The following is a 144,179-nucleotide window of genomic DNA, read 5'->3' on the forward strand; positions in this document are numbered from 1 at the left end:
AGGGGCAATGGTGGTTGCATCTCTAGATTTTTGGCTAAATTTAGGCTTGAGTAGGTTGGAGAAGGCAACTAGACTATCTAGATTAGAGCTTGGTAGGAATATTTTTGAATTTGGCAGGCCGGTAGTGCCGGATCTGACCACGGTAGTAGGGAACTTCTATTTCCCCGCCTTGAGTGGTACTACCTCTCTCTTTGGAGCGGTACTACCGCTCTCTTTGGAGCGGTACTACTGCTTGGGCGGTACTGCCGCGTGCATGTCGCGGTACTACCGCTGCCTGCCAAGTTCCATCATGTTCCTGCCATACCTTGATCCTTTTGTTGTGTTTGTTGACTTATGCTCGTTCTTTCTGGTTGTTTTTCATGTTCTTGTGTTTGGTTCCAGGTGATGATCATCCTGAGCAGCAGGTCCGCCGTGTCAACCCCGGGCGTGCAACGTCAAAGCGCTACCGCACCTCTGAGCCAGCAGGTGGTTCATCTAGCACTCAACCGCCACCAGCAGGCGCATCCGCAAGTGCACCTCCACCACCTCAGCAGTCGAAGAAATCTGCCAACAAGCCATAGGGAAAAACTGTGACTGAGATGACTGCCAAGGAGTTTTGGGAAAAGCGTCGCCGCAACCTCTTTGAGGCGGACCAAGATCCCACTTTGGTCAACCGCCCGTTCTGGAACCGCTTTCAGTTTGCCGTCTATTTTGATGTGATCAAGGCCAATAAGAATCTCTATGTTGATGTTCTCTCCATTGACACTGATGCCATGGAGAAGGACCCTGAGTACTTTGGCGAAGCCCTTCAGATGTGTTCTCAGCTGAACATTCTCAGAATCATGCAGTTCAACAAGGATTTCGATGCATATTTGGTGGCTCAATTCTTTGCTACCGTTCATCTTGGAACCGATGCCGATAGGACTCTGACTTGGATGACCAATGGCAAGTTGCTTTCCGTCAAGTGAAAGGCCTTCATGGAGTTACTTGATGTGGAAGATCAAGGGCTTGAGACTCCAGTAGGCTTCCGCCCTCACCGCAATGCTACCTCCACTCACAAGCAAGCCCTTTGGCCCTACTGCACTGTGAAGGTTCACCCAGTGACTAAGAAGGAAACCTATGAGCTGTCTACATTTTTGGACATTCTTCATCATGTCTTCCGTGAGACTCTCTTCCCTCGCATCGGGAATCTGGATCAGGTCCACTCCTATCTCATGGACATGCTTCTTTTCTGCCAACACAAGAAGGAAGCAAACACTAGAGAGAGCCTGGACATTTCTCATGTTATGTGGTCAGAACTTCTCTCTGCCGTTTCTGAGCGCAAGTGCCCGATATATGGTCCATTCATCATGAGGCTCATTGAGAAGGCCTGGGCACGTGTTTATCCCAGAGTGATGTTGGAAACTGGGGACTTGGTTTCTCATGAGATCAAGCATCTGAGGAAGAAGGACAATTGGAGCACCCCAGCGCCTAAACCCGGGGGTCCATCTACTGCTGCTGCTGCTGCCATGGAGGCTGAGGGTGAGGCTGCAACTGATGATCACGAGGAGGACTTTGGGCCCGCTAGTGCCGAACCTTCTTGGGCAAAGAAGCTTAAACGCAAGATGAAGAAGCTTTTCTGCATGGAGTCTCATGGTCAGTACATGACTCATGTGGCTGAGAAGCAGGCCAGGGTGCGCCACAAGGAGCTCATGCGTCATCTGGGTGCGACCGTTGTCAGCGGTTCTGAGGGACAGATCACTGAAGAGGAGGAATGGATTCACCAGCATTGCCCTTGGACTGATTCAGACGCCGAGCAGTTTCCGACCAATGACGGAGATGCAGATGATCACGCTGAGATGTGATGTTCGAGATCCTCGGCTTTCCATCACCTGAAGCCGTAGCAACGCTCTTTGCCCTTTTGGTGTCTCGATGCCAAAGGGGGAGAGAGTTTAGGGATTTGGGTTGTTGCTGTGTTGCGAGCGTGTCTTTGTGTCTTGTGTTTTCTCGTGTGTTTTCTAGTTGTCTTTGCTTGGTTTGGTTTGGTGCCAGTGAGACCTAAGTTCTAGACATATGGTGTGAGACATATGCTCCTTATCGCTACCTTATTACTTATGTCTTTCAGTACTGTAGTATCTTATGAGTTGCATGCTTATCCTGTTTTATACCCTTCTCTCATATATCCCGTGCTTAGAATTGTTGGACTATAAAATATAGGGGAGTGTTGATCCGAATGTGTGTGTCTTGCATTCCAAAGGCTCCACTAACTAGGTGCACACATTCAGGGGGAGCCCGTCTATATTTTGTAGTTCTAAGTTTTCTTACTTTTATATCTTTTCCTTGTGCAAATCCTTAGTTGTCATCAATCCACCAAAAAGGGGGAGATTGTTGAGGCATATCTCTCTCGTTGTGGTTTTGGTGATTGATGACAACGTGTTTGCGGACTAATCGTGTGCTTTGAGCGTTTCAGAGATTCATCCTTGGCACGAGACGATTTCCTCCCCTCGGAGTGTCATTCAAGGCGGTGTAGCTCTTTCGTTTCTCTTTCGGTGGTCTAGTTGCGTAGAGGGCACCGTACTATCAAGAGGGGGTCCGCTGTGGTATTGCTTGGGTGGAATCAACACGTACATGTACGCTTCTCACCCTCAGAGCTCTTCCGCTTCGATGGAGAGATCTTTTCTCTACTTGTGTGTCTTGTCTGGGTCCCAGCGGTAGTACCGTGCTACCCAGCGGTAGTACCGCTGAGGGGTCACAAGCGGCAGTACCGCTCCACAGCGGTAGTACCGCCGGTGACTCCGCAACTGTACTACCACTGGGTTGCCTGGTTCCTACCGCCTCGACTCGAGGGCTCTTTCTCTCGTGTCGGGTTTTGCGGCAGTAGAGGCGGTAGTACCGCTTCTCAGCGGTAGTACCGCCCCTACCACCGCGGTAGTACCGCTCTGGGTCCAGGTCCCTGCTTCTCTCCTTTGCACGGTAGTACCGCTTGTTGGTACGGCAGTACCGCTGGCTCAGCGGTAGTACCGCCCCCAAGCGGTACTACCGCCCTCTGCGAGGCTGTTTAGTGGGGCAACGGTTGGATTGTTGCCCCCACTATAAAAGGGGGTCCCCTTCTTCCGCGTTGACCTACGTCTTCCCTCTCAAGCTCCATTTTCGCCCGCTCTATCTCTCTAGCCAATCAAACTTGTTGATTTGCTCGGGAGTGGTTGAGAAGGCCCCGATCTACACTTCCACCAAGAGATTTTTCGATTCCCCCACCTATCCCTAGCGGATCTTGTTACTCTTGGGTGTTTGAGCACCCTAGATGGTTGAGGTCACCACGGAGCCATAGTCCATTGTGGTGAAGCTTCATGGTATTGTTTGGGAGCCTCCGATTAAGTTGTGGAGATTGCCCCAACCTTGTTTGTAAAGGTCCGGTCGCCGCCTTCAAGGGCACCAATAGTGGAATCACGACATCTCGCATTGTGTGAGGGCGTAAGGAGAATACGGTGGCCCTAGTGGCTTCTTGGGGAGCATTGTGCCTCCACACTGCTCTAACGGAGACGTACTTCCCCTCAAAAGGAAGGAACTTCGGTAACACATCATCGTCGTCAGCGGATCCACTCTTGGTTATTTCTTACCTTTACTTGTGCAAGCTCTTTAGTGTTACTTCTCTTGCTTGCTTGTTTGTTTGTTGTTATTGCATCACATAGGTTGCTCACCTAGTTGCACATCTAGACAACCTACTTTGATGCAAAGTTTAATTTGGTAAATAAAAGTTAAAAATTGTTAGTTGCCTATTCACCCCCCTCTAGTCAACCATATCGATCCTTTCAGAAGGCCTGTTGGGGGCGTGGCTGGAGATGCTCTAACAATCTGACCCTTCTGAGTCATTCTCACAACCGTTTCTCAACTTCGCTCAACCTCTCTTGTCCTTCCTCCAACGCCAATCTTAGAATGGTCGTAATGGAAGTATCATAGGTAGTATCATGCAAGTCAACTAAGCAATTTTGATAAAGTGGCATAAAATTAAATAAAGAAAGAGAGGCTTGAGTATCATATCATGATACCGTATCATATTAAATGATGTACTACTTTGTGTCATGTATGGCAATAAATGTAATCCTATATGATACCAACATATGATATCATGCATTACGGATGTAGTATCATACACTAGTATCATATGCATGATACTAGTATATTATACTCCCCATTACAGCAAACCTTACTATTCCATCCTTCACAAAATATAAGGTGCAGTTGACTTTTCACGGTCTTTGATGCACGACTTTAACCATTAACATATACATTGATTGAACATATATAAATGGCATCATCGTATTTTTCTTGCAAAATAATTTTACTCCCTCCGTTCCTTGATATAAGGTGTATAGATTTTTGAGAAAAAACCCAAAATATAAGGTGTATTGCGTTGCATCACTCGTTTGGATAATCTTTTTAGGGATTTGATTACATTTACCTATATTAGGCAATCTCCTCTATTTTATCATGCCAATTAGTCAGGTGTAATATCGCCCAAAACTTGTGAAATTTTCCCTCCATGTGTGTTCTTTAATTTCCGTGCCAAAAACTATACACCCTATATTTAGGAATGGAGGGAGTATTTCATATGTATGTATATTAATTTTATAGACATGCAATGCATGAAAATCATGCTCAAAATTGTGCAACAAAGACTAAAAAAATCAATCTGAGCCTTATATTCCGAGAAGGAGAGAGTATATATCACCACCTCTCAACGCCACCAAAAAACTGCCTTCTTGCAGAAGTTAACTGACATTGCACCCCCTGACTCTACCCCCTGGTTGCTCATCGGTGATTTCAACCTCATCCGTTTCTGCTATGAGAAGAACAACGCTAAATTCCATGCCAACAAGTACTAGTAGAAAAAGGCCCATTTGTCCCGGTTCATAAGGCCCATTTGTCCCGATTGGGGAACCGGGACTAAAGGGTCGTTACTAATGCCCTTGGCCTTCAGTGCCGGTTCTTATACAAACCGGGAAAGATGGGCCTCCACGTGGCCACTCCAGCGAGCCCAGGCAGGAGGGCCTTTGGTCCCGGTTGGTAGCACCAACCAGGACCAATAAGCTTCCATGCGTCAGCATTTCAGCGGCTATTTTTTTGAAAGGAGGTGGTTTAGGGGTTTTGGGGGTTAATTTAGGTTTGAATAGGTAGCTAATAGAGAGACATGTCCTCTCTTATCTCCGTGCTACTGCTATGCCTAAACATGACTTAGATTGAAGTGAGGCAACATGTGGTGCATGTTGAAAGTAATTCTAATCCTAACTTGATCAAGTTTGGATTGTACTACTTTCGACATGTACCACATGCATGTTGCCTTCACTTCAATCCAATCCATGTTCATTTCACCCACAGATATATAATAACTCTTCATGCTCGCATCATGCATCATCATAATAACAAGTCCTACTAATCATCATCATACAACTTCTACTCGTTATTAATAACAAGTCATACAATCATCATCCTCATAGTCATCGAACCAACCCTACTTAATTGTTCTTAGCACATGATCATCAGTATTAGGTAGGACCTAAATACCCTCTTTAAGGTAAAATAGCATAAAACAATATAGACCCTGACTCTCCATTATGGAGAATGGAGATCATCCTGTCTCCAATTCTTGCGCTTCGCTTCCTTTTGCTTCCAAGAACCTCCTTACGACTGTCCATACGTTTTTCCATCCTTTGATTTGCATGTCTCCACTTCTTTGAGAAATCCGGTATGGACAGTTGAGATTCGTAGGATGACCTGGATATATGTTCAAAACACGAAGGCTGCCATTCTGATACATCAAATGAGGCACACAATCCTCTGGGATTCTCTGTTGAAAAACATAGTAATAACTTCATAGTTAGCAATGATGTACTAGTTTTAGAAGTATGCAAAAGATGCACGGATGTTGTAATAGTAAAAAATCTTACCAGGGTATCTCCATGGTAGTTACCGTAGTTGAACACATGCACTAGTGGCACGTATTGACCATAATGTTGAGGAGTTTGATTGTAGATATTGTAATTCTCAATGTCAGTACAAAATCCGACCGAATGATTTTTCTCATTGTAAGTTAACTCGGAGCCATCGCTGTAGTGGGTTTTGTCTACCATCTCCCGCACATTCTTTGAAGAATGAAAATAAACTGTCAATGGAAATAAGCTGTCAACTATTTTGAAATAAACAATATAAATTAGCTAATAACTATGTTTGAGAAACTCACATAGCAGTAGAATTGGAGGCGTATCAACAAGGACCCAATTGTCCATATTGTCTTGCTTGATTTCAGGATCACCGAGATCCATGGTGACAAGCATACCCTCATCAAAACCATACATCTTGCAAAGTGCTTCCCATTTTTTGCAACCAAAATGGGTTACGCTCTTAGAATTGTACAACTTTACTTCAAAATCCACATCATGATGAGTCCATAGGTGAATTTTCTTTGTTTCAAAACTTTCATGGTCTTCAAAACCCATCCTCTCCAAGACATATCGCCTTGCATGACATGGGATAAGCTACTCGAATTGTAAAAGATGAAAATTACACGTTGAAATAGTTGTAGTCATGCTTAATTACGAAAAAACACTTGTCGTTGTTGCGTACCATTTCAACATCGAAGGTCTCCTCGAGCTTAATGCTGAAGCACTGATCATCGTGCACGTGAGGCATGTCGCACAGACCTCGATCGTCGTCGCACCAGCTGCACTCCCCCGGGAGACTTTCGTCGTCTGATGACGACATTTCCTACGTTCATAATTCAAAGATTAAACTTGTACAATTAAATATATGTACTACAAAAACTAAATTAGATCATTATTATTCATCACGGGTTGACTATCGGTCTGTCGAGTCTTTTCTTGAAAACTCTCAGCTCACGTGGTGTATATATTCGACTCTCAGTGATGGTCGCTCCTCACTTTGTCCCCGAGTGCATTACACCAAAATGTTTAGCACACGGGGACGAAGGAGAAGTGACCCCCACGACAACAGTCGGGATTCTTCGTCCTCTCATATATATATGGTGAAACTCTCCCTCACTGATTCCTCTCTGACATTTGCGACCGTCGGTGATGGTCGTTACTCCTTCTTCCCCTAGTGCATAACAAAGGTCTAGCACCCGGAGAAGAAGGAGAAATGACCCCCACGACAACAGTCGGGCTTCTTCGTCCTCTCATATATGGTGGAGACTCGACAGACTTAAAGTCAACCCAAAATATCGTCTAATTATCTTTCTAAAAAAGGATTTGGCTGGTCTCACCTCAAGGTCGGAGGGGGTCGGTGATGAGGACGACGGCGGGGATGATGGAGGGGGGCTCCTAGATTTCTGCGAAAACAAAAACCCTATAAGCTATCAACTAATCATATGCATACGCCTTGCATAGTGTGCTATCCAATTTTAGCATTCAAAGTAGGAGTAGTTTTCCAATTTGAGCATTCAATAAGCAAAATCAAATCGCAAAATAAAGTAGTATTCAAATTAGGATGCATTCAATTATAAGCAAAACTACATCATCTCTTGCGTCCATACATCGTCGAATATTATCACTAATACACCTCGAATACTATCATACATATAACATCGCTAGTACAGCTAGAACCGTAGCGCCCGACGGGTATCGGCACGGGCGGTGGAAACCCAGAGAGAAGGAACCATCACAGGATCGCTCCAGTGAGATCCCTGAAGAACCTGCCAGGTATTGTCGAATCTGCCCTCCAACGCAACCATGTAGTGACGGACGTGCTCGTCCTCCTCGCTGACATGGTGACGTACCACCTCTGCGGTGTCCGTAAGCCTAGGCACCGTCACTAGCCCATGCGACCACCACCGAACAAGGATCAGGTCCACGACGGGCTGGCTCCTCACCAACCTACGCCTCCCGGAAGGTAGCACCTCCCAATATCAACCCGGCAGAGCCGAGTCCCGGACATGGCCCCTCTGATCAAGCCGGCCTCCTGCGCCGAGTCGACGACGAGGATGCGGGATAGGCATCGTCGACGTCGTTGCGGGAATAATTGCTTGAACTAAGAAAACAAACTAGTTCTATTAATTTTCTTGCTAAAAATAAACTACTTCTATAGTAAAATAAAGTAGTTTTATTAAATCAACTAGTTCAACTACTAAGCACTTACTATAAATAAAATAAATTAGTACTTACTTAAACAAACTACTTCTATATATAGTAAAATAAAGTAGTTTTATTAAATCAACTAGTTCAAGTACTAAGCACTTACTGTAATAAAATAAAGTAGTACTTACTAAAAATAAACTACTTCTATAATAAAATAAAGTAGTTTTATTAAATCAACTAGTTCAACTACTAAGCACTTACTATAAATAAAACTAGCACATATGCCCGTGCGTTGCAACGGGAGAGATATTTTTTTTGCAGGAAGCAACGGAAAAGATAATTGATGTGTCATCCAACAAAAGGGTCTCTACAATGGTAGGCAACATAGCAAGGAGTTGTCGTCTTCTCACTGGACATGTTTGACACGGGAAATCTTGATAGTGGTGGGGTTGGTCGGCGTGGTAGCGAGCACCCAACTCATGCCTTTTTCCTCCGGGTCCGCCTACATCTTGGAGTTGTGCCTGCCTCCTTATTTGGTGGCTGCGCGACGACCTTCGGAACACGGTTGTTTCAACCACTCAATCCTACGACAGCGTAGCCAGGTGGATCATTAATTGCAACGCATAACTCCCTTTTCATTAGCATAATCAGGCATGAATGTCCCTTCTTTTTGAGAGTTTATTCTCTTTGATTATTTTAGTGTTCAAGTGCCCATAATTTTGCTATAACTAAACCCAAACAACATATTCTCTTTTATTGTCACGTGCCCACAATTTTTTCCATTTATACTCAACTAACATAGATGAACATGCACCGCTAATCAATGGCCAGCGCGAATATTTAAGAAAATACTATGGCGTCAGATTAGATTTATTTAGTGTTTTTGAACATTCAAAAGAAAATAGGAATTGGCGAATATTCTTGGAGACGTGAACAATTTTTTAAATCCTGAATAATTTTCAAAAAATATGAATAATTGTTTTTTGAAAATTCCAATATTTTGGAAAAATACAAACAAAATTAGAAACATTAATATTTTTTAAATTAAGCAAACAATATTATGACAACGTGAAATTTTATGAAAACACAAAACTTTCAGAATTTTTGATTTTTTAAAGGGGAACATTCAAAACAATTTTAGATTTTTTTTCTTAGAGGACAATATTATTTTGAATTTTGAACATTTCACTAAAATAAGAATATTTAAAAATATGGAAAGTTTTATAAAGTGTCATTTTTATAAAAATCTAGAAGAATTGTTGAAAAACACATTTTTTTAAAAATGATAAAATTTCGAAACAGGATTTTTTTAAAGTATCGGACATTTTTCAAATTATTTCGAAACAGGGCGGCCTGTGTGCAGTTTCAACTATTTAATGCTCCATGCAATAAACAAGGTCGTCCCAACTACGTGGGCAATAATAACTGGGCTGTGTTTGTTGGGTCGATGTGCGCACATAAAGTAGTACTTACTAAAAATAAACTTGTTTAACTAGTTTTATTATTTATCGACCCCCCCTCATGTCGAAGTTATCGGGGAAGAAGAGGATGAAGAAGAAAAAAATAGAAGAAGGAGAATCCTTCTCCTTCTCCTCTTTTTTTCTTCTTCTTCGTCCTCTTCTTATTTTTCTTCTTCTTCCTTCTTCCTCTTTTCTTCCTCTTTTCTTCTTTCCTTAATTTCTTTCCTCGATGATCCTAACCCTCAACAGTACAATTAACCACAACGACTTCGCTTGCATACATATGAATAAATATGATCGATCATCTATGAACAATATAAAAACATCATATGATATATGAACAAAAAAAATCACATCTATGAACAAAAAAATCACATCTATGAACAAAAAAAATCATCTAATATCATATATTTTTACAGCGGCCATGGCGGCGGCGGCGGGGGGCAAGGCAGGGGCGCGGGGGCCGGGGCTCACTGGGGGCAGCGTCGGCGACGGCGTCGGGGCAGGGGCGGCGCGGACCAGGGCGGTGACGACGGCGACACGGAGCGGGGCGGTGACGACGCGGGGCGGCGCGGCTACGACGTCGGGGCAGGGGCGGCGCGGCGACGACGTTGGGGCCGGGGGCGGCGGCGCGGCGATGGCGTTGGGGCAGGGGCGCACGCGGCGACGACGTCGGGACAGGGGAGCACGCGGGGACGGCGTCGGGACAGTGGGAAGAAGAACTGAACCGAAAATTTCATAAGTGTGGCTTATATAGACAGACCTTTGGTCCTGGTTCGTGGCAACAACCGGGACCAATGCCCACCTTTAGTCCCGGTTGGTGCCACCAACCGGGACTAAAGGTCTCTTTTCAGCAGCCCAAAGGGCGGGAAGCAGAGGCCTTTGGTCCCGGTTGGTGGCACCAACCGGGACTAAAGGATGGACATTGGTTCCGGTTGGTACCATGAATCGGGACCAATGGACACCTTTAGTCCCGGTTGGCAGCACCAACCGGAACTAAAGGCCTTGTGCTGCCCGCATTGCTGCATGAAAGTTTAGTCCCACCTCGCTAGCTGAGGGAGCTCGAGAGTGGTTTATAAGCCCCACTCCCGCTGCCCTCTCGAGCTCCTCTGAAATGCAGGCTTTCGGGCCTAAACACACCAATATCTATATTGGGCCTTCTACGGGCCTGAATCATGGCCCATGGGTGGGTTTCTAGTCGTATTCAGGCCGCGGTGGCCTAGCAGGTTGCTTTTTCCCCCAGTTTATTTCTTTTCTTTTTTGATTTATTTATTTTATTAAATTTTATTTTGTTTTATTTTATTTCTACTTATTTGTTAAAGTTTATTTTGTTTCTACTTATTTATTTTATTTTGTTTCTACTTATTTATTTTATTTTATTTTTTGTTTTTATTTATTGTACGAAAATTCATTTTGCTTATAATGTTTTGAACAGAAAATACTTTGATAATTTTAGTTGCATAAATTTTACATAATTTTAGTTTCAATAATACTAGAGGTTTATAAAAGTTTTATGAAAATTCTTTTTGCTTATTATTTTTCTATTAGAGTTTCATAACAGTTTTCCTGATCATTCTTTTTTATATTAGTTCATTATTTGAGCTAAATGACCCAATAATTGAAAATGCACCATTCAAAGCCACATCATCAATTTTCAACCCTTTCTGACTTCATTTGTTATTTTTCATGCATTTATTGATTTTTTTGAGCTAGATGACCCTGAAAATAAAAAGCACTACAAATGAACTCTGAAAAGGTTGAAAGTTGGCATGGTATCATCATTTCACCCACATAACATGTTCTAAAAAGTTGAGAGGGTTACGGGAAAACTGGATGCACTTCGTGTACAAAACGGCAGAAACTCGTCTGTTACAACATGCATTTCAAATGAACTTGGAGAAGGTTGAAAGTTGGCATAAAGTCTTCACTTTTTCTTCGCTTGTGTGCTTTGATTATTGCGCCGTAACCATGGATAATCTTCATCGTTTATCAGGATGCTTGGGTCAGCCTTGACTTTGAAGGGAGGAATTTCATGAAACTTTTCATAATCTTCGGACATGTCTGTCTTGCCCTCAACTCCCACGATGTCCCTTTTTCCTGAAAGAACTATGTGTCGCTTTGGCTCATCGTATGATGTATTCGCTTCCTTATCTTTTCTTTTTCTCGGTTTTGTAGACATGTCCTTCACATAGATAACCTGTGGCACATCATTGTCTAGGACGAACGGTTCGTCAGTGTACCCAAGATTGCTCAGATCCATTGTTGTCATTCCGTACTGTGGGTCTACCTGTACCCCGCCTCCTGACAGATTGACCCATTTGCACTTAAACAAAGGGACCTTAAAATCATGTCCGTAGTCAAGTTCCCATATGTCCACTATGTAACCATAATATGTGTCCTTTCCCCTCTTGGTTGCTGCATCAAAGCGGACACCACTGTTTTGGTTGGTGCTCTTTTGATCTTGGGTGATCGTGTAAAATGTACTCCCATTTATCTCGTATCCTTTGTAAGTCAATACAGTCGAAGATGGTCCCCTGGACAACGAGTACAGCTCATCACAAACAGTGTTGTCACCTCTGAGACGTGTTTCCAACCAACTGTCGAAAGTCATGATGTGTTCACATGTAATCCAGTCATCACACTGCTCCGGGTGTTTGGAGCGTAGACTGTTCTTGTGTTCACATATAAAGCTTTCTGTTTAGCATATCCTAAATCATAGTCTATCTACCAATATATGAACTCTTTAGTTTTCAGAACCGAGGCTCACATATTTGGGTTGATTTGTACACTGTATTTTCAGTATTTTTTTTACTTGAGACAAACTAAATGCTAACATCAGTAACAACAAGACTTGAACAGAAATAGCTATTGAAGAAACACGTTTATAAGATAGAATGAAAATGATTTACACCACAACATATAGTTCACATGTACTGGAGCTAGAGACTACAAAACACACATAATCACACATATGCAAACAAGGTACTACTCCATGGTTCAGGTTACACTAATAAACAAAATTATACAAGCGACTAGACTAGTATCACAGATCTACAGAGTAGTACTAAACAGCTAAAAATAAGTAGTAGTAGTACAGGGAGCAAGTACTCCTTTCATTTAATTTAAACTGAGACAACTGAAAAGGAGTACTCCTTTCATTTACTTTACTTTAAACTGAGATGAGACTACTAAAAAGGAGTACTCCTCTCTTGAGAAGTTGATGTAAATGAAATCCAGGAGTATGTGAGAATATGGCCATCTTTATTTCTTTCTGTAAGCTTTATCTTCAGTGCCCTGTAATCACCAAAAGGCAATATCAGAAATTATCTGGTAGGCTAATAATATCAGAAAGCTTGGCAGCGACTGCACATACCTGCAGTGTTCGGTCTTCCAGGCCTTCTTGTTGTCGCCGATACTGCACGAACATTAAGTAACAAACTGATCAGCATACAGAGAGTATAAATTTGACCTTGTAAATGAAATGTCCTGACATCAAATAGTTCCATTCTACAACTACACAGACCCTGGACTAAGAGTCTTAAACACAACACTGTCCAGATTAAACAAAACCAGCGCCAGTCTACACTATTATGGTCTCGAGCTCATTGATAAATTACTATCCACAAATGAGCCAAAACATGCACATCTCGGACAAGAGGAAACTAAAGTTCAACATAAGCTCATCAGTTAAGCACTTGAGCCAAAAAAAGAAACGTTGAAGCCGTCAGACCAAAATACTAAAAAAAACTGCACGTTTAATTAGCTAAGTGTACAACTGGTTCAGGAGAAGCACATGACACCACAGCAAGCACATCTACAGGCAGTAGCTATTGGATATGATGCCTGCTTTAGATTGATTGATTGATTTGGTTGCTGCTACTTACGGCTGTTGGTTGGTGTTCAAATGTACTCCTACTAGATACAGTAGATAGCTAGATGAAGCTGGAGACTATTGTTACAGCGCACAACATGATACTGAAGCCATACATCATAATATGGTTGATTTGGTTGGCGCTAGCTAATGGCTGTTGGCGTCTGAATGTAGCATCCAGTCTCATACCAAGTTGCCTCATTCATCTCAATCTCATCCAGAGCATGCAAGCAGAGTGACAAGCAACGCAAACAAACAAACATTGGCAGCAGCTTAGCATATATAGCAGGAGCGGTGTCTGCTGACCTACTGCCGATCCTCGTCGCGCTTGCCGTACCTGTCCGAAGGACGCAGAGACGGCCTCGAGGCCGTCGCTTGAGCGGAGGTCGGCGCAGAAGCCGCGGATGCTGGGGAGCGCGTTGAGCAGCGCCTGCGGCGCGGCCCTGCGGTGGTGGGTGAAGGCCACGTCGACGTAGACGCCGTTGCCCCCCGCACCCAGCGGCGAGCACGACGAGGAGGTGCTGGCCGAGGTAGCCGCTCCCGCCCACCAACAGCACCCTCTTGCTCTCCATCTCCGCCAATGCCCGCTGCTCCGGCGCCCCTCCTCTCTAGCGGAGCGAGCAAGCTAGAGTAGGTCAGATGCGGGCGCGGGGTGGATCTGAGGGGCGGGATCGGAGACGACGGGTGTGGGCACGCGGAGCAGGTGGAGGACGGGGGTGGGGTCGGGAGGAGGAAGCGGCGGGGAGGGGGTTGCGGTGGATCTGGCCGGTGACAGTGTTCGGAGGGCAGGGGGAGGGGCTGGAGGTGGCGACGGCGGCGGAGTGGATGCGGTCGCCAGCGTGTGGTTCGTGGGGATCCAGATCATGGGGACGGAACCATTCATGGGGGACGGCGGCGGCGCTTGGTAACGAGGTGAGGGCGTGTGGTGGGTTGGTTGGTTCGGTTGGGTGGTGAGGAAAGGGGAGGGGCGAGAGGAGGGGGGCATGGGGGAGGCCATGAACGATGGCGAGCTCCGCCGGAGGGAGGTGGCGGCAGCGGCGATGGATCTGGAATGGAGGAGGCGAGGTCTCTCCATCGGGCGAGATAGCGAGGAGATGGGGGATCTGGAATGGGATGGATGTGGAAACTGGAAAGAAAGGAGGCGGGGGGGGGGGGGGGGGTGGGGGTGGATGCAAAATGACCATCTAGGGTTTCGGGGTTGGTGTGGAAGGGTTGAGGACGGCCGTTGGATCCGCGAGCATCCGACGGCGTATGATGCACGATCTGCGTGAAACGTCTATAGACCAATCAGAATGCAGTATGATGCTATGACCATCTAAATTGGTCATAGTTGTCTAAAAATAATATGTTAAAATCATGTCAGCTATTTTATGACCTGAGAAATTCAAAAAGAAAATAGAAAACCTTCTCATTGTGTCACCAAAATGTGAACGAGTGTTCAGAAAAAATAACAAACATGAAAAAATATAAATATCTTCAAAAAGGTGTAGTGAGAAATGAGTTTTCTTGCAAAAATAAACATTTTTCATTTTTCGAGAGCCCAAAATGAGTTTTTTTGTGAAGGACCTACCATATATTTGTTGCAAAATTGGACCAAATCATTTTTCTAAAATACTATGCCATATTTAATGCACAATTGACAAAATGGTTGGGTGTCAAAAGTTTTGATCCACCTTTGGTGAAAAAGACAAATTCCCATCGATTCAGCTGGAAGCGGGTCAAGTTTGAACTGCAGGTGCCTCATAGTTTGCTATTTATTTTTTCCAAAAATCATTTCTAGGTACATAAGTACCTATTTAATCAGAGAAACACCAAAAAAATTCCATGATTCAACCACTAGCAAGGAACGGTCATTCCCGCCGTTTTGACCGCATTTTGAAACGGGCATAAAAAATTAAAAAAAAATCAAAAAATTGGAAACCTTCGCATTGTGTCATTATATGTGGCCAAGTTCACAGGAAAAATAACAAACTTGTAATACGGCAATTATTTTAAAAAAGTGTTCTCAGAAACGAGCTATCACGTTTGGAGATCAATGGCTTTCAAGCCAAATGATCAATCTTATGGCCACATTCATGGCATAGTTTGTTCAAATGATCTCATATTGTGCACAAGGGTGCATATTGGAATGGCGAACAATGTTGCCTAAGGATGTTTTCATTTTCTTTGGACGAAAAAACCATTTTCCAGTTTTTGAGTGCCCAAAAGAAGGTTTTTTTGTGAAGGACCTCCCAAATAATTGTTGCAAAATTGGACCAAATAATTTTTATAAAATACTAGGCCATATTTAATGCACAATTTACAAAATGGTTAGGTGTAAAAAGTTTTCATCCACCTCTCGTGAAAAAGACAAATTTCCGCCGATTCAGTTGGAAGCGGGTCAAATTTGAACTGCAGCTTTCTCATAGTTTGTTATTTATTTTTTCCAAATATCATTTCTAGGTACATAAGTATCTATTTAGTAAGAGAAACACCAAAAAAATTCCAAGATTCAACCGCCAGCTAGGAACAGTCAAGCCCGCCGTTTTGACCACATTTTGAAACGGGCATAAAAAATTCAAAAAAAATCAAAAAATTGGAAAACCTTCGCATTGTGTCATTATATGTGACCAAGTTTCCAGGAAAAATAATAAACTTGTAATACGATAATTATTTTAAAAAAGTGTTCTTAGAAATGAGCTATCATGTGTGAAGATTCATGGCTTTCAAGCCAAATGATCAATCTTATGGCCACATTCATGGCATAGTTTGTTCAAATGATCTCATATTGTGCACAATGGTGCATATTGGAATTCCAAACAATGTTGCCTAAGGGAGTTTTCATTTTCTTTGCACGGAAAAACGATTTTCCATTTTTTGGTTGCCCCAAATGAGGTTTTTTGTGAAGGACCTACCAAATAATTGTTGCAAAATTGGACCAAATAATTTTTATAAAATACTAGGCCATATTTAATGCACAATTGACCAAATGGTTGGGTGTCAAAATATTTGATCCACCTCTGGTGAAAAAGACAAATTCCCGCTGATTCAGTTGGAAGCGGGTCAAATTTGAACTGTAGCTACCTCGTAGTTTGCTCTTCATTTTTTACAAAAATCATTTATAGTTACATAAGTATCTATTTAATCAGAGAAACACCAAAAAATTTCCAAGATTCAACCGCTAGCTAGAATGGTTAAGCCCGCCGTTTTGACCACATTTTGAAACGGGCATAAAAATTCAAAAAAAATCGGAAAATTGGAAAACCTTCGCATTGTGTCATTATATATGACCAAGTTTCCGGGAAAAATAATAAACTTGTAATATGATAATTATTTTAAAAAAGTGTTCTCAGAAATGAACTATCATGTGTGAAGATTCATGGCTTTCAAGCCAAATGATCAATCTTATGGCCACATTCATGGCATAATTTGTTCAAATGATCTCATATTGTGCACAACGGTGCATATTGGAATGGCAAACAATGTTGCCTAAGGAAGTTTTCATTTTTGTTGGACGAAAAAACCATTTTCCATTTTTCGAGTGCCCAAAAGGAGGTTTTTTTGTGAAGGAACTACCAAATAATTGTTGCAAAATTGGACCAAATAATTTTTATAAAATACTAGGCCATATTTAATGCACAATTGACAAAATGGTTGGGTGTAAATTTTTTTGATCCACCTCTCGTGAAAAAGACAAATTTCCGCCGATTCAGTTGGAAGCGGGGCGTCTGAATGTAGCATCCAGTCTCATACCAAGTTGCCTCATTCATCTCAATCTCATCCAGAGCATGCAAGCAGAGTGACAAGCAACGCAAACAAACAAACATTGGCAGCAGCTTAGCATATATAGCAGGAGCGGTGTCTGCTGACCTACTGCCGATCCTCGTCGCGCTTGCCGTACCTGTCCGAAGGACGCAGAGACGGCCTCGAGGCCGTCGCTTGAGCGGAGGTCGGCGCAGAAGCCGCGGATGCTGGGGAGCGCGTTGAGCAGCGCCCGTGGCGCGGCCCTGCGGTGGTGGGTGAAGGCCACGTCGACGTAGACGCCGTTGCCCCCCGCACCCGGCGGCGAGCACGACGAGGAGGTGCTGGCCGAGGTAGCCGCTCCCGCCCACCAACAGCACCCTCTTGCTCTCCATCTCCGCCAATGCCCGCTGCTCCGGCGCCCCTCCTCTCTAGCGGAGCGAGCAAGCTAGAGTAGGTCAGATGCGGGCGCGGGGTGGATCTGAGGGGCGGGATCGGAGACGACGGGTTTGGGCACGCGGAGCAGGTGGAGGACGGGGGTGGGGTCGGGAGGAGGAAGCGGCGGGGAGGGGGTTGCGGTGGATCTGGCCGGTGACAGTGTTCGGAGGGCAGGGGGAGGGGCTGGAGGTGGCGACGGCGGCGGAGTGGATGCGGTCGCCAGCGTGTGGTTCGTGGGGATCCAGATCATGGGGACGGAACCATTCATGGGGGACGGCGGCGGCGCTTGGTAACGAGGTGAGGGCGTGTGGTGGGTTGGTTGGTTCGGTTGGGTGGTGAGGGAAGGGGAGGGGCGAGAGGAGGGGGGCATGGGGGAGGCCATGAACGATGGCGAGCTCCGCCGGAGGGAGGTGGCGGCAGCGGCGATGGATCTGGAATGGAGGAGGCGAGGTCTCTCCATCGGGCGAGATAGCGAGGAGATGGGGGATCTGGAATGGGATGGATGTGGAAACTGGAAAGAAAGGAGGCGGGGGGGGGGGGGGGGTGGGGGTGGATGCAAAATGACCATCTAGGGTTTCGGGGTTGGTGTGGAAGGGTTGAGGACGGCCGTTGGATCCGTGAGCATCCGACGGCGTATGATGCACGATCTGCGTGAAACGTCTATAGACCAATCAGAATGCAGTATGATGCTATGACCATCTAAATTGGTCATAGTTGTCTAAAAATAATATGTTAAAATCATGTCAGCTATTTTATGACCTGAGAAATTCAAAAAGAAAATAGAAAACCTTCTCATTGTGTCACCAAAATGTGAACGAGTGTTCAGAAAAAATAACAAACATGAAAAAATATAAATATCTTCAAAAAGGTGTAGTGAGAAATGAGTTTTCTTGCAAAAATAAACATTTTTCATTTTTCGAGAGCCCAAAATGAGTTTTTTTGTGAAGGACCTACCATATATTTGTTGCAAAATTGGACCAAATCATTTTTCTAAAATACTATGCCATATTTAATGCACAATTGACAAAATGGTTGGGTGTCAAAAGTTTTGATCCACCTTTGGTGAAAAAGACAAATTCCCATCGATTCAGCTGGAAGCGGGTCAAGTTTGAACTGCAGGTGCCTCATAGTTTGCTATTTATTTTTTCCAAAAATCATTTCTAGGTACATAAGTACCTATTTAATCAGAGAAACACCAAAAAAATTCCATGATTCAACCACTAGCAAGGAACGGTCATTCCCGCCGTTTTGACCGCATTTTGAAACGGGCATAAAAAATTAAAAAAAAATCAAAAAATTGGAAACCTTCGCATTGTGTCATTATATGTGGCCAAGTTCACAGGAAAAAATAACAAACTTGTAATACGGCAATTATTTTAAAAAAGTGTTCTCAGAAACGAGCTATCACGTTTGGAGATCAATGGCTTTCAAGCCAAATGATCAATCTTATGGCCACATTCATGGCATAGTTTGTTCAAATGATCTCATATTGTGCACAAGGGTGCATATTGGAATGGCGAACAATGTTGCCTAAGGATGTTTTCATTTTCTTTGGACGAAAAAACCATTTTCCAGTTTTTGAGTGCCCAAAAGAAGGTTTTTTTGTGAAGGACCTCCCAAATAATTGTTGCAAAATTGGACCAAATAATTTTTATAAAATACTAGGCCATATTTAATGCACAATTTACAAAATGGTTAGGTGTAAAAAGTTTTCATCCACCTCTCGTGAAAAAGACAAATTTCCGCCGATTCAGTTGGAAGCGGGTCAAATTTGAACTGCAGCTTTCTCATAGTTTGTTATTTATTTTTTCCAAATATCATTTCTAGGTACATAAGTATCTATTTAGTAAGAGAAACACCAAAAAAATTCCAAGATTCAACCGCCAGCTAGGAACAGTCAAGCCCGCCGTTTTGACCACATTTTGAAACGGGCATAAAAAATTCAAAAAAAATCAAAAAATTGGAAAACCTTCGCATTGTGTCATTATATGTGACCAAGTTTCCAGGAAAAATAATAAACTTGTAATACGATAATTATTTTAAAAAAGTGTTCTTAGAAATGAGCTATCATGTGTGAAGATTCATGGCTTTCAAGCCAAATGATCAATCTTATGGCCACATTCATGGCATAGTTTGTTCAAATGATCTCATATTGTGCACAATGGTGCATATTGGAATTCCAAACAATGTTGCCTAAGGGAGTTTTCATTTTCTTTGCACGGAAAAACGATTTTCCATTTTTTGGTTGCCCCAAATGAGGTTTTTTGTGAAGGACCTACCAAATAATTGTTGCAAAATTGGACCAAATAATTTTTATAAAATACTAGGCCATATTTAATGCACAATTGACCAAATGGTTGGGTGTCAAAATATTTGATCCACCTCTGGTGAAAAAGACAAATTCCCGCTGATTCAGCTGGAAGCGGGTCAAATTTGAACTGTAGCTACCTCGTAGTTTGCTCTTCATTTTTTACAAAAATCATTTATAGTTACATAAGTATCTATTTAATCAGAGAAACACCAAAAAATTTCCAAGATTCAACCGCTAGCTAGAATGGTCAAGCCCGCCGTTTTGACCACATTTTGAAACGGGCATAAAAATTCAAAAAAAATCGGAAAATTGGAAAACCTTCGCATTGTGTCATTATATATGACCAAGTTTCCGGGAAAAATAATAAACTTGTAATATGATAATTATTTTAAAAAAGTGTTCTCAGAAATGAACTATCATGTGTGAAGATTCATGGCTTTCAAGCCAAATGATCAATCTTGTGGCCACATTCATGGCATAATTTGTTCAAATGATCTCATATTGTGCACAACGGTGCATATTGGAATGGCAAACAATGTTGCCTAAGGAAGTTTTCATTTTTGTTGGACGAAAAAACCATTTTCCATTTTTCGAGTGCCCAAAAGGAGGTTTTTTTGTGAAGGAACTACCAAATAATTGTTGCAAAATTGGACCAAATAATTTTTATAAAATACTAGGCCATATTTAATGCACAATTGACAAAATGGTTGGGTGTAAATTTTTTTGATCCACCTCTCGTGAAAAAGACAAATTTCCGCCGATTCAGTTGGAAGCGGGGCGTCTGAATGTAGCATCCAGTCTCATACCAAGTTGCCTCATTCATCTCAATCTCATCCAGAGCATGCAAGCAGAGTGACAAGCAACGCAAACAAACAAACATTGGCAGCAGCTTAGCATATATAGCAGGAGCGGTGTCTGCTGACCTACTGCCGATCCTCGTCGCGCTTGCCGTACCTGTCCGAAGGACGCAGAGACGGCCTCGAGGCCGTCGCTTGAGCGGAGGTCGGCGCAGAAGCCGCGGATGCTGGGGAGCGCGTTGAGCAGCGCCCGCGGCGCGGCCCTGCGGTGGTGGGTGAAGGCCACGTCGACGTAGACGCCGTTGCCCCCCGCACCCGGCGGCGAGCACGACGAGGAGGTGCTGGCCGAGGTAGCCGCTCCCGCCCACCAACAGCACCCTCTTGCTCTCCATCTCCGCCAATGCCCGCTGCTCCGGCGCCCCTCCTCTCTAGCGGAGCGAGCAAGCTAGAGTAGGTCAGATGCGGGCGCGGGGTGGATCTGAGGGGCGGGATCGGAGACGACGGGTTTGGGCACGCGGAGCAGGTGGAGGACGGGGGTGGGGTCGGGAGGAGGAAGCGGCGGGGAGGGGGTTGCGGTGGATCTGGCCGGTGACAGTGTTCGGAGGGCAGGGGGAGGGGCTGGAGGTGGCGACGGCGGCGGAGTGGATGCGGTCGCCAGCGTGTGGTTCGTGGGGATCCAGATCATGGGGACGGAACCATTCATGGGGGACGGTGGCGGCGCTTGGTAACGAGGTGAGGGCGTGTGGTGGGTTGGTTGGTTCGGTTGGGTGGTGAGGGAAGGGGAGGGGCGAGAGGAGGGGGGCATGGGGGAGGCCATGAACGATGGCGAGCTCCGCCGGAGGGAGGTGGCGGCAGCGGCGATGGATCTGGAATGGAGGAGGCGAGGTCTCTCCATCGGGCGAGATAGCGAGGAGATGGGGGATCTGGAATGGGATGGATGTGGAAACTGGAAAGAAAGGAGGCGGGGGGGGGGGGGTGGGGGTGGATGCAAAATGACCATCTAGGGTTTCGGGGTTGGTGTGGAAGGGTTGAGGACGGCCGTTGGATCCGTGAGCATCCGACGGCGTATGATGCACGATCTGCGTGAAACGTCTATAGACCAATCAGAATGCAGTATGATGCTATGACCATCTAAATTGGTCATAGTTGTCGAAAAATAATATGTTAAAATCATGTCAGCTATTTTATGACCTGAGAAATTCAAAAAGAAAATAGAAAACCTTCTCATTGTGTCACCAAAATGTGAACGAGTGTTCAGAAAAAATAACAAACATGAAAAAATATAAATATCTTCAAAAAGGTGTAGTGAGAAATGAGTTTTCTTGCAAAAATAAACATTTTTCATTTTTCGAGAGCCCAAAATGAGTTTTTTTGTGAAGGACCTACCATATATTTGTTGCAAAATTGGACCAAATCATTTTTCTAAAATACTATGCCATATTTAATGCACAATTGACAAAATGGTTGGGTGTCAAAAGTTTTGATCCACCTTTGGTGAAAAAGACAAATTCCCATCGATTCAGCTGGAAGCGGGTCAAGTTTGAACTGCAGGTGCCTCATAGTTTGCTATTTATTTTTTCCAAAAATCATTTCTAGGTACATAAGTACCTATTTAATCAGAGAAACACCAAAAAAATTCCATGATTCAACCACTAGCAAGGAACGGTCATTCCCGCCGTTTTGACCGCATTTTGAAACGGGCATAAAAAATTAAAAAAAAATCAAAAAATTGGAAACCTTCGCATTGTGTCATTATATGTGGCCAAGTTCACAGGAAAAATAACAAACTTGTAATACGGCAATTATTTTAAAAAAGTGTTCTCAGAAACGAGCTATCACGTTTGGAGATCAATGGCTTTCAAGCCAAATGATCAATCTTATGGCCACATTCATGGCATAGTTTGTTCAAATGATCTCATATTGTGCACAAGGGTGCATATTGGAATGGCGAACAATGTTGCCTAAGGATGTTTTCATTTTCTTTGGACGAAAAAACCATTTTCCAGTTTTTGAGTGCCCAAAAGAAGGTTTTTTTGTGAAGGACCTCCCAAATAATTGTTGCAAAATTGGACCAAATAATTTTTATAAAATACTAGGCCATATTTAATGCACAATTTACAAAATGGTTAGGTGTAAAAAGTTTTCATCCACCTCTCGTGAAAAAGACAAATTTCCGCCGATTCAGTTGGAAGCGGGTCAAATTTGAACTGCAGCTTTCTCATAGTTTGTTATTTATTTTTTCCAAATATCATTTCTAGGTACATAAGTATCTATTTAGTAAGAGAAACACCAAAAAAATTCCAAGATTCAACCGCCAGCTAGGAACAATCAAGCCCGCCGTTTTGACCACATTTTGAAACGGGCATAAAAAATTCAAAAAAAATCAAAAAATTGGAAAACCTTCGCATTGTGTCATTATATGTGACCAAGTTTCCAGGAAAAATAATAAACTTGTAATACGATAATTATTTTAAAAAAGTGTTCTTAGAAATGAGCTATCATGTGTGAAGATTCATGGCTTTCAAGCCAAATGATCAATCTTATGGCCACATTCATGGCATAGTTTGTTCAAATGATCTCATATTGTGCACAATGGTGCATATTGGAATTCCAAACAATGTTGCCTAAGGGAGTTTTCATTTTCTTTGCACGGAAAAACGATTTTCCATTTTTTGGTTGCCCCAAATGAGGTTTTTTGTGAAGGACCTACCAAATAATTGTTGCAAAATTGGACCAAATAATTTTTATAAAATACTAGGCCATATTTAATGCACAATTGACCAAATGGTTGGGTGTCAAAATATTTGATCCACCTCTGGTGAAAAAGACAAATTCCCGCTGATTCAGCTGGAAGCGGGTCAAATTTGAACTGTAGCTACCTCGTAGTTTGCTCTTCATTTTTTACAAAAATCATTTATAGTTACATAAGTATCTATTTAATCAGAGAAACACCAAAAAATTTCCAAGATTCAACCGCTAGCTAGAATGGTCAAGCCCGCCGTTTTGACCACATTTTGAAACGGGCATAAAAATTCAAAAAAAATCAGAAAATTGGAAAACCTTCGCATTGTGTCATTATATATGACCAAGTTTCCGGGAAAAATAATAAACTTGTAATATGATAATTATTTTAAAAAAGTGTTCTCAGAAATGAACTATCATGTGTGAAGATTCATGGCTTTCAAGCCAAATGATCAATCTTATGGCCACATTCATGGCATAATTTGTTCAAATGATCTCATATTGTGCACAACGGTGCATATTGGAATGGCAAACAATGTTGCCTAAGGAAGTTTTCATTTTTGTTGGACGAAAAAACCATTTTCCATTTTTCGAGTGCCCAAAAGGAGGTTTTTTTGTGAAGGAACTACCAAATAATTGTTGCAAAATTGGACCAAATAATTTTTATAAAATACTAGGCCATATTTAATGCACAATTGACAAAATGGTTGGGTGTAAATTTTTTTGATCCACCTCTCGTGAAAAAGACAAATTTCCGCCGATTCAGTTGGAAGCGGGGCGTCTGAATGTAGCATCCAGTCTCATACCAAGTTGCCTCATTCATCTCAATCTCATCCAGAGCATGCAAGCAGAGTGACAAGCAACGCAAACAAACAAACATTGGCAGCAGCTTAGCATATATAGCAGGAGCGGTGTCTGCTGACCTACTGCCGATCCTCGTCGCGCTTGCCGTACCTGTCCGAAGGACGCAGAGACGGCCTCGAGGCCGTCGCTTGAGCGGAGGTCGGCGCAGAAGCCGCGGATGCTGGGGAGCGCGTTGAGCAGCGCCCGCGGCGCGGCCCTGCGGTGGTGGGTGAAGGCCACGTCGACGTAGACGCCGTTGCCCCCCGCACCCGGCGGCGAGCACGACGAGGAGGTGCTGGCCGAGGTAGCCGCTCCCGCCCACCAACAGCACCCTCTTGCTCTCCATCTCCGCCAATGCCCGCTGCTCCGGCGCCCCTCCTCTCTAGCGGAGCGAGCAAGCTAGAGTAGGTCAGATGCGGGCGCGGGGTGGATCTGAGGGGCGGGATCGGAGACGACGGGTTTGGGCACGCGGAGCAGGTGGAGGACGGGGGTGGGGTCGGGAGGAGGAAGCGGCGGGGAGGGGGTTGCGGTGGATCTGGCCGGTGACAGTGTTCGGAGGGCAGGGGGAGGGGCTGGAGGTGGCGACGGCGGCGGAGTGGATGCGGTCGCCAGCGTGTGGTTCGTGGGGATCCAGATCATGGGGACGGAACCATTCATGGGGGACGGCGGCGGCGCTTGGTAACGAGGTGAGGGCGTGTGGTGGGTTGGTTGGTTCGGTTGGGTGGTGAGGGAAGGGGAGGGGCGAGAGGAGGGAGGCATGGGGGAGGCCATGAACGATGGCGAGCTCCGCCGGAGGGAGGTGGCGGCAGCGGCGATGGATCTGGAATGGAGGAGGCGAGGTCTCTCCATCGGGCGAGATAGCGAGGAGATGGGGGATCTGGAATGGGATGGATGTGGAAACTGGAAAGAAAGGAGGCGGGGGGGGGGGGGGTGGGGGTGGATGCAAAATGACCATCTAGGGTTTCGGGGTTGGTGTGGAAGGGTTGAGGACGGCCGTTGGATCCGTGAGCATCCGACGGCGTATGATGCACGATCTGCGTGAAACGTCTATAGACCAATCAGAATGCAGTATGATGCTATGACCATCTAAATTGGTCATAGTTGTCTAAAAATAATATGTTAAAATCATGTCAGCTATTTTATGACCTGAGAAATTCAAAAAGAAAATAGAAAACCTTCTCATTGTGTCACCAAAATGTGAACGAGTGTTCAGAAAAAATAACAAACATGAAAAAATATAAATATCTTCAAAAAGGTGTAGTGAGAAATGAGTTTTCTTGCAAAAATAAACATTTTTCATTTTTCGAGAGCCCAAAATGAGTTTTTTTGTGAAGGACCTACCATATATTTGTTGCAAAATTGGACCAAATCATTTTTCTAAAATACTATGCCATATTTAATGCACAATTGACAAAATGGTTGGGTGTCAAAAGTTTTGATCCACCTTTGGTGAAAAAGACAAATTCCCATCGATTCAGCTGGAACCGGGTCAAGTTTGAACTGCAGGTGCCTCATAGTTTGCTATTTATTTTTTCCAAAAATCATTTCTAGGTACATAAGTACCTATTTAATCAGAGAAACACCAAAAAAATTCCATGATTCAACCACTAGCAAGGAACGGTCATTCCCGCCGTTTTGACCGCATTTTGAAACGGGCATAAAAAATTAAAAAAAAATCAAAAAATTGGAAACCTTCGCATTGTGTCATTATATGTGGCCAAGTTCACAGGAAAAATAACAAACTTGTAATACGGCAATTATTTTAAAAAAGTGTTCTCAGAAACGAGCTATCACGTTTGGAGATCAATGGCTTTCAAGCCAAATGATCAATCTTATGGCCACATTCATGGCATAGTTTGTTCAAATGATCTCATATTGTGCACAAGGGTGCATATTGGAATGGCGAACAATGTTGCCTAAGGATGTTTTCATTTTCTTTGGACGAAAAAACCATTTTCCAGTTTTTGAGTGCCCAAAAGAAGGTTTTTTTGTGAAGGACCTCCCAAATAATTGTTGCAAAATTGGACCAAATAATTTTTATAAAATACTAGGCCATATTTAATGCACAATTTACAAAATGGTTAGGTGTAAAAAGTTTTCATCCACCTCTCGTGAAAAAGACAAATTTCCGCCGATTCAGTTGGAAGCGGGTCAAATTTGAACTGCAGCTTTCTCATAGTTTGTTATTTATTTTTTCCAAATATCATTTCTAGGTACATAAGTATCTATTTAGTAAGAGAAACACCAAAAAAATTCCAAGATTCAACCGCCAGCTAGGAACAGTCAAGCCCGCCGTTTTGACCACATTTTGAAACGGGCATAAAAAATTCAAAAAAAATCAAAAAATTGGAAAACCTTCGCATTGTGTCATTATATGTGACCAAGTTTCCAGGAAAAATAATAAACTTGTAATACGATAATTATTTTAAAAAAGTGTTCTTAGAAATGAGCTATCATGTGTGAAGATTCATGGCTTTCAAGCCAAATGATCAATCTTATGGCCACATTCATGGCATAGTTTGTTCAAATGATCTCATATTGTGCACAATGGTGCATATTGGAATTCCAAACAATGTTGCCTAAGGGAGTTTTCATTTTCTTTGCACGGAAAAATGATTTTCCATTTTTTGGTTGCCCCAAATGAGGTTTTTTGTGAAGGACCTACCAAATAATTGTTGCAAAATTGGACCAAATAATTTTTATAAAATACTAGGCCATATTTAATGCACAATTGACCAAATGGTTGGGTGTCAAAATATTTGATCCACCTCTGGTGAAAAAGACAAATTCCCGCTGATTCAGCTGGAAGCGGGTCAAATTTGAACTGTAGCTACCTCGTAGTTTGCTCTTCATTTTTTACAAAAATCATTTATAGTTACATAAGTATCTATTTAATCATAGAAACACCAAAAAATTTCCAAGATTCAACCGCTAGCTAGAATGGTCAAGCCCGCCGTTTTGACCACATTTTGAAACGGGCATAAAAATTCAAAAAAAATCGGAAAATTGGAAAACCTTCGCATTGTGTCATTATATATGACCAAGTTTCCGGGAAAAATAATAAACTTGTAATATGATAATTATTTTAAAAAAGTGTTCTCAGAAATGAACTATCATGTGTGAAGATTCATGGCTTTCAAGCCAAATGATCAATCTTATGGCCACATTCATGGCATAATTTGTTCAAATGATCTCATATTGTGCACAACGGTGCATATTGGAATGGCAAACAATGTTGCCTAAGGAAGTTTTCATTTTTGTTGGACGAAAAAACCATTTTCCATTTTTCGAGTGCCCAAAAGGAGGTTTTTTTGTGAAGGAACTACCAAATAATTGTTGCAAAATTGGACCAAATAATTTTTATAAAATACTAGGCCATATTTAATGCACAATTGACAAAATGGTTGGGTGTAAATTTTTTTGATCCACCTCTCGTGAAAAAGACAAATTTCCGCCGATTCAGTTGGAAGCGGGGCGTCTGAATGTAGCATCCAGTCTCATACCAAGTTGCCTCATTCATCTCAATCTCATCCAGAGCATGCAAGCAGAGTGACAAGCAACGCAAACAAACAAACATTGGCAGCAGCTTAGCATATATAGCAGGAGCGGTGTCTGCTGACCTACTGCCGATCCTCGTCGCGCTTGCCGTACCTGTCCGAAGGACGCAGAGACGGCCTCGAGGCCGTCGCTTGAGCGGAGGTCGGCGCAGAAGCCGCGGATGCTGGGGAGCGCGTTGAGCAGCGCCCGCGGCGCGGCCCTGCGGTGGTGGGTGAAGGCCACGTCGACGTAGACGCCGTTGCCCCCCGCACCCAGCGGCGAGCACGACGAGGAGGTGCTGGCCGAGGTAGCCGCTCCCGCCCACCAACAGCACCCTCTTGCTCTCCATCTCCGCCAATGCCCGCTGCTCCGGCGCCCCTCCTCTCTAGCGGAGCGAGCAAGCTAGAGTAGGTCAGATGCGGGCGCGGGGTGGATCTGAGGGGCGGGATCGGAGACGACGGGTGTGGGCACGCGGAGCAGGTGGAGGACGGGGGTGGGGTCGGGAGGAGGAAGCGGCGGGGACGGGGTTGCGGTGGATCTGGCCGGTGACAGTGTTCGGAGGGCAGGGGGAGGGGCTGGAGGTGGCGACGGCGGCGGAGTGGATGCGGTCGCCAGCGTGTGGTTCGTGGGGATCCAGATCATGGGGACGGAACCATTCATGGGGGACGGCGGCGGCGCTTGGTAACGAGGTGAGGGCGTGTGGTGGGTTGGTTGGTTCGGTTGGGTGGTGAGGAAAGGGGAGGGGCGAGAGGAGGGGGGCATGGGGGAGGCCATGAACGATGGCGAGCTCCGCCGGAGGGAGGTGGCGGCAGCGGCGATGGATCTGGAATGGAGGAGGCGAGGTCTCTCCATCGGGCGAGATAGCGAGGAGATGGGGGATCTGGAATGGGATGGATGTGGAAACTGGAAAGAAAGGAGGCGGGGGGGGGGGGGGGGGGGTGGGGGTGGATGCAAAATGACCATCTAGGGTTTCGGGGTTGGTGTGGAAGGGTTGAGGACGGCCGTTGGATCCGCGAGCATCCGACGGCGTATGATGCACGATCTGCGTGAAACGTCTATAGACCAATCAGAATGCAGTATGATGCTATGACCATCTAAATTGGTCATAGTTGTCTAAAAATAATATGTTAAAATCATGTCAGCTATTTTATGACCTGAGAAATTCAAAAAGAAAATAGAAAACCTTCTCATTGTGTCACCAAAATGTGAACGAGTGTTCAGAAAAAATAACAAACATGAAAAAATATAAATATCTTCAAAAAGGTGTAGTGAGAAATGAGTTTTCTTGCAAAAATAAACATTTTTCATTTTTCGAGAGCCCAAAATGAGTTTTTTTGTGAAGGACCTACCATATATTTGTTGCAAAATTGGACCAAATCATTTTTCTAAAATACTATGCCATATTTAATGCACAATTGACAAAATGGTTGGGTGTCAAAAGTTTTGATCCACCTTTGGTGAAAAAGACAAATTCCCATCGATTCAGCTGGAAGCGGGTCAAGTTTGAACTGCAGGTGCCTCATAGTTTGCTATTTATTTTTTCCAAAAATCATTTCTAGGTACATAAGTACCTATTTAATCAGAGAAACACCAAAAAAATTCCATGATTCAACCACTAGCAAGGAACGGTCATTCCCGCCGTTTTGACCGCATTTTGAAACGGGCATAAAAAATTAAAAAAAAATCAAAAAATTGGAAACCTTCGCATTGTGTCATTATATGTGGCCAAGTTCACAGGAAAAATAACAAACTTGTAATACGGCAATTATTTTAAAAAAGTGTTCTCAGAAACGAGCTATCACGTTTGGAGATCAATGGCTTTCAAGCCAAATGATCAATCTTATGGCCACATTCATGGCATAGTTTGTTCAAATGATCTCATATTGTGCACAAGGGTGCATATTGGAATGGCGAACAATGTTGCCTAAGGATGTTTTCATTTTCTTTGGACGAAAAAACCATTTTCCAGTTTTTGAGTGCCCAAAAGAAGGTTTTTTTGTGAAGGACCTCCCAAATAATTGTTGCAAAATTGGACCAAATAATTTTTATAAAATACTAGGCCATATTTAATGCACAATTTACAAAATGGTTAGGTGTAAAAAGTTTTCATCCACCTCTCGTGAAAAAGACAAATTTCCGCCGATTCAGTTGGAAGCGGGTCAAATTTGAACTGCAGCTTTCTCATAGTTTGTTATTTATTTTTTCCAAATATCATTTCTAGGTACATAAGTATCTATTTAGTAAGAGAAACACCAAAAAAATTCCAAGATTCAACCGCCAGCTAGGAACAGTCAAGCCCGCCGTTTTGACCACATTTTGAAACGGGCATAAAAAATTCAAAAAAAATCAAAAAATTGGAAAACCTTCGCATTGTGTCATTATATGTGACCAAGTTTCCAGGAAAAATAATAAACTTGTAATACGATAATTATTTTAAAAAAGTGTTCTTAGAAATGAGCTATCATGTGTGAAGATTCATGGCTTTCAAGCCAAATGATCAATCTTATGGCCACATTCATGGCATAGTTTGTTCAAATGATCTCATATTGTGCACAATGGTGCATATTGGAATTCCAAACAATGTTGCCTAAGGGAGTTTTCATTTTCTTTGCACGGAAAAACGATTTTCCATTTTTTGGTTGCCCCAAATGAGGTTTTTTGTGAAGGACCTACCAAATAATTGTTGCAAAATTGGACCAAATAATTTTTATAAAATACTAGGCCATATTTAATGCACAATTGACCAAATGGTTGGGTGTCAAAATATTTGATCCACCTCTGGTGAAAAAGACAAATTCCCGCTGATTCAGTTGGAAGCGGGTCAAATTTGAACTGTAGCTACCTCGTAGTTTGCTCTTCATTTTTTACAAAAATCATTTATAGTTACATAAGTATCTATTTAATCATAGAAACACCAAAAAATTTCCAAGATTCAACCGCTAGCTAGAATGGTCAAGCCCGCCGTTTTGACCACATTTTGAAACGGGCATAAAAATTCAAAAAAAATCGGAAAATTGGAAAACCTTCGCATTGTGTCATTATATATGACCAAGTTTCCGGGAAAAATAATAAACTTGTAATATGATAATTATTTTAAAAAAGTGTTCTCAGAAATGAACTATCATGTGTGAAGATTCATGGCTTTCAAGCCAAATGATCAATCTTATGGCCACATTCATGGCATAATTTGTTCAAATGATCTCATATTGTGCACAACGGTGCATATTGGAATGGCAAACAATGTTGCCTAAGGAAGTTTTCATTTTTGTTGGACGAAAAAACCATTTTCCATTTTTCGAGTGCCCAAAAGGAGGTTTTTTTGTGAAGGAACTACCAAATAATTGTTGCAAAATTGGACCAAATAATTTTTATAAAATACTAGGCCATATTTAATGCACAATTGACAAAATGGTTGGGTGTAAATTTTTTTGATCCACCTCTCGTGAAAAAGACAAATTTCCGCCGATTCAGTTGGAAGCGGGGCGTCTGAATGTAGCATCCAGTCTCATACCAAGTTGCCTCATTCATCTCAATCTCATCCAGAGCATGCAAGCAGAGTGACAAGCAACGCAAACAAACAAACATTGGCAGCAGCTTAGCATATATAGCAGGAGCGGTGTCTGCTGACCTACTGCCGATCCTCGTCGCGCTTGCCGTACCTGTCCGAAGGACGCAGAGACGGCCTCGAGGCCGTCGCTTGAGCGGAGGTCGGCGCAGAAGCCGCGGATGCTGGGGAGCGCGTTGAGCAGCGCCCGCGGCGCGGCCCTGCGGTGGTGGGTGAAGGCCACGTCGACGTAGACGCCGTTGCCCCCCGCACCCGGCGGCGAGCACGACGAGGAGGTGCTGGCCGAGGTAGCCGCTCCCGCCCACCAATAGCACCCTCTTGCTCTCCATCTCCGCCAATGCCCGCTGCTCCGGCGCCCCTCCTCTCTAGCGGAGCGAGCAAGCTAGAGTAGGTCAGATGCGGGCGCGGGGTGGATCTGAGGTGCGGGATCGGAGACGACGGGTTTGGGCACGCGGAGCAGGTGGAGGACGGGGGTGGGGTCGGGAGGAGGAAGCGGCGGGGAGGGGGTTGCGGTGGATCTGGCCGGTGACAGTGTTCGGAGGGCAGGGGGAGGGGCTGGAGGTGGCGACGGCGGCGGAGTGGATGCGGTCGCCAGCGTGTGGTTCGTGGGGATCCAGATCATGGGGACGGAACCATTCATGGGGGACGGCGGCGGCGCTTGGTAACGAGGTGAGGGCGTGTGGTGGGTTGGTTGGTTCGGTTGGGTGGTGAGGGAAGGGGAGGGTCGAGAGGAGGGGGGCATGGGGGAGGCCATGAACGATGGCGAGCTCCGCCGGAGGGAGGTGGCGGCAGCGGCGATGGATCTGGAATGGAGGAGGCGAGGTCTCTCCATCGGGCGAGATAGCGAGGAGATGGGGGATCTGGAATGGGATGGATGTGGAAACTGGAAAGAAAGGAGGCGGGGGGGGGTGGGGGTGGATGCAAAATGACCATCTAGGGTTTCGGGGTTGGTGTGGAAGGGTTGAGGACGGCCGTTGGATCCGTGAGCATCCGACGGCGTATGATGCACGATCTGCGTGAAACGTCTATAGACCAATCAGAATGTAGTATGATGCTATGACCATCTAAATTGGTCATAGTTGTCTAAAAATAATATGTTAAAATCATGTCAGCTATTTTATGACCTGAGAAATTCAAAAAGAAAATAGAAAACCTTCTCATTGTGTCACCAAAATGTGAACGAGTGTTCAGAAAAAATAACAAACATGAAAAAATATAAATATCTTCAAAAAGGTGTAGTGAGAAATGAGTTTTCTTGCAAAAATAAACATTTTTCATTTTTCGAGAGCCCAAAATGAGTTTTTTTGTGAAGGACCTACCATATATTTGTTGCAAAATTGGACCAAATCATTTTTCTAAAATACTATGCCATATTTAATGCACAATTGACAAAATGGTTGGGTGTCAAAAGTTTTGATCCACCTTTGGTGAAAAAGACAAATTCCCATCGATTCAGCTGGAAGCGGGTCAAGTTTGAACTGCAGGTGCCTCATAGTTTGCTATTTATTTTTTCCAAAAATCATTTCTAGGTACATAAGTACCTATTTAATCAGAGAAACACCAAAAAAATTCCATGATTCAACCACTAGCAAGGAACGGTCATTCCCGCCGTTTTGACCGCATTTTGAAACGGGCATAAAAAATTAAAAAAAAATCAAAAAATTGGAAACCTTCGCATTGTGTCATTATATGTGGCCAAGTTCACAGGAAAAATAACAAACTTGTAATACGGCAATTATTTTAAAAAAGTGTTCTCAGAAACGAGCTATCACGTTTGGAGATCAATGGCTTTCAAGCCAAATGATCAATCTTATGGCCACATTCATGGCATAGTTTGTTCAAATGATCTCATATTGTGCACAAGGGTGCATATTGGAATGGCGAACAATGTTGCCTAAGGATGTTTTCATTTTCTTTGGACGAAAAAACCATTTTCCAGTTTTTGAGTGCCCAAAAGAAGGTTTTTTTGTGAAGGACCTCCCAAATAATTGTTGCAAAATTGGACCAAATAATTTTTATAAAATACTAGGCCATATTTAATGCACAATTTACAAAATGGTTAGGTGTAAAAAGTTTTCATCCACCTCTCGTGAAAAAGACAAATTTCCGCCGATTCAGTTGGAAGCGGGTCAAATTTGAACTGCAGCTTTCTCATAGTTTGTTATTTATTTTTTCCAAATATCATTTCTAGGTACATAAGTATCTATTTAGTAAGAGAAACACCAAAAAAATTCCAAGATTCAACCGCCAGCTAGGAACAATCAAGCCCGCCGTTTTGACCACATTTTGAAACGGGCATAAAAAATTCAAAAAAAATCAAAAAATTGGAAAACCTTCGCATTGTGTCATTATATGTGACCAAGTTTCCAGGAAAAATAATAAACTTGTAATACGATAATTATTTTAAAAAAGTGTTCTTAGAAATGAGCTATCATGTGTGAAGATTCATGGCTTTCAAGCCAAATGATCAATCTTATGGCCACATTCATGGCATAGTTTGTTCAAATGATCTCATATTGTGCACAATGGTGCATATTGGAATTCCAAACAATGTTGCCTAAGGGAGTTTTCATTTTCTTTGCACGGAAAAACGATTTTCCATTTTTTGGTTGCCCCAAATGAGGTTTTTTGTGAAGGACCTACCAAATAATTGTTGCAAAATTGGACCAAATAATTTTTATAAAATACTAGGCCATATTTAATGCACAATTGACCAAATGGTTGGGTGTCAAAATATTTGATCCACCTCTGGTGAAAAAGACAAATTCCCGCTGATTCAGCTGGAAGCGGGTCAAATTTGAACTGTAGCTACCTCGTAGTTTGCTCTTCATTTTTTACAAAAATCATTTATAGTTACATAAGTATCTATTTAATCAGAGAAACACCAAAAAATTTCCAAGATTCAACCGCTAGCTAGAATGGTCAAGCCCGCCGTTTTGACCACATTTTGAAACGGGCATAAAAATTCAAAAAAAATCGGAAAATTGGAAAACCTTCGCATTGTGTCATTATATATGACCAAGTTTCCGGGAAAAATAATAAACTTGTAATATGATAATTATTTTAAAAAAGTGTTCTCAGAAATGAACTATCATGTGTGAAGATTCATGGCTTTCAAGCCAAATGATCAATCTTATGGCCACATTCATGGCATAATTTGTTCAAATGATCTCATATTGTGCACAAGGGTGCATATTGGAATGGCAAACAATGTTGCCTAAGGAAGTTTTCATTTTTGTTGGACGAAAAAACCATTTTCCATTTTTCGAGTGCCCAAAAGGAGGTTTTTTTGTGAAGGAACTACCAAATAATTGTTGCAAAATTGGACCAAATAATTTTTATAAAATACTAGGCCATATTTAATGCACAATTGACAAAATGGTTGGGTGTAAAATTTTTTGATCCACCTCTCGTGAAAAAGACAAATTTCCGCCGATTCAGTTGGAAGCGGGGCAAATTTGAACTGCAGCTGCCTCATAGTTTGCTATTTATTTTTTCCAAAAATCATTTCTAGTTACATAAGGACCTATTTAATCATAAATACATGGTTTGGTGGCGATACGTTGAGGTTTGGGCGGTGGCCGAGGGCCCCAACTCCAGAGCGCGTAAACTCGCATGCCCGTCGCGTGGTCACCGCGTGACCGTAATGTTGCCATGTGTTCTGGGCGGCCTAGGCATGTCTAGTGGGTTGGGCACTCCCCAGGTTGGTGCTAGGAAGAAAATTACAACATAAGATTCTCACGAGGAGACCGATCGATGCTCAAACATGAATTAGCAGCCAAGTGTTTGATTAGCGGTACGGGAAATGTACATGGCTAATGGGCGTGAGTTTTGGCTGAGGATGATCAGTTACTAAGAAGACTGTGTTCACAAATTTTCAGCTCAAAAGGAGTAGCCTAGGTGGTACTTGCTTTGCAAACTACCAGACTGGACATAACTACGAATGTTGAAGCTCGACTCAAAATAATGAATGGATTGAGCTGTCATTTGGTGGAGGATGGTTATTTGGGCATAGGAAAGCACTATAGAAAATGGATACTATTTGGACATGCCAAAGTGGTACTTCCTTCACAAACTGTTGTTCTGAACAGAATAGGAAAATGAATATTTTTGAATTATTTTTGAACTAGGCAAGGAAGGTTTTTACATATTTGACGAAGATATGACCCAAAGAATTTATGAGATTTTTTTGGGAATTTGGGAATCACACAAATATAGGTTGCTTCACAACCTAGGTCAAAAACTGCCACATGGACATGACACATAGGCAAAACTGATGAGGTGGCGCCTAGTCATAGCAACCCACCACAATTTAGAAGGCTATGACCATCTATATTGGTCGTTAACAACTAGAAATAAGGCAGCGGACTAGCGCTGTTTGCTTTATGACCATTTTGTGTAAGGAAATTACGACCTTTCTGACCAAAATGGTCGCAATGGTTTAGGGTTTGGAGCCCACCGAACAGCTTTTGACCAATTGGTCTCAAATGGTCATAAATCTATGACCAATTCTTCGAGGGTCACTGACAGAAGGTCATAAGTTGACATATTTCTTGTAGTGGGCACCAACCGGGACTAAAGGATGGGCATTGGTTCCGGTTGGTACCAAGAATCGGGACCAATGGACACCTTTAGTCCCGGTTGGCGGCACCAACCGGAACTAAAGGCCTTGTGCTGCCCGCATCGCGGCATGAAAGTTTAGTCCCACCTCGCTAGCCGAGGGAGCTCGAGAGTGGTTTATAAGCCCCACTCCCGCTGCCCTCTCGAGCTCCTCTCAAATGCTGGCTTTCGGGCCTAAACACACCAATATCTATATTGGGCCTTCTACGAGCCTGAATCCTGGCCCATCGGTGGGTTTCTAGTCGTATTCAGGCCGTGGTGGCCCAGTAGGTTGCTTTTTTTTCCGAGTTTATTTCTTTTCTTTTTTGCTTTATTTATTTTATTAAAGTTTATTTTGTTTCTACTAATTTGTTAAAGTTTATTTTGTTCTACTTATTTATTTTATTTTGTTCCTACTTATTTATTTTATTTTTTGTTTTTATTTATTGTATGAAAATTCTTTTTGCTTATAATGTTTTGAACAGAAAATAGTTTGATAATTTTAGTTGCATAAATTTCATATAATTTTAGTTTCAATAATACTAGAGGTTTATAAAAGTTTTATGAAAATTCTTTTTGCTTATTATTTTTCTATTAGAGTTTCATAACAGTTTTTCAGATCATTCTTTTTATATTAGTTCATTATTTGAGCTAAATGACCCAATAATTGAAAATGCACCATTCAAAGCCACATCATCAATTTTCAACCCTTTCTGACTTCATTTGTTATTTTTCATGCATTTATTGATTTTTTAGCTATATGACCCTGAAAATGAAAAGCACTACAAATGAACTCTGAAAAGGTTGAAAGTTAGCATGGTATCATCGTTTCACCCACATAGCATGTGCTAAAAAGTTGAGAGGGTTACAGGAAAAACTGGATGCACTTCGTGTACAAAACGGCAGAAACTCGTCTGTTACAACATGCATTTCAAATGAACTAGGAAACGGTTGAAAGTTGGCATGGTATCATCATAATAGTTGTGGACAGAAAGTCTTCACTTTTTCTTCGCTTGTGTGCTTTGCTTATTGCGCTGTAACCATGGATAATCTTCATCGTTTATCAGGATGCTTGGGTCAGCCTTGACTTTGAAGGGAGGAATTTCATGAAACTTTTCATAATCTTCGGACATGTCTGTCTTGCCCTCCACTCCCACGATGTCCCTTTTTCCTGAAAGAACTATGTGTCGCTTTGGCTCATCGTATGATGTATTCGCTTCCTTATCTTTTCTTTTTCTCGGTTTGGTAGACATGTCCTTCACATAGATAACCTGTGCCACATCATTGGCTAGGACGAATGGTTCGTCAGTATACCAAAGATTGTTCAGATCCACTGTTGTCATTCCATACTGTGGGTCTACATGTACCCCGCCTTCTGACAGATTGACCCATTTGCACTTAAACAAAGGGACCTTAAAATCATGTCCGTAGTCAAGTTCCCATATGTCCACTATGTAACCATAATATGTGTCCTTTCCCCTCTCGGTTGCTGCATCAAAGCGGACACCGCTGTTTTGGTTGGTGCTCTTTTGATCTTGGGCGACCGTGTAAAATGTATTCCCATTTATCTCGTATCCTTTGTAAGTCAATACAGTCGAAGATGGTCCCCTGGACAACGAGTACAGCTCATCACAAACAGTGTTATCACCTCTGAGACGTGTTTCCAACCAACTGTTGAAAGTCATGATGTGTTCACATGTAATCCAGTCGTCACACTGCTCTGGGTGTTTGGAGCGCAGACTGTTCTTGTGTTCATCGACATACGGGGTCACCAAGGTAGAGTTCTGTAGAACTGTGTAGTGTGCTTGAGACCAAGAATGCCCGTCCCTGCATATTATTGTGTCCGCTCCTAGCGTGCCTTTTCCAGTCAGTCTCCCATCATACCGCGATTTAGGGAGACCTATCTTCTTAAGGCCAGGAATGAAGTCAACACAAAACCGAATGACATCCTCTGTTTGATGGCCCATGGAGATTCTTCCTTCTGGCCTAGCACGGTTACGTACATATTTCTGTAGGACTCCCATGAACCTCTCAAAGGGGAACATATTGTGTAGAAATACGGGGCCCAGAATGACAATCTCGTCGACTAGATGAACTAGGACATGCATCATGATATTGAAGAAGGATGGTGGGAACACCGGCACGAAACTGACAAGACATTGCGCCACATCACTCCTTAGCCTTGGTATGATTTCTTGATCGATCACCTTCTGAGAGATTGCATTGAGAAATGCACATAGCTTCACAATGGCTAATCAGACGTTTTCTGGTAGAAGCCCCCTCAATGCAACCGGAAGCCAGTCGGGACCTTCATACTGTGCAGGCATTCAAAAAAGATTTCCTTCTCTTCTTTGGTAAGAGCGTAGCTGGCAGGACCTTCATACTGCTTTGGAGGCATGCCGTCTTTTTCGTGCAAACGTTGTAGGTCCTCCCGTGCCTCAGGTGTATCTTTTGTCTTCCCATACACGCCCAAGAATCCTAACAGGTTCACGCAAAGGGTCTTCGTCACATGCATCATGTCGATTGAAGAGCGTACCTCTAGCTCTTTACAGTAGGGTAGGTCCCAAAATATAGATTTCTTCTTCCACATGGGTGCGCGTCCCTCAGCGTCATTCGGAACAGCTAGTCCGCCGGGACCCTTTCCAAATATTACATGTAAATCAGAGACCATATCAAGTATGTGATCACCGGTACACATGGCGGGCTTCTTCCGGTGATCTGCCTTGCCTTTGAAATGCTTGACTTTCTTTCGACATTGATGGTTGGTCGGGAGAAATCGACGATGGCCCAGATACACATTCTTCATGCATCTATCCAGGTATATACTTTCGGTGTCAGCTAAATAGTGCGTGCATGCATGGTATCCCTTGTTTGTCTGTCCTGAAAGGTTACTGAGAGCGGGCCAATCGTTGAAGATAAGAACAAGAGGCTCACCACAGTGGTGCCGGCGACGAGATCGGCGCGGGCGATCGACGGCGGTGAAGACGAGGACGGGGCATGATGGACCGCTAAACCTAGACAAATCTCGGAAAAAATAGAGCTCCGAGGTCGAGCTTCGAGAGGAGAAAGCTTAACTAATGTGGCTCGGGCATTTCATCGAACACCTCACATGCATAAGAGGTGAGCTAGAGCACCCAAATGCCCTTCCTCGCCGGCCAGCAAAAAACAGAGCACTGTGGAGTGCTCTGCTCACCGGCGATGGGGTATATATAGGAAGCTCATTTGTCCCGGTTCGTGGCTGGAACCGGTACTAAAGCCCAGCCTTCTGTCCCGGTTTGAGCTAAGAACCGGGACTTATGTTTGTGGGCCAGGAGCGAGGCCCATTGGTCCCGGTTCGTGCCTGGAACCAGGACAAATGGGTCCATACGAACCGGGACCAATGCCCACGAGGCCCCGCCCGCCCCCCTGGGCTCACAAACCAGGACGAATGCATCCATTGGTCCCGGTTTGTGGCAGAACCGGGACTAATGGGCTGGCCAGGCCAGAATGAAAGCCCCTTTTTCTACTAGTGAAGGCCGACCTTTTTAACATAACTATCTCAGATCTTCAACTCATCGAGCTCCCCTTGCTTGACAGGTGTTTCACCTGGTCTAACAATCACCAAACTCCTACTCTCGAACGCCTCGACCGAGCTTTCATCAACCTCGCTTGGGAGGAGGCGTATCCAGACTATACGCTCTCCTCCCTCACCAGATTTGCTTCCGACCATGTCCCTCTTATCGTTAGCGTCTCCTCACAAATGCCCCGATCTAACCTTTTTTGTTTGGAGTCCTTCTGGGCTCCTCACCCCGCCTGCCATCGTATTATTAACGATGTTTGGGCTCCCAACTCTAGGTTGACCAGCTCCGACCAGGCCTTAGCCGCTGCCATTAAACAGACTAGGTTCTGCCTAAAAACGTGGGCAAAAACTCTCAGGCCCGCTCATGTTCATGAAACAGACTACAAACTTGTTATTGACTGGCTAGACCATCTGGAAGAAGTTCATACGCTCTCGCGTCCTGAAAAATCTCTCCACTTAGAGCATCTCCAGCCGTTGGCCCCCCAGGAGGTGCTAAAAATCGCCCCCTGGGGGCGCACCGGCGATAACCAGGCGATGGGGGCGTGTAGCCCCCCAGTCACGGCGCCCACATTTTTTTGAAAATATAAATTACGGCACAAACACGGCGCAAATTCAACCAAACTTCGGCGAGTTCGTTCATATATGAAATATTTTACAAAAAGAAAAAAAACTACTAGGTTGCTCCTCGCCGTCTCCCTCGCCTTTCCTTGCTGTCTGCCGCCCTTGCAGTTCTACATGCCGAGCAGGCTGTAGAACCGTGTGTAGTCACGGCTGCCGTCGTCGTCATCGTCAGCTCCGCTGTCCCTGCAACAACCCTCCCCCGCTTGGCGCGGCGGGTTGGACGGTCTAGGGGCGTCCTCGTCGTCGTCGCTGTCGAGGATCACGACGCCATGCTCATCCTCGCGCCCACGTTTGTGGGCGGCTATCTCCTCCAGGGCCCGACGCTGCCAGACCATCTCATCGCGGAGGTAGTCGTCCCGCGCACACTGCACAGCGTCCTCGTTGGAGATGCCATGCCGGGCTATCTCCTCGTACTCCGCGGGGAGGCCGGGCTCCGGCTTGGGTGCGACGAGGATGAGGCGGCCAGAGGCGGGGATGGAGTCACCGATGCGGACACCGGAGCTGCGGGTGCGCCGGCTGACAGGCGTGTCCTGGGGCTCCGGCTTGACGGGGCGGAGGCAGGGAGAGCCGGTCGACCGACCTGACGAGGAGGAGGATGCCCCGGGGTCCATGCGCCTCGGCGTCCACGAGCTTCCATGGTGGCGAGAGAAGGATGGGGGGGGGCACTCGAGCCTCGGCGTGTTGCCGCCCTCAATGTACCCGAGGACGGCCTCCAGCGTGCAGCGGGGAACGCCCCACCATCGGCGCCGCCCCTCGGAGTTGAGCCTGCCAGAGGGAATGACGCCGTTGGTGGCCTCGAGCTGCTTGGCATGGCGGCGGCAGAAGTATGGCTCCCAGAGCGGGATGTCGGTGACGTAGCGTGGCCCCTCCCTCGCCGCCCGTGGCAGGGAGGCGCGGATACGCGCGATCTCCGCATGCCGCGCCGCCCCGGTGGGCGGTGGTGGCACCGGGACCCCGCTGGTGCTGATTGTAGATATTGTAATTCTCAATGTCAGTACAAAATCCGACCAGATGATTTTTCTCCTTGTAAGTTAACTTGGAGCCAACGGTGTAGTGGGTTTTGTCTACCATCTCCCGCACATTCTTTGAAGAATGAAAATAAGCTGTCAATGGAAATAAGCTGTCAACTATTTTGAAATAAACAATATAAATTAGCTAATAACTATGTTTGAGAAACTCACATAGCGGTAGAATTGGAGGTGTATCAACAAGGACCCAAATGTCCACATTGTTTTGCTTGATTTCAGGATCACCAAGATCCATGGTGACAAGCATACCCTCATCAAAACCATACATCTTGCAAAGTGCTTCCCACTTTTTGCAACCAAAATGGGTTACACTCTCAGAATTGTACAACTTTACTTCAAAATCCACATCATGATGAGTCCTTAGGTGAATTTTCTTTGTTTCAAAACTTTCATGGTCTTCAAAACCCATCCTCTCCAAGACATAGCTCCTTGTATGTCATGGGATAAGCTACTCGAATTGTAAAAAATGAAAATTACACGTTGAAATAGTTGTAGTCATGCTTAATTATGAAAAAACACTTGTCATCGTTGCGTACCATTTCAACATCGAAGGTCTCCTCGAGCTTAATGCTAAAGCGCCGATCATCGTCCAGGTGAGGCATGTCGCACAGACCTCGATCGTCATGGCACCAGCTGCACTCCCCCGGGAGACTTTCGTCGTCTGATGACGACTTTTCCTACGTTCATAATTCAAAGATTAAACTTGTACAATTATATATATGTACTACAAAAACTAAATTAGATCATTATTATTCATCACGGGTTGACTATCGGTTTGTTGAGTCTTTTCTTGAAAACTCTCAGCTCACGTGGTGTATATATTCGACTCTCGGTGATGGTCGCTCCTCACTTTGTCCCCGAGTGCATTACACCAAAATGTCTAGCACACGGGAATGAAGGACAAGCGACCCCATGACAACAGTCGGGATTCTTCGTCGTCTCATATATATATATATGGTGGAACTCTCCCTCACTGATTCCTCTCTGACATTTGCGACCGTCGGTGATGGTCGTTACTCCTTCTTCCCCTAGTGCATAACAAAGGTCTAGCACCCGGAGAAGAAGGAGAAATGACCCCCACAACAACAGTCGGGCTTCTTCGTCCTCTCATATATGGTGGAGACTCGACAGACTTAAAGTCAACCCGAAATATCATTTAATTATCTTTCTAAAAAAGGATTTGGCTGGTATCACCTCAAGGTCGGAGGGGGTCAGTGACGGGGACGATGGCGGGGATGATGGAGGGGGGCTCCTAGGTTTCTGCGAAAACAAAAACCCTATAAGCTATCAACTAATCATATGCATACACCTTGCATAGTGTGCTCTCCAATTTTAGCATTCAAAGTAGGACTGGTTTTCCAATTTGAGCATTCAATAAGCGAAATCAAATCGCAAAATAAAGTAGTATTCAAATTAGGATGCATTCAATTATAAGCAAAACTACATCATCTCTTGCGTCCGTACATCGTCGAATATTATGACTAATACACCTCGAATACTATCATACATATAATATCGCTAGTACAACTAGAACCGTAGCGCCCGACGGGTATCGGCACGGGCGGTGGACGCCCAAAGAGAAGGAACCATCACAGGATCGCTCCAGTGAGATTCCTGAAGAACCTGCCAGGTATTTCCGAACCTACCCTCCAACGCAACCATGTAGCGACGGACGTGCTCGTCCTCCTCGCTGACACGGTGACGTACCACCTCCGCGGTGTCCGTAAGCCTAGGCTCCGTCACTGGCCCACGCAACCGCCACCAAACAAGGATTGGGTCAACGACGGGCTGGCTCCTCACCAACCTACGCCCCTCGGAAGGTAGCACCTCCCAATACCAGCCCGGCAGAGCCCAGTCCCGGACAGGGCCCCTCTGATCAAGCCGGCCTCCTCCGCTGAGTCGACGACGAGGATGCGGGATAGGCATCGTCGACGTCGATGCAGGAATTGCTTGAACTAAAAAAACAAACTAGTTCAATTAATTTTCTTGCTAAAAATAAACTACTTCTATAGTAAAATAAAGTAGTTTTATTAAATCAACTAGTTCAACTACTAAGCACTTACTATAAATAAAATAAATTAGTACTTACTTAAAATAAACTACTTCTATATATAGTAAAATAAAGTAGTTTTATTAAATCAACTAGTTCAAGTACTAAGCACTTACTATAAATAAAATAAAGTAGTACTTACTAAAAATAAACTACTTCTATAATAAAATAAAGTAGTTTTATTAAATCAACTAGTTTAACTACTAAGCACTTACTATGAATAAAATAAAGTAGTACTTACTAAAAATAAACTTGTTTAACTAGTTCTATTATTTGTCGACCCCCCCCCCCCCCCCGCCCTCATGTCGACGTTATCGGGGAGGAAGAGGACGAAGAAGAAGAAAAAAGAGGAGAAGGAGAAGGAATAGAGGAGAAGAAGAAAAAATAGTCTATTTTTTCTTCTTCTCCTCTATTCCTTCTCCTTCTTCTCTTTTTTTCTTCTTCTTCGTCCTCTTCTTATTTTTCTTCTTCTTCCTTCTTCCTCTTTTCTTCTTTCCTTAATTTCTTTCCTCGACGGTCCTAACCCTAAACAGTACAACTAACTACAACGACTTCGCTTGCGTACATATGAACAAATATGATCGATCATCTATGAACAATATAAAAACATCATATGATATATGAACAAAAAAATCACATCCATGAACAAAAAAAATCATCTAATATCATATATTTTTTACGACAACCACGGTGGCGGCGGCGGGGGGGGGGGGGGCAGGGCAGGGGCGCGGGGGCCGGGGATCACTGGGGGCGGCGTTGGCGATGGCGTCAGGGCAGGGGTGGCGCGGACCGGGGCGGTGACGACGCGGGGAGGCGCGGCGACGACGTCGTTCCAGGGGCGGCGCGCGGCGACGGCGTTGGGGTCGGGGGCGGCGGCGCGGCGACGAGGCAGGGGCGCGCGCGGCGACGGCGTCGGGGCAGGGGAGCACGCGGGGACGGCGTCGGGGCAGTGTGAAGAAGAACTGAATCGAAAATTTCACAAGTGTGGCTTATATAGACAGACCTTTGGTCCCAGTTCGTGGCAGCAACTGGGACCAATGCCCACCTTTAGTCCCGGCTGGTGCCATGGCCACTACAAGAAATATGTCAACTTGTGACCACCACTATTGGTCACTGAAAGGTCATGGTTTTTCATTTGCGACCTTTTTGTGACCAAAAACAGAAGGTCAAAAGCTGGCGGTCATAAACTGACTATAGCGACCTTTCTTCTGGAATGGTCGAAGACGTTTATGACCAAAATACGTCTACTGTGGCGTTTTGGTCACTAGCAACCTCCCCAGGCCACGTAGGCATCCAACGTGGCAATCTGACGTGGCACAAGATTCAGCCCGGTCCAATTCGATTTTCTACATGGGCCTAGCCCATTAATTCAGCCTTTCTATATATTTTTTTCGTGTCAATTTTTGGTCGATTTCATGGGCCTAGCCCAACATTATAGCCTTTTTATCTTTGGGCTGTTTCCTTTGTTTCTCTTTTTTAATGCATGCCAATTGTCAAATTCTGGTAAGTGGGTCCCAAATGTGACGTTCTAGTTTGTGGGACCCTACTATCAAGGTCATGTTCTTTCATATTTCAATATGCAAATACAGAAACAGACACAATATTTCAAATAACAGCAGGAAGCAATCTGCTACATCATATAACATACATAAAAATGTGATCAGCATCAAGTTTACAATTAGATAACACACATACAGCCCAAGTGTATCAGCCTAAGTTCTGCTACATCATATAACACACAAATAGGATCAGCTCCCAGAACTAGCACACGTACAAGTTCTGCTACAAGGAGTTCGTTACTCCCAGAACTAACTCAATGAGGTAAAACTATGCTTCATCCAACTTCTTTGTCCTGAATGAAATGCCAGCATCTGCACATTGTAGAACAAAATGTTTAGGGACAAAATAAAAGTAAATCGAACAGCAAAGTATCAAAAAAACCAAAGTATTAAAAACTGCAGTAATTTACTCGTAGTTGGCAGGTACACAATACCATGGTTTTAATATAAAATACAGAGCAAGTGTTTGGCTACAACATAGAATGCTGTAAAATTTGTTTTAGAATCCAGGCATGTCAAATTTTAAGCACTAGCAGAATAGATCTAACAAACCAGACCATGATCATCATGCGCATCAGGATTTATGGTTCTAGCAAAACAGTAAAGAGATGGACATACACGTATCAAGCATACCAGCTACTACATCACCATTCTCGTGACCACAGACATCACCATTCACTAATAATTCCCATTGGGAGATCAAACTATGCATCCAACAAGCTACAGCAACAGGGAATGCAGAAAAATTTATGACCCGAGATGACGAATCAACTGGGTACATCTCAGTTTGAACAACCACGGCGAGACAACAACCGCATACTAATGCGGCGAATCAAATCTGCACGCAGGAGCAGCGCCATTCGTGGCATCCACATGAGGTTGCGCAACATCAAGAACATGGTGCATGACAGCAACAGACCTAGAGATCTAGGACGGAGGGAGGGGGGAGCTTACACTTGCAGATGCGGACGGGTAGAGGTGGAAGCTGCGGCGGCCGCAACGGATGCAGAATTGAAGAGGGTCCTCATGTAGCAGTACCAGCAGCATGAAGAATTGAAGACCGACCAACAGAGCCTGCAATGCAAACAGAGAGGCATGAGGAAACTGAATCCAATCACATCAAATCAAATCGAGCTGCTGCACCTTGACCTTGAGGAAAACAAACCTCATCTCATGTCATCTCAGGGAAGAATAAGAAGAAAAATATATGGCTGCTGCTCCATGACCATGACCTTGAATTTTTGCTTTTGCACCAGATCGAGGAAGAAGAAGACCTGCAAAAAAAGAAATAACTAGCAATGCACAAGCATGAATTCATGGAAGGACGGATGCAAGGACAAACATCCAGCATACTGTTTCTTAATGCCCCAACTACTTAAAAAACCATGGTAGTTCTAACCATATTAAATTAAAGGACAAAGTGTAGTCATGATATTGAGAGTTCCATCTTATAAAGCTTTCTGTTTAGCATATCCTAAATCATAGTCTATCTACCAATATATGAACTCTTTAGTTTTCAGAACCAAGGCTCACATATTTGGGTTGATTTGTACATTGTATTTTCAGTATTTTTTTACTTGAGACAAACTAAATGCTAACATCAGTGACAACAAGACTTGAACAGAAATAGCTATTGAAGAAACACGTTTATAAGATAGAATGAAAATGATTTACACCACAACATATAGTTCACATGTACTGGAGCTAGAGACTACAGAACACACATAATCACACATATGCAAACATGGTACTACTCCATGGTTCAGGTTACACTAATAAACAAAATTATACAAGCGACTAGACTAGTATCACAGATCTACAGAGTAGTACTAAACAACTAAAAATAAGTAGTAGTAGTAGTACAGGGAGCAAGTACTCCTTTCATTTACTTTAAACTGAGACAACTGAAAAGGAGTACTCCTTTCATTTACTTTACTTTAAAATGAGACGAGACTACTAAAAAGGAGTACTCCTCTCTTGAGAAGTTGATGTAAATGAAATCCAGGAGTATGTGAGAATATGGCCGTCTTTATTTCTTTCTGTAAACTTTATCTTCAGTGCCCTGTAATCACCAAAAGGCAATATCAGAAATTATCTGGTAGGCTAATAATATCAGAAAGCTTGGCAGCGACTGCACATACCTGCAGTGCTCGGTCTTCCAGGCCTTCTTGTTGTCGCCGATACTCCACGAACATTAAGTAACAAACTGATCAGCATACAGAGAGTATAAATTTTACCTTGTAAATGAAATGTTCTGACATCAAATAGTTCCATTCTACAACTACACAGACCCTGGACTAACAGTCTTAAACACCACACTGTCCAGATTAAACAAAACCAGCGCCAGTCTACACTGTTATGGTCTCGAGCTCATTGATAAATTACTATCCACAAATGAGCCAAAGACATGCACATCTCGGACAAGAGGAAACTAAAGTTCAACATAAGCTCATCAGTTAAGCACTTGAGCCAAAAAAAGAAACGTTGAAGCCGTCAGACCAAAATACTAAAAAAACTGCACGTTTAATTAGCTAAGCGTACAACAGGTTCAGGAGAAGCACATGACACCACAACAAGCACATCTACAGGCAGTAGCTATTGGATATGATTCCTGCTTTAGATTGATTGATTGATTTGGTTGCTGCTGCTTACGGCTGTTGGTTGGTGTTCAAATGTACTCCTACTAGATACAGTAGATAGCTAGATGAAGCTGGAGACTATTGTTACAGCGCACAACATGATACTGAAGCTATACATCATAATATGGTTGATTTGGTTGGCGCTAGCTAATGGCTGTTGGCGTCTGAATGTAGCATCCAGTCTCATACCAAGTTGCCTCATTCATCTCAATCTCATCCAGAGCATGCAAGCAGAGTGACAAGCAACGCAAAAAAACAAACATTGGCAGCAGCTTAGCATATATAGCAGGAGCGGTGTCTGCTGACCTACTGCCGATCCTCGTCGCGCTTGCCGTACCTGTCCGAAGGACGCGGAGACGGCCTCGAGGCCGTCGCTTGAGCGGAGGTCGGCGCAGAAGGCGCGGACGCTGGGGAGCGCGTTGAGCAGCGCCCGCGGCGCGGCCCTGCGGTGGTGGGTGAAGGCCACGTCGACGTAGACGCCGTTGCCCCCCGCACCCGGTGGCGAGCGCGACGAGGAGGTGCTGTCCGAGGTAGCCGCTCCCGCCCACCACTAGCACCCGCTTGCTCTCCATCTCCGCCAATGCCCGCTGCTCCGGCGCCCCTCCTCTCTAGCGGAGCGAGCAAGCTAGAGTAGGTCAGATGCGGGCGCGGGGTGGATCTGAGGGGCGGGATCGGAGACGACGGGTTTGGGCACGCGGAGCAGGTGGAGGACGGGGGTGGGGTCGGGATGAGGAAGCGGCGGGGAGGGGGTTGCGGTGGATCTGGCCGGTGACAGTGTTCGGAGGGCAGGGGGAGGGGGTGGAGGTGGCGACGGCGGCGGAGTGGATGCGGTCGCCAGCGTGTGGTTCGTGGGGATCCAGATCGTGGGGACGGCACCATTCATGGGGGACGGCGGCGGCGCTTGGTAACGAGGTGAGGGCGTGTGGTGGGCTGGTTGGTTCGGTTGGGTGGTGAGGGAAGGGGAGGGGCGAGAGGAGGGGTGCGTGGGGGAGGCCATGAACGATGGCGAGCTCCGCCGGAGGGAGGTGGCGGTGGCGGCGATGGATCTGGAAGGGAGGAGGCGAGGTCTCTCCATCGGGCGAGATAGCGAGGAGATGGGGGATCTGGAATGGGATGGATGTGGAAACTGGAAAGAAAGGAGGCGGGGGGTGGGGGGTGGATGCAAAATGACCATCTAGGGTTTCGGGGTTGGTGTGGAAGGGTTGAGGACGGCCGTTGGATCCGCGAGCATCCGACGGCGTATGATGCACGATCCGCGTGAAACGTCTATAGACCAATCAGAATGCAATATGATGCTATGACCATCTAAATTGGTCATAGTCGTCTAAAAATAATATGTTAAAATCACGTCAGCTATTTTATGACCTGAGAAATTCAAAAAGAAAATAGAAAACCTTCTCATTGTGTCACCAAAATGTAAACGAGTGTTCAGAAAAAATAACAAACATGAAAAAATATAAATATCTTCAAAAAGGTGTAGTGAGAAATGAGTTTTCTTGCAAAAATAAACATTTTTCATTTTTCGAGAGCCCAAAATGAGTTTTTTTGTGAAGGACCTACCATATATTTGTTGCAAAATTGGACCAAATCATTTTTCTAAAATACTATGCCATATTTAATGCACAATTGACAAAATGGTTGGGTGTCAAAAGTTTTGATCCACCTCTGGTGAAAAAGACAAATTCCCACCGATTCAGTTGGAAGCGGGTCAAATTTGAACTGCAGGTGCCTCATAGTTTGCTATTTATTTTTTCCAAAAATCATTTCTAGGTACATAAGTACCTATTTAATCAGAGAAACACCAAAAAAATTCCAAGATTCAACCACTAGCTAGGAACGGTCATTCCCGCCGTTTTGATCGCATTTTGAAACGGGCATAAAAAATTCAAAAAAAATCAAAAAATTGGGAAACCTTCGCATTGTGTCATTATATGTGGCCAAGTTCATAGGAAAAATAACAAACTTGTAATACGGCGATTATTTTAAAAAAGTGTTCTCAGAAACGAGCTATCACGTGTGGAGATCAATGGCTTTCAAGCCAAATGATCAATCTTATGGCCACATTCATGGCATAGTTTGTTCAAATGATCCCATATTGTGCACAAGGGTGCATATTGGAATGGCAAACAATGTTGCCTAAGGATGTTTTCATTTTCTTAGGACGAAAAAACCATTTTCCAGTTTTTGAGTGCCCAAAAGAAGGTTTTTTTGTGAAGGACCTCCCAAATAATTGTTGCAAAATTGGACCAAATCATTTTTATAAAATACTAGGCCATATTTAATGCACAATTGACAAAATGGTTGGGTGTAAAATTTTTTCATCCAGCTCTCGTGAAAAAGACAAATTTCCGCCGATTCAGTTGGAAGCGGGTCAAATTTGAACTGCAGCTGTCTCATAGTTTGTTATTTATTTTTTCCAAAAATCATTTCTAGGTACATAAGTATCTATTTAATAAGAGAAACACCAAAAAAATTCCAAGATTCAACCGCTAGCTAGGAACAGTTAAGCCCGCCGTTTTGACCACATTTTGAAACGGGCATAAAAAATTCAAAAAAAAATCAAAAAATTGGAAAACCTTCGCATTGTGTCATTATATGTGACCAAGTTTCCAGGAAAAATAATAAACTTGTAATACGATAATTATTTTAAAACAGTGTTCTTAGAAATGAGCTATCATGTGTGAAGATTCATGGCTTTCAAGCCAAATGATCAATCTTATGGCCACATTCATGGCATAGTTTTTTCAAATGATCTCATATTGTGCACAATGGTGCATATTGGAATTCCAAACAATGTTGCCTAAGGGAGTTTTCATTTTCTTTGCACGGAAAAACCATTTTCCATTTTTCGATTGCCCCAAATGAGGTTTTTTGTGAAGGACCTACCAAATAATTGTTGCAAAATTGGACCAAATCATTTTTATAAAATACTAGGCCATATTTAATGCACAATTGACCAAATGGTTGGGTGTCAAAATATTTGATCCACCTCTTGTGAAAAAGACAAATTCCCGCTGATTCAGCTGGAAGCGGGTCAAATTTGAACTGTAGCTACCTCGTAGTTTGCTCTTCATTTTTTACAAAAATCATTTATAGTTACGTAAGTATCTATTTAATCAGAGAAACACCAAAAAATTTCCAAGATTCAACCGCTAGCTAGAACGGTCAAGCCCGCCATTTTGACCACATTTTGAAACGGGCATAAAAAATTCAAAAAAAGTCAGAAAATTGGAAAACCTTCGCATTGTGTCATTATATATGGCCAAGTTTCCGGGAAAAATAATAAACTTGTAATATGATAATTATTTTAAAAAAGTGTTCTCAGAAATGAACTATCATGTGTGAAGATTCATGGCTTTCAAGCCAAATGATCAATCTTATGGCCACATTCATGGCATAATTTGTTCAAATGATCTCATATTGTGCACAAGGGTGCATATTGGAATGGCAAACAATGTTGCCTAAGGAAGTTTTCATTTTTGTTGGACGAAAAAACCATTTTCCATTTTTCGAGTGCCCGAAAGGAGGTTTTTTTGTGAAGGAACTACCAAATAATTGTTGCAAAATTGGACCAAATAATTTTTATAAAATACTAGGCCATATTTAATGCACAATTGACAAAATGGTTGGGTGTAAATTTTTTTGATCCACCTCGTGAAAAAGACAAATTTCCACCGATTCAGCTGGAAGCGGGGCAAATTTGAACTGCAGCTGCCTCATAGTTTGCTATTTATTTTTTCCAAAAATCATTTCTAGTTACATAAGGACCTATTTAATCATAAATACATGGTTTGGTGGCGATACGTCGAGGTTTGGGCGGTGGCCGAGGGCCCCAACTCTAGAGCGCGTAAACTCGCATGCCCGTCGCGTGGTCACCGCGTGACCGTAATGTTGCCATGTGTTCTGGGCGGCCTAGGCATGTCTAGTGGGTTGGGCACTCCCCAGGTTGGTGCTTGGAAGAAAATTACAACATAAGATTCTCACGAGGAGACCGATCGATGCTCAAACATGAATTAGCAGCCAAGTGTTTGATTAGCGGTACGGGAAATGTACATGGCTAATGGGCGTGAGTTTGGCTGAGGATGATCAGTTACTAAGAAGATTGTGTTCACAAATTTTCAGCTCAAAAGGAGTAGCCTAGGTGGTACTTGCTTTGCAAACTACCAGACTGGACATAACTACGAATGTTGAAGCTCGACTCAAAATAATGAATGGATTGAGCTGTCATTTGGTGGAGGATGGTTATTTGGGCATAGGAAAGCACTATAGAAAATGGATACTATTTGGACATGCCAAAGTGGTACTTCCTTCACAAACTGTTGTTCTGAATAGAATAGGAAAATGAATATTTTTGAATTATTTTTGAACTAGGAAAGGAAGGTTTTTACATATTTGAAGAAGATATGACCCAAAGAATTTATGAGATTTTTTTGGGAATTTTGGGAATGACACAAATATAGGTTGCTTCACAACCTAGGTCAAAAACTGCCACATGGACATGACACATAGGCAAAACTGATAAGGTGGCGCCTAGTCATAGCAGCCCACCACAATTTACAAGGCTATGACCATCTATATTGGTCGTTAACAACTAGAAATAAGGCAGCGGACTAGCGCTGTTTGCTTTATGACCATTTCGTGTAAGGAAATTACGACCTTTCTGACCAAAATGGTCGCAATGGTTTAGGGTTTGGAGCCCACCGAACAGCTTTTGACCAATTGGTCTCAAATGGTCATAAACCTATGACCAATTCTTCGAGGGTCACTGACAGAAGGTCATAAGTTGACATATTTCTTGTAGTGGGCACCAACCGGGACTAAAGGATGGGCATTGGTTCCGGTTGGTACCAAGAATCGGGACCAATGGACACCTTTAGTCCCGGTTGGCGGCACCAACCGGAACTAAAGGCCTTGTGCTGCCCGCATCGCGGCATGAAAGTTTAGTCCCACCTCGCTAGCCGAGGGAGCTCGAGAGTGGTTTATAAGCCCCACTCCCGCTGCCCTCTCGAGCTCCTCTCAAATGCAGGCTTTCGGGCCTAAACACACCAATATCTATATTGGGCCTTCTACGGGCCTGAATCCTGGCCCATCGGTGGGTTTCTAGTCGTATTCAGGCCGTGGTGGCCCAGTAGGTTGCTTTTTTTTCCGAGTTTATTTCTTTTCTTTTTTACTTTATTTATTTTATTAAAGTTTATTTTGTTTCTACTAATTTGTTAAAGTTTATTTTGTTCTACTTATTTATTTTATTTTGTTCCTACTTATTTATTTTATTTTATTTTTTGTTTTTATTTATTGTATGAAAATTCTTTTTGCTTATAATGTTTTGAACAGAAAATAGTTTGATAATTTTAGTTGCATAAATTTTATATAATTTTAGTTTCAATAATACTAGAGGTTTATAAAAGTTTTATGAAAATTCTTTTTGCTTATTATTTTTCTATTAGAGTTTCATAACAGTTTTTCAGATCATTCTTTTTATATTAGTTCATTATTTGAGCTAAATGACCCAATAATTGAAAATGCACCATTCAAAGCCACATCATCAATTTTCAACCCTTTCTGACTTCATTTGTTATTTTTCATGCATTTATTGATTTTTTAGCTATATGACCCTGAAAATGAAAAGCACTACAAATGAACTCTGAAAAGGTTGAAAGTTAGCATGGTATCATCGTTTCACCCACATAGCATGTGCTAAAAAGTTGAGAGGGTTACAGGAAAAACTGGATGCACTTCGTGTACAAAACGGCAGAAACTCGTCTGTTACAACATGCATTTCAAATGAACTAGGAAACGGTTGAAAGTTGGCATGGTATCATCATAATAGTTGTGGACAGAAAGTCTTCACTTTTTCTTCGCTTGTGTGCTTTGCTTATTGCGCTGTAACCATGGATAATTTTCATCGTTTATCAGGATGCTTGGGTCAGCCTTGACTTTGAAGGGAGGAATTTCATGAAACTTTTCATAATCTTCGGACATGTCTGTCTTGCCCTCCACTCCCACGATGTCCCTTTTTCCTGAAAGAACTATGTGTCGCTTTGGCTCATCGTATGATGTATTCGCTTCCTTATCTTTTCTTTTTCTCGGTTTGGTAGACATGTCCTTCACATAGATAACCTGTGCCACATCATTGGCTAGGATGAACGGTTCGTCAGTATACCAAAGATTGTTCAGATCCACTGTTGTCATTTCGTACTGTGGGTCTACATGTACCCCGCCTTCTGACAGATTGACCCATTTGCACTTAAACAAAGGGACCTTAAAATCATGTCCGTAGTCAAGTTCCCATATGTCCACTATGTAACCATAATATGTGTTCTTTCCCCTCTCGGTTGCTGCATCAAAGCGGACACTGCTGTTTTGGTTGGTGCTCTTTTGATCTTGGGCGACCGTGTAAAATGTATTCCCATTTATCTCGTATCCTTTGTAAGTCAATACAGTCGAAGATGGTCCCCTGGACAACGAGTAAAGCTCATCACAAACAGTGTTATCACCTCTGAGACGTGTTTCCAACCAACTGTTGAAAGTCATGATGTGTTCACATGTAATCCAGTCGTCACACTGTTCCGGGTGTTTGGAGCGCAGACTGTTCTTGTGTTCATCGACATACGGGGTCACCAAGGTAGAGTTCTTTAGAACTGTGTAGTGTTCTTGAGACCAAGAATGCCCGTCCCTGCATATTATTGTGTCCGCTCCTAGCGTGCCTTTTCCAGTCAGTCTCCCATCATACCGCGATTTAGGGAGACCTATCTTCTTAAGGCCAGGAATGAAGTCAACACAAAACCGAATGGCATCCTCTGTTTGATGGCCCATGGAGATGCTTCCTTCTGGCCTAGCACGGTTACGTACATATTTCTGTAGGACTCCCATGAACCTCTCAAAGGGGAACATATTGTGTAGAAATACGGGGCCCAGAATGACAATCTCGTCGACTAGATGAACTAGGACATGCGTCATGATATTGAAGAAGGATTGTGGGAACACCAGCACGAAACTGACAAGACATTGCGCCACATCACTCCTTAGCCTTGGTATGATTTCTAGATCGATCACCTTCTGAGAGATTGCATTGAGAAATGCACATAGCTTCACAATGGCTAATCAGATGTTTTCTGGTAGAAGCCCCCTCAATGCAACCGGAAGCAGTTGCGTCATAATCACGTGGCAGTCATGAGACTTTAGGTTCTGGAACTTTTTCTCTGGAATATTTATTATTCCCTTTATATTCTACGAGAAGCCAGTCGGGACCTTCATACTGAGCAGGCATTCAAAAAAGATTTCCTTGTCTTCTTTGGTAAGAGCGTAGCTGGTAGGACCTTCATACTGCTTTGGAGGCATGCCGTCTTTTTCGTGTAAACGTTGCAGGTCCTCCCGTGCCTCAGGTGTATCTTTTGTCTTCCCATACACGCCCATGAATCCTAACAGGTTCACGCAAAGGTTCTTCGTCACGTGCATCACCTCGATTGAAGAGCGTACCTCTAGGTCTTTCCAGTTAGGTAGGTCCCAAAATATAGATTTCTTCTTCCACATGGGTGCGCGTCCCTCAGCGTCATTCGGAACAGCTAGTCCGCCGGGACCCTTTCGAAATATTACGTGTAAATCAGAGACCATACCAAGTACGTGATCACCGGTACGCATGGCGGGCTTCTTCCGGTGATCTGCCTCGCCTTTGAAATGCTTGCCTTTCTTTCGACATTGATGGTTGGTCGGGAGAAATCGACGATGGCCCAGATACACATTCTTCCTGCATCTGTCCAGGTATATACTTTCGGTGTCAGCTAAACAGTGCGTGCGTGGTATCCCTTGTTTGTCTTTCCTGAGAGGTTACTGAGAGCAGGCCAATCATTGAAGATAAGAACAAGAGGCTCACCACGCTAGTGCCAGCGACGAGATCGGCGCGGGCGATCGACAGCGGTGAAGACGAGGACGGGGCGTGATGGACCGCTAAACCTAGACAAATCTCGGAAAAAATGGAGCTCCGAGGTCGAGCTTCGAGAGGAGAAAGCTTAACTAATGTGGCTCAGGCATTTCATCGAACACCTGACATGCATAAGAGGTGAGCTAGAGCACCCAAATGCGCTTCCTCGCCGGCCAGCAAAAAACAGAGCACTGTGGAGTGCTCTGCTCGCCAGCGATGGGGTATATATAGGAAGCTTATTTGTCCTGGTTCATGGCTGGAACCGGGACTAAAGCCCAGCCTTCTGTCCCGGTTCGAGCCAAGAACCGGGACCTATGTTTGTGGGCCAGGAGCGAGGCCCATTGGTCCCGGTTCGTGCCTGGAACCAGGACAAATGGGTCCATACGAATCGGGACCAATGCCCACGAGGCCCCGGCTGGACGAATGCATCCATTGGTCTCGGTTCGTGGCAGAACCGGGACTAATGGGCTGGCCAGGCCCGAACGAAAGCCCCCTTTTCTACTAGTGAAGGCCGACCTTTTTAACATAACTATCTCAGATCTTCAACTCATCGAGCTCCCCTTGCTTGACAGGTCTTTCACCTGGTCTAACAATCACCAAACTCCTACTCTCGAACACCTTGACCGAGCTTTCATCAACCTCGCTTGGGAGGAGGCGTATCCAGACTATACGCTCTCCTCCCTCACCAGATTTGCTTTCGACCATGTCCCTCTTATCGTCAGCGTCTCCTCACAAATGCCCCGATCTAACCTTTTTCGTTTGGAGTCCTTCTGGGCTCTTCACCCTACCTACCATCGTATTATTAACGACGTTTGGGCTCCCAACTCTGGGTTGACCAGATCGGACCAGGCCTTAGCCGCTGCCATTAAACAGACTAGGTTCTGCCTAAAAACATGGGCGAAAACTCTCAGGCCTGCTCATGTTCGTGAAACGGACTGCAAACTTGTTATTGACTGGCTAGACCATCTGGAAGAAGTTCATACGCTCTCGCGTCCTGAAAAATCTCTCCGCTTAGAGCATTTCTAGCCGTTGGCCCCCAAGGAGGCGCTAAAAATCGCCCCCTGGGGCGCACCGGCGATAACCAGGCGATGGGGGCGTGTAGCCCCCTAGTCACGGCTCCCATGTTTATTCGAAAATATAAATTACGGCACGAACATGGCGCAAATTCAAGCAAACTTCGACGAGTTCGTTCATATTTGAAATATTTTACAAAAAGAAAAAAAACTACTAGGTTGCTCCTTGCCGTCTCCCTCGCCTTTCATCGCTGCCCGCCGCCCTTGCAGTTCTACATGCCGAGCAGGCTGTAGAACCGCGTGTAGTCGCCGCCGCCGTCGTCGTCGTCGTTGCCACCGCCGCGGCGGCCATCCCTGCAGCAACCCTCCCCTGGTTGGCGCGGCGGGTTGGACGGTCCGGGGGCGTCCTCGTCGTCATCGCTGTCGAGGATCACGATGCCGTTCTCGTCCTCGCGCCCACGTTTGCGGGCGGCTATCTCCTCCAGGGCCTGGCGGTGCCAGACCATCTCGTCGCGGAGGTAGTCGTCCCGCGCACACTGCATGGCGTCCTCATCGGAGATGCCGCGTCGGGCTATCTCCTCGTACTCCGCGGGGAGGCCGGGCTCCGGCTTGGGTGCGACGAGGATGAGGCGGCCAGAGGCGGGGGTGGAGTCGCCAATGCGGACGCCGGAGCTCCGGGTGCGCTGGCGGACAGGCATGTCCTGGGGCTCCAGCTTGACGGGGCGGAGGCAGGGAGAGCCGGTCGACCAACCTGACGAGGAGGAGGATGCCCCGGGGTCCATGCGTCTCGGCGTCCACGAGCTCCCACGGCGGCGAGAGAAGGACCGGGGGGGGGGGGTACTCCAGCCTTGTGTAACGCCCCGAGACCGTTGTGCCACATGTCCTCCAGTTATTCGCTGTTGTTGCCTTGTCATTTGCTTGCATGTCATGCATTTCAAATTATGTCATCATGTGCATCGCATGTGCATACGTGTTCGTCTCATGCATCCGAGCATTTTCCCCGTTGTCCGTTTTGCATTCCGGCGCTCCTATGTCCTCCGGTGTCCCTTTCTACCTCTTTTCGTGTGCGGGTGTTAAAAGTTCTCGGATTGGACCGAGATTTGCCAAGCGGCCTTGATTTACTACCGGTAGACCGCCTGTCAAGTTTTGTGCCAGTTGGACTTCGTTTGATACTCCAACGGTTAACCGAGGGACCATAAAGGCCTCGTGTGTGTTGCAGCCCAACACCTCTCCAAAGTGGCCCAAAACCCACCTAAAACTCCTCCATCATCTAGGTCGTTCGATCACGATCGCGTGGCCGCAAACCGTGCTCAATTTGGAGTCTCCTAGCTCCGTCTACCTATATATATGTGATCTCCTCCAAAATTCGCGGTACAAACCCTACCCTAACCTTCCCTGTCGCCGCCGGACATTTCATCCCGCGCCGCCAGACATGTCCGCCGCCACCGCCACCTCACTCCGTCCAATCAGGACTCGCCATGTCGCCCCACGCCTCTCTCCTCCAACCACAGCTTGCCACCTCATCTCGCCGACGTCCCTCCACCGCGCCTGGCCCGCCGGCCCATCTCCGGCCCGCCCGAGCCACTCCGGGCCCGAGCACCCGAGCCTCCCTCCGCCGCGCGTCCGAGCATCCCGCGCCAGCTTCGTATCCGGCCGCCGCCGGCAAGGAGCTCGCCGGCCACCAGCGCGCCGTCCCCGCCGCCCAGTTACCCGCGCCGCCTCCTCGCCGGAGATGCCCTCCATCGACGCCTGCCCCGGATCTAGCCCGATCCGTTCCCCTCGCCGCCACTTGCGAGTTCGCCGGAGTTGCGCCGCTCGCCGAAGTTGTCATCGTCGGACGCCTCGTCGCCGGATCCCGGCAGGGTGGATCAGATCCACCGGGTCCCCGAACCAAACGGTGTCCCGCGTCTCCGGATCCCTCCGTCCCGCACCGTCCCATCCCGGGTTGACTTTTCGCGAGGGTATATTTCCACTAAGTCTTGAGATCTGCATAATTTCTAGCACTGTACATCGCATCATAACTTTGCAACCGTGGCTCCGTTTTAGGCGTGTAGCACATCAAATTGTTCATCTCGACGAGTACTTCATTTCATTCCATTGCACCATGTTCATTTGAGCTCATCGTGATGCCCTAAATGCTGTTGCAAGAGTGCTATGCAATGTTAGTTTCAGATTTTTATTAGTATTTGGACATTTGTCATTTTTGCCATGTTTAATGTGTGCCTCCTATGAACTTGAGCCCTACATGTGTTTTGAAGTATGCCATGCCATCTTTACAGGGGTGTATGCCATGTATTTGTGTGATCTTTGTGGTGACTAGCACAAGCGTGCAAAGTAGCTCTCGTAATGTTGCTGATTTTAGGGACTTAGAAATCTTCTAAGTCATTTTCCTGATTATATTTTTATGCCATGTATTATTGTTGCTACAGAGTGATCCATGCCTCTTTTGAGCATGATCAGTAAGGATGTTTTGTAGATAATGTTGTCCTCTATCCATCCATGTCCTTGTTTGCATTTATGGAGCACCCTAGCTTGACTCAATCTAGCTCTACTTTTGCTATAAAATTTTCCTGGCAGATTGTTTACGTGTTAAGCAATTTTGTCGAGCTTGTTGTAGTTGATCCGTGCATGCTAGGAGGTTATTCTTGCCATGTTTAGCTTCTATGCCATGTCTACTTGCTGGGTGTATGCTTAGTTTGTCATGCAATGCCTTGTAGTGAGTGCATCGAGCTCGTAAACATGCCTACTTAATATCTGTTTTGCCATGTTCCAGTTTTCTACTAAGTCTGAATCTGTTAACGATAATTGCTATGTTTACATGGTTGCCATTGTATTTTCTGATCCCTTTTGGCTTATGGTCAGTAAGGGACTTTTGTTATATGTTTTGAGTAGATTCATGCTATGCTTTGCTTTGCCATGATATGTTCCTGTACCTATTGTTATTGTGCTCTAAACATTGCTTCGTAATGTTAAATTCCTGACTTGTTATTTTCACTAAGTCTGTGAACCTGATATCTTTTGCACTTTTGCCATGCTTGTTTGAACCTGCTATTGAGTGATTTAGCCGTAGCCCAGTGTTCATCTTTTGTCAAGCATGTTGAGTGGATCACTTCCATGTGCTTTGTTGCTATGTTAGAGTGCAGTAGCTTATCTTTCTTGATGCATTTAGATGGCCTCGTGCTGTTAATCGCAGCTTTGTGCCATTATTGTTTTGCTTGCCATTTCCAAACCGTGCATCCGATTCCGGTGATCTTTATATCGATTTTGACCGAAATCAACTCCTCTTTCTAGTGGAACTATTGGTTTGCCAAGTTGAGGCCTGGTTCAATCTTTCCCTTCCGAAGCATGCATATGCATTGCATATTACTTCCCGCATATCGTGCCATGTTTTGCATCATGTTGCTTGCGCATTGCACCATGGTTGATTGTGTCTCCCTTTGCTTGTGTTCTTTATTTGGGTAGAGCCGGGAGACGAGTACGTGAACGAGGAACCCGTTGAGAACGCTTTCGAGGATCAAGCTTTCGTCTTCTCGGAGAACTTTGCAGGCAAGATGACCATACCCTCGAAATCACTTCTATCTTTGCTTTCTAGTTGCTCGCTCTATTGCTATGCCTATGCTACGATACCTACCACATGCTTTATCATGCCTCCCATATTGCCATGCTCAGCCTCTAACCCACCTTGTCCTAGCAAACCGTTGTTTGGCTATGTTACCGCTTTGCTCAGCCCCTCTTATAGCGTTGCTAGTTGCAGGCGAAGATGAAGATTGGAGTTTGTTCCTTGTTGGAACATGTTATTGTTGGGATATCACAATATCTCTTATTTAATTAATGCATCTATATACTTGGTAAAGGGTGGAAGGCTCGGCCTTATGCCTGGTGTTTTGTTCCACTCTTGCCGCCCTAGTTTCCGTCATACCGGTGTTATGTTCCTTGATTTTGCGTTCCTTACGCGGTTGGGTGATAATGGGCACCCCTTGACAGTTCGCCTTGAATAAAACTCCTCCAGCAAGGCCCAACCTTGGTTTCACATTTGCCTAACAACCTATAACCTTCCCTTGGGTTTTCGCGAGCCCGAGGGTCATCTTTATCTAAACCCCCCCGGGCTAGTGCTTCTCTAAGTGTTAGTCCAACCCAGAGCACCGTGCGGGGCCGTCCCTTGGCAACTTGGGTTACGTTGGCTCCCGTACGCTTAGCTTATCCCGTGTGCCCTGAGAACGAGATATGTGCAGCTCCTATCGGGATTTGTCGGCACAGCGGGTGCTCTTGCTGGACTTGTTTTACCATTGTCGAGATGTCTTGTAATCGGGATTCCGAGTCTGATCGGGTCTTCCCGCTACAAGGAATATCCTTCGTTGACCGTGAGAGCTTGTGATGGGCTATGTTGGGACACCCCTGCAGGGATTTGAACTTTCGAAATCCGTGCCCCCGGTTACGGGCAGATGGGAATTTGTTAATGTCCGGTTGTAGAGAACTTGACACTTGACTTAATTAAAATACATCAACCGTGTGCGTAGCCGTGATGGTCTCTTTTCGGCGGAGTCCGGGAAGTGAACACGGTGTTGGAGTTATGCTTGCGCGTAAGTAGTTCTAGGATCACTTCTTGATCTTTGTAGCTTCTCGACCATGCTTTGCCTTCTCTTCTCGCTCTCTTTTGCGTATGTTAGCCACCATATATGCTAGTGCTTGCTGCAGCTCCACCTCATACCTTTTCCTACCCATAAGCTTAAATAGTCTTGATCGTGAGGGTGTGAGATTGCTGAGTCCCCGTGACTCACAGATACTTCCAAAACCAGTTTCAGGTGCCGACGATAATACCGTGCAGGTGACGCAACCAAGCTCAAGGAGGAGCTCGATGAAGATCGTGTTCATAGTCTTGTTTCGTTTCTAGTTGATCAGTAGTGGAGCCCAGTTGGGGTCGATCGGGGATCTTTTGCATTAGGGGTTGTCTTTCTTTATTTGGTTCCGTAGTCGGACCTTGATTGTATTTGGATGGTGTAATGCTATATTGATGTTATTGTGTGAAGTGGCGATTGTAAGCCAACTATGTTCCTCTTTCTTATTCAGTACATGGGATGTGTAAAGATGACCCTTCTTGCGACATGCCTACAATGCAGTTATGCCTCTAAGTCGTGCTCCGACACGTGCGAGATATAGCCGCATCGTGGGTGTTACACCTCGGCGTGTTGCCGCCCTCGATGTACTCGAGGACGGCCTCCAGCGTGCGGCCGGGCACGCCCGACCATCGGCGCCGCCCCTCGGAGTTGAGCCTCCCGGAGGGAACGACACCGTTGGTGGCCTTGAGCTGCTCAGCATGGCGGCGACGGAAGTATGGCTCCCAGAGCGGGCTATCGGGGACGTAGCGTGGCCCCTCCCTCGCCGCCCATGGCAGGGAGGCGCGGATACGCGCGATCTCCGCACGCCGCGCCGCCCCGGTGGGCGGTGGTGGCACTGGGACCCCGCCGACGCCGATTCTCCACGCCCCGGGTACCCGCATGTCTGGCGGGACCGGGTACTCGGCCTCGAAGAGGAGCCAAGCTTCGTCCTCGTGAAGGTGGCGGCGGCCGAAGCCGTTCGCCGCCGCGCCGTCGCCTGGGAAGCGTTCGGCCATTCTTTGAGCTGAAGACGGAGAGAGGAGAGGGAGGAAGGGGGAGAAAGGTGGTGTCGGCGGTGGAGACTCTGTGCGTGCCACCGGCGCGCTGGGGGTCGGATTTATGTAGGCGGAGGCGCCGCGTGTACGCGTGGCCACCGCGTTACACGTGGCATGCGAGGGCACACGCGTCGTCTCGTTTTCATTGTGCCGCCCGTGAGGCATTAATGACGGAGGCTGACCAGCGTGACATCGCACGACTGCTTTGGCATTGATTCTCCACGGGAAACGAGGCGATGAGGACGACGAAGCGGCGAGAAGCGAGACGAGTCGCTGGCAAGGAGGGCCCGCGGCTCTTTCGCGCCAAAAAAGATTCGCCCAGTGCCCCCGAGCGCCTCCTAGCACGCCGGGATCGGGTTGGGTCCGCCGGCGCCAATTTCGGCCCGAGCCGGTGAAAATTGGGTCCTTGGGGGCGCGACTGGGCCGATTTTTTGACGCCGGCGGTCGAAAAGTCGCCTGGGGGCCTTGTTGAGGGTGCGGCTGGAGATGCTCTTAGATGTAATCAACTCCCTATAGTGGGCTATCAGACAGAAAGTGATCTTCTAGAAGCAGCAAGGCAAAGTCAAAGCTGCGGTCGAGGGCGATGAAAATACCACAGTGGAGTTGAAGACGTCATTGGGAGACAAACGTTCCATGGCTGCTGGGACAATGGGGTAGGATGCAACTTCTTAGTGAGACACCGCATCAGGCCGCAGGAGATTAGCATGCTGATCTGACTACATGCTGCCGCCAGGGAGTCATGCAAGAGAGAGAGAGAGAGAAAAATGGGCAGGGCCCACCGCTGCCGTCGCCGCTATGGCGGCGCGGGAGGGGGGGAGCGCTGAGGTGGTGTCGCTGTAGCTGGAGGTTCTCTTTTACATCTCCAATATACATCATCTGTTGGAGTTGCTATTTTTTAAGATGTAAAATAATGCATCTCTTGGTGTTGTAAAATTTACATCTTCCTAGTTTCACATCTTCAAATTTGCATTATTTATTGGGTGTGTCCATTAGTAGAAAACATGGCTTTGGTCGTGGGAAGATCAGAGCATTAGTCTCGGTCGCGTTACGAATAGGGAATAATGTGAGCATTAGTCCCGGTTCGAGTGGTTAGAACGCTGGACGGGGCTCGGCTAGCTTTCATCCCGGGTCAAACGCAACATTTAGTCCCGGTTGGAGACACCAACCGGGACTAAAGGGGCTACGGTCGGTGTGAAACCCTTTAGTCCCGATTGGTGTCACCAACCTGGACTAAAGGGGTGGAGGCTTTAGTCCCGGTTGGTGTCTCCTAAAAGATACCAACCGGGACTAAAGGGGTTTTGAAAGTTTCTTTTCTGTTTTCCATTTGTTTTTTGTTTTTAGTTTCTGTTTTAAATCGCTTATATCTTTTAGGATATTTGATGTTTTTGAGTAATTCTTTTTGCATTACATTCAAAATTTTGTCTAGTTTCTGTTTGTGCCATTAGTTTTCAAATTTGAATGTTTTAAATTTGATTTTTTTTTCAAATTTGCTTCAAACCCTAGATCGTGAATAACTTGAGTTTAAAAATAGTTTTTAATTTAATTCTTTTTGCTCCCTAGTCACATGTTAGAATGTTATCACAGAAAGATTTATTTGGTTATTTTTAGAATAATTTAAATTAGGATATTAACTAAAATAGTATTGTTTTGCTTATATAGTTGTTTAAGTCATTTAATTGTTGTTTTTAATTATTTTAGTTAGTTCTTTCTGTAGATTTTAACATGTTGTAGTTACCTTGGTTGTGACTCTGACTGGGACGGTGCTAGCGGATGTAGTCGACGGTAAGATTGGATGGACACCAACCCGGACTAAAGGGGTTCTGCAATTTTCAAACTCTACCCCTCCCCTATCGCCATTGAAAAAACAAAAGAAAATGATAAAAACTTGAAAAATTAAAATCCTTCGAGGTGTAGTTATGTTACTATGTGTACTAGTTAGGAAATTTAAAAAACATAAATTTGGACATGTTTTGCAAAAAAATGTTATGAAAAAGTAAAATGTCTGCATATGATGTCGAAAAAAACGTATAGTTTACCATAATTTTCAGCATGAGAAGCCGATTCTGATTTCGACCGCCGTAGACCGTTTTGCCAACTTTTAGAATCCTCAAATTCTGAAAGGGAAAAAAGTTATCTTCAAATTTAAGGTTTTTTGAATTTTCGGTCAAACTCTCGTGAAACTATGGTCAAACTACTCTATAATTATTGTTTTCAAATAGTGAAATGTGTGACTTCATGCAAGTTCAACTCCTAAAGTCAAATAACATTAGTTGCTGCAACTGGACATACATTGTATATAGTGATTCAGGGATTCACCATTTTATACCCGAGCTAGTACCAGATCAACAAATTATAACCATTTTATCAATGAATCCAGACCAGCCACTTGTGCATAGCCAAACATAGAATGCTCATTAGTTCTCATCCCGTTCACATCACCAAGAAGCAATTGATTCCGACACATGAGAAATAATTTTAAAAATTAATGATGTCATATTTGGATTCCTCACATTTTTTTGATAATAATGGATATATCATTTTGTCGAATTTTGATTTACAAATTTGAAGATATTAAATATGCCATATTAAATGAATAATTGGCAAAAATGAATAAATTAATATTATTACTTATTTTATTTTCACTGAAATTCAATATTATTATTACTTATTTTATTTTAATAATTGTTTGAAATTCAAAAAATTAAATCATGTGACATCATGACCTGAGGGTTAATAGGATTGATAGCTTATTATTGTTAGAAAAACAACAAGTGTAGACTTAGGGGAAATAGAACTCGAAAGTTAAGCATGCTTAGGCTGGAGTAGTGAGAGGATGGGTGACCGGCTGGGAAGTTAGACGATTTGGAATGAGTGCTCCACACTGGAGCAGTATGAGGGATGATTAGAGATTAAATTGTCAAATAATTCAATATTTTGAAAAAAAACAGTTTTTTCAAAAAAATAAATCGTTAGTCCCGGTTAGTGTTACCAAGTGGGACTAAAGGTCCTCCATCCCACTCCAAATAACGGCCACGTGGAGCTCCTTACCGGGATAAAACGATCGGGACTAATGCCCATTACTATTAGTCCCGGTTGGCTTATGAACCGGGACTAAAGGCCCTCTGGAACCGGGACTAAAGGCCCGTTTTTTACTAGTGGTCTAGAGCACATCTAGATGTGCCCTAGTTATGTCACAACCTAGATTACCCTAGCTTAGGCCTTGCCTGTCACTGCATAACCTTCCGTGCATCATGTTTAAGTTTTATGAAACATTAAAATGGGGACTGATAAACCCTAGCAGCAAATGAATTTCAACTAGGGTCAAAGTTAAATCTTTTCTATGAACCCAAGATGCCCCTCATAAATGTTCATCATTTTTGTTTTGGTCCAGAACCTCTGCCAAAAATGGTGCTCACTTTTCTAGGACACTCTGGGTTATTGAATTAAATCATACAGTATTTGTTCTTGGACATTGAAAAGCTATAACTAATTTTAAATGTCCAAATGATCTTGAAAGTAAATGAGGGCCTTTGGAAATAATCCAAACAGAGCCCACAAATATTTTCAGGATTTTTGAAAATGCTCTGGCATTTTTATTATAGCCAAAACAATTACAGAAAATAGAAAAATAGAAATAAAAGAGGGAGAGAGAGAGAGAGAGAGAGAGACCTGGCCTTACCTGGCTGGCCCAGGTCCTATGCAGCCCAGCTGGCGGCCCAGCCCACTGGCCTCCCCCTGTCGTCTTCCTCCCCTGCCAGGAGGACGAAAGCACGTGCTCGCCGCGCGCGTCCACGCGCGAGGCCACCTCCTGCTTCTGCCAACGCGGGAGATGCTCCAGGAGTCGCCACGCGACCCCCCTCGACCCCTCTCTCTGGACCACCTCTCCCTCTCTGCTCTCTCTCCCATGCGACCACCGAGCGCGCCCGTCGCCGCCGCTCGTCTTTGCCATGGCAACAACCACCCCCTCACACCTCTAATGTGACCACGAGCTCCGCCTGCTTCGTCTATGCCTCCTTGATGACTCACGCGACGCTGGACGCCCCGACGCGCCATCCCCGACTCCTTCTTCCTCCTCGGATCTCCGAGATCGTCACGACCGCCTCGCTCGCTCTGGCCCTTCCCCGAGCCCACTTCGACGACCCCTGCAACTGCTGTGAGCTGCCGCGTCATCTCCCCCCTCTCCTTGGCTCTTTTGCTCCCGCTAACGCCGTTGCCTGCCGCGACCGAGAGCTTGGCTCCGCCGGCCATGTCGCCACCATGGCCACCGTCACCTAGAGCTGCAACCTAGCACATCACCGTGCTTACTGCACCCCCAGGAGGCCATAGCACCTCTCCATGCCCCCTGCTGTGTAGCCTAACGCCGAAACCAAGCACACCCGAACTCCGGCCGTCGCCCAGCTCGACGCCACCGCCGCTACAGTCCACCTTGCTCCCTCCCGTGACCACCGCTGGATGCGCGTGTGCGCCAACAACCCATAGCCGCAAACCGCGCTCGAAACCGTCGACCGTAGCTCAAGCCCGACGCCCTCCGCCGCGCGAAATGGTCACCGCCGTCCAGGCTCCGGCGACTGCCGACGTGGCGCCGACGTGGCCGTCATTAGAGGCTAATGTCGCCGCTAATTAAACCCCACCACCAATGACAGACGGGCCCCACTAGCTTAATTAACCAGTTAACGAAATTACTTAGAACTGGTCTAATTCTGATGGACCCACGCGTCAACATTGACTTTGTTGACGTGGCCCTTGACCAGTCCCACTAGTCTGTGACTCGAGCTAGCACCATGAGACTGACCAGTGGGACCCACTGGTCAGGTTTGACCTGGACTCGCCCTGTTGACTGGCTGAAGTCACGGTGATGTAGTGGTGATGTCATAAATGCTTTTCTGGATTTAAGTAAATCTAAATGATTTATTTAATTCAGAAAATGTCCTAAACTTCTAAAAATCATAGAAAATAAACCGTAACTCCAAATGAAATAATTTATCTATGAAAAATTATCAAAAAAATCCAAAGAATCTGTTTATGGCATGTTCATGCATGTTTAAGCAACTTAAAGCTACTGTATATGAAAATTTGAATTAATTGCATTTGAAATGCCTCATGTGGAGTTTGAATTTGAATCTAGTGTTCAAACCAACGCCATTTAAATCACTGCTAGCTGCATTAGCTCAAATCATAGCATATTGCCATGTCATGACACTACTAGGAAAAGGCCTACTAGTGGCGCACCAGTTTTGCCTACTAATGGCGCACTACTGGTGCGCCACTAGTACCACGCCACTAGTATTTTTTACTAATGGCACACCAGTGGTGCGCCATTAGTATAGGCCACGGTGCGCCATTAGTATAGGCCACTGGTGCGCCATTAGTATAGACCACGGTGCGCCATTAGTATAGACCACGATGCGCCATTAGTATTTTTGAATTTTGAAGGCAGGAAAATAGTAGTGGCGCACCGTCTAACCCCCACCGTGCGCCATTGCTAATTTTGAATTTGGATCTGGATCGCGATTTTTTTGCCCATTTTTCTGCTCGTTTTTTGCATGATATTATTTCAAATTTCGTTCCCGCTTTTGGATCTTGTACGTTCTTTTGCTGTGTTCTTTTGCCAGAGAGGAGTTCGCCAGAGAGGAGGAGGAGGAGGTGACCAGAGAGGTGCTCGCCTACATCACCGGAGAGGAGGAGGAGGTCGACGGAAAGGAGTTCACCGGAGCATCAGAGAGGAGGAAGGAGAAACCATGAGGGGATGGGAGGAGAGGAGGGAGGAGGAGCTCACCGGAGAGGAGGGAGGAGGAGCTCACCGAAGAGGATGGAGGAGAAACCGTGAGGGGAGGGGAGGGGAGGAGAGGAGGGAGGAGGAGGTCACCGGAGAGGAGGAGGAGGTCGCTGAAGAGGAGGAGGGGGAGGAGGTCACCGGAGAGGAGGAGGAGGTCGCCGGAGAGGAGGAGGGTAGTATGGTGGAGGAGAGAAGGGAAGATGGAGTGGAGGAGAGGAGGAGATGGAGTGGAGGAGAAGAATGGAGAGGTAAGGAGGAGAGGACACGCCCAGCCATATATACGGCATAGTAATGGCGCACCGTGGGCAGGTGCGCCATTACTAATTTTTTTATTTTTTTGATTTATTTTGAATTTTGAAGGCGGGAAGATACTAATGGCGCACCATGGGCAGGTGCGCCATTAGTAACTTTTTTCTATTTTTTTGATTTATTTTGAATTTTGAAGGCGGGAAGATAGTAATGGCGCACCATGGGCAGGTGCGCCATTAGTAAGTTTGAATTTTTTCGAATTTTTTTGCCTCTCCAGATCTTAAAAGCCCCGTATCTTTTTTTCTATTAGGTTTTTAAGGATTTTGAAAATGTTTAACGGGGTTCCCCTAGTTAAATTCGGATGTAACTTTTCGAGTAGATGATTTTTCATATAAAAAACTTTTTCATCCGAGTTCGTATGCAAAAGTTATGCCCATTTTTACAAATTCTCGAGAGATTTTGCAAAAAAGTCGAAAATTCATGTTTGTAAATTTTGCTAACAACTTGACCACATATCACATGGGAATATTATTTTCTTTTATTTTTTTGACATTTCTATCATTTTCTTTTTTTGAAACTGAAATGGCGGTCCACCGGGGGGGGGGGGATGCATTCGGGGGAATGTTTGGGCCAAATTACTAATGGCGCACCGTGGGATAGTGCGCCATTACTAGTTCAACTAGTAATGGCGCACCACTCCCACAGTGCGCCATTAGTAATTATGTTGGCACACCGTGGGAGTGGTGCGCCATTACTAAACTAGTAATGGCGCACCACTCCCACGGTGTGCCATTAGTAGTTTTGAAAAAAATAATTTTTTTTACTAATGGCGCACCGTGGATGTGGTGCGCCATTAGTATTTGCACACTAATGGCGCACCAACACATGGTGCGCCATTAGTATTTAGTAACGGCGCACCACATGTACAGTGCGCCATTAGTGTCCATATTGGCTATAGCTGTTTTGTAGTAGTGTGATCATGCATCATATTGTGGCATTGCATTGATTGTATTCTTTCTCTGTTTGCCGGTATTTGTCCCCTCTTAGTGGACGTAGTTTTGACGATGAGTTCGATGACACCGATGAAGAGCTATACTATCTTAAGAAGTGCCAGGCAAGCAAAACCCCCCTTGTTCATTCCGATACAATCCTACTCTCTCGCTTCTGCTCTCTTTCATTGCATTAGGACAACAACGATTCAACTGTTACATGCTGCGGTAGTTGAACCCTCACTACTACAGGCTAACGCGACACTTCGATCAGAGACCCTTCGAGAAACTGTGTGCGATGCGATAATCGCAAATGGTGGTGTATGAAAACCGTCAAAAAGGTGAAAACATTTGCGATGGAGGATGCATCAAACACGGTTCAGATTTTAGTTGCGTGTGCGATGAAGGGCATATGGTTCTGTTCAATTAACTGTTTGCGATGAGGAGGAACAAAAGAAATGGGCTGCCAGATGAAGGCGTGTGCGATACACAGCATACGGTTCACTCGGATGAACTGTTTGTGATTAGGCAACACAAAAGAAACGGGCAGCCAGATGAAGGTGTGTGCGATATACATCATATGGTTCACTCAGATGAACTGTTTGTGATTAGGCAACACAAAACAAACGGTCAGCCAGATCAAGGTGTGTGCGATATACGGCATGCGGTTCACTCGGATGAACTATTTGCGTTGACACAAGAGAACATAAACGGTTCAACTTAACAAGATGTGTGTGTTGTGCAATGGGATTGCATGTGGTTCGCTCGGCCGTTCTCGTCAGTGTGTGTGAACTTTGTGGCAACCATTCGCTCCCTAGGCGCCTCTACGTGTACTGTGGAAACCGTCCACCGACTCTTCGCCTTTCCCTCTCGATTTGGAACTACTGTCGCACGCTAGCTCTTCCTCCCTCCCCCATTTGCCTTCACCCTTCCTTCTGCCATTGTTTGATCATCTTCTCCATGGAGGGAACAAGCTGGAAATGACCCCGTTATTCTTTCCCCGATCTGAATGATGATGTGGTGGAGGAACTCATTTATCGGTGCAATGTCATCACCTCGGATAGCATGGCAGGTTCGTTCAAGACCATTCTCGATTCAACTAATAACATCATTACAAGCAACCCAAGGGTCCAGGAGCAGTTTGATCTCCCCTATTTTGTTCGCCGTGACCCTGCTGACTGGCATGGGGACAACGGAAGCCTCGCCATGTGCAAGTTGATGCCGCTTGATAATGATACGTGTGATGTTAAGATGCCATCGCTCGAGGGCAAGGCTTGGGTAGGCGCAAATGAAGATTGAGTTGTTTATATTGGGTATAACTGCGAGTGGGAACTTGTGAATGTGTACACTCGTCACCGGGTTCCACTTCCAAAAATCTCAGACTGCCCAAAGGTTGAGCACACAGATGATCTACATGAGTTCAAATATGATCATTGTAACTGTCGTCTACGAAAGATAGCAATTTGTCGAGTTCCCAACTGCTCTTGGGATTACACGAACTATGAAGTTGTTGCTATCTACGACAAGCTAGTTGCCTTCCTTACTTCCATGCCTCGATGGATATTGCTCACAAATCAATTTATGTACACAGATGAGTACTGTGATGCAATTCAATACGAGGGTCTTGTGTTTGCTGCCACCACTCGTGGTACTGTTTTTACATGGAATCATCATGCTTTCGGTACATTTGTCTTTCACCGTAATTATAATTGTTTCATCCACATGCATGCGGGTTAGCTAGCTTCCCTTCACTAATTAATTAACCTTCTTGTGTTTCCAAGGTCCTGTGAACATTCCACCACATATACTTGAAAATTTTATTCACGAGCATGAGGACGAGCAAGAACCATATACTCACTGGTGCCTGGCAACTTATTCCGATGGATCACCTCTTCTTGTCTATAGACGGGGCACTGCTGATGTTACTAAGGAAGTAGGTATTGTATCGTATGGTCGCACTCTCTGGACCTATTCCAAAATCCGTTGCAGGGTATTCGGGATGGATACTAGTGTACTAGCGCCAACACCTTTTCCCTGGTTCAGTATTGAAAGTCTTGGAGGAAACTCACTCTTCCTTGGACAAAACTGTCCAATGATGGTGGAAAGCGATCCAGCTACTGTTGACACAACGTTACTACCATTTATGAGAAGAAACTATATCTATACCTCGGACATTACTATGCTTCCCTACCATCCCAATATGGGTATTGAAATAGGCCGATTCAGCCTGGATGATCAGCCCTGCGTTGGTCTCGAGATTGACAGTAGCTGGCCCTTCCAAGAGAATCACTTCTGGTTCAAAGCAAGTGTTTCCAACGTCGACGAGTGGTTGAGCTGAAGTTCATTTCATCGCTTTGTTATTTGTTGTGTGAGAAAAACTTTACTAGAATGTTTTGTTGGAAATGATCTATAATCCAATGTGTATCCTCGTTGTCATTGTGGGTTAATGACTTGTTGTATGTAATCAATGGTACATTTGCATATGCATCCATGAACTCACGCCTGCTAGTGGTGTCCATATGAATAGTGCTAGTGGTTTTAGTTGCAAAAATTAGATAGTGCTAGTGATTTGTAGCTGCATATTTTGACAAATTGCAGTGTTACAAGGTTGACAAATGACAATGTTACTAGATAAAAAAATGTTAATCTTTCCAGTTTGAGAAATGGCAACATACCCAAAATGACAGATATGCAAATCTTATCCAATTGTTTGTACATGATTGCACATGAGTCATGCAAAACAACCATTTGCATTGAAGGGATGCAGAAATCTTGCTAGGCAGATTTTCCCTTGGCTTCCTGGGGAAGCTGACGGTTTGCATACGGGTGTTCTAACTAAAACTTTTGCGATGAGTGTTTTATATTTAAAAACCGTTGACGTTTTTTCAAAAAGAAAATCATTTGATAAGTCTGTACATTAAGAGAGAAAAACGCAAGTTCGTTCAAGCCATATCTTTCATCCAGTCACACTGTGAATTTATATTCATATGATCAAGAATTCGAGATACAATATTAAACCCCAAAAAACTATTTCCAGCGGCGGCGGAGGCGGCGCGCCGCGCTGTCATTGTTGTTGTCGTCCTCTGGGACACCGTCGTTGAAGTGTTCAAGGAAGCACAAAATGTTCTTCACTTGTAAATCAAACATGATGTCGTCGCATGATCGACGGGCGAGGCGTGGGAGGACGGAAACTGGCGCCGCTGAGAGGTAGCAGTCGATGGCAGCGTCCCATGCCGCTGAGGGGGGGGGGGCGCACGGGCACGGGCGCGGCGGGTGTAGCCAAACGCATGAGGACCGGCGCCGTGGTGGGTGGAGGGGCGCGTATCACTACTAGGGAAAACCCTAGCAGTAGCGCTAGTTTTGTGCTCACTAGTAGCATGGGTAGGTGCGCTACTAATAAGGCGCTACAGCTATTGCCTAGCAGTAACGCGTGCCTGCACGCGCTACTGCTAGGACAAATAGCTGCAACATTTGTTCACTCCCACGCTACTGCTAATGTAACTACTGGCAGCGTGTTTTCTCTCCATCGCTACTAGTATTCTTTTTTATTTTTTTATTTTTAGTGTATTTATGTGCCATCGTACAAATATTGGTACAATACCAGTTATGAGGTTTAGGTTCAAGTGGAGGCAATATGTGGTGCATGTCAAAAGTATACTACTAATCCAAACTTGATCTAGTTTGGACGAGTAGTACTTTCGATGTGCACCACATGTTGCCTCCACTTGAATCTAATCCGCCAGCACAAGCTATTTCATCATCATCATAGTCATTGCCACCAACATTATTTATTTAATCACCACTAACACTAGCTAATAATAATCATCATAGTCATTACCACCAACACTAGCTATTTTATCATCATAGTAATAGTGTAGCACATCATCATCCTCAAACTCATTTCTAGCTAGCTAATCACTCCTGCTGCTCTCTCTTAGGTAAAATAACATAAAACATGTGTAGCTCTCCTCCTTGATCAAGTTGGAGCATGCAGATGAACCTGTCTCCTAATCGTGGGTAGTGCATCTGTTTGCTGCCCCCTAGTACTTCTCTGCGCTCCCCCATCACATATTTGGTCCAGTCTTGCACTATTAAGCATCCGTCGCTAATCTTGAATGCACTAAAGTAATATGTAGGATATCTTGGCCGTAAGCTAATAATACTCATGGTACCTTTAGTCTCGATCCCATAAGGTACAACATTCATCGGGAGTCCCTGTTGAAGAACATCGTATGGTAACATACTTAGCAATGAAGTTTAGCTTAAAAAATAATGTATGGAAAAGATGCACTGAGGAAAAATAGTAAAATCTTACCATCCTTCCTAAATAGATGTGACCGTAGTTCATTACGAACACTATTGGCCGCACGTTTTCAGTACTAACATTTCTATGTGCAGGAAGAAAATTTGTCTTGATAGTATCAAGATCCTCAAGCCACGAAACATAATGACTTAGCTCGTCGCAGTTTAGTTTAGCCCCGGGACAGTAGTAGGTCCTATCTACCAAGCGCTGGACATGTTTGCTTGCACCGAAATAAGCTGACAATAAAATTAGTTGTCAACTATTTTTGAATAAACAATATCAAAGACATAAATATGGTTGAGAAACTTACATAATGGTATAACTGGAGGCGTCTGCACATCGACCCAGATGTTGGTATTACCTTCAATATCATCTTCCGGACGAATATCAAAGGTGATAACCATATCAGGCTCAAATGCATAAGTCTTGCATAGTGATCGCCATGTTTTGCATCCAAAATAGGTGTAGTCATCTAAATTGTATAATGTTACGTTGAAAATATAACCATGCTCAGTCTTCAAGTAAAATTTCTTTTCCTCCATAGTACGACTGAAATCTATCTTATCCAATACAAAAACTCTTGCATGGCAGGGGATACGGTAGTAGAATAGTAAAAAAAGACTTGTCATGCTTAATGTCATGCTTAAATTATAAGTTGAAGCAAATGTCATGCTTAATTACAAAAAAAGACTTGTCGTTGTGACTTATTGTATCCACTTCGAAATTCTCGTCCAGCTTGATGCTGAAGCGCCTATCATCATCTAGGAAGATTCCGTCGCACAGGCCGCGCTCGTCTTCGCAGTATTTGCAAATATCGAAATCCTTTTCGTCGTCACACATTTCCTATGTTCATAGTTAAAACATTAATTGAAAATCGATCGAAGACAACTACCAGGATACTCAACACATAAATCCGGGCACTCGATATTTCCTACATATTCTGGCACAAGTCATGCCAAAATTCACGGAAAAATCCGGCATGACCTTTGCTAAAATAGGACATATCGAGCACCTAAAATTTTCCGGAACGGAAATGAATCAACACTCCGGCAAAACATAGGCCACTCGGAGGTGTAACCTGCAAACATGACTGGCCACTTGGGCAAGCACATATTCTATTTGAGCAACACAAGATATACATTTCAAAATATCTTATAGGACTCAAATTAGCATGCATTCAATAAGCAAAAGTAAATCATCTCATGCATCTGTACATCGTCGAATATTATCACTAATACATCCCGAATAGTGTCATACATATAACATCACTAATACAACTAAAGCCCTAGCACATGACGGGTATCGGTGCGGGCGGTGGACACCCACAAAGAAGGAACCATCACGGGATCATTGCTCCAGTGAGATCCCTGGAGAACCTGCCAGGTATTGGAGAACCTGTGCTCCAACGCAAACAAGTAGCGAAGGACGTTCGCGTCCTCCTCACTGACACGGTGACGCACCACCTCCGCAGGGTCCTCGAGCCTCTGGACCATCACTGGCCCACGCGACCGCCACCAAAGAAGGTTCGGGTCAACGACAGGCTGGCTCCTCACCAACCTGCGCCTCCCGGTAGGTAGCGCCTCCCAGTACCACCCCGGCGGAGCCCAGTCCCGGACATGGCCCGTCTGGTCAAGAAGGTGTCGTCCTCCGCCGACTCAACGACGAGGATGCGGGATACGCATCGTCGACGTCGATGCAGGAAAATTGCTTTAACTAAAAAATAGCAACAAGTTCTTACTAACGAGTTCTATTAATTCAATTAGTTCTTACTAAAAATAAACTTACTATTAATAAAAATAAACTAATACCTAATTAGTACCTAGTTCTTACTAACTAATTAGTACCTAGGAACTACTGCCCTAATTACCATATAAGTAATTAACTAACTAGCACTAAAAATAGCCTAGGGTTCATACTCACTAGCACTAAATAGCTAGGGTTCATACTAAGCAGAGAAGAGGGATCGGAAGGGGAGAGTGCTTACAGAGGGCGGGGAGAGAGATGGGGTCGGGGGAGACGGCGGCACCGAGGCGCGTCGAGGCGGGGTCGGGGGAGACGGCGGCGAGGCGGGTCGAGGGAGACGGCGGCGAGGCGGGGTCAGGGAGACGGCGGCGAGGTGGGGTCAGGGGAGACGTCGGCGAGGCGGAGGCGACGAGGAATAGTAGAGGAAAATTGGGGGAGGAAGCAGAGGAGAGGGAATCAGGCCACGCGGGGGGTTAGGTGAAAATAGCTTTAACAGTAGCGTGGGGAGGCAAAACGCGCTGCTGCTAAAATCCGTAGTAGTAGCGCTGTTCGTAGAAGGGCGCTACTACTATACCTAGCACGTTGGGAACGGTGTGGCAATTATAGTAGTAGCGCGTTCTGTTCCTGACATGCTACTGCTAAGCGGGTAACAGTAGCGCCGTTCTAGCAGACACGCTACTGCTAAGTAGCAGTAGTGCCTCATTTTAACAAGCGCTACTGGTAACATTCTGTGTATAAGGTTTTCCCTAGTGGTGTATGGGCGCGGCGGGTGCAGCCAAACGCACGGGGGCCGGTGCCACGGTGGGTGGAGGAGCGCGCACGTGCACGGGCGCTGGCATGTCCACAAGCTCACGTGGGTCCGCAGAAACCTCGCTGATGCCCACGCTTCCAGCTCTGCGATAGTGCTCGGCGACCAGCCCGTCAATGTTACGGGGATGGTCGCTGGCACGGGCGGGGGGATGGGAGCTGGGACGGGAGCGAGGGCAGCAACCGCCGCAGCCATCTCGTTCTGGGCCATGTCCATGAGGCCCCATTCCTCCTTATTTTATATCTCCTCCGGCTCAGAGTCGACTTCACCAAACTTGAAAACTAGTGGCAGATGATCATTCTGTGCCATGGCGGTGGAGGTCTGCGCGGGGGAGGGGGGGAGGGGGGAGGGGAATGGGAGGCGATCAGTAAGGCCACCCGTATTAAGCAGTAGCTCGGGCGCCATTAATAGAGAGGAAGGAGGGCGGCCATGGAAGTCAAAGGGCTCGCTTCCTAGTGAGCCTGCGCAGCTTACAGCTCACATGCTTCCCGGTGAGCCTGCGCATTGGAAGACAGCTTGCACGCCTCTCGGTCAGCCTGCGCACCGGACTGCGCACGCACGCCTCCGTTCAATCAAGGTCAAGCAGCTGTCCGCACGGCACCTCCTACATCCATTAAAACCAAGACACGTGGTGTCACGTGAATGGTTAACAGAACGCACGGAGTTTGAATTATACAAACGTTTGTGATATTAAAGTGGCAACTATTTTTTCAAAATGCCTTTGTTGGCTGTCATTATTCGAGTGTGCCTTCTCTCAAAATGGACACGAAAAATACCACATCATGTCGGGTGCCATTCCATTATAGCATGCCAAGTTTCATGAATTTCAGACGGGTTTTGGATTTACTAGAATTTAAAAACCAGGCATCTCAATATTTTGTCCACAATCAACGGTGCCCTGGTGTTTGAAATTCATTCCCATTTCTTGCATGGGACCTAAGCATGCACCCAAGGACATAGTTTTTATTTTTCAACCAATTTATATGCACTGGAGCATGTGCATGTAGTTCAAATTTGAATTATGCACGTAAATGCATTGAAAACTCAGATAATGCATAAAAATGTCCAAAAGAACCCCAAAAAATCACAAAAATTGACACAACACTCCTGTTGTTCTATGTTGACACGAGAAATTTTTTGGAAGCAATAAGAGGCAGTGGATATCGTTTCGTCCCCAAAGGTAGGACCTTCCCTACCGAAACCATGATGCTTGTTGTGAGAAGCTCTGGTCTGTGAGAAGCATATACCCAAACCTGCCCCAAATGGGACAAAAAATTTACCACGACATGTTGATGCCGCTCCATGAAAGCATGCCAAGTTTCATGAATTTCAGACGAGTTTTGGATTTACTAGAATTTAAAGATGAGGCATCTCAATGTTTTGCCGACAATCAACGGTGCCCTAGTATTTGAAGTTCATTCCCATTTCTTGCATGGGACCTAAGCATGCACCCAAGGACACAAATTTGAAATTTCAACCAATTTATATGCACTGGAGCATGTGCATGTATTTCAAATTTGAATTATGCACATAAATGCATTGAAAACTCAGTTAATGCATAAAAATGTCCAAACGAACCCCGAAAAATCCCAAAAATTGACACAACACTCCTGTTGTTCTATGTTGACACGAGAAATTTTTTGAAAGCAATAAGAGGCAATGGATATCGTTTCGTCCCCAAAGGTGGGACGTTCCCTACCGAAACCATCATGCTTGTTGTGAGAAGCTCTGGTTTGTGAGAAGCATATACCCGAACCTACCCCAAATGGGACAAAATTTTTAACATGGCATGTTGATGCCGCTCCATGATAGCATCCCAAGTATCATGAATTTCAGACGAGTTTTGGATTTACTAGAATTTAAAACCAGGCATCTCAACGTTTTGCCGGCAATCAACATTGCCCTGATGTTTGAATTTAATTCCCATCTCTTGCATGGGACCTAGAAATTCACCCAAGGACACACATTAGATTTTTCAACCAACCTTAGTGCATTGGAGCATGTGCATGTAGTTCAAATTTGAATTATGCACATAAATGCATTGAAAACTCAGTTAATGCATAAAAATGTCCAAACGAACCCTGAAAAATCCCAAAAATTAACACAACACTCCTGTTGTTCTATGTTGACACGAGAAATATTTTGAAAGCAATAAGAGGCAATGGATATCATTTCGTCCCCAAAGGTGGGACGTTCCCTACCGAAACCATCATGCTTGTTGTGAGAAGCATATACCCGAACCTGCCCCAAATGGGACAAATTTTTTAACGTGGCATGTTGATGCCGCTCCATGATATCATGCCAAGTTTCATGAATTTCATATGATTTTTGGATTTACTTGAATTTAAAAACCAGGCATCTCAACGTTTTGCCGGCAATCAACATTGCCCTGGTGTTTGAATTTCATTCCCATCTCTTGCATGGGACCTAGAAATTCACCCAAGGACACACATGTGATTTTTCAACCAACCTTAGTGCATTGGAGCATGTGCATGCAGTTCAAATTTGAATTATGCACATAAAATGCCTAGAAAACCCAGTTAATGCATAAAAAGGCCAAACGAACCCCAAAAAATTCCAAGATTGAACACAACACTCCTGTTGTTCTATGTTGACACTAGAATTTTTTTGAAAGCAATAAGATGCAACGGATATCATCCCGTCCCCAAAGGTGGTACGTTCCCTATCGAAACCATCATGCTTGTTGTGAGAAGCTCTGGTTTGTGAGAAGCTTATACCCGAACCTGCCCCAAATGGGACAAAATTTTCACCACGGCATGTTGATGCCACTCCATGATAGAATGCCAAGTTTCATTAATTTCATATGAGTTTTGGATTTACTAGAATTTAAAAACCAGGCATCTCAATGTTTTGCCGGCAATCGACAATGACCCGGTGTTTGAATTTCATTCCCATCTCTTGCATGGGACCTAGAAATTCACCCAAGGACACACATGTGATTTTTCAACCAACTTTGGTGCATTGGAGCATGTGCTTGTAGCTCAAATTTGAATTATGCACATAAAATGCCTAGAAAACCCAGTTAATGTATAAAAAAGGCCAAACAAACCCCGAAAAATTCCAAGATTGAACACAACACTCCTGTTGTTCTATGTTGACACTAGAAATTTTTTGAAAGCAATAAGAAGCAATGGATATCATCCCGTCACCAAAGGTGGTACATTCCCTATCAAAACCATCATGGTTGTTGGGAGAAGCTCTGGTTCGTGAGAAGCTCTGGTTCGTGAGAAGCTTATACCCGAACCTGCCCCAAATGGGACAAAATTTTCACCACGACATGTTGATGCCGCTCCATGATAGCATGCCAAGTTTCATGAATTTCAGACGAGTTTTCGATTTACTAGAATTTAAAAACCACACATTTCAACGTTTTGCCGGCAATCAACAGTGCCATGGTGTTTGAATTTCATTCTGATCTCTTGCATGGGACCTAGAAATTCACCCAAGGACACACACGTGATTTTTCAACCAACTTTGGTGCATTGGAGCCTTGTAGTTCAAATTTGAATTATGCACATGAAATGCCTACAAAACCCCAAAAAATATGTTCCCATTTCTTCCATGGGACCTAAGCATGCACTGAAGTACACAGATTTGATTTTTCAACCAATTTGTATGCACCAAAGCATGTGCATGTAGTTTAATTTTTAATTGTGCACCTGAAATGGCTAGAAAACCAGTTTAATGTATGAAATGTCCAAACGAACCTTGAATAATTCCAATTCTTTTACGACACACATACAGTTGCATGTTCACTACAGATAAAAGGTATAGCAATTCAAACACCGTCCATTGCCACTGTGACCCCATTTTGTAATTCAAATCAAGTAGATCACACATAGTTTATTCTCATCAATCATGTGAGATGTAGAACAAAATATCTTGGAGCACCGTCGGTGTATAGTACGCCTATGGCATATGCGAGAAGGTGTGTCGGCTACAGTCCACAACCGGCGTGTCAAGCACACTAGCTCGCTCCCCCCAAACTCCTGCCTCTGCATCCCTCTTAATCTCGAAAATATCTACCGCCTGGAAGGTTTTTATTTTTGATAGCACACGATTAGTATGTGCGGACCGTGTGCGATGTATGTTACTCCCGCTCTACTTCAGTCCCTGTATTCAAATTTTTAGTAGCCCCAGCATTTTACTCCCGCCTCTGCATCCCTCGCAATCTCAAAAATATTTGCTCGCCCTTGATCCAAATTTTCAGTAGCCCCGCCTTGCTACTCCCGCCTAGTAAAATTTTCAGCTGCTGCGGTATTTCCTCAAACACAATCTCCGCTCACACAGACACACACAACCCTCGAAACCGTTGGTAGGTCGCGGCCATCGCGGGCGCCTCCATCCTCAACCTATGCCTGTGTGCCGGGGAGCTCGAGTAGCCAATGGCCAAAAATAGGTTTATCGCGGCCTTGATAACCCACAAGTATAGGGTATCAATTGTAGCCTCTTTCGATAAGTAAGAGTGTCAAACCCAACGAGGAGCTAAAGGTAGAACAAATATTCCCTCAAGTTATATCGACCACCGATACAACTCTACGCACGCTTAACGTTCGCTTTACCTAGAACAAGTATGAAACTAGAAGTACTTTGTAGGTGTTTTTGGATAGGTTTGCAAAATAATAAAGAGCGCGTAAATAAAAAGTAGGGGCTGTTTAGATAAAGAAACAATAAAGTTAGTATAGAGAGTGTGGAAAAGTGGTGGTAGGAGTTGCGAAATTGTCCCTAAGCAATTGACTACGTTACTAGACCGATAGCAAGTTTTATGTGGGAGAGGCCACTGCTAGCATGTCATCCCTGACTTGGAATTCTATGCACTTATGATTGGAACTATTAGCAAGCATCCGCAACTACTAACGTTCATTAAGGTAAAACCCAACCATAGCATTAAGATATAGTGGCCCCCCTTCAATCCCGTATGCATCAATTTCTATGCTAGGTTGAAGCTTCTGTCACTCTTGCCCTCCAATACATAGTCCTATCAGCATACAACTAACTCTATGGTGTGATCCACGAGCGCTCTCATGTGATGGGCACCAAAGGATAGCAACATAACCACAATAAAATTAAATCAATCATTGTAATTCACCAATCACCGATAGGACAACGAAAATCTACTCAGACATCAAAGGATGGCAACAAATCATTGGATAATAATATGAAGCATAAAGCACCATGTTCAAGTAGAGGGTACAGTGGGTTGCGGGAGAGTGGAACGCTGTAGATAGAAGGGGGAAGGTGATGAAGATGTTGGTGAACATGACAGAGGTGTTGGTGTAGATCGCCGTCACACGATGATGGCCCCGGCGGTGTTCCGGCGCCACCGGGAGAGAGGGGGAGAGAGCCCCCCTTCTTATTGTTCTTCCTTGACCTTCTCCCTAGATGGGAGAAGGGTTTCCCCTCTAGTCCATGGCCTCCATGGCGGCGGAGGCGCGAGAGCCCCTCCGAGATTGGGTCTATCTCTCTCTGTTTTCGCGTTCTGGCATTCTGCCCTTTCACCGTTTCTTATATATTCGGAGATCCATAACTCCGATTGGATTGAAACCTTCGCCCCGATTTTTCTCCGAAAATTAGCTTTCTTGTGGCTAAAGAAGAGCAGCAACCGCCTTACGGGGGGCCCACGAGGGTCAGGGGCGCGCCCAGGGGGGCAGGCGCGCCCCCCTGCCTCGTGGCCCCCTCGGGCACCATCTCGCGTTGACTCTTCCTATATTTCACAAATATTCCAAAAATATTCTCTGTCCGTTTTTATCCCATTTGGACTCCCTTTGATATGGATTTTCTGCGAAACAAAAAACATGCAACAAACAGGAACTGACACTGGGCACTGGATCAATATGTTAGTCCCAAAAATAGTGTAAAAAGTTGCCAAAAGTATATGAAAGTTGTAGAATATTGGCATGGAACAATCAAAAATTATAGATACGACGGAGACGTATCAGCATCCCCAAGCTTAATTCCTGCTCGTCCTCGAGTAGGTAAATGATAAAAAAGATAATTTTTGATGTGTAATGCTACCTAGCATAATCTTGATCATGTAATCTAATCATGGCATGAATATTAATACATGAGTGATTCAAGGCAATAGTCTATCATTTGACATTAAGACAATAATACTTCAAGCATACTAATAAAGCAATCATGTATTTTCAAAATAACAAGGCCAAAGAAAGTTATCCCTACAAAATCATATAGTCTGGCTATGCTCCGTCTTCACCACACAAAATATTCAAATCATGCACAACCCCGATGACAAGCCAAGCAATTGTTTCATACTTTTGACGTTCTCAAACCTTTTCAACTTTCACGTAATACATGAGCGTCAGCCATGGACATAGCACTATGGTTGGAATAGAATATGATGGTGGAGTTTGTGTGGCGAAGACAAAAAAGGAGAAAGTCTCACATCGACGCGGCTAATCAACGGGCTATGGAGATGCCCATCAATTGATGTCAATGTGAGGAGTAGGGATTGCCATGCAACGGATGCACTAGAGCTATAAGTATATGAAAGCTCAAGCTGAAACTAAGTGGGTGTGCATCCAACTTGCTTGCTCATGAAGACCTCGGGCATTTGAGGAAGCTGATACGTCTCCAACGTATCTATAATTTTTTATTGCTCCATGCTATATTATCTACTGTTTTGGACTATATTGGGCTTTATTTTCCACTTTTATATTATTTTTGGAACTAACCTATTAACCGGAGGCCCAGCCCAAAATTGATGTTTTTTTGCCTATTTCAGTGTTTCGAAGAAACGGAATATCAAACGGAATAAAACCTTCGGGAACGTGATTTTCTCACCGAACGTGATCCAGGAGACTTGGACCCTACTCCAAGGAGTCAAAGAGGCGGTCACAAGGGTGGGCCCCCCTAGGGCGCGCCCCCCTGCCTCATGGGCCCCTTGGTGCTCCACCGACGTACTCCTTCCTCCTATATATACCTACGTACCCCCAAACGATTAGAACAGGAGCCAAAAACCTAATTCCACCGCCGCAACTTTCTGTATCCACGAGATCCCATCTTGGGGCCTGTTCCAAAGCTCCGCCGAAAGAGGGCCGTCATCACGGAGGGCTTCTACAGCATCATAGCCCCTCCGATGAAGTGTGAGTAGTTTACCTCAGACCTTCGGGTCCATAGTTAGTAGCTAGATGGCTTCTTCTCTCTTTTTGGATCTCAATACAAAGTTCTCCCCCTCTCTCGTGGAGATCTATTCGATGTAATCTTCTTTTTGCGGTGTGTTTGTTGAGACCGATGAATTGTGGGTTTATGTTCAAGTCTATCTATGAATAATATTTGAATCCTCTATGAATTCTTTTATGCATGATTGGTTATCTTTGCAAGTCTCTTCGAATTATCTGTTTGGTTTGGCCAACTAGATTGGTAGTTCTTGCCATGGGAGAAGTGCTTAGCTTTGGGTTCGATCTTGCGGTGTCCTCTCCCAGTGACAGAAGGGGCAGCAAGGCACGTATTGCATCGATGCCATCGAGGATAACAAGATGGGATTTATTTCATATTGCATGAATTTATCTCTCTACATCATGTCATCTTGCTTAAAGCGTTACTCTGTTTTTAACTTAATACTCTAGATGCATGCTGGATAGCGGTCGATGAGTGGAGTAATAGTAGTAGATGCAGAATCGTTTTGGTCTACTTGTCGCGGACGTGATGCCTATATACATGATCATGCCTAGATATTCTCATAACTATGCTCAATTCTGTCAATTTCTCAACAGTAATTTGTTCACCCACCGTAGAATACTTATGCTCTTGAGAGAAGCCACTAGTGAAACCTATGGCCCCCCGGGTCTATTCTCATCATATCAATCTCCATCACTTTAATCTTGCTTTGCTTTTTTTACTTTGCCTTTTACTTTTTACTTTGCATCTTTATACCAAAATTACCAAAAATATTATATCTATCAGATCTCACTCTCGTAAGTGACCGTGAAGGGACTGACAACTCCTAATCGCGTTGGTTGCGAGTAGCTATCATTTTGTGCAGGTACGAGGGACTTGAGCGTGGTCTCCTACTGGATTGATACCTTGGTTCTCAAAAACCGAGGGAAATACTTACGCTACTCTGATGCATCATCCTTTCCTCTTCGGGGAAATCCAACGCAAGCTCAAGAGGTAGCAAGAAGAATTTCTGGCGCCGTTCCCGGGGAGTCTACGCAAAAAGTCAACATACCAAGTACCCATCACAATCCCTATCTCTCGCATTACATTATTTGCCATTTGCCTCTCGTTTTCCTCTCCCCCACTTCACCCTTGCCGTTTTATTCGCCCTCTCTCTCTATCTCCTTCTCCTTCTTTGCCTCTTTTGCCCGTTTGCTCTTGTTTGCCCGTGTGTTGGATTGCTTGCTTGTCGCTATGTCTGAAGTTGGGGAAGTTATCGCCGATATGGGCGATAACAATGTCATAGAAAATTCTGATGCTCCGGCTGAAGACCCCCCTACCTAGCATACAAAAAGATTTCGAATTGGTAGTGGTAATATTATTGGAAAAGGAGTCATCCAAGATTTTTTTACTTGTGCTGGTGCTTTGCCCTCTATGGGCGGTTCTATTCTTCATAGAACTAGTAGTCTTGCGGACGCTATTGCCATGCTTATCGTTGAACTTGAAAGGCAATTTATGCATATGCACCCATCTATACAAAGAATTTTCTTAGAATTTTCTAATATCGAGCATTCTTCTGTTAAGTGTGCCGCTACTATCTTTTTGGCTCATGAATTAAGATTTATAATAAAACAAGCCAAATAAATCTTTGCGCACTATAGGGTGGACGCTGGTCGTCCTCCCATAGAATCTATCCTCTTTGATCAAGAAGAAATTATGTGCTTTCAATCTCTTGACTATGTTGCTTTCAATGAAAACCTTAGAAAAAAGGTGCCAATCAATATTTTAATTGATAGAATCTCTGAACTTAATGATGATTTGGCTATTCGAAACAATGAGCTAGGATGCTCTCTTGAGTTTAGGCTCACAAGGTTCTGTCAAAAGAATGCTTATAATGATGAATTGGTTGTGCAATACGAAGGGCCAAAAGAGGAACCTATACCTCCTAAAATTGATCTTGGGGATCTCTGTCCTATTAAATTTAGCCCTTTTTATTACTTTTTCTTTCCTCAAAGAAAACTTGCTGCCGAACATAGAGAATATGAAATGAGTTTCACTGATCTATCTTATTACTATGGCAATACCTAGATCTATCTTCGCTTTTATGCCTAGCTAGGGCATTAAACGATAGCGCTTGTTGGGAGGCAACCCAATTTTATTTTTATTCCTTGCTTTTTGCTCCTGTTTAGTAATAAATAAATTATTTAGCCTCTGTTTTGGTTGTGTTTTTTGTGTTTAATTAGTGTTTGTGACAAGTAGAACCGTTGGGAAGACTTGGGGAAAGTCTTGTTGAACTTGCTGTAAAAAACAGAAACTTTAGCGCTCACGAGAACTGCTGTCATTTTTATTTGGAGAGTGCTATTTTAGTTAATTCTTTTTGAAGATGATTAATAGATAAATTGCTCACGTCCAGAAATTTATTTTAGAATTTTTGGGGTTCTAGATCTTGCGCTAGCTACAGATTACTACAGACTGTTCTGTTTTTGACAGATTCTGTTTTTCATGTGTTGTTTGCTTATTTTGATGAATCTATGGTTAGTAAAATAGTTTATAATCCATAGAGAAGTTGGAATAAAGTAGGTTTAACACCAATATAAATAAAGAATGAGTTCATTACAGTACCTTGAAGTGTTTTTTTGTTTTCTTTCGCTAACGGAGCTCATGAGTTTTCTACTTTAAGTTTTGTGTTGTGAAGTTTTCAAGTTTTGGGTGAATTCTTGTGAGGGATTATGGAACAAGGAGTGGCAAGAGCCTAAGCTTGGGGATGCCCATGGCACCCCCAAGATAATCGAAGGACACCAAAAAGTCAAAGCTTGGGGATGCCCCGGAAGGCATCCCCTCTTTCGTCCACTTCCATCGGTAATTTACTTGGAGCTATATTTTTATTCACCAACATGATATGTGTTTTGCTTGGAGCGTCTTGTATTATTTGTGTCTTTGGTTGTTAGTGTACCACAATCATCCTTGCTGCACACGCCTTTTGAGAGAGCCATACATGAATTAGAATTTGATAGAATACTCTATGTGCTTCACTTATATCTTTTTGAGCTTAGTAGTTTTGCTTTATGTGCTTCACTTATATCCTTTTGAGCTTAGTAGTTTTGCCCTATGTGCTTCACTTATATCTTTTTGAGCTATAATCTTGCTCTATGTGCTTCACTTAGATTTTTAGAGCACGGTGGTGGATTTGTTTTAAAGAAACTATTGATCTCTCATGCTTCACTTAAATTATTTTGAGAGTCTTAATAGCATGGTAATTTGCTTAATAATAACATGCTTGGTATTCAAGATTTGTGAAACTTTCTTTTGAGTGTGTTGAATACTAAGAAAAGTTGGATGCTTGAGAATTGTTTTGAGATATGGAGGTAGTAATATCAAAGTCATGCTAGTAGAGTAATTGTGAATTTGAGAAGTGCTTGAGTTAAAGTTTGCAAGTTCTGTAGCATGCACGTATGGTAAACGTTATGCAACAAATTTGAAACATGAGATGTTATTTGATTGTCCTCCTTATGAGTGGCGGTCGGGGACGAGCGATGGCCTTTTCCTACCAATCTATCCCCCTAGGAGCATGCGCGTAGTACTGAGGTTTTTGATGACTTGTAGATTTTTGCAATAAGTATATGAGTTCTTTATGACTAATGTTGAGTCCATGGATTATACGCACTCTCACCCTTCCATCTTTGCTAGCCTCTACAGTACCGTGAATTTCCCTTTCTCACACCGAGAGTTGGTGCAAACTTTGCCGGTGCATCCAAACCCTGTGATATGATACGCTCTGTCACACATAGACCTCCGTATATCTTATCACGGGGTAGGTATGGTGGCTGTTTTGAGGAAGATATAAGGAGGCTTATGTGTGATAGAGTGTATTGTATCACAGGGTTTGGATGCACCGATGAAGTTTGCACTAACTCTCGAGGTGAGAAAGGGCAATGCACGGTACCGAAGAGGCTAGCAATGATGGAAGGGTGAGAGCGCGTATAGTCCATGGACTCAACATTCGCCATAAAGAACTCACATACTTATTGCAAAAATCTATTAGTCATCAAAACAAAGTACTACCCGCATGCTCCTATGGGGATAGATTGGTAGGAAAATACCATCGCTCGTCCCCGACCGCCACTCATAAGGAAGACAATCAATAAATACCTCATGCTCCGACTTCATCGCATAACGGTTCACCATACGTGCATGCTACGGGCATCAGAAACTTCAACACAAGTATTTCTACAATCCACAACTACCCACTAGCATGACTCTAATATCACCATCTTTATATCGCAAAACTATTGCAAGGAAGCAAACATATCATGTTCAGTGATCTACCAGTTTTATGTAGGATTCTATGACTAACCATGTGAATGACCAGTTCCTGTCATCTCTCTAAATAGATATAAGTGAAGCAAGAGAGTTTAATCCTTTATACAAAAGATATGCCCATGCTCTAAAAAATATAAGTGAAGCAAAAGAGCATTCTACAAATGGCGGTTTTCTATGTGAAGAGAAACAGGCAATCCAAACTTCAAAAGATATAAGTGAAGCACATGAAGCATTCTATAAAGCCATACTCAAAAGGTATAAGTGAAGTGCAATGAGCATTCTATAAATCAAGCATGGACTATCTCATACCAGCATGGTTGTGGGAGTCCTGGATTAGGGGGTCTCCGGACAGCTGGACTATATCCATTGGCCGGACTGTTAGACTATGAAGATACAAGAATGAAGACTTCGTCTCGTGTCCGGATGGGACTCTACTTGGCGTGGAAGGCAAGCTAGGCAACACGGATATGTGTATCTCCTCCTTTGTAACCGACCTTGTGTAACCCTAAGCCTCTCCGGTGTCTATATAAACCGAAGGGTTTTAGTCCGTAGGACAACAATCACAACATACAATCATACTGTAGGCTAGCTTCTAGGGTTTAACCTCTCTGATCTCGTGGTAGATCTACTCTTGTAACAACCATATCATCAATATTAATCAAGCAGGACGTAGGGTTTTACCTCCATCAAGAGGGCCCGAACCTGGGTAAAACATTGTGTCCCCTGCCTCCTGTTACCATCCGCCTTAGACGCACAGTTCGGGACCCCCTACCCGAGATCCGCCGGTTTTGACACTGACATTGGTGCTTTCATTGAGAGTTCCTCTGTGACGTCGCCGTTAGGCTTGATGGCTCCTACTATCATCGATGGTGATGCAGTCCAGGGTGAGACTTTTCTCCCTGGACAGATCTTCGTGTTCGGCAGCTTTGCACTGCGGGCCAATTCGCTTGGCCATCTGGAGCAGATTGAAGCTATGCCCCTGTGATGGCCTGGCTTATTAGGGATGATAGACTACTCATATCAATAAGGAATTCCTTCTTTTTCGGTAGCCCATTCGAACATAACTCCAAAGTTAAGCGTGCTCAGCTTGGAGTAGTGTCAGGATGGGTGACCGATCGGGAAGTTGCTCCGGGTGCGCATGAGTGAGGACAAAGTGTGTAGAAAAGACTAGTATTGATCTATGAGGCCAGTCTAGATCCCGCCAGGAGTAACGACCACCGGCGGGTGTGTCCGGGGCGTTACAAGTTGGTATCAGAGCCGACCCCCGCGGTTACACGGATGGTTGCGGACAGGTGCGTGGTCATGTTGTTCATGACATTTGTGACCCGTCATGGCACACGGCATGGCACATGTACTGGACTGGAAGCACAGACGTATGTGCCAAGAGGGAACGTTCCTGTGGCCCGACGAGGACGTCAGTTCCTCTGAGTGGGGGTGTATGTGATGGCCTGGCTTATTTGGGATGATAGACTACTCATATCAATAAGGAATTCCTTCTTTTCCGGTAGCCCATTCAGACATAACTCCAAAGTTAAGCGTGCTCAGCTTGGAGTAGTGTCAGGATGGGTGACCGACCGGGAAGTTGCTCCCGGGTGCGCATGAGTGAGGACAAAGTGTGCAGAAAAGACTAGTATTGATCTGTGAGGCCAGTCTAGATCCCGCTAGGAGTAACAACCACCGGCGGGTGTGTCCGGGGCGTTACAGCCCCTGGCCACCAGGTCAGGTTTGGAAGCTTAAACTACACGGCCGATATCCGCGGAGACTTGATCTTCGACGGATTCAAGCCTCTACCTTGTGCGTCACGCGGTCAAGATGAGTACGATTTAGCTCTACCATTGGACAGTGTTAAGGAGACCGCATCGGCAGCCGCTCCAATCCTCAAATCGGAGCCAGTTGCGCCTTCCGCAGACGGGTGGATGGACCCCGCCACGGAGGCCTCACGCTCAGCGGCGATCGAGCCGAACATCGACCTTACCTTGCACGAGAGCCATGTTGTTAAATTGCCGGATCCTTCTCCGGTCACGGCCTCTGAACCGCCTGCGCCCGTTCCTATCGAATCTGATTGGGCGCCGATCATGGAGTTTACCTCCGCGGATATCTTTCAGCGCTCGCCCTTCGGCGATATACTAAACTCACTAAGGTCTCTCTCCTTGTCAGGAGGATCCTGGCCGAACTATGTCCGGCAGGACAGGGATGCGGACGGCGAAGAAATTCGCGGCCCACCGACCACCCACTCAGTAGCCACTGTCGATGACTTAACCGGCATGCTCGACTTCGACTTCGACGACATCGCCGGTATGGATGACGATGCAGGAGACGAGAAGGAACCACTGCCCACAGGGCACTGGACAACCACCTTATCATACGATATATACATGGTGGATACACCTAAAGAAGGCAATGGCAACGAGACAGCGGAGGATGACCCCTCCAAGAAGCAACCCAAGCGCCGACGTCAGCGGCGCCGCTCTAAGTCCCGCCAAAGCAAAAGTGGTGATACCGGCACGGGAGGTAATAACACTCCAGATAGTGACGAAGACAACAACAACCCCCTCCAGCAAGATTTAGAGCAGGAGGATGGAGGAGCCAGCCCTCCTGAGAGAGCGGTAGATGGAGAGGCGGAGGATGATAATTAAATGCCCCCTCCGAAGCCGAGGCAAGCCTCGGCGATGATGAATTCGCCGTGCCATAGGATCCCATCGAACAAGAGCACTTCAAGCACCGGCTTATGGCCACGGCAAATAGCCTGAAGAAAAAGCAGCAGCAACTTCAAGCTGATCAAGATCTGCTAGCTGACAGATGGACTGAAGTCCTCGCGGCCGAGGAATATAAACTCGAGCGCCCCTCCAAGAGTTACCCAAAATGCAGGTTGCTACCTCGACTGGAGGAAGACGCGTATGACGCGGCTGATCGGCCACCTCGTGGCCGTGATAGAGAGGCATTCCAGCCAAAAGCTCAGCCTGCACCCCGACGCCATTCAAATAAAAAAGCATGGGGAAACACGCCAGACCTGCGAGACGTATTGGAGGAGAAAGCAAAACATGCAAGATCGATCTACGGATCACGAGGGCGCGCCACTATGCGAGACGATAAACGTCAAGCCGGATACAATAAAACTAAATCCGGCCGGGCCGAACACAGCGGGCAAGACCTATGCTTCACAAACGAAGTAATGGATCATCAAATCCCAGAATGTTTCAAACATGTAAATATTGAATCATACGACGGCACAACAGATCCTGCGGTATGGATCGAGGATTTCCTCCTCCACATCCACATGGCCCGCGGTGATGACTTACACGCCATCAAATACCTCCCACTAAAGCTCAAAGGACCAGCATGACATTGGCTTAACAGCTTGCCAGCAGAGTCCATTAGCTGTTGGGAAGATCTGGAAGCCGCATTCCTCGACAACTTTCAGGGCACTTATGTGCGACCACTAGACGCCGATGACTTGAGCCACATAATTCAGCAGCCAGAAGAATCGGCCAGGCAATTCTGTACTTGGTTCCTAACAAAGAAAAATCAAATCGTCGATTGTCCGGATGTAGAGGCCCTAGCAGCTTTTAAACACAACATCCGCGACGAGTGGCTAGCCCGGCACCTTGGTCAGGAAAAGCCGAAATCTATGGCAGCCCTCACGACACTCATGACCCGCTTTTGTGCGGGAGAAGACAGCTGGCTGGCTCGCAGTAACAATATGTCAAAGAACCACGGTACCTCGGATACCAAGGACGGCAATAGTAGGTCACATCACAACAAACATAAGCGCCACATTAACAGTGATAATACTGAGGATACGGCAGTCAATGCCGGATTCAAAGGCTCTAAACCCGGTCAGCGGAAAAAGCCATTCAAACAAAGTACGCCGGGCCCGTCCAGTTTGAACCGTATACTCGATCGCTTGTGTCAAATACACGACACCCCAGATAAGCCAACCAATCACACCAACAGGGATTGTTGGGTGTTCAAGCAGGCCGGCAAGTTATTTGCCGAAAACAAGGATAAGGGGTCACATAGCGATGACGAGGAGGAGCCCTGGCAGCCACACACCGGAGGACAGAAGAGGTTTACCCCACAAGTGCGGACGGTGAACATGATATACGCAACCCACATCCCCAAGAGGGAGCGGAAGCGTGCGCTCAGGGACGTATATGAGTTGGAGCCAACCGCCCCAAAGTTCAACCCATGGTCCTCCTATCGGATCACTTTCGATCGCAGGGACCATCCCACTAGTATCCGTCATGGCGGATTCGCCGCACTGGTTCTAGACCCAAGCATTGACGGATTTCACCTCACTCGAGTCCTTATGGATGGCGGCAGCAGCCTGAACCTGCTTTACCAGGACACAGTGCGCAAAATGGGTATAGACCCCTCAAGGATCAAACCCACAAAACGACCTTTAAAGGCGTTATTCCAGGTGTAGAGGCCCATTGCACAGGCTCAATTACACTGGAAGTGGTCTTCGGATCCCCGGATAACTTCCGAAGCGAAGAATTAATCTTCGATATAGTCCCGTTCCGCAGTGGTTATCATGCACTGCTCGGGCAAACCGCATTTGCGAGATTCAATGTGGTACCGCATTATGCATACCTCAAGCTCAAGATGCCAGGACCTCGTGGGGTTATTACAGTTAATGGAAACACAGAGCACTCTCTTCGAACGGAGGAGCACACTGCGGCCCTCGCAGCAGAAGCGCAAAGCAGCCTCTCAAGGCAATCTACCAGTTCGGCATTTCAAGACCCGGACACCTTCAAGCGTGCTCGGAGTAATCGGCAACTAGACCACCTGGCACGATCTGAGCTCGCGAAGCAACGCGGCCCCCACCCTAGTCCCAGCCAAACGGCGAAATCCGTGCCACGCGCACATAATTACGCATTAAAAATACCATGGGCGCAGGTGGGGAGGGGGGCACAACTGCGGCATGCCCCAAGACGCGGCTTAAACCGCACTAGGGGCTTCCCGCTTTGTTATTTTTCTCTTTTTCAGGACTTTAATCTCTGGAAACCCTGTCCGGCAGCATGATTGTCGAACACATGATGCAGCAACCAAGGAGGCAGAAAGCTACGTCACGCCACGGAATTCGCAGGTGGATTACGATAACGAGCGAAATATTTGCTTTAATACTATTCCTCAGCTTGCCCTTGGAAGGGACATAGTCCTACTTTTTGCTTATCACACTATCTGTATCATTCTGCTTTAACGCACCTTTTTGAATAAACAATGCATAACATTACGACTATTATTGCATTCTTGTTATATATATATATGTGTGTGTGTGTTCATTAATGACGCCTTGTAACCGTACACTTTGGTATGGCCAATACACCAGGGGCTTACGTACCCCACAATATGGTGTGAAAAGTCTGAACACTTTCAGAAGTGCGGCACCCCGAACTTATAGCATTATATGCATCAGCTCCGAATCATGTCTTTGGTCAAATGTTGGGTTTGCCCGGCTCCTATGTTTTGGTACCTTACGTTCCGATCTATCGGCTAAGGTAGCGCTAGGAGAACTACTGCGATTGTGCCCCAGTTCTGCTGGGCTAAGCACCTCAGTAGAGAAAGCTAAAACTGACTGTCATGATAAGGCGAGAGACTGGTCGCTGTTCGGCAAGGTTTCGAGTCCCTAAAGACTTATGCCGCTTAGAGCGAGGGGCCGGCCCTGTCCGGCTTAAAGGCGTGTATCGCGCCCCGAATTCGGCCTTCCGAATACTAGGGGCTAGCTTCGCCGAAATTTAAAATTATAGAATTCTATGGCTAAGTGAGAGTGATAAAGCATTATTAGTCCGGTTGCCTTGTTCATTGCGCTGAGCGCCTCCCTCGAAGGACCCAAATATGGGAACAAGAGTGCTCAGGTTTATCCCGAACACCCCAACACTCGTGGCATGGGGGCAGAAGCCGAGGACTAGCCATCTCTCAGATTGGATAAACAGCCAAACAGAAGGTAATATTTTAAATTCAAACAAGCGTTGCATAGCGCATATGAAACAAGTTTTCATAAATACAGGATCACACGAGCAAGTTTCATTCAAAAATTACATCTTTCGTGCACTCGTCCGCTATGAGACGGGCACCTTGCAAAACACCCTCGTAGTACATCTCGGGGTGGCGATGCTCCTTGCCCTCCGACGGCCCTTCCTTGATCACCTTCACGGCGTCTAGCTTGACGCATTGCAACTTCACACGGGCAAAAGCCCGGCGTGCACCTTCAATGTAGATGGATCGCTTGACGACCTCCAGCCGCGGGCAGGCATCCACAAGCCGCCTCACCAGGCTGAAGAAGCTGTTCGAAAGGGCGTCACCAGGCCACAGCCGGACTATAAAGCCCTTCATAGCCTGTTCGGCCGCCTTGTGTAGCTCGACCAACTGCTTTAGCTGGTCACTCATTGGCACCGGTTGTTCGGTCCCAGTAAACTGAGACCAGAACAACTTCTCCGTTGAGCTTCCCTCCTCGGCCTGGTAAAATTGTGCGGCATCGGACACACTGCGGGGAAAATCTGCGAATGCTCCTGGAGAGCTCCGGATTCGGGTAAGTAATCGGTAATTTACTTTTACATGCTTGCTTTGCATATATAATGCCTTACCCGCCGCTATCTTCTTCATTGCATCGATCTCCTGGAGAGCCTTTTGGGCTTCGGCCTTGGCACTTTTTGCGCTCTCAAGGGCCGCGGCAAGCTTAGACTCCCGCGTCGTCGAGTCAAGCTCCAACGCCTCGTGCTTCTCCACGAGAGCTTGGAGCTCTTGTTGCACCTCGCCCACTCGCGCCTCCTGCTTTTCTCGCTCGGTGCGCTCCTTGGCCGCTTTGTTTTTGGCCTCAGACAGCGCTTGCTTCAGGGTCGCCACTTCGGCCATGGCCCCTAGCAAATTCATGATGATCCTGTCATTTTGCAATCGCATTCTTTTTATACATATCCATAGACTAGGTACTACTTACCTTTGTTCTCCTCGAGCTGCCTCTTGGCAAGGCCAAGCTCGTCCTGGGACCCTTTTAGGTCCTGCTTTAGTACGGCGACCTCCGTAGTCAGTGCGGCGGACGCCAGCAGCGAAGCCTGCATATGCATATTGACATACTTATATTAGACTCCTGCGATATTGTTTGATCCTCTGTTCGGCTTTTCTTTGTGAACACCGAACAGAGCATCAGGGGTTACTGTCTATGTGGTAATATTTTTCCTATATTTTAAACACTCACCTCAAAGACTGTTAGAAGGCTGGCACAGGATTCAGTCAGTCCGCTCTTGGCGGACTGAACCTTCTGGACCACCGCACTCATAATAGTACGGTGCTCCTCGTCGATGGAAGCGCTGCGAAGCGCTTCCAGCAGACTGTCCGGCGCCTCTGGATGGACAGAGGTCACCGGCACAGGCGTCTTGCCCACCTTGGAAGGAGGCCGCCTTCCCGAGTCCAGAACCACTGGAGGTTCCGGCGCGGTGTTCGGCTGAGGGCCGAACTCGGAGCCCTCAGGGGCCTTGTCCCTCTGCTCCCGGAGTCCGGAAGGCCGCCTTGAGGCGCCTCCCGGACTATCTCCCCTCGACCCGGTGCCTCTTGAGACAGTACCTCGGCGTCGTCCGCAGGGTGAGGGGAGGTGGCGGTCGGAACTGGATCGCTATCCATATCCGACGAGCCCAGGGAGCCGTCCGACGAAGATACATCGATACGGGCTCGGGGCAGTCTGCATAATCACAATTCGGCGTTAGGGGAAGCAGTGCGACAAAAGAATGCTATGAGTTACTCTGGCATCTGAATACTTACAACTTCGCCAGGGGCTTGGCCCTGAGCAGCCACTCGTGTTCGCTTTCGGCGATGGTGGCAGAATAGTCCGGAAGGAGAGTCCTTCCCTTCTTGGACCCTTCGGCCTCCTAGTTGGGGCGGCCTTCCTTTTCTTGTCTCCCCCAACTGAAGGGGGAGCATCTTCATCCTCCTCCTCATCTTCGGGGGAGGAATATGTTGCGGAGTTATCGGACGATGAGTCCGATATCACCTGGCGCCGGGAACTCTTCCGGGTACCCTTGGCCTTCTTGGTCTTCTCCGGCACCTTGTAAGGAGCCGGAGTCAGCATCTCCGTCAGGAGAGCGTCCGCAGTGTCTTCGGGCAGAGGGGCCGGACAGTTAATCTGCCCCGACGTCTCCACCCAGTCCTGTCAAAGGCATGAAGACTCAGATCCCGCACATGGTTAAGCAAAGGGAAGTAAAAATCCTACCGGGTGTATAGAACTCACCGAAGGCGCTCGGCGCTTCGCGCTTAGCCCGCGGTCCTCTGTAAGAGAGGAAGGGACCTCGACGCCCTTGAACATCACCCTCCAGACGTCCTTGTGCATCGTGTCGAAGAGATCGCTCAGAGTTTGGTGCCGGGTCAGGTTGAACTCCCACAAGTTAAAATCCCGTTGTTGACACGGGAGGATCCGGCAGATGAGCATGACCTGGACTATATTGACAAGCTTAAGTTTCTTGCTCGCCATGTTTAGGATACATTTCTGAAGTCCTTCCAGCTCCACCGATGAACCCCACGACAAGCCCTTCTCTTTTCCAGGAAGTGAGCCATGTAGGGAATCCGGATCGGAACTCGGGGGCAGCCACCCAGTTGGTGTCGCGCGGCTCGGTGATGTAGAACCACGCCGATTGCCACCCCTTTATGGTCTCCACGAAGGAGCCTTCAAGCCATATAACATTGGGCATCTTGCCCAACATGGCTCCACCACATTCCGCTTGTTGGCCTTCCACCACCTTCGGCTTGATATTGAAGGTCTTCAGCCACAGGCCGAAGTGAGGCCGGATGCGGAGGAAAGCCTCACAGACGACGATGAACGCCAAAATGTTGAGGATGAAGTTCGGGGCCAGATCATGAAAGTCCAGCCCGTAGTAGAACATGAGACCACGGACGAATGGATGAAGGGGAAACCCCAGTCCGTGGAGGAAGTGGTGATGGAAAACTACCCTCTCACGAGGTTCTGGGGTAGGGACGACCTGCCCCTCAGTGGGCAGCCGATGCGTGATATTCGTGGCTAAGTATTCGGCTCCGCGGAACTTTTTGATATGTTCCTCCGTAACGGAGGGGCCATCCATTTGCCCCCTGCTCCGGACATGTTTGGAGAAGATTGAGGGGAAGGATGCGGACTTGGGCGTTGGAGCTCGAGTACGCAAGAACGGGATGAGCAAGGAGGAAGAAGGCGTGGGTAGAGAAAGGTTAAACCTTATCCCTTTATATGGACAGCCGAAACTATGCGCCCCCACTAACCTAGTAAAACTCGCTTATCCCCCAAGCGACGTAATCGATGGCGCGGTTGGGTTACCCACACCCGTATTGATGAGAATCCCATGATAAGGGGACACGATCTCTTCTTTGACAAGACGTGTCAAAAAACTGCCTCGCGTTATCTGCGGGGCTAGTTAAAGGAAACGGTTCAAATAATCACCGGGCCGTGACATAATGTCATGTTTCCAAAACAAGTCAGCAAATCGTCTCGTGTCCGGATGGGACTCTACTTGGCGTGGAAGGCAAACTACGCAACACGGATATGTGTATCTCCTCCTTTGTAACCGACCTTGTGTAACCCTAACCTCTCCGGTGTCTATATAAACCGGAGGGTTTTAGTCCGTAGGAAAACATACAATCATACCATAGGCTAGCTTCTAGGGTTTAGCCACTCCGATCTCGTGGTAGATCTACTCTTGTACTACCCATATCATCAATATTAATCAAGCAGGACGTAGGGTTTTACCTCCATCAAGAGGGCCTGAACCTGGGTAAAACATTGTGTCCCCTGCCTCCTGTTACCATCCGCCTTAGACGCACAATTCGGGACCCCCTACCCGAGATCCGCCAGTTTTGACACCAACAATGGTGCATCAAAGACAAGTGGGAACTAAATGCAAAAGACGCTCCAAGATTTGCACATATCGTATGAACGAAACAAATCCGAAAACATATCGATATTTGTTGAAGAAAGATGGGATGCCTTCCGGGGCATCCCCAAGCTTAGACGCTTGAGTCTACTTGAATATTTACTTGGGGTGCCTTGGGCATAGCCAAGCTTGAGCTCTTGCCTCTCCTTCTTCTCCTCACATCGAGACATCCTCGATCTTCGAACACTTCATCCACGCAAAACTCAACAGAAAGCTCGGTAAGATCCGTTAATATAATAAAGAAAATCACTACTCTAAGTACTGTTGCAAACCAATTCATATTTTGTTTTTTCATTACAGCTCCTCTAATATAACTTTTCCATGGCTTAATCCACTGATCGAAATCGATAGTTTCATCAAAACAAGCAAACTATGCATCAAAACAGAATCTGTCTTAAACAGGACAGTCTGTAGTAATCTGAACATTCACCATACTTCTGGTACTCCAAAAATTCTACCAAAATTAGGAACAATATAAAATTTGTATATAAAGACAGTGCAAAAGGTTTCATAACCGTTTGACGTTCCAGTAAAAAATGTAAAATCGCGCACTACAGCCAAAGTTTCTGTCCTGCACCACACAAACCAACAAGTAATCTAAAACATCCTAAAGGAAAACCTTAGCACATTATTTTTTTAAAACTTTATAAAAGCACACAACAGAAATAAATTGCTCTCTAAAACTTTCGGGTTGTCTCCCTGGCAGCGCTTTCTTTAAAGCCATTAAGCTAGGCATATACTGCTCAAGTAATGGATCCACCCGCATCCCATGGTATATCAAAGCCAATTTTAATTAACAATGATTTGTAATTTGGTAGTGAGCACAAATTAACATATATCATGTAATGACGAAGTCTAACTCTCTTCCTATGCATCGGCATGTCATAAGAGAACAATGCATGCACACAAAGTAAAGGCCAATGCATAGTATAAACAATTTCTTGCAATTTTTTTGTGTTGGAAACATAAAGAGGCGGAGATGTAGTTCCTCTCTCATAATAATTGCAAGTGGGAGCAGCAATAACATGCATATTATATATATATATATCAAAATCATCATGTGTAATAGTAAAACGCAACCCATCAATGTAATCCTTAATAAGGGTAAACTTCTCCGATATAGTGTAGTTGGAAGAATTCAAAAAGATAATAGGACTATCATGCGTGGGTGCAATAGAAACAATTTCATGTTTAACATAAGGAACTATAGCAAGTTCATCTCCATAAGCATAATTCATATTGGCATCTTGGCCACAAAAATAGCAAGCATCAAGTTCATCAAAAAGGGATATTTCAAGAGAATCAACGGGATCATAACAGTCATCATAGCAATCATCCTTCGGTAAGCACGAAGGGAAATTAAAAAATGTATGAGTTGAAGAGTTACTCTCATTAGAAGGTGGGCACGGTGATCAATCCGCTCTTCCTCCTTTTGTTTTTCGCTCTCCTCCTCATCTTTTTCATCCAATGAGCTCACAATGGCATTAATTTATTCTTCCATAGAGACTCTCTCAATAAAATCATCAATGTCGGAATTGGATTCATAATTCTCATAGCAATATTTAAGGATAGCTAAATTTTCAGGTCTGTAAACTGAATCATCAAAATTTTCACTCTTTAAATAAAGATTCAATTTCATAAGCACCCATAAAAGCAACAAATTATTCTATTTGTTCCACATCATAGTAATCATATCTACCATTAGCATAAGAAGCCAAGGTTTTATCATCATTAAATTTGCATGAAAAGGGAAGGTGTGGAGCCTTCATCGTAGAGCAACAAGTATAATCATATCTCAAGCATAGTTCCCGAGCATACCGATGCAACATATGAATTTGATCCCATAATAGTTTCCCCTTTTGAGTCAAGCGATAATCCCTAAAGTATTCACGTTGATCCAACGTGTCTCCCATTACATAATTGAATGGGGTTTTCTCAGGATTATCAAAGTAGTACATAATATTTTTCACATAACCAGCATCGAGGGTTTTAGGAGGTTCCCCATCTCCATGAGTAGCAGGTACACCTGATTTTTTTTGGTATTTCGTGTTCCATATCCATAACTGAAGATAAAGAACAACTTAGAACAACAAATAAAAATTACTTACTGATAAAGCAAACAAGAACACACGAGAATATTCACCCATGCTATAGCTCCCCGGCAACGGCGCCAGAAAAAGGTCTTGATAACCCACAAGTAAAGGGGATTAATTGTAGCCCCTTTCGGTAAGTAAGAGTGTTGAACCCAAAGAAGAGCTAAAGGTAGAACAAATATTCCCTCAAGTTCTATCGACCACCAATACAACTCTACGCACGCTAAATGTTCGCTTTACCTAGAACAAGTATGAAACTAGAAGTACTTTGTAGGTGTTTTTGGATAGGTTTGCAAAATAATAAAGAGCGCGTAAATAAAAAGTAGGGGCTGTTTAGATAAAGAAACAATAAAGTTAGTATAGAGAGTGTGGAAAAGTGGTGGTAGGAGTTGCGAAATTGTCCCTAAGCAATTGACTACGTTACTAGACCGATAGCAAGTTTTATGTGGGAGAGGCCACTGCTAGCATGTCATCCCTGACTTGGAATTCTATGCACTTATGATTGGAACTATTAGCAAGCATCCGCAACTACTAACGTTCATTAAGGTAAAACCCAACCATAGCATTAAGATATAGTGGCCCCCCTTCAATCCCGTATGCATCAATTTCTATGCTAGGTTGAAGCTTCTGTCACTCTTGCCCTCCAATACATAGTCCTATCAGCATACAACTAACTCTATGGTGTGATCCACGAGCGCTCTCATGTGATGGGCACCAAAGGACAGCAACATAACCACAATAAAATTAAATCAATCATTGTAATTCACCAATCACCGATAGGACAACGAAAATCTACTCAGACATCAAAGGATGGCAACAAATCATTGGATAATAATATGAAGCATAAAGCACCATGTTCAAGTAGAGGGTACAGTGGGTTGCGGGAGAGTGGAACGCTGTAGATAGAAGGGGGAAGGTGATGAAGATGTTGGTGAACATGACAGAGGTGTTGGTGTAGATCGCCGTCACACGATGATGGCCCCGGCGGTGTTCCGGCACCACCGGGAGAGAGGGGGAGAGATCCCCCTTCTTCTTGTTCTTCCTTGACCTTCTCCCTAGATGGGAGAGGGGTTTCCCCTCTGGTCCATGGCCTCCATGGCGGCGGAGGGGCGAGAGGGGCGAGAGCCCCTCCGATATTGGATCTGTCTCTCTATCCCTCTCTGTTTCTGCGTCCTGGGATTCTGCCCTTTCACCGTTTCTTATATATCCGGAGATTTGTAACTCCGATTGGATTGAAACCTTCGCCCCGATTTTTCTCCGAAAATTAGCTTTCTTGTGGCCAAAGAAGAGCAACAACCGCCTTACTCCCATATTTCACAAATATTCCAAAAATATTCTCTGTCCGTTTTTATCCCATTTGGACTCCATTTGATATGGATTTTCTGCGAAACAAAAAACATGCAACAAACAAGAACTGACACGCGGCACTGGATCAATATGTTAGTCCCAAAAATAGTACAAAAAGTTGCCAAAAGTATATGAAAGTTGTAGAATATTGGCATGGAACAATAAAAAATTATAGATACGACGGAGACGTATCGGGCCTTTTCGCCCGACGCCAGCGAGGTGGCCGCCGAGGTGTACCCGTCGTCCTCCACGGGCCCAATCCGCCATCGCCGGTCCCCCGATCCACCCGCTGTCGCGCCCCTATGTCGGTTCGAGGACTTCCCCGTCCTCCCCCGGACCCTGCAGCCGATGAAGTCCTACTTCGGGGTCCGGCAACGGCAGTGGGGAATGTGGGTCACCAAGATTACAAATCGAGAGACCCACACCTGCTGGTGGCTCGATAGCTTCCACACGGCCGAGCTCGCGGCCATGGAGTATGACCGCTGGCAGGTCTGCTACCACGGCGCGGCGGCTAGGCTCATTTTCCCCTTCGGCACAAGTCCGGTCCACCTCGTTCCACCGGAGCCAGGGGTGGTGAGCTCGACTATGGCACGGGAGGACCACGAGGCATGGGAGCATCTCGAGGCGGAGGCCTACATGCAAGAGCTCCGCCGGCAGCACCCGGAGCTCGTGGAGGCGGAGCGGGCGATCTATGCCAGAACGGAGGGCGGTGAGGTTATCGCACTCTCCTCCGATGACGAGGTCGAAGGCGGCAAGGACGGCGGCGCAGAGGGCTGTGAGGTTATCGCGCTCTCCTGTGATGGCGAGGTCGAAGGCGGCGGCGACGGCGGCACGGAGGGCGTCGAGGTGGGCCCCGAGGACGAGGATATTGACGTCGACAAGTGGAGGAGTGCCTTCCCCAACGACCCCGATGACGGTACTGGCCCGGACCCGGCTCGCGGCACTGGCTCGACCTCTACTTTGACTGAAAGTAGTTTAGTTTAGTTTAGCTTAGTTTAAATTTATTTTTTATATTCAGTTATGCAAAACTATCTATGTTTATGTTTGAATGCATGCTACTTTCAGTTGAACCTGCTTTGAACTTGATCAAATTGAAGTTTACAACCTTAAGTTTAGGGGATCGACTAGAAAAGGCCAAAAATTGCTGGAATATATATATATATATATATATCCACTAAGGGTTTTAGTCCTTTAACCTTTTAAGGATCGCCTAGAGATTTCCTTATGACTTGTTTATTTCAGTTCTTCACAATGTGATGCTCTATATGTGCAACTATTTGTTGTGCAGTTCAATTTCATCAATAACAGTTTCAACAATACCACTATGAATTACGATATTTGGTTGCTGTTAAGGATATTGCAGTTAACATGCCTTTTCGTTTTTCAGTTGTTGTTTAGCAACATGCATTGTACTGAATGACTAAATATGCAATCCCAGGCTACATAGCAACAAGGAGGAGTGTTACCTTAATGTTCTGATGATGTCTAGATATACATGTAATAAAATATTATATAATGGGATGGATGGAGTGTTGTACTACATCATTTTTCAATTGTTGTTTAGCTTCTAATATTAACTTGGTGCTTTTAGGTACATATATCATTGCCAAAGATCCACACTTCGACCCTTTCTGCATATGGGGCAGTGAGATATTCATGAACCAGCATCAAGTGAGGAAACTGATAAAGATTGTTACTAAAATGGGTCAAAAGATGTGAATCGAACTATTTGTTCACACTTTATGCAAGACAACAGTGAACTGCAGGATGGTAAGTAAGAACCATGTAGCCTTCTTTTTACTGCCCATAATGAGTTGTGTTAGATGACAATATCTGAATCTTTTTTCCTTTGCAATGGATCCTGAAGCAGTTTACTCAAGATTACCTCTCAAACTACATGATTGGCGGCCGGCCATCAGAAGGGGTTGGACTAGAGTCCCGCATGCCTTCTGCATCCAGGAGAGCATAATAGGGCCATTCCGCTTCACCTTGTTCAACAACTGGAATGTCTGTTGCCTCTTTCCTTACCATCTGTAATAGTACAAGTATAGAACATATGTACCTGTGAATCATTCTTTATTTGGTGCTTCTGTAATTCTTAAAAATATGTACCTATGAATCGAATAATGCATTGGTTGTTTAAACCTGATGGATATAAATAAAGCTATAGCCTACTTTCAAGTTTAAATTAGGTACAATTTTAAATAGCAGCAATTAAATTAGGGAGAAATTACGTTGTGCAGGTCATTACGGCACACACGGTTGGTAAAACACAAACATTTGTGATATACACCATAATCCGAGATGGTTCATAGAGAGGAAACGTGTGCAAGCATGCACACAGTTGCCGTTTGCAAAGCGTGTGTGATGTCAGACACTATCACATATGGTGAGGGAAAACTAAATGTGTGTGATTGTCTATCTATCGTACACGGTTTATGATCATGAACTGTTTGTGATGTGCCAGGCATCGTAAATCTCCCGTGCCTAGAATCTGCCTAGAAAACTGTCATGCCTGGAATCTGCCTGGTTTTAGGCAGAACCACAAAACTCTGACTGCGATGGCAATGCAAGCACAAACGAGTGGAAGGATGAAGCATTTGGGATATTTGAGGTATCGGAAACGGTTATACAGGGACAACTGTATGCATCAAGCCTCCCTATCCCCGACGTTTTCTAGGTCATGTGGGAAGGACCCCCCTATCGCCCACACTCACTTGGAGACGGTTCCATATGCCATCACGGAAAGGGGTTAAAACCGTTTATTTAGGACCAGCACGCGCGCCAGTACCTTTTCCTCTGCATGCCCTGTCATTGCCACAGTAAATAGATGAAACCCACTAGCATGAGTAGGAGTTGTTTGAGCCCTGATGTGCCTACTCATTCATGCTTGTTGTCATGCCTGCTACTGCTTAGAGTTGAGTCAAGTCTGATTCATCGGGGATGAATTGGTATGTGGTGAACATGTCCTACTATTAAGAGCTAAGTTTGTGAACATGATTTGGTAAAGGTAGCGGTGAGAGGCCATGTAGGAGTACATGGTGAGTTGTCTCATTGAAACCGTCCTTAGGAACTGAGTTCTATGTTTGCAATCCATGAATAGCTAATACCACGCGTTGGGCCCGAAACCAATGGACCCTCTTGACTTATTAACCGCCCTTGTCCTTCGCCCAGGAGTTGCAAGTAGTTTCTTGTGTTTGTAGTATGCTGGAGGCCGTGAGCAGCGCTGACCCTAGGGGCGGGCTGTGATGCGGTAGGCACGTGGCCCGGTGTACCGAGTCGCCCGTTTGGTGCCTCGGGAACCCTGCACACATCGTTCGGGGCCGTAGTGGAAACCTCGGCCGGACTCCCTGCGGATGGAACCTGGATAGACGATAAACCTAGACTAGGGACTTGTGTGGTTAGTCAGGTCATGGCCGACACCCTTGCTGGGCTTCCGCTTGAAGGTTGCCGAGTACATGTCGTGTAAACGGCGATAAGGGGTGAGAGCGTGTGTGAAGAAGTACACCCCTGCAGGGTTATAAATGATCTATTCGAATAGCCGCGTCCGTGGTAAAGGACCTCTGGGTTGCCTATACAGTTCATAGACAAGTGAAAGTGGATACTCTAAAATGCGCAAGATAAGCGTGAGTGCTATGGATGGCGTTCTCGTAGGGAGAAGGGAACGGATCCATAATGGTGTATTGATTGGTGAATATGTGGAATCGTGTGCGCCACCTCAAAAGAGTTACTTGCAGTCGTAGTTCAGGGTAGCCACAGTCAAAGCTGGCTTGCTGCAGTTAAACTCCACCACCCCCTTTGCTGATACTGATGCATATGTAGGTAGTTCTGATGTAAGCCTTGCTGGGTACATTTGTACTCACGTTTGCTTAATTTATGTTTTTGAAGAGAGACTTCAGTCTCACTAGTAGTTCCGCATGGACTTCGACGTTTAGCTTGTTACCTCAGCTACGATTTTGTACCCTTGGGAGGATCTTGTAGATAGTCAGGCTTCTCAGCCCTTTTCATTTGTAGTTGTCTGTACTCAGACATGTTATGCTTCCGTTGTTTGTATGCTCTGAATGTTGGGTCATGAGACCCATGCTTGTAATGCTTGGCTCCTCACAGCCTATTGAATAAATACTTTGAGTCATGTTGTGATGCCATTTTGTATTTGCACATATCGGGCATATTGTGTGTAGTTATTGAAATGCTTGGTATGTGTGGGATGCGACAACCTAGTTGTTTATTCTTAGTAGGATCTCTTACCAGGAAATGTCTCCTAGTGCTTCCAGTGAGCCATGGTAGCTTGCTACTGCTCCGGAACACTTAGGCTGGCCGGCATGTGTCCTTCTTTGTTCCTGTGTCTGTCCCTTCAGGGGAATGTCATGCGTTGTTCCTTTAAGTCCTTGTAGCTTGCTACGACTTGGGTTCATACATTGATGACCGACACGTTCGTTGCTGGGTCATGTATGCATGTCCCTGTAAGTTAGTGCCACCTTGGGTTTACGACTAGTCATGTTGGCCCGGGTTCTCTGTCATATGGATGCTAGCGACACTAGCATATACGTGAGCCAAAAGGTGCAAACGGTCCCGGGCCAGGTAAGGTGGCACCCGTGGGAATACCGTGCGTGAGGCAGCAAAGTGATATGATGTGTTACATGCTAGATCGGTATGACTTAGGATCGGGGTCCTGACAGCTTTGGTATTAGAGCCCGACTATCTGTAGGATTACCAAGCCGAACTGTTCGAAGTTGAGTCTAGAAATGCTTTAGTTATATAAGGGAATTGATTGTGGAAGGGAACGTAAGACTCTTTTTACTCCTTTACCTTATGTCCTTCTGATCTGAGTCATCATCTTCTCTTTTACGGGGATTAAGAACTAGGCTTCACATTCTTCTATCAGGATCACGTGTTACTAATCCATAGACTTTTAAGATTGATGGATTCAAGTCTCGGTTCAATTTCTAGTACTTCCATGTGATAACAGTTGGTCTTGGAACCTTGACATTGTTATATTGAGTGGTTATGTTACCATTTTGCAGGATGTCTCAAATCTTTTGAGCATTTACAGCCGTTATGCTGTCCGAGTCATCCCAGGTTTCAAAATAGTCTGATGCATTTGCAACTCCCTTCTTTCTGTTCCCGATGTTTCTTTGGGCCAGTTTAACCACACTAATCAGTGAGTTGAGGTACTCTTTTTCCTCGACATATATGTTGGAGCTATTATTATGACACTAGGGTAACTTAGAGAACAACCTAGTAATCTAGCAATGCTTATATTCCCAGTGTGATGATTCTGGCCACCATTCTCAAAGCATCTCTTGATGTTATATAGTTAGTAGGTATTCTATTTCTGGGTTCTTGAACCCAAGATTCACTCTATTTACTCTGTGTCGATAGTGTTTGCTCATTCCTTTAGTATATTAGTAACCTTTGTGATAGTCCTCGAGGTCTGTGGTATTCTCCTTCTTCCAAATACCAAGAACTACTTATGGCATAAGTTCCTCGTTGATCCGAAAGATCACAACCAGAGTGCTCTTGATGAGTTCTCGATTCTATGTTGTGACTCTGCTAGTTCTACCTTTATGCATGGGTTATCCGGAAGAAATATGTTGAACTCGCTCGACCTACTAATCTGTGCACCCACAACTTAGAAAGTTATATGTTCCTTTGTGTCGGTGTCAAAACCGGCGGATCTCGGGTAGGGGGTTCCGAACTGTGCGTCTAGGCCGGATGGTAACAGGATGCAAGGGACACGAAGTTTTACCCAGGTTCGGGCCCTCTTGATGGAGGTAAAACCCTACGTCCTGCTTGATTAATATTGATGATATGGGTGTTACAAGAGTAGATCTACCACGAGATCCGAGAGGCTAAACCCTAGAAGCTAGCCTACAGTATGATTGTATGTTGTGATTGTTGTCCTACGGACTAAAACCCTTCGGTTTATATAGACACCGGAGAGGCTTAGGGTTACACAAGGTCGGTTACAAAGGAGGAGATATCCATATACGTATTGCCTAGCTTGCCTTCCACGCCAAGTAGAGTCCCATCCGGACACGAGATGAAGTCTTCAATCTTGTATCTTCATAGTCTAACAGTCCGGCCAATGGAGATAGTCCGGCTGTCCGGAGACCCCCTAATCCAGGACTCCCTCAGTAGCCCCTGAACCAGGCTTCAATGACGATGAATCCGGTGCGTAGTTGTCTTCGGCATTGCTAGGCGGGTTCCTTCTCCGAATACATCACAAAAGAATTTGAATACGAGGATAGTGTCCGACCCTGTAAAATAAGTTCCACATTCCACCATAGAGAATAATGTTTTCTTGTTTCGGCAGCATGACGTTACGTCATGGCCCGGTGATTATTCGAACCGTTTCTTTTAACCAGCCCCGCACATAACGTGAGGCAGTTTTTCGACACGTCTTGTCAAAGCGGAGATCATGTCCCCTTATTATGGGATTCTCATCAATACGGGCGTGGGTAACCCAACCGTGCCATCAATTGCGGCGCTTGGGGGATAAGCGAGTTTTATCAGGCAAGTGGGGACGCTTAATTTTGTCCGCCCATATAAAGGGATAAGGATTCACCTTTCTATCCACGCCTTCTTCCTCCTCTGCTCATCCGCTCCCACACACTCGAGCTCTAGCGCCCAAGCTCTCACTTCCATCTCAACCTTCTTCAACCATGTCCGGAGCGGGAGGCAAGTGGATGGTCTCCTCCGTCACGGAGGGAGACGTCAAGAAACTGAGGAGAGCCGGATACCTGCCCGACGACATCACGCACCGGCTCCCAGATGAGGGACAGCTCATCCCCACCCCCGAGCCCCATGAGAGGGTGGTATTCCTCACCCATTTCCTCCGCGGACTGGGATTCCCTCTTCATCCCTTCGTCCGGGGGCTCATGTTTTATTACGGCCTGGATTTCCACGATCTGGCGCCGAACTTCATCCTCAACATCTCGGCGTTTATCGTTGTGTGCGAGGCCTTCCTCCGCATCAAGCCCCACTTCGGCTTATGGCTGAAGACCTTCAATGTCAAGCCGAAGGTAGTGAGCGGCCGCCAGGCGGAGTGCAGAGGCGCCATGGTGGGCAAGATGCCCAACATCACATGGCTCGAGGGAACCTTCGTGTATACCATAAAGGGGTGGCAATCGGGGTGGTTCTATATCACCGAGCCGCGCGACCCCGCATGGGTAGCGGCCCCCAAGTTCCGATCTAGCATCCCCATGCGGATCACCTCCTGGAAAGAGAAGGGCCTGTCCTGGGATAATTCAAAAGAGCTGACCGGACTCCAGACATGTATTCAAAACATGGCGGACAAGAAGCTCAAGCTCGTCAACATAGTTCAGGTTATGCTCGTCCGTCGGATACTCCCGTGCCAACGACGGGAGTTCACCTTGTGGGAGTTCAACCCGGCGCAGCACCGAACTCTGAACAGGCTCTTCGACATGACTCATGAAGATGCCTGGAGGGTGCTGTTCAAGGGTGCCGCGGTCCCTCCCCCCATTACTGAGGATCGCGGATTCAGCGCGAAGCGCCAAGCCAGTACGGTAAGCTGTTTTACCTTTTACATGATACTTGTTTTCTATATAGATTGACTCTATGCGGGATCTAAACTCCCATGTCGTTAACAGGACTGGCAGAAGATGGCCAGACAAATCGACTGTTCGGCACCCTTGCCCGAAGGCCCTGCGGATGCCCTTCTGGCGAAGATGTTGACTCCGGCCCCTTATAAGGTGACGGAGAAGACCAAGAAGGCCAAGGGAGCTCGAAAGAGTTCCCGACGCCACGCGTCGTCGGACTCACCATTCGATGACTCTGCGGCGCACTCTTCCCCCGAAGAAGAGGCTCCCCCACCGACTGGGGGAGACAAGAAAAGGAAGGCCGCCCCAACTAGGGAGGCCGGAGGGTCCAAGAAGGGAAGGACGCTCCTTCCGGACAGCTCCACCGCCGCCGACGAAAGTGAAGACGAGTGGTTGCCAAGGGCCAAGCCTAGGGGAGATCGTAAGTATTCGGATACCAAAGTAACCCATAGGATTCCTTTGTCGCATTGCTTTCCCTAACGCCGAACTTAATTGTGCAGGCCGCCCCGAGCCAATATCGAGGTATCCTCGGACGGCTCCCTAGGCTCGTCGTACATGGATAGCGATCCAGTCCCAACCGCCACCTCCCCTCATCCAGCCGACGACGCCGAGGTGCTGTCTCAAGAGGCACCGGATCGAGGGGGGACAGTCCCGGAGGCGCCTCAAGGCGACCTTCCGGACTCCGGGAGCCGAGGGGACGGGGTCCCCGAGAGCTCCGAGTTCGACCCTTAGCCGAACACCGCGCCGGACCCTCCAACGATTCCGAGCTTGGGCAGGCGGTCCCCTTCTAAGGGAGGTGAGACGCCTGTGCCGGTGACCTCTATCCATCCAGAGGTGCCGGACACTATGTTGGAAGCGCTTCACAGCGCTTCCATCGAGGAGGAGCACCGCACTATCATGAGTGCGGTGCTCCAGAAGGTTCAGTCCGCCAAGAGCGGATTGACTGAAGCCTGTACTAGCCTTCTAACAGGCTTCGAGGTAAGTGTTTTAAAATGTAGTAGAAGTATTACCGCATAGACAGTAGCCCCTGATGCTTTGTTCGGTGTTCGCAAAGAAAAGCCGAACAGAGGATCAAATAATATCGCAGGAGTCTAATATAAGTATGTCAATATGCATATGCAGGCTTCTCTGCTGGCATCCGCCGCACTAACTGCGAAGGTCGCCGTACTGAAGCAGGACCTCGATGGGTCCAAGAAAGAGCTCGGCCTTGTCAAGAGGCAGCTCGAGGAGAACGAAGGTAAGTAATACCCCGTCTATAGATATATGTATATAAAAAAGGACGCGATTGCAAAATGACAGGATCATTGTATGTTTTGCCAGGGGCCACGACCGAGGTGGCGACCCTGAAGCAAGCGCTGACCAAGGCCGAAGATACACCAGCCAAGGAGTGCACCGAGCGAGAGAGGCATGAGGCTCGGGTGGGCGAGGTGCAGCAAGAGCTCCAGGCTCTCGTGACGAAGCACGAGGCGATGGAGCTTGACTTAAAGACGCGAGAGTCTGAGCTTGCTGCGGCCCGTGAGAGCGCCAAGAGTGCCAAGGCCAAGGCCCAGAAGGCCCTTCAGGAGATCGACACGATGAAGAAGATAGCAGCGGGTAAGGCTTTCTATATGCAAAGTAAGCATGTAAAGGTGAATTACCGATTACTTACCCGAATCCGAAGCTCTTCAGGAGCATTCGCAGATTTGTCCCGCAGTGTGTCCGATGCCGCACTATTCTACCACGCCGAGGACGGAAGCTCGACAGAAAAGCTGTTCTAGTCTCAGTATGCTGAGGCCGAACATCCGGTGCCAATGAGCGACCAGCTGAAGCAGATGGCCGAGCTACATAAGGCGGTCGATCAGGCCATGAAGGGCTTCATAGTCCGGTTGTGGCCTGGCGACGCCCTTCCGAACAGCTTCTTCGGCCTGGTGAGGTGGCTTGTGGATGCCTGCCCTCGGCTGGAGGTCGTCAAGCGATCCGTCTGCATAGAAGGTGCACGCCGAGCTTTCGCCCATGTACAAATGCAGTGGGTCAAGCTAGACGCCGTGAAGCTGATCAAGGAGGGGCCACCGGAGGGCAAGGAGCACCGCCACCCCGAGATGTACTACGAGGGTGTTCTGCCGGGTGCCCATCTTATCGCGGATGAGTGTTCACAAAATGTAATATCTGAATGAGACTTGCTCGTTTTGTCCTGTATGTGTGAAAACTTGTTTCATATGCGCCATGCAACGCTTGTTTGAATTTAAAATATTACCTTCTGTTTGGCTGTTTATCCAATCTGAGAGATGGCTAGTCCTCGGCTTCTGCCCCCATGCCGCTAGTCCTGGGGTGTTCGGGATAAACCTGAGCACTCTTGTTCCCATTTTTGGGTCCTTAGAGGGAGGTGCTCAGCACAACAAACAAGGCAACCGGACTAATATTGCTTTATCACTCTCACTTAGCCATAGAATTCTATAATTTTAAATTTCGGCGAAGCCCCTGGTGTTCAGAAGGCCGAATTCAGGGTGCGATACATGCCTGTAAGCCGGGCAGAGCTGGCCCCTCGCCCTAAGCGGCCTAAGTCTTTAAGGACTCGAAAAACCTCGCCGAACAGCGACCAGTCTCGCGCCTTATCATGACAGTCAGTTTTCGCTTTCTCTACTGAGGTGCTCAGCCCGGCAGAACCGGGGCACAATCGCAGTAGTTCTCCTAGCGCTACCTTAGCTGATAGAGCGGAACATAAGATACCAAAACATAGGAGCTAGGAAAACCCAACATTTGACCAAAGACATGATTCGGAGCTGATGCATATAATGCTATAAGTTCGGGGTGCCGCACTTGTGAAAGTGTTCGGACTTTTCACACCATATTGCGGGTACGTAAGCCCCTGGTGCATTGGCCGTACCAGAGTGTACGGTTGCAAGGCGTCATTAATGAACGCATAGATATATGTATAACAAAAATGCAATAATAGTCGTAATGTCATGCATTATTTATTAAAAAAATTGCATTAAAGCAGAGTGATACAAATAGTGCAATAAGCAAAAGAGTAGGACTATGTCCCTTCCAAGGGCGAGCTGAGGAATGATATGAAATCTGTAATCAACCTGGGAATTCCGTTGTATAACGTAGTTGTCTGCCTCCTGGGTTGCTGTATCATGTGTTCGACAATGCAGCTGCCGGACAGTGTTTCCAGAGATTAAAGTCCTGAAAGAAAAAGGAAAATAACCAAACGGGAAGCCCCTAGTGCGGTTTAGGCTTCGTTTTGGGGCGTGCCGCAGTTGTGCTCCCCTCCCCTCATGTGCCCATGGTATTTTTAATGAGTAATTATGTACGCGCGGCACGAATAATGCCGTTGGGCTGCATCTGGGGTGGCCGCCGTATTGCTACGCGAGCTCAGATCGCGCCAGGCGGTCTATCTGCCGATTGCCCCGAGCGCGCTTGAAGGTGTCCGGGTTTTGAAACGCCGAACTGGTAGATTGCCTTGAGAGGCTGCTTTGTGCTTCTGCTGCAAGGGCCGCGGTGTGCTCCTCTGTTCGGAGAGAGCGCTCTGTGTTTCCATTGACTGTAATAACTCCGCGAGGTTCTGGCATCTTGAGCTTGAGGTATGCATAATGTGGTACTGCATTGAATCTAGCGAATGCTGTTCGTCCGAGCAGCGCGTGATAACCACTGCGGAACGGGACTATAGAAGATTACCTCTTCCCTTCGGAAGTTATCCGAGGAACCGAAGACCACTTCCAGTGTAATTGAGCCTGTGCAGTGGGCCTATATGCCCGGAATGACGCCTTTAAAGGTCATTTTTGTGGGTTTGATCCTTGAGGGGTCTATACCCATTTTGCACACTGTGTCCTGATAAAGCAGGTTCAGGCTGCTGTCGCCATCCATAAGGACTCGAGTGAGGTGAAATCCGTCGATGATTGGGTCTAGGACCAGTGCGGCGACTCCGCCATGACGGATACTAGTGGGGTGGTCCCTACGATCGAAGGTGATCGGACAGGAGGACCAAGGGTTGAACTTTGGGGCGACTGGCTCCAACGCATATACGTCCCTGAGCGCACGCTTCTGCTCCCTCTTGGGGATATGGGTTGCGTATATCATGTTCACCATCCGCACTTGCGGGGGAAACCTCTTCTGTCCTCCAGTGTGCGGCTGTCGGGGTTCTTCCTCGTCATCGCTATGCGGCCCTTTGTCCTTGTTTTCAGCAATTAACTTGCCGGCCTGCTGGAACACCCAACAATCCCTGTTGGTGTGATTGGCTGGCTTGTCTGGGGTGCCGTGTATTTGACACGAGCGATCGAGTATACGGTCCAAGCTGGACGGACCCGGCGTACTTTGTTTGAATGGCTTTTTCCGCTGACCAGGTTTAGAGCCTTTGAATCCGGCATTGACTGCCGTATCCTCAATACTTTCGCTGTTAATGCGGTGCTTATGCTTGTTGCGATGTGACATGCTATTGCCGTCCTTGGTATCTGAGGTACCATGGTTCTTTGATATGTTATTACTACGAGCCAACCAGCTGTCTTCTCCCGAACAGAAGCGGGTCATGAGCGTCGTGAGAGCTGCCATAGATTTCGGCTTTTCCTGACCAAGGTGACAGGCTAGCCACTCGTCTCGGATGTTGTGCTTGAAAGCCGCTAAGGCCTCTGCATCCGGACAGTCGAAGATTAGATTTTTCTTTGTAAGTAACCGAGTCCAGAATTGCCTGGCCGACTCTTCTGGCTGCTGAATTATGTGGCTCAAGTCATCGGCGTCTGGTGGTCGCACATAAGTGCCCTAAAAGTTGTCAAGGAATGCGGCTTCCAGATCTTCCCAACAGCTAATGGAGTCCGCTGGCAAGCTATTAAGCCAATGTCGCGCTGGTCCTTTGAGTTTTAGTGGGAGGTATTTGATGGCATGTAAGTCATCACCGCGGGCCATGTGGATGTGGAGGAGGAAGTCCTCAATCCATACCGCGGGATCTGTTGTGCCGTTGTATGATTCAATTTTTACAGGTTTGAAACCTTCTGGGAATTGATGTTCCATTACTTCGTCTGTGAAGCATAAGGGGTGTGCGGCGCCTCTGTATTGGGCTATATCGCGACGCAGCTCGTATGGGTCCTGCCCGCTGTGTTCGGCCCGGCCGGATTTGCTTTTACTGTATCCGGCATGACGTTTACCGTCTCGTAGAGTGGTGCGCCCTCGTGATCCGTAGATCGATCTTGAATGTTTTGCTTTGTCCTCCAATATGTCTCGCAGGTCTGGCGTGTTTCCCCATGCTTTTTTATTTGAATGGCGTCGGGGTGCAGGCTGAGCTTTTGGCTGGAATGCCTCTCTATCACGGCCACGAGGTGGCCGATCAGCCGCGTCATACGCTTCTTCCTCCAGTCGAGGTAGCAACCTGCATTTTGGGTAACTCTTGGAGGGGCGCTCGAGTTTATATTCCTCGGCCGCGAGGACTTCAGTCCATCTGTCAGCTAGCAGATCTTGATCAAGGTGGCCGATCAGCCGCGTCATACGCTTCTTCCTCCAGTCGAGGTAGCAACCTGCATTTTGGGTAACTCTTGGAGGGGCGCTCGAGTTTATATTCCCCGGCCGCGAGGACTTCAGTCCATCTGTCAGCTAGCAGATCTTGATCAGCTTGAAGCTGCTGCTGCTTTTTCTTTAGGCTATTTGCCGTGGCCATAAGCCGGTGCTTGAAGTGCTCTTGTTCGATGGGATCCTATGGCACGGCGAATTCATCATCGCCGAGGCTTGCCTCGTCTTCGGAGGGGGGCCTGTAATTGTCATCCTCCTCCTCTCCGCCAGCCGCTCTCTCAGGAGAGCTGGCTCCTTCATCCTCCTGCTCTAAATCTTGCTGGAGGGGATTGTTGTTGTCTTCGGCGCTATCCAGAGTGTTATTATCTCATGTGCCGGTATCACCACTTTTGCTTTGGCGGGACTTAGAGCGGCGCCGCTGAAGTCGGCGCTTGGGTTTCTTCTTGGAGGGGTCATCCTCCGCCATCTAGTCGCCGTTGCCTTCATTGGGTGTATCCACCATGTATATGTCATATGACTAGGTGGCTTTCCAGTGCCCTATAGGTGCTGGTTCATGTTCATCTCCTACATTGTCGTCCATACCGTTGATGTCTTCGGAGTCAAAGTCGAGCATGTCGGTTAAATCATCGACAGTGGCTACAAAGTGGGTGGTGGGTGGGCGTCGAATTTCTTTGTCGTCCGCATCCCAATCCTGTTGGCCATAATCCGGCCAGGGCTCTCTCGACAAAGAGAGAGACCTTAGTGAATTCAGAATGTCGCTGAAGGGCGAGTGCTGAAAGATATCCACGGCGGTGAATTCCATGATCGGCGCCCAATCGGATTCGATTGGCAGGGGCGCGGATGGTTCGGTTTCCGGAAGAGAGTCTGGTACCTTGGAGTCACAGGCTGCACGGAGATCGCCGTTGAGACTGCAACCCCTGAGGTGGTGTCTAACAACCCATCCTCGATTGGCGCAGTTGGCTCCGAACTAAGGGTCAGAGCTGATGCGGGCGCGACTTCTAGGGTACTGTTCGGTGGCAGAGCTAGGTCATACCCATCCCGACAGTGCGGCGCGCTCGGCTGTGGCTCGAATCCGTCGAAGATCAAGTCCCCATGGATGTTGGCCGTGTAATTCAAACTTCCAAATCTGACCTGATGGCCAGGGGCGTAGCTTTCAATCTGCTCTAGATGGCCAAGCGAATTGGCCCGCAGTGCAAAGCCGCCGAATACGAAGATCTGTCTGGGGAGAAAAGTCTCACCCTGGACCGCATCGCTATCGATGATAGTAGGAGGCATCAAGCCCAACGGCGATGACACAGAGGAACTCTCAATGAAAGCACCAATGTCGGTGTCAGAACCGGCGGATCTCGGGTAGGGGGTCCCGAACTGTGCGTCTAGGCTGGATGGTAACAGGAGGCAAGGGACACGAAGTTTTACCCAGGTTCGGGCCCACTTGATGGAGGTAAAACCCTACGTCCTGCTTGATTAATATTGATGATATGGGTGTTACAAGAGTAGATCTACCACGAGATCAGAGAGGCTAAACCCTAGAAGCTAGCCTATGGTATGATTGTATGCTGTGGTTGTTGTCCTACGGACTAAAACCCTTCGGTTTATATAGACACCGGAGAGGGTTAGGGTTACACAAGGTCTGTTACAAAGGAGGAGATATCCATATACGTATTGCCTAGCTTGCCTTCCACGCCAAGTAGAGTCCCATCCGGACATGAGACGAAGTCTTCAATCTTGTATCTTCATAGTCTAACAGTCCGGCCAATGGAGATAGTCCGGCTATCCGGAGACCCCCTAATCCAGGACTCCCTCACTTTGAGTTGTCCCTTTTCAGTTGCATTCCGACCCTCATGTATCAGTTGATAGCCAGGAGTATTTGTGCATTCGGGTTCAACGATGCCTTCTACTCTTGTGGTCTGTCAAGTCATTCTATTTCAGAATGACTAGGAGAAACAAACTCCAGCACCTCATCCATTTCTTGGACGGGTCAAAGTAGTTGTATTTCGCAGATCAAAATACTAATCCAACTTTTGTTCTGTTCTACCTCAGAGTATTACCCTCTTTATGTCAGGATTGTCATGAGAATTGCGACACCTCTTATGAATTCTTGATGAAGTGATACTTCCCGCCATCATTATTCATTCCTCGGTCCCCGTGTTGTTGCAACCGGAATGCCGACAAGTGAACTATGATTTGTGAATTCAATACTCCTAGCAACCCCATTGCTTGATAGTTAAAGGACAATATTCTCATCCTTAGCGTGTTGGTTATTGGATCACCATACTACGATTGATCATGCTACCTCGTCCTTACTTCTGGTGCACTCTTCGATCAATGAGTTAGGATTGTGTCAATCCCTTGATCTTTTGATCATATTGTCAACATTGTTCGAAGAGTGCACCAGAGTTAGGATTGCTTAAATTTTTGTCGAGCCCATCGACAACATCCTTATCTTCTCCATGATTTTGTCGGACATCAAGCTAGTGTTGGAAACTTATGTAAGCATTTCTTCGTGTTTCATTCATGAAGCATATGTTTGGATGAAAGAAGTGACTACCTCTGATTCACATGCATTTGGTGAAAGTTGCCTCCATGAATTCAAGAAAGTTAATTTTGCTTCCTCTGGAATCGTCCCAAGTCAGTCATGCACATGTGCGAAGTATTCTGTGGTTTGGAGACTTGCAACCTTCATTCTATATATATGTATCCCTAGCACACAAAGCCACCGATTGATTTGTTCAAGGATAAGAAGTTCAAATGCTATTCCCGAAGGGCCCAGACGGACATGCACATGACTTCATTATTTCAATGATGGTTCCCAATCTGAACTTGGTAGTGTTTTATTATAAGACTACCATGTGGTCATGCTTGTCTTGGACAGCGCGTTCACATGTGTGTACCAGAAATAGCTCATGTTTTGGAGCTTGCTATTGTAGTTCATTTCCCGAGAATCTCGCAACGACATCTCCTCGATCTGTGTTGCAACCTTTATCTTTCAGACATGCTGAGTCTGAAGCGTCTTACGACCTACCAGATCTGAATCTTAGGCAAATATGATGGTTGTAATTGTCCCAAGATCTATGATGTAGGTTCTTGCAAGGTTGATGCTGGCAGACACTCCTAGCCAGAAGAACTATCATTATAGTATGTTGATTGAGCAAATTTGTCCATCTTCTCCATGAGGATTTCGTGCGACCTATTTTAGAAGTTTTTCCTTATGGATCCTTTGTTCTCCTAAAGTCAGACCTTTACTTGATGTTCCAGATACCAAATGGTATTGGGTTAAGCTGGTACATCAAGGAGAACATTAGAAGCGGAGTGCTAAATGCCTCTTGGTCGATCATCCAGATTTTGTTTCCTTGGCGTCGTCAAGGTTAAATCTGAGAAAGTATTGTCCTCCTTTGCACCTGCATCCTCCATCGTTATTCATCATGGTAGTACGAGGTTTCACCAGGATCTTGGCATAGATGTTGGTAAAACCTTGATGAATATGGAAATGCTCAAGTGATTGAAAGAATGCTCAGTCACTAGGTTATATCCTTGGCATCAACTGGAATGTGCCTTCCATTTGCCGAGTCGTTCTGTAACCGTAGTTTCCTTTTTCTACCTCTTGAGAACTGCGTTGGATTTCCTTGAAGAGGAAAGGATGATGCAGCAAAGTAGTGTAAGTATTTCCCTTAGTTTTTGAGAACCAAGGTATCAATCCAGTAGGAGGCTACGCGCGAGTCCCTCGTACCTGCACAAAACAAATAACTCCTCGCAACCAACGCGAAAAGGGTGTGTCAATCCCTTCACGGTCACTCACGAGAGTGAGATCTAATAGATATGGTAAGATAATATTTTTGGTAATTTTGTGATAAAGATGCAAAGTAAAATAAAAAGCAAAGTAAATAAATAAATAGGTATTGGAAGATTAATATGATGAAGATAGACCCGGGGGCCATAGGTTTCACTAGTGGCTTCTCTCAAGAGCATAAGTATTTTACGGTGGGTGAACGAATTAGTATTGAGCAATTGACAGAGTTGAGCATAGTTATGAGAGTATCTAGGTATGATCATGTATATAGGCATCACGTCCAAGACAAGTAGACCGACTCCTTCCTGCATCTACTACTATTACTCCACTCATCGACCGCTATCCAACATGCATCTAGAGTATTAAGTTCATGGAAACAAAGTAACGTATTAAGCAAGATGACATGATGTAGTGGGATAAATTCATGCAATATGATAAAAAACCCATCTTGTTATCCTCGATGGCAACAATACAATACGTGCCTTGCTGCCCCTACTGTCATTGGGAAAGGACACCACAAGATTGAACCCAAAGCTAAGCACTTCTCCCATTGCAGGAAAGATCAATCTAGTAGGCCAAACCAAAATGATAATTCGAAGAGACTTGCAAAGATAACCAATCATACATAAAAGAATTCAGAGAAGATTCAAATATTGTTCATAGATAATCTTGATCGTAAACCCACAATTCATCGATCTCAACAAACACACTGCAAAAAGAAGATTACATTGACTAGATCTCCACAAGAGAGGGGGAGAACTTTGTATTGAGATCCAAAAATAGAGAAGAAGCCATCTAGCTAATAACTATGGACCCGAAGGTCTGAGGTAAACTACTCACACTTCATCGGAGATGCTATGGTGTTGAGGTAGAAGACCTCCGTGATGGATGCCCCCTCCGGCGGAGCTCCGGAACAGGCCCCAAGATGGGATCTCGTGGATACAGAAAGTTGCGGAGGTGGAATTAGGCTTTTGGCTCCATCTCTGATCGTTTTGGGGGTACGTAGGTATATATAGGAGGAAGGAGTACATCGGTGGAGCAACAGGGGGCCCACGAGGGTGGAGGTCGCACCTGGGGGGGTGATGTCTACTACACAACCTTCTTCTTGTAGAAGTTGTTGGACCTCCAAGTGCAGAGGTTTGTAGGACAGTAGCAAATTTCCCTCAAGTGGATGACCTAAGGTTTATCAATCCGTAGGAGGCGTAGGATGAAGATGGTCTCTCTCAAGCAACCCTGCAACCAAATAACAGAGAGTCTCTTGTGTCCCCAACACACCCAATACAATGGTAAATTGTATAGGTGCACTAGTTCGGCGAAGAGATGGTGATACAAGTGGTATATGGGTAGTAGATAAAGGTATTTGTAATCTGAAATTATAAAAACAGCAAGGTAGCAAGTGATAAAAGTGAGCATAAACGGTATTGCAATGATAGGAAATAGGGCCTAGGGTTCATACTTTCACTAGTGTAAGTTCCCTCAACAAGGATGACATAATTGGATCACATAACCATCCCTCAACATGCAAAAAAGAGTCACTCCAAAGTCACTAATAGCGGAGAACGAACGAAGAGATTATGGTAGGGTACGAAACCACCTCAAAGTTATTCTTTCCAATCAATCCGTTGGGCTATTCCTATAAGTGTCACAAACAGCCCTAGAGTTCGTACTAGAATAACACCTTAAGACACAAATCAACCAAAACCCTAATGTCACCTAGATACTCAAATGTCACCTGATGTATCCGTGGGTATGATAATACGATATGAGTCACACAATCTCAGATTCATCTATTCAACCAACACATAGAACCTCAAAGAGTGCCCCAAAGTTCCTACCGGAGAATCACGACGAAAATGTGTGCCAACCCCGATGCATAGGTTCATGGGCGGAACCCGCAAGTTGATCACCAAAACATCAATCAAGTGAATTGTCACCACAGATATGCACGACAAGACATACATCAAGTGTTCTCAAATCGTTAAAGACTCAATCCGATAAGATAACTCCAAAGAGGAAACTCAATTCATTACAAGAGAGTAGAGGGGGAGGAGAAACATAAGATCCAACTATAATAGCAAAGCTTGCGATACATCAAGATCGTGCCAAATCAAGAACACGAGAGAGAGAGAGAGAGAGAGATCAAACACATAGCTACTGGTACATACCCTCAGCCCCGAGGGAGAACTACTCCCTCCTCATCATGGAGAGCACCGGGATGATGAAGATGGCCACCGGAGAGGGATTGCCCCCTCCGGCAGGGTGCCGGAACCGGTCTAGATTGGCTTTCGGTGGCTACGGAGGCTTCTAGCGGTGGAACTCCCGATCAAATATCTGTTCTGGAAGTTTTAGGGTACGTAGGTATATATGGGTGCAGGAAGTACGTCGGTGGAGCTTCGGGGGCCCCACGAGGCAGGGGGGCGCGCCCTAGGGGGGCGCCCTCCACCCTCGTGACCACCTCCCTTCTCTCCTGACGTGGGGTCCAAGTCCATCCGGTAGCTTTCCTTCCAAAAATAACTTCTCCAGTTGATTTCGTTCCGTTTCGACTCCGTTTGATATTCCTTTTCTTCGAAACACTGAGATAGGCAAAAAAACAGCAAATCTGGGCTGGGCCTCCGGTTAATAGGTTAGTCCCAAAAATAATATAAAAGTGGATAATAAAGCCCAATATTGCCTAAAACAATAGATAACATAGCATGGGGCAATCAAAAATTATAGATACGTTGGAGACGTATCAGGCATCCCAAGCTTAATTCCTGCTCGTCCTCGAGTAGGTAAATGATAAAAACAGAATTTTTGATGCGGAGTGCTACTTGGCATAATTTTAATGTAATTCTTCTTAATTGTGGTATGAATATTCAGATCCGAAATATTCAAGACAAAAGTTCATATTGACATAGAAATAATAATACTTCAAGCATACTAACTAAGCAATTATGTCCTCTCAAAATAACATGGCCAAAGAAAGTTCATCCCTACAAAATCATATAGTTTAGTCATGTTTCATTTTCGTCACACATGAATGCTCTGGTCATGCACAACCCCGATGACAAGTCAAGCAATTGTTTCATACTTTAGTAATCTCAAACCTATAAACTTCCACACAATACATGAGCGTGAGCCATGGATATAGCACTATGGGTGGAATAGAATACGATGATGGGGGTTATGTGGAGAAGACAAAAAAGGAGAAGATCTCATATCAACGAGGCTAATCAATGGGCTACGGAGATGCCCATCGATTGATGTTAATGCAAGGAGTAGGGATTGCCATGCAACGGATGCACTAGAGCTATAAATGTATGAAAGCTCAACAAAAGAAACTAAGTGGGTGTGCATGCAACTTGTTTGCTCACGAAGACCTAGGGCATTTGAGGAAGCACATCGTTGGAATTGACAAGCCAAGTTCTATAATTAAAAATTCCCACTAGTATATGGAAGTGACAAAACAAGAGACTCTCTATCATGAAGATTATGGTGCTACTTTGAAGCACAAGTGTGGAAAAAAGGATAGTAGCATTGCCCCTTTTTTTATTATTTTTTATTTGGCCTTTCTTTTTTTTCTTTTTTTATTTAGCCTTTCTATTTTTTTATTTGGCCTTCATTTTTTTATTTGGCCTTTCTCTTTTTTTTGGGACAATACTCTATGAATGATGATCATCACACTTCTATTTATTTACAACTCAATGATTACAACTCAATACTAGAACAAAGTATGACTCTATATGAATGCCTCCGGCGGTGTACCGGGATTGCGATGAATCAAGAGCAACATGTATGAAAAATTATGAATGGTGGCATTGCCACAAATACGATGTCAACTAAATGATCATGCAAAGCAATATGACAATGATGATGCGTGTCATAATAAACGGAACGGTGGAAAGTTGCATGGCAATATATCTCGGAATGGCTATGGAAATGCCATAATAGGTAGGTATGGTGGCTGTTTTGAAGAAGATATAAGGAGGTTCATGTGTGATAGAGCGTATCATATCACGGGGTTTGGATGCACCAGCGAAGTTTGCACCAACTCTCAATGTGAGAAAGGGCAATGCAGGTACCGAAGAGGCTAGCAAGGATGGAAGGGTGAGAGTGCGTATAATCCATGGACTCAACATTAGTCATAAAGAACTCACATACTTATTGCAAAAATCAACAAGTCATCAAAAACCTCGGCACTATGCGCATGCTCCTAGGGGGATAGATTGGTAGGAAAAGACCATCGCTCGTCCCCGACCGCCACTCATCAGGAGGACAATCAAATAACACCTCATGTTTCTAATTTGTTACACAACGTTTACCATACGTGCATGCTACGGGACTTGCAAAATTCAACACAAGCATTTCTCAATTTCACAACTACTCAACTAGCACGACTTTGATATTATTACCTCCATATCTCAAAACAATCATCAAGCATCAAACTTCTCTTAGTATTCAAAACACTCATAAGAAAATTTTACTAATCTTGAATACCTAGCATATTAGGATTTTAAGCAAATTACCATGCTATTTAAGACTCTAAAAATAATCTAAATGAAGCATGAGAGTTCATCTATTTCTACAAAATAAAACTACCACCATGCTCTAAAATATATAAGTGAAGTACTAAAGCAAATGACAAACTACTCCGAAAGATATAAGTGAAGATCAATGAGTAGTCGAATAATTATGCAACTACGTGAAGACGCTCTAACATTTAATAATTTCAGATCATGGTATTTTATTCAAACAGAAAGAAAAAAAAATGAAATAAAATGATGCTCCAAGAAAAACACATATCATGTGGTAAATAAAAATATAGCTCCAAGTAAAGTTACCGATGAACGAAGACGAAAGAGGGGATGCCTTCCGGGGCATCCCCTAGCTTAGGCTCTTAGTTGTCCTTGAATATTACCTTGGGGTGCCTTGGGCATCCCCAATCTTAGGATCTTGCCACTCCTTATTCCATAGTCCATCGAATCCTTACCCAAAACTTGAAAACTTCACAACACAAAACTTAACAGAAAACTCGTAAGCTCCGTTAGCGAAAGAAAACAAAACACTACTTCAAGGTACTGTAATGAACTCATTCTTTATTTATATGGGTTTTATACCTACTTTATTCCAACTTATATATGGTTTATAAACTATTTTACTAGCCATAGATTCATCAAAATAAGCAAACAATACACGAAAAACAGAATCTGTCAAAAACAGAACAGTCTGTAGTAATTTGTAACTAACGCAAACTTCTGGAACCCCAAAAATTATAAAATAAATTGCTGAACCTGAGTAATTTATCTCTTAATCAGCTGCAAAAATAATTAACTAAATAGCACTCTCCAAATAAAAATGGCAGCAATTCTTGTGAGCACTAAACTTTCTGTTTTACAGCATGATCAAGAAGACATTCCCAAAGTCTTCCCAACGGTTCTACTTGGCACAAACACAAATTAAAAGCATAAAACCACATCTAAACAGAGGCTAGATGAATTATTTATTACTAAACAGGAACAAAAAGCAATGAACAAAAATAAAGATGGGTTGCCTCCCAACAAGCGCTATCGTTTAACACCCCTAGCTAGGCATGATGATTTCAATGATGCTCACATAAAAGATAAGAATTGTAACATAAAGAGAGCATCATGAAGAATATGACTAGCACATTTAAGTCTAACATACTTCCTATGCATAGGGATTTTTTGAGCAAACAACTTGTGGGAACAAGAATCAACTAGCATAGGAAGGTAAAACAAGCATAACTTCAAAACTTTAAGAACATAGAGAGGAAACTTGATATTATTGCCATTCCTACAAGCATATATTCCTGCCTCATAATAATTTTCAGTAGCATCATGAATGAATTCAACAATATAACCAACACCTAAAGCATTATTTTCATGATCTACAGGCATAGAAATTTTATTACTCTCCACACAAGCAAAATTCTTCTCATTCGGATTAGTGGGAGTATCATAAGAAACTCGAATACTACAAATTGTTTCCACATTAGAAGAGTAATGTTCAGAAAAGGGGTAACCATAATCATGACAAGTTTTATAAATATAATCACTACTTTTTATAGCATAAGTATCATCACAATAATCATCATAGGTAGGAGGCATGCTATCATCATTATAAATTTGCATATCAAATCTTGGGAGACTAAAAATATCATCTTCATTAAACTTAGCATCCCCAAGCTTGGGACAAACATTAATTGCAGCAAATATATTCTCAAAAACATCATCTTCATGAAACATAGCATCCCCAAGCATGGCCCTTTTCATATCATAAGCATAATCACTCTCATCAAGCTTGGGACAAACATTAATAGTATGGATAGCACCAAAAGTATAGCAATTATCATATTCTTCCAAGCAAGTGCCAAAAAGATTTTCAAGATCATAAGAAGTATCATTACCTTCCATAATTATATTTTCAGGAGGCACAATAGTAATAGGGGCAGCATTGTTTGGGAGAGACATCTTTTTACCTCTCTTCCTTTTTCTTTTCTTCTTATTCACCACATCATGTGTGGGTTCAATCCTATTTTTGGAGCTCCTTATTAATGAGATTGGTTGAAAAGGAGGCTCCTCCTCGTTACCTGATTCATCATAAGAAATAATAGGAGGATATTGGGAAGTCTCTTCCCTTTCATTAGTATTCTCTTCATCTTCTATTTGTTTTCTTTTCTTTATGTAGTTGGCAATATAAGGATTTTCAATGCAATTCACCGCACAATACATATAAATTTTCTCAAGATCAAAACCAAGAAGTTTATAACGGGCAAATTCTGGAAGATAGTTAGTTATACGTTTTATTTCTTCGTAGTCCATAAGCAAACTAAGTTCATTATAATGTGCAAGGGAAATCAAGTCATCACAATTTTTGGACATGTTTAGATCATAAAATAATTTGCATCGGATAGTGAAATGATCATGTTCATTGCAAAGGTCACAAGTATGGCCAAGATAATTTACATTTTCAGCACATTCATCTAGCTCTTCTTGCAACAATTTAGTTTCTAAGTACTTATGCCTCTTACAATATCTATCTTCTCTATTTGGTGTGTACTTAGGGCATCTCCAGCCGTAGAGCCCCCCAGGAGGCATTTTTATCGCCCCTTGGGGGGCTGCCGGAGAATTTTTTTGCCTGCGATCGAGAAAATATCCACTCGTTCCGCCCCCCACACACCGTCTCCAGCACCATCGAGGACACCTGCCACCGTCCGCCACGCACAACCAGCCCTCCGTCCTCGTGCCCTCCTTCCAGCTCCCTCCTCCACACGAGCTAGCTCCGCCATGGCCATGCGCGCTCTCCGCTCCGCGCCAGCCATGCGTGCTCCACTCCAACTTCGCACGAGTGCGAGCTCGAGCTCCGCGCCAGGCACGCGCGCTCTCCATGCCGGGCCATGCGTGCTCGCTCAGGCCGCGTGAGCGCGAGCTCCGCGCCGGGCACGCGAAGCGCTGGCCTTGTTGCGGTCAGCTTCGCCCTTGACGGAGATGTCGTCCGTGACCCGGAGTAGGGTAGCTCCCAGGCGGACGGGCGCGGCCGAGCTCCGCCACGCATAGGCGGGCGCGGGTGAGCTCCGCCCCGGCCACGCGCGGTGACTGCGAGCTCCGGCCACGGCTCCTCCCCGTGCAGTTTGGCGTGCAGAGGAGGCTGGTCCCGAGGCGGAGGAAAAGAGGGAGAGCCAAGCGACGAGCAGCGTGCCGAGGAGGACGAGCCCGACGGGCACCATCCAGAGCTGCTCCCGTGCCGGGTGGAACGCCATCGCCCACCACACCAGCACGCCGGCGCCCGCTAGCCCCACCGGCGCCACGCACGCCGCCATGACGCTACACGCCCACGACCAGGCCCACCAGACCACCGCCCCCGTCGACTACCGCCCTCCTGGTCCTCGGCCCGCCGTCTCCATGGCCTCCGCCTCCGTCGATGCGCGGCTAGCTGAGAGGAGAGAGAAGAGGGTGGGCAGAAGGAAAAAGAAAAGAGAGGAGAGAGAGGAGGAGAGGAGAGAGGGAGGGGGTGGGTGGCCGGCGTGGGGGAAAGAGATTGGTTAAGCAAAAGCGTCGGTGCTCCTAGACGCCCCCCGATAGCCTGGGTGTGGGCTGCGCTCGCCGGCGGTGTTTTTCCTCAAATCCGGCAAAAAGTGAGGTCCTGGGGGCCGGGTGGAGCGTTTTTTGCCCGCCGGCGCCCAAAAAGTGGCCTGGGGGGCATCCTGGGGCGCTAATGGAGATGCCCTTACAAACCCAATGCACTCCACAAAAATTGACATGTTTATAGGAGACATTTTCATCATAACTAGTGCAATCATCATTAGTATCATGGATATTCAAAGAATTCGTACTAACAACATTGCAATCATGCTCATCATTCACATATTTAGTGCCAAACATTTTATAGATTTGTTCTTCTAGCACTTGAGCACAATTATCCTTTCCATCATACTCATGAAAGATATTAAAAAGGTGAAGCGTATGAGAGAAACTCAATTCCATTTTTTTATAGTTTTCTTTTATAAACTAAACTAGTGATAAAACAAGAAACTAAAAGAATCGATTGCAAGATCTAAAGATATACCTTCAAGCACTCACCTCCGCGACAACGTCGCTTGTCGTGGTTTTGTCACGGCAGATGTCCTTAGTGTGAGGACTTAGTCGCGAGGCCAACGCATCTATGTGGTAGCTTGAGAGGGGTTGAGCGGAATCGAGAGACGCAACACAAGACAAGGGTTTAGACAGCTTCGGTCCCCGGGAAACATCATCCGGTAATAACCCTACATGCTGTTTGTGGCTAGGTCTCATTATGATCATGAGGGAGTCGCTGGTAAGCCGGCTCTTTGTGTCCAGCCCTCGAGATTATTTTCTGTCCCTCTTTGGGGGGCCTTGCCCCTTTATATATGTTGAAGGGGCGGGTTACATGTGGAGTCCTAGTAGGACTAGGACTAGTCTATGCTTTCTTACAAGTTGAATACAAGTCCGGGTCTTGCTTCCTCGTAAAGGAAATATTCGTCATCCCTTTCCTCTTAAGCCGTCCCACCAGAGCATAAGCCGGCCTGCTGGGACTTGGGCCTTGTCGTCCGTCTGATCCGTCCGCTGGGTCTCCAGTGAGTCACAATGTCCAGGCGAGTTATATGTAAACCGCCATGTCCGGGCGGATCGCCAGTGAGTCGCCAAGCTCCAGCCAGGTCTCTGGTGAGTCGCCAAGTCCGGCCGGGTCATGATTCCGGCCGGGTCATACCGCGGGGTATATCCCCGACATTAGCCCCCAGTTTAATTTGGATTTATCCATGTTAAACTGATCCTGTAAAATAAACACAAGAACAAACTTGATAGGTTGTGCTCTGAGGTAAAATATTTTCCTGAACCGGCACCTGATCATCTTTAAGTCCTTGTCATTTCCTTGTGGATGCATACTCAAAGATCTTATAGCAAATCTCTTTTAATAGATATGTCCAAACCTTGTCAATACAAAAATCCAGATACTTCTTTTGAGAAATCCGGATCAATAGCCCAGCTTCAGAGCCAATTTGCAGACATTGGTATCTTATAGAGAAATATTGTAATAAATAATCCACTTGAATCGGCTTCCAAAGCGCCGGTTTTAAAAATATTGGTCTTGAAAAAACTCATCTGACTTTCAACCGGTTTGTGGAACTTGCCGGTTTATCATTGCCAAAATATCCGATTTGTAAATATTGATAGTACCGGGTCATAATTGTTGCCGACGCCGGGTCATAGTTATTGGTGATGTCGGGTCAATCTAATTTACTCAAAACTGATAATTTGAAGTTATTCCTCCCTTATATGCATATCACCTGTAGCCCCCAAGTGCCGGGTTGTCATGCTTGCAGCAACCTGGAACTTTGTAATTGCCTTATGCTCATAAAGATTTCAACCAGTGTAGCCCCCAAGGGCCGGGCCATTATGCAATAATGAGCATGGACTTTGTAAATATGATCATGTAAATTTGAGCAACAACGTGTTGCCCCCAAGGGCCGGCTCAATAAGATATTACTGAGCTGGCAATTTGTATATGGTTCATTGATAATACCATCAAATGATGTAATCTCCACCATGGGGCTTGAACCCACGTCCACAAGGTTAAGAGCTTTGTACTCTAACAACTGAATAATGGATCTTTCAATATAATGGATTAAGGCTTGTGTACCTTGAATTTCCGACAGGAGCAATTGGTAGCCCTCAAGGGCCGGCTCATTTAAAATGTGATGAGTCGGGTCTTTAATAAATTGAGCAAAAAATGACTTTGCATTAGCCCCCAAGTGCCATGGTGCATGCTGGCAGTGACATGGGACTTGTATATTCGATGTAATCTCGATTTGAACAATGTAGCCCCCAAGTGCCGGGTCGTAAGCCTGCAGCGACTCGGGACTATTTCCTCCATTGTAAAATAAATCATGCCCATTGATAAAAATAATAGCCGTTGCGCTAAAGAGGCTTTGAAAACCTCAATCATAACACTGGTTATTGATAATCACAATAGAAATCCAGCCATGTTGGCTATTCAAGATTTGAATAATATAATCCGGTACGAAAAACCTCAATCATTCAATATCATCATGAAAATCCAGCCAGTTTTGGCTACTAAAGATTTGAATACCTCATCAGTTGACAAGTAGATCCAGAGTTTAAATACCTGGCGGCTCTTGGCCGATGACGACTTAATGCGCATTCATTGTAAGCCGGAATTTTTGCAACCCAGTGGCCTATAGCCCTTGAGAAAATCAATAATTGATAACCGTTTTGAGACACCAATTTCAATGATGAGCTTGGATTGAAGCATTTATATAAGTCATAGTTCTGCAAATCCTGCACAGAGTTTAAACAACATATGCCCTAGCGACTTAACGTTAAGAGCCAGAGCGGGTAACCACCCAAATGTAGTCTTACCCTGCACACAAGTAGATCACAAGAACCCTTGGCGGTTTGCCGCAGGGCGGGTCATAATACCTCACATATAACCACTGTGATATTGAATTTGTACTGCCGGTTTACATGACCTGTGCAGTAAGGGTGATAACCCAATCCTTAGAAGCCAATGCTTCCACATAGATGATGATTGTCATAAGCTAGCGACTTATAGTCAAAAGTCAACCCGGGTTAAGCATAAAACACTTATATACATTTGAGATATAATCCAAAAAAGGTCTCAAGTCAAACCCAAATTTGTTCGCAAAAAAGACTTAAAAAATTTAAGGCTTCTGATTCGTATACGATCAGAAAACTGTTCCAAAGGGGTTGAGCTAATATTCAAATACGATCATATAGCCCCCAGTGGCTTTGGCGTTGCGCCGATCAAGAGGGTACCGACAGCTATGTTCTCTTTGGTTCAAATACGACCTATGTTTGAACAGGAAGCCCCCAAATGACCTTGAGAGGTTTTTAACGACCCTGATTCGAGTACGATCCAAGTCGGACCCAAAAGGGGTTAAGCTATGATTCGGATACGATCAAGAAGCCCCCTAGTGAGTTTGGCTTTGCGCCGATCAAAAGGGTTACGACAGCTATGTCCTCTTTGGTTCGAATACGACCTATGTTTGAACAGGAAGCCCCCAAGTGACCATATATTAGTATTGCACCGATCAAGAGGGTACCGACAGCTATGCTCGATGAGCAGGAAGCCCCCAAGTGACCATAATAAGATAAGTCGTAAGGCAGGATACCTATGTTTGAACCGCGCATCATGGCAGCAAGTTTCTTTTTGGTAACCTTTAAATTTTCTTAGAACTCGAATTTGCGAGAGATCAATTCTTTTTGAACCGGAACTTTAAACCGGATTTGAAAGATTCAAAAATTTGTGAGGGACAAATTTACCTTGAGCCGGATTTTTAACCGGATTTGAGAGCTTCAAAAATTTGTGAGGGACAAATTTACCTTGAGCCGGATTTTTAACCGGATTTGAGAGCTTCAAAAATTTGTGAGGGACAATTTTACCCTGGGCCGGCTTTTGAACCGGATTTGAGAGCTTCAGTGCTTTGTGGGAGAAAGATGTCTCTTGAACCGGATTTTAAACCAGAGTCCTTATTTTGAGTCGGAAATCTTCTGACGGCTTTTAAATTTTCATCGATCTAGCAGTAATCTCCGGGGCCCAGGTTAGTTTTCCCTTCAATGACCCGGAATTCTTGAATTCATTGAAACCGGCTAATTTTGCCTAGTCATACCATTGTAGCCCCTGAGTCTCAAGATGACTCGAAGAGTTGGCTTGAGATTCTCCATATTTGATCATAGCAGAAGGTATATATAATTGGCGTTGATAGCACGATGTGAATCCACAGAAGGTTGAGGTGACTGCGGCGGGTTGTAAATGATCCCGTATGAGCCGTGTCAGCAACTCGGCCAATGGTTCCTTCCAACTGGCTGTTTGAAGTTAACCAAACTACAGTGGCGGCGACTTGTGCATCTGCCCATTGAACCATCCAGTGCAGACGACGGCTGATAATATATGATAATTTGCCTCTAATTTGTTGGAAGAAAACCGGGCTTCCCAAGTAGTGACTTGCTCATACTCAATAAACAGCTCATCCAGACAAGTGCGGCTCGGTGTGTCGATGTAGACCAGGCCGCGAGAGACGGACGGTAAAGACGATCGTAACATCAGAGGCGGCATAGACAGATGAACCGGTCATGGCGTTGTAAGCCGGTGTGGACGGGCAAGTTGTCCTCCTTATTGTAAGCCGGCGTGGTCGCGAGAGACGGCCACGGCGTTGTAAGCCGGTGCGGGAGTCTGTTGAGTAACGACGACCACCTGTGCCAAAAGATGTTGGCATGCCTCCATCTCCGCGATATAATATCACTTTTTGTCATAAATAATTGCCCTGCATAAATAATATTGCAGACCAAGGCAAAGATAAACTTGTTCTTTAACAAAAACAACATGTACTAATAAAACAAATTTGGATGGATATCACCTGATTTGTTTGGACGACGGATGATCCGTTTATCGTGATAGAGGTGACTCAGGCAGACCAGCGACTTATTATAGTTCCGGCGGCTCAGGCAGACCGACAACTTAATATAACCTCAGCGGCTCAAAGCGGCAAGGGCGGCTCAACGCGGCTCCGGTGGGTTGACGTAGATTAAGCTGCACGGGCAACGACTTGCGCACACTTGTTCCATCAGTAAGCGGGCACAGACGCCGGTGCGTGATGGTGCTGACGTACGCTTTATAGGCACAACATGGCACCTCCTTTGCTGCACATAAAAATATATAGACCAAAGTGATTGTTCTTTGATGAAAACCAATAAAACAAGCTTAGATGAATATCACCTGATTATCTGGATGATAGATTATGCCCTTTAGACAGATGATTCATATGCAGACTAAATAGTAGTAACGATGGACTAGTATAGCCTCACATTATTTAAAATGGCAACCTGCTCCAGAGGCGTCGGCGTCTTTGGCAGAGCCGAGGTACTCGAAGGCCGCAGAAAACCAGAGGACTCGCGCGTGCAGAGGCTTGCAGAAAAAATGACTCGCCCTGGGTCTGGCGGCTCAAGGTTGCAGCGGCGCGGCGGCCCACGGCAAAGATGAAACGGCAGTGGTGGCGCGAGGCTTAGGCAGCCGGGCGGCATATGGCGCGGCCGTGACCGCAACAGCAGCCACCCGGTGATGCGGCGCGGCAGCCATGAAGTAGCGGCTCGGAGGTGCTCCGGTGGCGGGTCGAGCGAAAAAACCGGCAGCGACTCGGAACAGAAATAGAAGCGGAGACTTAAGGCCTTTCGGTCCGGAGCGAACAGTAGGGCGAGGCCGTGAAGGTCGAGTCCCATCATCTGACTTCACGTGTTTTGACCACTTGCGTATTAGCAACAATAGCTAGCATCATGATGGATTGTCTTGATCGCCTCCCCATGCAGCAGTTTTTGGTAAGTAAAAATTTTGGAGTGGTAGATCAACCTCACCATCACGTGGCAGAGTAATAACTGAAGTAATACGATTATCATTGTTGTCTCGTACGAACAGAGGCGTCTTCAGGCTTCTCGTGAGGACAGCGCAGCGGGACCGATCCCTGCATGTGCGTGTACTAGTTTGGCCTATTGGAGAAAAACAAGGACTACGGCAATCTGACCACAGCGCAGGATTGCCTCGAGTCGTTCTTGGTATATCCATCCCGCAATCCGAGAAAGGAAACTTGCAGCGGAAAGCTTAATCTCGGTCTCGGCGATTTTTCTGACTCTAATTGTTTGACACCTTGGTCTCTGAATCGCTCGTCAGATGTCTCATCTTGATGCTTTTGTCAGTGCGCGCAGCCAATAATCCACCATGGAATCTCTTGGTTTTAGATAAAATAGTACTTGGCGAGTCCTTGATCTTTAAGTGAGTCAGCAGATTCGTCGAACCGCTATCTTAGTAAGTCGCCGCAAAAACTTGATCCCTGTTGGTTTCGGCGGCTCAAAAAACTTCTTCAGATGAACCTCAAGACGACGGCGGCAGGCGGCTCGCAACTCTAATTTCTCTTTTACATATCATAAATCTTGAGGTTGATGCCAATCTTTTCAAACCGGTTCTTCTTTATCCGGAAAATCGCAAACTTCTCGAAACCCTAGAAAAGATCCCTCCAAGAACTCAACACCACCATGCGCAGGCCCCACGTTGGGCGCCAACTGTCGTGGTTTTGTCACAGCAGATGTCCTTAGTGTGAGGACTTAGTCGCGAGGCCAACGCATCTATATAGTAGCTTGATAGGGGTTGAACGGAATCGAGAGACGCAACACAAGACAAGGGTTTAGACAGCTTCGGGCCCCGAGAAACATCATCCGCTAATAACCCTACATGCTGTTTGTGGCTAGGTCTCATTATGATCATGAGGGAGTCGCCGGTAAGCCGGGTCTTTGTGTCTAGCCCTCGAGATTATTTTCTGTCCCTCTTTGGGGAGCTCTGCCCCTTTATATATGTTGAAGGGGCGGGTTACATGTGGAGTCCTAGTAGGACTAGGACTAGTCTATCCTTTCTTACAAGTTGAATACAAGTCCGGGTCTTGCTTCCTCGTAAAGGAAATATTCGTCATCCCTTTCCTCTTAAGCAGGCCCACCAAACTATAAGCCGGCCTACTGGGCCTTGGGCCTTGTCGTCCGTCTGATCCGTCCGCTGGGTCTCCAGTGAGTCACAATGTCCATGCGGGTTACATGTAAACCGCCATGTCCGGGCGGATCGCCAGTGAGTCGCCAAGCTCCAGCCAGGTCTCTGGTGAGTCGCCAAGTTCGGCCGGGTCATGATTCCGGCCGGGTCATACCGCAGGGTATATCCCCGATAGTTGGGTTTTACCTTAATGAACGTTAGTAGTTGCAGATGCTTGCTAATAGTTCCAATCATAAGTGCACAGAATTCCAAGTAAGGGATGACATGCTAGCAGTGGCCTTTCCCACATAATACTTGCTACCGGTCTAGTAAAGTAGTCAATTGCTTAGGGGCAATTTCACAACTCCTACCACCACTTTCCACACTCACTATATTTACTTTATTGTTTCTTTATCTAAACAGCCCATACTTTTTATTTACGTAATCTTTATTATCTTGCAAACCTATCCAACAACACCTACAAAGTACTTCTAGTTTCATACTTGTTCTAGGTAAAGCGAACGTCAAGCGTGCGTAGAGTTGTATCGGTGGTCGATAGAACTTGAGGGAATATTTGTTCTACCTTTAGCTCCTCGTTGGGTTCGACACTCTTACTTATCGAAAACTGTTGCGATACCCTATACTTGTGGGTTATCAGTCCTCGTAGAGGATGTAGTGGATGCCAGCGCATCTCCTAGGTGCGGTCTCGAGGCGTGGGGGCGACGGTGGCCGCGAGGTCGACGGAGGCCATGGCAGCGGTGCTTCGGACTCGTGCGGGGAAGGAGAGAGCGGCGCCAGGGGGATGGGAGAGTGAGCTAGGGTTCATCAGGGGGGTTCGGGGAGGGGTCGTCGTCGACCTAAAGGAGCCGGGGGGCACCGGATGGCCGCCCCATGGCCATCCCCGGCCATGGACACGGTGCGTGCGTCCAGGGCGACGGGGGTGAACAGGAGAAAAGGGAAGGGGTTAGGTGGGCCGATTGTTTGGCTAACAGGCCACAGGCCCAGTAGATTAGTTTTTTCCTTTGTCTTTTTCCTTTTGTTTTCTATTTCTTTTATATTTTATTTTTTGTTCCTTTTTATTTCAGTTTTATAAAAATTAACACTAGCACCTAAATTTGTATTTCTAAATATACTACTGCCACATTAATTCTCAACCCAAAATAACATAGTTTAATATTTTATAAAATCCAATAGGCATTTATTTAATTGTTTTAACTACTGTTTTAATTATCTTAGAGCCTTGAAGCATTTTATCAAAGTTTGGTTCCACCACCATAATTACCTATGCATTATTTGGCACAACCCGAACATTTTAGTTTTAAAGTTTGAAAACTTTTGATGTTTGCCTTTAATTAAATTTTGAATTTGTTTCGGTTTTGAACTAACGAGAGTTTATCAACAGTAACTGAGGTGACGTGGCATCATTAGTGGAGGTTCACTGTAGCTTAATTATGCGAGCGTCACAAAATAGCTATCATTTCTCGTACATTTTTGTACCCCATAATACTCAAATCATCGTCTGGAAGAAGTAGAAGGTATTCTAATATCGCCTCCCCAGCATGATAAACCTCACAAGCTTTATGAATAATCTCATCCATCCCAAGTTTCTTCCAAACCTACTTTGATTTCCTACAAGGGGCAATCATGTGTTTCGTATCTTCTAAACCTTGAGAGCAATTAGGGAAAGAAGGCGAGACCTTCATTTGTCTGTTAGCGAGTGTTACCCGACATGTGGGAGAGTGCCATGTAATGTACGCCATATAGTTTTTTTTTACTTTTGTCGGACAAGATAACTTCCATATTTGACACCATATAGGATTAGGTGTGATTCGCCCCATCCCATTAGGATATTTTAGTTTACTCCCATACTGATAATTCCACTCCACAGAGTAAGCAGACCGTACCGAGAACATACCATTTTTTATATAACTCCAGGCAACGAAATCTGACATATCATGTTGCGGAAGTGTGATTGAAAGAATCTGTTGTGCGTCAATGGGACACATAGTTTGTCTAATCAGGTCCTCATCCCAATTATTGGAGGAAGGGTCAATCAGGTCACCCACTTTTGATAACAATTGTCCCCTGTAACGCCCCGAGACCGATGTGCCACGTGTCTTCCAGTTATTCGCTGTCGTTGCCTTGTCTTTGCTTGCGTGTCATGCATCTCATATCATGTCATCATGTGCATTTTATTTGCATACATGTTCGTCTCATGCATCCGAGCATTTTCCCCGTTGTCCGTTTTGCATTACGGCGCTCCTATGTCACCCGGTGTCCCTTTCTACCTCTTTTCGTGTGCGGGTGTTAAACGTTTTCGGATTGGACCGAGACTTGTCATGCGGCCTTGGTTTACTACCGGTAGACCGCCTGTCAAGTTTCGTACCATTTGGACATCGTTTGATGCTCCAACGGTTAACCGAGGAACCGAGAAGGCCTCGTGTGTGTTGCAGCCCAACACCCCTCCACAGTGGCCCAAAAGCCACCTAAACCTCCTCCATCATCTCGGTCGTTCGATCACGATCGTGTGGCCGAAAACCGCACCTCATTTGGACTCTCCTAACTCCCTCTACCAATATAAACACCCCTCCTCCGAAATTCGCGGTCTAACCTTAGCCTTCCTCTTCCTCGCGCCGCCAGACATGTCCGTCCGCACCGGACGCGTCCGCTGGCCACCTCACTCCGGCCAATCCCGCCTCGCCATGTCAGCCGAGCCGCCGGCGCGCCCAATCCCACAACGCCACTTGTCATCCGCCGCCTCCCACAACCATGCGGCCTGCGGGGCCCAGATCCGGCCCGCGCGGGCCCGGTCGCCGCCGCCCGCAGGTCGCTGTGCGCCGCCCGAGCCACCCCGCCGCATTTCTCCTCGCGCCTCCGTCGTCGGCGCGCCACCGCGTCCCCGCCGCCTGCGCCTTCGCCGCCTTCGCCGGTCGCCGCGCCACCGCGAGCGTCGCCCGAGGCCGCCGCTCCGCACGCCGACCACCGGAGCCGCCCTCGCGTGCCTGCACCGGCCACCAGGTCTGCTTCCTCGTTCCTCTTCGGCGAGCCGTCTCACCGCTCCGGCTACCGCAACAGTCTTTCCGGCGATCCTCGAGAGACGTGCCCGATCCAGATCTGGAAACCGGGAGGTTGACTTTTGCCCCTAACCCTAGTATTTTTTGGGCATTTTCATCGCATCATAACTCTGCATCCGTTAATCTGATTCGTGCGTGTAGCATATCAAAATGTTCGTCTCGATGATTACATCATTCCATCTTAGTGCATCATTTTCATTTGAGCTCATCTTGATGCCCGAAATGCTGTTGGAAGAGTGCTAGTTTCTGTTAGTTTCAGATTTTTACCAGCAAATGCACTTTTGTCATTTTTGCCATGATTAATGTGTGCATGCTATGATCCTGAGCTCTACATGTGTTTTGTTATATGCCATGTCATCTTTAGAGGGGTGTATGCCATGTATTTTTGTGATCTCTGTGGTGACTAGCACAAGCATGCAAAGTAGCTTACTCAATGTTGCTAATTTCAGGGACTTAGAATTTCACTAAGTCCTTGTCCTGTCATTATTTTTATGCCATATGCTCATGTTGATTCCTAGTGATTTGTGCCTCTTTTGAGCATGATCAGTAAGGATGTTTTGTAGATATTGTGGTGCTCTATCCATCCATGTCTTTGTTGCATTTATGGAGCACCCTAGCTTGAGTCATTCGAGCTCTACTTTTGCGATAAAATGTTCCTGGCAGATTGTTACATGTTTAGCGATTTTGCCAAGCTTGTTGTTGTTATTGATCCATGCATGCTATGTTGTTGTTCTTGCCATGTCTAGCTTCTATGCCATGTCTTCTTGCTGGGTGTATGCTTAGTTTGTCATGCAATACTTTGTGGTGAGTGCATCGAGCTCGTAAACATGCCTACTTGTTAATCTGTTTTGCCATGTTCCAATTTTCTACTAAGTCTGAATCTGTTAACGATATTTTCTATGTTCACATGCTTGCAATTGTATTTTCTGATCCCTTTTGGCTTATGGTCAGTAAGGGACTTTTGTTATATGCTTTGAGTAGCTTCATGCCATGCCTTGCTTTGCCTTGATATGTTCCTGTAACATGTTGTTATCGTGCTCTAAACATTGCTTCCTGATGTTAAATTCCTGATATGCTGCTAATTTCACCAAGTTTGTAACCTGTTATCTTTTGCACTTTTGTCATGCTTGTTTGAACCTGTTATTGAGTGAATTAGCCGTAGCTCAGTGTTCATCTTTTGTCAAGCATCTTGAGTGGATCCCTGCCATGCATTTTGTTGCTATGTTAGAGTGTAGTAGCTTGTTGTTCTTGATGCATTTAGATGGCCTCGTGCTGTTAATCGCAGCTGTGTGCCATATTTGTTTTGCTTGCCATTTCCAATCCGTGCATCCGTTTCCGGTGATCTTTATATCGATTTCGACTGAAATCGACTCCTCTTTCCAGTGGCGCTCTTGGTTTTCCAAGTTGAGGCCAGGTTCAATCATTTCCTTTCCGAATCACGCATATGCATTGCATACCGCATCCCGCATACCATGCCATATTCATGTGTTGGTTGTTTACTATGTTGTGTGCTTCTTTCCGGTGTTTCTTCTTCAGGTTGGTTCCGATAACGTCGCGTTTGTGAGGATCCGGTCGACTATGTCCGTTTGTCTTCTTCATGGACTCGTTCTTCTTCCTTGCGGGATCTCAGGCAAGATGACCATACCCTTGAAATCACTTCTATCTTTGCTCGCTAGTTTGCTCGCTCTTTTACTATGCCTATGCTATGATACCTACCACTTGCTTATCATGCCTCTCATATTGCCATGTTCAGCCTCTAACCCACCTTGTCCTAGCAAACCGTTGTTTGGCTATGTTACCGCTTTGCTCAGCCCCTCTTATAGCGTTGTTAGTTGCAGGTGAAGATGAAGTTTGTTCCTTGATGTTGTTCCTTGTTGGAACATGTTTATTGTTGGGATATCACAATATCTCTTATTTAATTAATGCACCTATATACTTGGTAAAGGGTGGAAGGCTCGGCCTTATGCCTGGTGTTTTGTTACACTCTTGTCGCCCTAGTTTTCGTCATACCGGTGTTATGTTCCTTGATTTTGCGTTCCTTACGCGGTTGGGTGATAATGGAAACCCCTTGACAGTTCGTTTTCTTTTCTTTTCCAGCAAGGCCCAACATTGGTTTTACCATTCGACACCTAGCCTTTTCTTTTCCCTTGGGTTTCCGGAGCCCAAGGGTCATCTTTATTAAACCCCCGGGCCAGTGCTCCTCTGAGTGTTGGTCCAGCCTGTCAGCTGCCGGTGACCACCAGGGGCAACTCTGGGTTGGCCTACCGGAAGTTTGGACAATCCGGTGTGCCCTGAGAACGAGATATGTGCAGCTCCTATGGGGATTTGTCGGCGCATCGGGCGGCTTTGCTGGTCTTGTTTTACCTTGTCGAAATGTCTTCTAACCGGGATTCCGAGTCTGATCGGGTCTTCCCGCTAGAAGGAATATCCTTCGTTGACCGTGAGAGCTTGTGATGGGCTAAGTTGGGACACCCCTGCAGGGATTTGAACTTTCGAAAGCCGTGCCCACGTTTATGGGCGGATGGGAATTTGTTGATGTCCGGTTGTAGAGAACTTGACACTTGACCTTAATTAAAATACATCAGCCACGTGTGTAATCGTGATGGTCTCTTTTTGGTGGTGTCCGGGAAGTGAACACGGTGTTGGAGTTATGCTTGACGTAAGTAGATTTGGATCACTTCTTGATCATACTTCTCGAACATGCTTTGCCTTCTCTTCTCGCTCTCATTTGTGTATGTTAGCCACCATATATGCTAGTCACTTGCTGCAGCTCCACCTCATACCTTTTCCCTACCTATAAGCTTAAATAGTCTTGATCGCGAGGGTGTGAGATTGTTGAGTCCCCGTGGCTCACAGATACATCCAAAACCAGTTTCAGGTGCCGACGATGTTACAGTGCAAGTGACGCAACCCAGCTCAAGGAGGAGCTAGTTGAAGATCGTGTTCGTAGTCTTGTTTCGTTTTCCAGTTGATCAGTAGTGGAGCCCAATTGGGGTCGATCGGGGATCGTGTAGCATTTGGGGTAGTCTTCTTTTATTTTGGTTCCGTAGTCGGACCTTGATTGTATTTGGATGTTGTACTGATTTATTCATGTATTGTGTGATGTGGCGAGTGTAAGCCAACTATGTATCCCTTTCCCTTATGTATTACATGGGTTGTGTGAAGATTACCTCACTTGCGACATTGCTTTCAATGCGGTTATGCCTCTAAGTCGTGCTTCGACACGTGGGAGATATAGCCGCATCGAGGGCGTTACATCCCACCTAGGGGTCACAATCTTCCTAGTGGCACAGCTTGGGATCCAAGCATCTTCCCAAATATGGATGTTATGTGCATTCCCCACTCGCCAAATATAGCCACATTTCAGAGTAGTTATGCCTGCCATAATGCTTTGCCAGGTGAAGGAAGCGTCATGCTTTGGCTTGGACTTCATCGAATCGCCATCAGGATAGTACTTGGCCCTCAGAATAGTAGCACACAAGGAATCATGATTATCAATGAGATGACATGCCTGTTTGGCGAGCAAAGCTAGGTTGAAGCAGTGGATATCATGGAATCCCATTCCTCCTTGGTTTTCTGATACGCACATTTTCCACCAGGCCATCCAGTGCATCCTCCTCTGGTTCTCCTCGTCTCCCCACCAGAAATGAGCAATTGTGTCAATGATTTCTTTACATTTTTTTGGAATTTTAAAGACCGACATTTCATAGGTAGGTATGGCTTGGATCACAGCCTTGAGCAGGATCTACTTTCACCCGATAGACAGTAATTTTTCCTTCCAACCACTATTTTTCTTAACAATTCATTCAATCAGAAATTTAAAGCAGTCTGTTTTATCAACCCACATTTGCTGGCAAGCCCAAGTATTTGTCATTCATTTCCTCTATCATTATATTCAGCATTGTACACATTTCCTGTCTGATCTCTACCATTGTATTAGGACTAAAGAAGATACTTGACTTTTCCGCGCTTACCAGCTGTCCTGACGCCGTACAATATAAATCTAATGTTGATTTCAGGGCCGCCACATTATTTTGGTTGGCTTTCATCAAGATCAATGAATCATCCACAAAGAGAAGATTTGTGACCGGTGGGGCGTCTGTACAGACTTTAACTCCTGATATGTTTTCGTTGTCCTCGGCATGCGTCGGCAAGGCATTCAACCCCTCTATGCATAGCTAAAAGAGGTATGGTGATAGTGGATCACCCTGCCTCAACCCTCTAGTAGGTGTGAAGCTCTCACTTTCCTCTTCATTGATCTTTACTATGTATTCAACAGTTGAGACACATTGCATAATCAAATTCACCCATTTTTGACGAAAATCCAATCTCAACATAATCTCCTTCAAAAAAGGCCACTCGACTCTATCGTATGCTTTGTGCATGTCAAGTGTTATAGCACACAAGCCCTCTCTACCTTATCTTTTGTTCTTGATTGTGTGAAAACATTCATAGGCCACTAAAATATTATCTGTTATCAATCTTCCCGGTACATATGCACTCTGTGTTGGAATAATAATTTCTGGTAAAAAAACCTTCAATCGAGTGGCCACCATTTTTGCAATTATTTTGTATACCACGTTACATAAATTAATCGGTCTAAATTGTGTTACCTTTTCTGGTGTATTAATCTTAGGAATCATCACGATCGCCGTATCATTCCAACTATTCGGGATAGTGTGTTGATTCCTTTCAGAACCTCCTCAATTAGGTCCTCCCCAGCATGGGCCATAACCTTCTGTAGAAATCTAGCCCTCGAGCTTTTAAGTCCCCAATATCAAATAAAGCCTTGCGAACATCTTCCGCGGTATAAGGGGCAAGTAGTTGCCAGTTGTTTACATTGGTCATGATGAGCATCTCATACCCTATGGGAAAAGTTGCCAGTTGCATGGATTGTCCCATGCAAGAAAACTTGACGATGCTAATCTAGTTGTTGTAGTATGAACATTTTCTATTTGCTTTAAGGTGCATCATAGCATACACATATCTACATAAAGAGTACATTGTCAAAAACCACCACAATTGCGTTGCTCGATGCAGAAACCCACCGTTTTCATAAAAGTTTGCCAAAAACATTGATTTTCGTAATCGAGTTGCCGAAAGCACCAACTAGTCAATTGAGAACCGTTTGATGCCAAATATGATAGACGGGCCCACTTTCAGGGCTGATGTGGCACCAAAATTTAACGAAGAAAAAAGGGCATGTATGTGTTTCTTTATTGGTTTTATTACATATTTTAAACTTTAAGCACCAAGAAGTCGAACTTGTTAAGTAGCATCGCAAGGGAACTCTGAATCTATTCGCGGTTTCAGCCATGGTGTCGAGGACGAGTATGGTCTGCATCAATGGCATGGAATACTTTGATAGAGTCGTTGCAACTTGATGAGTGGATTTTAATGCGACGAGTGGGACAAAATCGAGTCGTCTGGAAAAGAATCAGAGTAATGATACATTGGTGGGAAATGGTCGAGGCGTGACGTGTTTCCATTCTCGTCGACTCATCATTTTTTTTAACACAGTAAAGACGCAAGCGCTCATATACACGCGCAAACACTCACCCTAATGAACCCACACACACACTATCCCTTTGAGCACCTTCGAAAAACTGAGCCAGCATATCATCTTGAAATTTACGAAGTCACCGTAGGCACCTCGTCATCGACGGGAATGTCTCCTCCCACTGAATGCGCATCACCGGAAATCGTGAAATAAATCCAGGAATAAATGCAAGCACCAGGATTTGAACCCTAGTGGGTTGGGGATACCACAGTCCCTCAACCATCCAACCACAGGTTGGTTCGCACTCGTCGACTTATCATATAACATGAAAAATGGTGTGTTTTTTTGTTGCGAATCTGAAAAATGGTGGTTCTTGCAGCACAATAATGGTTTTAAGATATATTCTAGATGATACGTGCCAAGCTGTGCACCATATTGGTGCATCGATTTGGGCATCCACTCTATTGATACATGTGTACATCGTGGGGTTCAAATCAGAAAGTTCTTTAATTCACTACATTTGGTCCATTCTTATTTGATCAGCAGGTTCCCAGAACTATGCTGCAGTGTTTATTTGTTGGGTGCATGAAACAAGAATGCTTCCCTGCCATGATGGGCCACCAAATCCACGGCAGGCTTACTTTGGCTATGATAGTATGCAGGTCATGTCACTTAAGCTTGTTCCGGTGTTGTCTATTGAATATGAACCCCTTGAATCTATTGCTACTTAAGCAGTTACAATTTACGAGAACCGGCAGTCAAACATTCATAGACATAGACAAAAAGTGGGTTGAAGTCAATAGGAATCAACCAGCTGAACATAAAACGTGTATGATAGCCAGCCACGTGGTGACGAGGAGAATCTAAAAGTTAGTTCATCAAAACAGCATATTAAACATTTCGAAGCAGCTGTCATTTAAAGATGGGCCCTACCACATTGACATCATCATGAACTAAAATCATAGCAATACTTACTTTTGCAATAAAATTTTATTATATCTAACTTTTTTCGAGACTTGTGATCTGGAACAACTGTAGTTGACTTATGTTAATGCAAGGTATTGACCAACATGCAAAAATGTATTAGTATGAATAAGAAATTACTCTGGCGCATGATATCCAAATGTCCTTAATACATGATTCAAATGGAGACGTGCTTGCCATATCGGGAGCTTGATTTAAGAGGTTGAATTCTGCAATTTTCGCCTTGAAGTTCTCAAACAGAAGCACATTGCTTGATCTGATGTCCCGATGGATGATTGAAGGCTGAACCTTCTCATGTAGGTATCTATACCTTTTGCCGCCTCGATGGCAATTTTGACTCTCTGCATAGCACAGGGCCAGACTGCGCACCCTGAACTCCTTTACTTCCTGTTTATAGAGAAATACGCAACAGAATACATTATAAGGCATATGAGTGAAAATACACAACAAGGGATTCGAATATGACTAGAGGCCGTTAGCACCCAATATTGATACACACAGCTCATAGACGGTTTCACATATATGTATGACCAACGACAACAACAACGACAACGATAGATCCATGGCGAAGTGGTAGAGCTATCACTACGCTATGGGCCAACCGTTTTTGTTGCAGATCAATAGGTCACTGGTTCGAACCCGGTTGGGCCCTATTGTTTTATTTTTCTAATTTTATTTCTTTGTCAACTACTGTCTTGGCCTTCCACACTTGCGTCACAAGTAGTCACTTTGAAGTTTTAACCATATCTAGATTTATTCCCTTTTCATCCATTATGCATTTTTTGTCATGTCGATTCCTCTTTGTGAGAACTGTTATGCTTACATTGCATGGTCACCGCTATTCAAATAGTTCTCAATTACTTCCCTTTTCATCCGTTTTGCATTTTTTTGTCATGTCGATTCTTCTTTGCGAGAACGGTTATGCTTACATTAGATGGACACCGCTATTCAAATAGTTCCCTTTTCATCCGTTATGCATTTTTTTGTCATGTTGATTCTTCTTTGTGTGAACTGTTATGCTTACATTAGATGGTTACTGCTATTGAAATAGTTCTCAATTACTTCAAAATTAAGGCAATTATGCATTGTATATTCCGTGTAGCGTGATAGACTGATATACGCAGTTTTAGACACGTAGGACATTTCTCCAATTAGGCCCCTTCAACAGAATCTAAGAATGGCATAACCCAAAAATAGCATCTTACATAAAAGCTGGAACTGGCAATCCATGAGGGCAGGTTGAAGTATGTGTACCTAATTTATGATGGCATATACAGCTGATATGAGTATGTGTAAGTTCTTAACTAGCGCTCTAACCCATATCTATATCTGCAAGGATACAAATTGATATTCATTTTGCATTGACAATAAAGAGTGAACCAATTAATATTTGAACACAAGGATATGAATGCACCATCTATCTATTTGCTTGTGAAATTATTTATTTAGGGTCAAACAGAAATGGGTCCATAGCTCAGTGGTTGAGCAATTGACTGCAGATCAATAGGTCACTGGTTTGAACCCGGTTGGGCCCTATTCGTTTCTTTCTTCTATTTTAGTTTCCTTCTTCAACTATTATCTTGACCCTCCACACTTTCTTCTAAAGTATTTACTTTTGTCTCTTATGCATTTTTGTGTATGTCAGTTCTTCCTCCTGAGAATATTTTTTTCATCAAGTCGTACAATTTTTTGGTTAGGATAGAAGGGCAAATTTATTGGTTGGGTGCCTCAAGAGTTAATAACAGACAGGGTGATGTATTAGAGCATCTCTAGCAGACCCCGCAAAATCCCAACCCGCACAAGTGTTTTGCAGTTCGTGGAAAAGTGCATATGCAGGCCGGTGCGGACGAGGTCAGACTCAGACCCCGTATAATCAACCCGTAAAAGAGAATATTCTCTGAATATACCTCTATCTCTTTCTCTTCTCACGCCAATTTGAAATCAACCGGCGACCGACGTACGGACGAGGAAGACACGGCCAAAGTGGAGGAGAGAGACATGGGACGGCCACGACGCGTGGGCGGAGGCCGGGCGTGCGCGGCCGGACTCAGCTAGCTAGCTAGCGCGGACGTAGCTACCTAGCTAGCTAGTGCGGCCGTAGC

The 144,179-nt window shown here is 45.3% G+C and overlaps 1 non-coding gene across 1 annotated transcript; it reads left to right on the forward strand.

Moving 5' to 3' along the window:
- Positions 1-143,540: 143,540 nt before the first annotated feature.
- On the forward strand, positions 143,541-143,612 carry TRNAC-GCA (transfer RNA cysteine (anticodon GCA)). The gene has a single exon. It is a non-coding gene; the product is annotated as a tRNA-Cys (tRNA).
- Positions 143,613-144,179: the final 567 nt, after the last annotated feature.

This window comes from Triticum urartu, chromosome 4A (assembly GCF_056163025.1).
Source record: "Triticum urartu cultivar PI428250 chromosome 4A, HENAU_Tu73, whole genome shotgun sequence".
Classification (NCBI taxonomy): domain Eukaryota; kingdom Viridiplantae; phylum Streptophyta; class Magnoliopsida; order Poales; family Poaceae; genus Triticum; species Triticum urartu.